This window comes from Drosophila guanche, unplaced genomic scaffold, assembly GCF_900245975.1.
Source record: "Drosophila guanche unplaced genomic scaffold, DGUA_6, whole genome shotgun sequence".
Classification (NCBI taxonomy): Eukaryota; Metazoa; Arthropoda; class Insecta; order Diptera; family Drosophilidae; genus Drosophila; species Drosophila guanche.
This window is the reverse complement of record NW_022995753.1, coordinates 3,086,834-3,214,232: the sequence shown is the minus strand read 5'-3', so window position 1 is coordinate 3,214,232 and position 127,399 is coordinate 3,086,834. Positions and strand designations below refer to the sequence as shown.

The 127,399-nt window shown below is 44.1% G+C and overlaps 3 protein-coding genes across 7 annotated transcripts; 2 read left to right on the top strand and 1 right to left on the bottom strand.

The window, feature by feature from the left end:
• The first annotated feature begins 18,771 nt into the window (after nucleotides 1-18,771).
• LOC117588301 (innexin shaking-B) lies at nucleotides 18,772-74,253 on the top strand. 5 transcript variants are annotated; one of them, XM_034279485.1, is made up of 9 exons: nucleotides 18,772-18,869; nucleotides 41,801-41,960; nucleotides 56,878-57,011; nucleotides 57,082-57,271; nucleotides 71,238-71,392; nucleotides 71,768-71,832; nucleotides 73,494-73,660; nucleotides 73,737-73,915; nucleotides 73,992-74,253. In XM_034279485.1, the coding sequence occupies exons 2-9, from the start codon at nucleotides 41,910-41,912 to the stop codon at nucleotides 74,182-74,184; spliced, it is 1,134 nt and encodes a 377-aa protein (XP_034135376.1). In that variant the 5' UTR covers nucleotides 18,772-18,869; nucleotides 41,801-41,909; the 3' UTR covers nucleotides 74,185-74,253. The 5 variants fall into 5 exon arrangements, with proteins under 5 accessions (XP_034135376.1, XP_034135375.1, XP_034135378.1 ...); XM_034279484.1 differs by lacking the exon at nucleotides 18,772-18,869 and adding an exon at nucleotides 20,520-20,925; XM_034279487.1 differs by lacking the exons at nucleotides 18,772-18,869; nucleotides 41,801-41,960 and adding an exon at nucleotides 44,774-45,231.
• On the bottom strand, nucleotides 21,260-22,287 carry LOC117588662 (glycerol-3-phosphate acyltransferase 3). Its single transcript, XM_034280105.1, is given in 4 exon segments — nucleotides 21,260-21,714; nucleotides 21,717-21,827; nucleotides 21,860-22,003; nucleotides 22,006-22,287. Coding segments are annotated over 4 exon segments (951 nt in total). The 5' UTR covers nucleotides 22,247-22,287.
• A 25,389-nt stretch (nucleotides 74,254-99,642) lies between the features above and the next one.
• LOC117588436 lies at nucleotides 99,643-101,071 on the top strand. The gene is made up of 3 exons (XM_034279717.1): nucleotides 99,643-99,761; nucleotides 99,830-100,815; nucleotides 100,876-101,071. The coding sequence occupies exons 1-3, from the start codon at nucleotides 99,695-99,697 to the stop codon at nucleotides 100,978-100,980; spliced, it is 1,158 nt and encodes a 385-aa protein (XP_034135608.1). The 5' UTR covers nucleotides 99,643-99,694; the 3' UTR covers nucleotides 100,981-101,071.
• The last annotated feature ends 26,328 nt before the right edge of the window (nucleotides 101,072-127,399 follow it).

Sequence of the window (127,399 nt, the reverse complement as noted above, 5' to 3'; positions counted from 1 at the left end):
ACAGAGGGACAGGACACACTTTCCTCCAACACCAATTTGAGCTTCCTTGAAGTGCTCTCTAAATTCGGAAATTAATCTGTAGCCGAAATTGCATTCCTTTGAATCATTTTCTGCGATTTCGAGCAGCCGGCGAAGTGTGGGAGGGGAGGGGCGTTGAACATTTTAAAGTCTGTCATCCAAATTCTCACTTTCCGCTGCGCGGCTGTAATTACAACACGCACAACGCCAGCACCAAGCGCGCAGAACCGCAGGACACCGCATCAGCAGGCAGCGGAGAGCGGGGAGCGGGGAGTTTTGAATGAGAGAAGCCGCCAACTTGTCTTTATTTTACCTGCTTCGACTGGCATTAAAACTGGGCCAAAAGCATTCCTTAAGCTTGCCACCAAATTACACGCAACCCGGCTGCCCCCCGGCCCCTTCGTAGGGGCCACACGTAGTTAAAAAACTTTTCGTTTGCCATTTTTCTTGAGCTGGCAGCGCCATTATTTCTGGCATTCGCCCCAACCAAACTGAGTCTTAGACTTATACCCCCACCCAAGCTTCATGCCCCCAGGCGCAGGTCGAGGCCCAGACCCAGATCCATGCAACGTGCAACGTGCAGCGTCAACCCACAAAACCCACAAAAAAACCGAAGCTCTTTCAATTCCATGACACGACCTCGCCTGCCAGAGGGGTTTTCCCCTGCCATCACAGAGAGGGTCAAATTTAAATGCGGATGCCCCGGCTCCTTGGGTACTTCTCTTCGGTATTCTAGGTAGGTCAGGGGGTATATTAAGGGAGTAGTAGACCACTGTTTCCGATCATAGTAAATGTCGGAGTTATCGCCACAGCAAATCGGAGAGAACCCTTCCTTAATCACCAAAAGAAACTTCGGTTTGAAGGTTACCAACCATTTTATTTGCAGGGTATAAATTAGTAAATTCTGTGGGATTTTTCAGTGCTGCTTGATGGGTGGAAATGTGGGAAAGTTGCATCATTGAGCTGAGCTTGAGCCGAGGAGCATCAACACTCACTGGCTGGCAAAGTTCTATCAGAGTTTCCATCTTCCTTAGCGGCTGCTGCTCCTGCAGCTGTTCGCTCTGTTGGCCCCTAAGCGCCATACATTTGTCAGGGTTAAAGGATAGGTAGATGCTGCACAGGGGGTGGTGGAGTGTGCGTTGGGAGTAGAAAAGCTGACAAATCTAAAGGAATCGCCCGGGACTTACGAACGAAAAAAAGAACGGAGAAAATGCAGTAGAATTTTTCCTCTTTCTCTGGGAAGTATTCTCGTATTTAATTTTTGGCTTTCAGCAGCGTTTCAGCAGCAGCAGCAGCAGCAGACATGTGTCTCAAAAGCATCAATCAACGACAGAGATTGATGTGTGTCCACAAGCCAGTTAACAAATCCGTTGGTCCACGCCCCGTCCCCCTGCCACCACTCACATTCCTAATTAGCCATCAACCCCCAACCAGATAGGAGATTTCCCATTTCCATTCCAATGGCCATGCGAAAAACAGCAAAATCATTTCGATTTCATGGCAATTCTATTAGCAATAATTGAAACTTAAGCATGCCATTAGCTTTTGCTTTAGTTGGCCCCCAGTCCCACTGGCGCATACATCTACTCTCCGCAGATACAAGAAAAGAGAGCGCAGGGAAGTCAGAAGCCCGAAGAAAACATTAGCTTGTATTTTCATCATTTATATGCATGGCAGGCACAAGAAAGTCATCTCTACTTTATGTGCCACATCGATGTGAGTGGAGACGGCGGTAGATGCCACAGCTGTGGAACGGTGTGTTGAGAGGTATAGAAAACGGAGGCACGCAAGCTGGAACTACCAGTGTGAATCGAAGTAAAGTCTAGTCTACTTGAGAAAATAGATATCTGAACGATTATTTAGATTTATTACAATTCCGCTCGCATTAATACTGCCAGGAAAGAGCAAACCTTCTCCTAAAGTCAGGGGAATTTACATTGCGGCCAGTGAGGAAAGGGTATGAAGGCAACTGCAGTTTATTAGGTGAGTGGCAAAAACGAACAGCAGCCTGGAGTGCCGAGTGCCGAGTGCTAAGTCTTGGAGTCCTTTAAGTTACGACCTCTGCGACAATAAACTGAGGCCCAGCGCCCCAAATGCTACCCCCCTCCCAGAAAGCCCACACAGCCTCTGCAGTGCCTGTGACGTAATAGATTTTACGCGCCCATAAACATTCATAAAACATTCTTGACCGTAACTCACATAATCTTGTAATCTTATTGCATGTTTTAGCACCACCTCCCTCCGCTCCCTCCTCTCCCACCACTCCCTTCGCCCACGCTGTGTGTGTGTTTTGTGTTTCATTAAATAATTCATTTAATTTGATTTTGTTTTCGCTCTCTCGCTCCACGCTGTTTCTCTTTTTATTCGTGCATTCGGAGGGAGCTGGCAAATCGATTAGGAATTCAGATACATATAGAACGTACATATATATATGTAAGTACATATGTAAGGGGAGTGCGGCATTTGGCATTCATTCGCTCACTCTGGAGCGCTACATCGAAATTTATTTGCAAGCGCATTCAATGGAAATGCTCCCCCCCTCATCCTGCAGGATGTACATATTTGTACATAAATACTACACTCATATATCCAACACACACTCTATAGATGTCTGTATGTATTTGTATGTGTTGTGTCTCTAAATGGCTATTTGGTTCTGGTTTTAGTGTGTATTTTTGTTGTTGCTGTTTATTTTTGCTTTTGTTGCGTGGAATAACTTAAAACTGATTTAGTTGTTTTGGGATTTACAATATTTTTATGGACTTTTGTGCACGGGCCAGCAATTGGGGGGAGTGATCTATAAGGAGAGTCTCTGTCTTTTTTGTTGTTGTTGTAAGGTAAGGTTCCCTCCCCTCCCGTCTTCTCTTATTGCCTTCTTTTCCACGCTTATTACCCTTCATATTTTATGGCCAATTTCTTTCCTACATTTCCACTTAACATTTATCCTTTGCATTTATCCACAAATACTTAACCGCTTTCCCTTCTGCCAAAACACCCTGCAGATTTCCTCCATCTCTCTCTCTTAGTTTTTCATTGGCTTACCTTTCTGTGGACGTTTGGCAAGCATTTCTGTCAAGCACTTTCCGTCAATCCTGATTAGCACTTGAAGCTGGGCAATTGACATTGAATTGATTAAGCCATAACTTGGCTGCACTTGGCCCCTTTCCAGGCCCTTCAAAGCCTCACAGAGCCCATTCTTCAAAGCATTCGCCTGCCTTCCAGTCGATTGTTCAATAAGTTTGTCGTCGCTGTCGGGGGAGGGTCTCCCTGCACCATCTCCCTGCAGCATCTCTTATATCCAAGGTCGCTTGTACGTTTTGATTTTAATTATACAAAAAAAAAAGGCAGCCAATGCCTGAGATATATTTGGTTGTGTGGTTCCAACCATTTTCGTTAGCATTTTCCATGCAGTCAGCAGTTCTGCAGTCTCTGCCGCTTTGCAGTTCTGCTTGAGGTGAGTGCCACAGTCGAGAACATCAATCAAGGCAGCAGGCAGCAGGCAACCAGCAGCAGAAACTTGTCTCAAGGTAGAGGTTTCCTTTCCACCTTGATCTCTCTCGCTCTCTCTCTGTGTCTCAATGCATGGATGTACCCACACAAATGGGGGCAGGGCTGCTGTCCAGTCAGCAGAAAATTCCTTTTGATGTCGCTGCAGAAAATCTAAGATGAGGGAAAGGAAAGGAAAGGATGCCGATGCCGCGCGTGTTTATCTATTCACAGTCCCCGTCTAATCAGCTGATGATGATGATGATGGCGACAATGCCAATGATGAGCGATGGCTCGGTCGGTCCACATCGTCTTCGCCAATGTTGATTTAACCCTTGGGTCCTGCCTGCCAGCCTGCCTGCCTGCCATGTCCTTGCGGGGGCACTTTGACTAATTAGTGCGGCAGCTGAAAATGATCAATTTGCATTTCACAGACGCCAATTACGTGCGAGAACCAATGCCGCTGCTGTTCCTGCTGCTGGACATGGGGCTTTAGGTCCTTCTGGCCTTATCACATGGCCCTAAACAAACCCTGAGAAAAAGATTATACATCTCTCCACATCTCTGACCTTCCAATGGGCAAAAAAAAAAGTCGAAAGGGTCAGCTTTGGCTCCACCTACCCCAAAAGATTTTTGTGCCAACCCAAACAAATCGTAAACTGAAGGCGGTCTCTGCTGGGAGTCGGTTGATTCCTTGAATAAGGAAGATGGAAGAGGGACGGCGGAGTAGGGTCAGGTGAGGCCGTAGCTAAAGGTTTACATTTGAAGAAATTGAATTTTCAATTTATGGATTCACTATCATCTCTCGCTCTCTCGCCATCTAGCTGCTGCTGTGCGTTTTCCCCTCTCTTTTTTGTCTTGTTTTTTGGTTAACTGCTCGTGTAAGCTAAAAATTTTATCACTTGACAAAAACATAAATTTCTCGTTACCCCTTTGGGGGCAGACACAGACACAGAAATGGAAATGGAGTGGGTGAGAGGCCCTGCCCCCATATAAGACCCCAACAGGACCTCAAAAAGCCCCCAAAACCCGAGCCACTGTCACACAACATATGGCCGAGGGCAAGCGCTGAATTTTATGGCTCTGGATGTTGCAGAGGTTGTGGCAGAGGTGAGGTTGTGGGGGCAGTCTGACTGGCAGTCCTGCTACTACTTCATATTCAAGTCCCGAAAGGCTAATAAAGCATAATTTAATGAAGCATATATGGCAGGCAGTCAGGCGCTGGGCAAGGACTTCCGCTTTGTGTAAACAATAGTTTATAATTCGCACACACACACGCACACGTAGGCCGAGGCAATAAAAGAGGGCTGGCAAAAAGGGTTAAACACGAGTCGAGCCTGAAATGAGCAGGCAAGAGTGGGAGTGGTTGGGAGTTGGACACGCCCGCACAGTGGTGCAAAATATGACATCTTGTTGCTAAGAAAATTTCCAAATGAAATATCAAATAGTTGGCGCAGAAACATTTGCCTTCGAAAAGTGTACGCCAGAAAGGAATATCTCGTGAAATCAGTGAACCACAATAAGGGTAAAAATATGCATGGGAGCAGAATAGTAGTGGAAGTGGTTAAAGGTAACTCTTTCAGAGTCACAGTCAGAGTCCTGGGTCTGCACTTGGACCTGGTTAAAGGTTTAAACTGTCCGTCTAAATATGTTCGTGTGGATTTCAGAGTTGTTCCCTGCCTTACCAGTGCTTGAGCACGCCTACGTGCCTAAATCATTGCAGGATCTCTAAGGGGCAGAGAGAGAGAGAGAGAATAGAGCAGAGCTGAAAGGTCGCGATAAGGCCAGGGCAGGTGAATGGAATGCGGGCCGGGACGCCAAGATGAGTGCCACAATTGAAAAGGCTGAAAGAGAGATTCAGAAGTGAAACAGCCACAGAGAGAGCCGTGGATGGGAGTTTCTAGAAGAAAAAAAGAAAAGAGTTGAATGGAATGGCAGGAGGAGCACAACTGACCAATTTGCATTAAGTATGATTGCACTTGGTCTAGATCTGGCAATTATAGATATGGAATGTGAATATGTCTGCCAGGCCTGCTGCTAATGATGATTAAAGGGCGAGGCTCATTTTTGAAATACACTGTGTAACAGTGTGAGCATACAGAGGTCTGGATGCAAACTTTGGTGACTCCAGCTTTTATGGTCTCTGAGATTCAGGCGCTCAACAAGAGCTGTACTAAGCGATGATTGTTTCTCTCTCAAAGATTTGGAACCTAGTCTAAAATTAATTATCAACAGATAAATGCAAGATCTAAGGTCCAACAGCTGTTCGGTCCAAAAACGCGAACACATGTTAGGGATGGGTATCGATATGGCAACATCGCTGTTTTATCGATACTAAAATGCGATATTTGAGTTACAAACGATATAATATTCCACGCGAGTACATTTTCTTCTTAGAATTCCCAACTGCTTTTTCCAGTTGCCAAAAAAAAAACCGTAGAAGCAAGGAAAATGACGTTAACCACCGATTTGACTGGAATGTACAAATCGAAACGCTTGACAAAATCGTATTTTGAGAAAGCCACATATGTCCACATTTTTCGTAGTGGCTGGCGACTTTCGGGTTGCCGGGCCAATAAGAAATGAATATCAAATGCAGTAACTTAGAAGGGATCTGAATGAAATCGTTCGTTTCTGATAAAGTTGTATTCGTGTACATGTGCACGCATACATACAGTCAAATCATTCTGAGGAGCAGCTTACATAAAACTTTTGCTGCGGCTATTTCGCCGCCGACTGTGGTCCATTGCGTTGACGTGCGTATGCTTGCGTCACATCACATGTCCGGTCCCAGGTTCGATTCCTGGCGTAGGCTGCGTAGATTTAAACGATTAATTGTAAATAAATGCTTGGAAAAATTGAGACTTTAAGTCACTAATAATGAAGACAATAAAATTGTTGGCATGATATACTTTTGATTGATTGTGTGGTGGCAAGAGAGAGCAAGACAGCCAGAAAATGAAAGCAAAATTGAAACAGAAGACAAATAGACAAAACAAATGTAAATGTAAAAGTAAAAAAAAAAAAAAAAATTTTTTGTTTTGTTTTTCTAGAATTATTAAAAAAATTAAATTAATGCTGATCAGTAACTTTATGGGCTTGGAAGCGCTTCCTCCTGGTTATCATTTAAATAGATTTAAATTCAGCCCATCAGCATTCAGAATTGCATATGGTAAATTCCTTTCGTTTTACATACTGATTGTAAGCTAGTTTTAAATTAGTCTGTTCCCCGAGTCTCATCTTTATGCATGCGGAAACTCGGAGCTCTGCTCCATTCATATTTTTGCAACCTTTAAGCGAACCCCTGCTGAAATTTTGCTATTCATTTCTCGGTCAACTCTGGAACACACGCACACAGTCATACTTACACCTGCTGGACCAACGGCGCTAACCCAATCTGTCCAATGTCACTTGAGTCACCTCGGTGCCAAAAAAAAGGTACATCCCAAAAATTCCACTCAGTCTCCAAATCGTTTTTTCTTGCGGCATTTAATTTGGCCACACACATACACGTGGGCAAGTGTACGGCTCGGAGTCCGGGTCTGAGAGAGGTCCGATCAAACGTGGTCATAAAATGCAGAAGCGGAAAAAAGGGAGAGCCCAAAAGAATAAAAAAAGGGAACACACACACACAGAAACCAGCCGCAAAACGAGCAGCGACACAATATGCTAAAGCTACTCCCATTTCCACAGCCCTAACCCCCCTCACACCATGCCACCCCTGAGCCACCCTTTGACCAGTCTGCCCTTTACATTTTAAATTTTATTATTTTTTATCGCCATGGACATTTTTTGTTGTTTTTATTTAATACCTTGTAATTCGTGCAGCAGAATGGAATACTGTTTTTGGGTGCCCATTCTCCAAGAGACAGAATCGGTTCAAGTTTCTCCCACACAGAATCGTATATCTTTCGAATAATAGTTTTCTCTTGGACTTAACGGACTTGCCTGTTGCATTGCAAAGTTAATCAGCTCTTAGCTGATTAGTGGGTATTTTATAGTCGCAACCTTCGCTGCTGCATTCGTTTCTGGGGTTTCGCATGCACGCCTAACCCTTTCGCCTGGCTGGCTGGGCAGGTGGACTGTCGGGAGGGGAATGGAGCTGGAAAGCTGAAAACAGCAAAATATGCTTTTTTAAGCAACACCTTTCGGAACAGGAACCAACAGGAACCAACAGGAACCCCCCGACCTGGAGAGAATCCCCCGCCGACTGCCCATCAAGCTGGTTTATTGCCGCCTTTTGTCTTTGGGCTTTGTCGGCAATGTCCTTTTCTTTTCTTATATCTCGGCATTTTCTCTTTCAGTTTTATTTTCGGACACCTTTTCCACTTACTGGCCACGTTGTGTGTGAACTCTCTCATCTCTCCCGCTCCTACTGAAAGATGGAAAGACGGGTTTTCCGTTGGTTTCCGTTTCTCTCTTTACCTTTTTTTTCTCGCCTTCTGTTTGTGGTGAGCAGACTCTGCTCTGCAGCAGGCAGGAGGCCACGTTGACAGGTTACTCAGATTACCTGAAAAAGTTAAACAACTCGAATAAATTCATGCATGAGTGGGACAAGGGAAAAGTAGATGGAGAGTGGAAAGAGTGGTTAGAGGGGAGAGTAAAGACAGGAGAAAGTGGCGGTGGCAGGTGTAATATTTACTTAATTATTTTGTGGTAAATGGTGTGAGTGTCCTGAAAGACAATGAAAAACATTGATAAATATTTCATACGTTGTATGTATTAAAAAATATCTTGATCAAAATTCAATTGAATGATAACTCCCGTATCTTAGCCTCATTCCTTGGCTGCAATCTATTTTGCATCTTGAATCCATAAAGGATTTAGCTGAAACTGCATCACAACAACAGCAGTTGACCATTTGTCAGGCATTCCCTCTCGGCAGCTTTCCCCCTTCTCCTTCTCTGTGTGTTTCCCCATTGCAGCTATCTTGCTCTAGCTCTTTCGCTGACTGTCTCTTTGGCTACATGTCATCCAGTGACCTCAGCTTTCATTCCCATTCGGATTCTGAGGTGCCTGCAGCTTTTTATGGATAATCGATGCTTAAAGTCGAAACGCACTCAAAGGGAAACAGACAGAGACGGAGACGGAGAGAGAAACCCTCTGGTGGTTGGGTGGCGTGGTGTGGAAGGGATATTCGAGGCGAGCAAAAACCTAACGACAGCTTAATCCTTTTAAAACTGAGGCCGCATAAAAGCAGAAGGAAGCAAGAGAAACCACAACAACAACAATAACATCAGACAGAGAAGTAAACCGCAAAGAAGCAAAAAGTACGAAAGAAAGCAAAGAAATCGACGACGACGATGGATGATGGGCGATGAGAACAATAAGGTGCTTGAGAGGATTGGTCGATGGATGGCCACGAGAATGGGGATCGGGTTGGGGATGGGGATGGGAATGGGGAACCTTTGGCAAGGCAACGGCAAGGCAAGAGTTGACGCGACAGCGTGACACAATAAAGACAAGCAACCCACGACAGAGCAACAACCAGAGCACAGGACCAGAGCCCAGGACAAAGGCAAAGTGTAATAACTATAAAAATAAACCGATGCCAAAAAGCTAGCAAGAAAAAAAAGGGAAGGAAAAGTGAGGGAAAACGCACAGGGAAAATAAGAGGGAGGGGCCCAAAGGAAACCAAAGAAGAGCTCAGACAGAGCAACTGAATCCGAAGTGCGACAAAGCTACCCAGGGGGTGGCCCTGGGTAAACAAGGATAGCTCCGAGAGCCAGTTTGTCATTACAAATCTTCGTCTAAATATTTCTGCAACTTTTTTGCAGAGCAAACCCCTCAGCAAACTGAGAAGTGAAGCCAGCCCCTAGTGGCTTAGCACGAATTTACAATTTGTTCTGAGCGTGTACATAATAAGACTAAATAATAACAGCCAGAGGGTTATCCTACTCCACAGAGGTTATCCTCCGAGAGTCAAGGATAAATAAACAAAATACAGTGCTGCGGGAATCAATTCAGCAAAACAGTTGATCAACATTGAAACTTCAAGTTTAAACAAAAAAAACTAAAGCCCATGTGCGCTTTTTATCTTTCAAGTAGAAGATCGAACTAAATACGTGTTGTTCAGCTGAAATAATTTTCTTACTATTTGTACTGAGGAAATCTTCTGCATCTTCTTTATAAGTTCAATAAATGATGGATTGTCTGTCCTGAATAATGAAGAGCAACCTAAATTGTTGGAATATTTCTGGAAAAAGAGTGTTAAACAGGTTAAGAGGTTTGGGTTAAACAAAACCCTCTGTAGCTTAGTAGCTGGAGTAACCTTGAAAGTAGAAAACAAATTAATTCGTTTATATTTCAAACCTGGCGGGACTCGAGCTCGTGCTTCCTGTGTCTGGGGCGATCATCCTCTGCACTGTGCCAGGCTCTGTGAGTTTTTTTTTGCGATTCTGCAGCTATTTTGTATCTTTAGTGTTTATGTTTCTGGTTAACCTTTTTTGCTAAGTCTTTGGAAAAAATGTTTCGTGAATGATATAGAAATATGGAAAAATTCAAGCCGATGGATATAGTGTTTAGTGCCGCGGGACAAGCTGTAAATGACGTTAACAAAAGCAGACTTATAAGTAGCAGTACATTTGATCCACATCGAAAGCTTCTTTGGTCAACTATGGCATTAATATGGATATCCGATAGCTGTCATGAAAACAAGACTAAAGCCACGACACCGGCACTGCTTCCTACGTACCAATTAGATTATGATAAAACTCAGCTGTGGAATCGTGTGATGAATACGGGTTCCCTTTTTTCCCTTTTTTAAAGTGCAGCACAAGTGGGCACCCCGCACAGCGTCTCCTCTCCTCTCCACTCCTCTCCTTTCGAACATTTCATCACATGCCTCTCATAACAGGAGGAGGCCGGGAAGCGTACTGACTGAGTCAAGTTCTTGGGCCATAAAGCGTAGCGTAGCAAATTTGTTGCTCTTAAGATGCTCATAATCGGTTTTGCCAGGATACTCGTACAACAGACATACACTTACACACACACACACACACACACACACGAGAAAGCGGGCAGGAGAGAGAGAGAGAGAGAGAAAGAAGGAAACGTTTTATGGGCTTAAAGCTGTTTGCCCAAAATTGCACCTAAATTGATTATTATACAGCACGTCAGTGAGGAGGGAAAAAACAAGATTGAAATGCAGATTTCAGGTGAACGAAGATTGGGATACCCTTACCGATCGAGTAATACTGTAACATGCTTATCCCAAGGGATAGTTTCATGATATGGTGAGAAAGCAGAGAAACCTCCAAGTGCTCAGGAAATAAATGGTACAGCCATGGACTGAGACAATGCTCTGGGAGATGTCTCAAAGTATTGAAACAGCTATACCCTTTGTTAGGGTATACAAACACGAGAGAGAGCGAGACAGAGTAAGAGAAACTTTGTAAATTTCAACACGTACACAAATCCCATAACAAAGCCTTTTAATGGCTGCCAGGAAAAACTAACAAACCACATTAGCGTTGGCCATAGGAATGGGCAGGATGGAGAAATGCCGAAAGGTTGGCAACAGCAATGGCCATGTCACACAAGAACAGAATAGAACAGACCCGGCCAGAGCGAACTTTAACTAAAGTTGCCACGCATATTTGTTGAGATTTGGCACTCAAACACACCCACAAACAGAATCCTCATCAAGAGCAGCATCAGCCGCAGGAGCAGGAGCAGCAGGAGCAACAACAGGAAGACATAACACACATCCTTTGGCACACAGACGCACACCCCGCAAGCTACCGACCGGCATACTCCGACAAATCTAAAAATAAATCCAAGACACTTAACGCCTTGGCCGCACCAACCATGACCCACAAACTAGCTGAGGGATTGCCCGAATGTGCTATGTGCTGGTGGCGGAAGTTGCGGAAGGAGTTGGAGAGAACTCCCGGAGAACAGGGAGCCGTTACTGAAGGAAACATTGTCAGAGGACGTAGACAAGGGATGCAAATCGCCGAAAATCAACGAAGCGTCAAGGCGTGCAAAGCGCGTTCCACGCCACAGAAGGGGTCAGGGATACATCTGCCAGAGACAGGGAGAGAGACGAGCGTCCCATCGAAGGACTCGCACTAATGTGCCACAAAATCCATGGCACCCATTTCGGGAGATTTCTTTTCCAGCTTGTTTGTGGCCGCACACTTCGACGCCCATCGGTTCGATTGGCTGCCCCATGAATTCTGGTAGCAAACAAACAAGGAGAAGAAGAAAATTGATAGGGATAAGAAGGATAAGCTCGATTGGCACATTGGATATGGTTATGAATAGTCAAAATCTTCTTAATTTGTAACTTGTACTTCAGTATCCAATGGTGCAGAGAGTGCTCAAATAAGTTAATGGATTGGATCCCCCTTATTGTGGTTCTGGTAAAGCAAGAGCATTGCCGCCTCGACCACATTCGTGCTTCCTTCCATCGACATCGACATCGACATCGTTGTCGTCGTCGTCTCTGGATTTTGCGTAATTTAATTGAGCTTGCGGTCAAAACGCCTAGGAATCATAGCAAATTACTTGATTCTGATTTGATTTGCCCAGATAACCACCCAGCTCCCCTTCGCTTCGTTTCGGTCCTTAGCAACACCTCCTCGCCCTTGTCCTTGGAGAGAGAAAATGATTTCCTTTTGTTTCAAGTGGCTTAGAGGCGGACAAACAGTCTGGCCGAAAGTTTTCCTGTTCTTCGGCTGGCGGTGCCTTCGAATCCTTTTTGCCCCTCTGCCCAATGGATAAATGATTGAACCACCAGCAAGGATGAACACAATGCCAGCCAGGCTATCCAACAGGGAAATGGACAGGGAATAGGCTCAGCCTTCTGTTGATTGCCCAAAACTAATTTGAATTTTATTGATTTGATTCGCGGCGGCCGGACGGCTCATGACGGCCCTTTCTTGGGCGAAGATTGTGGCCAATGCCAATTCCAGTTCCAATTCTGAAAGCACATTTTTGCCTTGCCTGGGACTTACGTCTGTGTCGTGTCTGTGTGTGATTGTGTGTTGGTGTCGTCCTTCTTCAGAACTTTTTCTTTTCGCTTCCTAGCGAAATTCCCCATCCTAATCCAGCTGGGAAAAGGATTGGCATTGGGTGTCCTTAAATGCGTTTGATCCGCATTTGGGGCTCCTCCTTTAATATGCCAAATTGTCTTTTAATATGATAAACGCATATGCTCATTGAAATCGCATTATCGACGCATCAAAGATTGGGGAAACATCCCATCGAGTGGATGCGGATACCAGCTAAGTAGCTTAAGTCCAATTGACAAATTTTTCCATTCCATTTTTCCGCCCGCTGACAAAAGCCTGTCTGTCATTCCAAGGGATAACCCGCAGGGAGCACCCGCACACATCCTTGTTGTAGTATGTTGGTAGTTTCTAGACTGTTTGGCCAAGGACTTAGGATAGTTTCGACAGGATTAGCATGTGTTTATGGGCAAGGGAAGGTACAAGTAGGTGGGCTCCCGAGCGGTTACGGATAAGTATGTACACGTACGAGTGTGTGTGTATGAGCGGCCACAACTTTTAAAGTCATAAAACTTGTGCTGTTTATTGTAGCTTGTTGTGTGTTCATACATACATACACATGTCTTACTTTTGGCCTTAAACTTTGTCTTAATTTAATAAGAGCTCATCATTCAGCAGCACACCTATGCAAATGTGTGTACATAGTATGGAACAGACGCAAGAGTTCTTCTGTTCAAATAAAACCGAGTTTTGCGGCTATAATCTCACGAATAATTACACACGAGAGAGAATGAAATTTGATTAATTCAATATTTGCACTGTACTAAACGGTATGGTATGGCCCGCCACTCACTCTGTGTGTTGTGTGTTGTGTGTTGCGACGTGCCTTGGCAAAAGTTTTCCTCGTCCGCTCTTCCCAGCTCTGTGTGAATTTCCATGTTTGTTTAGCTAATAAATTTTCGGAGCAAAAGTAATCAAATAATTGCACAATATACACAAAAAGCAACAAACTCTGCCAGAATATGTAGGCATATACCTATGTACATACATATACCTATGTACACATGTATGTATAAACGGAGAAACACATGTACATACATGTTTTAGTCTTGTTTTATTGCCATTTTATTTCATAAAATTTACGAGCAGCAAAAGTTTTCTCTTGTTTCTCCAAACAAACTACACAAAAGAAGTACTACATACCAACTGAGCAGAGGCATCGTGGAGGAGCAGCCCACCGTGGATATATGAATGGAACTCCAAGTGGAATGGAACCATAATAAAGTTGTACAATGGAGTGTATCCGTCAAAAGTAGCGGAAATCATGTATTTTATGTGTTGCCTTGGAACTTAATATTGATGACGATGCTTAAATGTACATGCCCATAAAAAACCACAATAATCTCATGCTTCAGTTTTGACAAAACGCGTTTAAACATGGTTGCAGCGGGGAGAAGGAAGATATCAGTAGGCTGACATTTCCGGCTGCAGATCCGCCGTTTGTTTTTGCTGTTGTGGGGAAATGAGAACAACTTACATAAAAGAACGATCCATCGCCACCCAAAATCATCTACAATCATCTGATCTTTCGATCAGCTGATGATGGAAGAAACTTGGCAAAGAAGGGCTTGGGCGACAAAGGGGTTAAAAGCGACGCACTGCTTTGCCGAACCACAGCTGTACCAATTTTCTTTTTTTCACCATTCATAGACAGGAACATACATACACATTTGCACACATGTGTATACATACATACTTATGTATGGATAAGGATAAGATAATGGAACGTAAATATATTTTGGCCAAGCTCTAAGTTGTCATCAGAAGTCCCTAAAGAGGACAAAATTTTTGCCTAGTGCCTAGCGACTCTCGGGTTGTCGGGCCAATAAGAAATTCATAAAAATCGTCATAAACCAAGAAGGGATCCAAGTAGGATCGTGTTTTTTTTACATGTGTACACACACAGTCAAATCAATCTGAGGAGAAGCTTAGTTTTCGTCCCTTTTGCTGCTCCGATTTCGCGTGCAATGGTGCAAAAATAGTAAAAAGTTGGAACAGTCCTTTTTATCCTTTTTTCAATGCAGTATTTCTTTATTATGCACGATAATTTCAGTGGTTAAAGCAAATCATTGATAGTTTGAAATCCCTTCCATTTCGCAACTGTCTATTTTACTGTCTATTTTGTTTTGTATTTGTTTATGTCCATTCATCAATCTTGATAAATATTTAACTGCCCCTTCAATTTTGCATTCAAAAACGTGAATGGACATCAAACAATTGGGAGGCAAAGAAACAAACTGTTCGTTTATTATATACTTAAGCTGATTTTTATTACGCATATACTAAAACACGTGTAGATGTACACTTTTGCAGAAAGGATTCGAGCGACTGAAGGGAAGGACCTCTTCCGTTGTGGGCTGTCGCTTGTGTTGTCTGAAATTTCATTTCGGCTTACGTGAAAAGCCTGCCCTGCCCCACAGCACGAAGCATGCATATCGAATTTGCTTTCTTTTCTTACTTTTCTTTTTATAGGGTTACATTTAGGGTTGGATGGAAAGGGAATGCGTATGGGAATGGGAATGGGAATGGGGATGGGGGCCACCCACATTGTCACTTTTGTGTGGGTTCTACGTGCGGTTGATTGATGGATTCGCTTGTTTACCCGTCAAGCCACAACAAGAATGTGGAATGGTGGCTGGGACCCACACGACGAGATTTCAAAATAAGCAATAGTCATCAGTAATCGTGATATATCATATCGTATCCGTGCGGGAACAAGGGCAGGACCAGGACGCACGAGCATGAAATGGGTATTTTTTTCTCTTCTTTGCACTCGAAGATTCTTGAAACGATTCTGCTTCGATTTTATTTTAGTTGATTCAACTCAACTTTATTCTTTTCTGACAGCTGCCATGGGGCATTCACGGAATACATTTTAAAGTCATCGCCGCCGCGTGTCTGTCTCTCAAAGAACGTTGCCTGCGAATGGGACATACATAAATCATGGCCAATCATTGGCACAGCGGGCAAGCTCTCGGGGGCAGGAAATTGGCGACAAGACAAAACGCTTCCTGATGGGCTTAAATTTGAGCAGATGAAAAATACAAGTATGCCTCAAAATGTGATGCATAAAGAGTGAAAGGGAATGGGGGAAGATGAATGTTACTCGAGGGGGGGAGGGGACAGGATATCGAAGCCGAACGATCAGTCAATCCGAGCAATCCTTGTGGTGCAATATTACTTGATTTTATTGATGCTAGTTTAAGCAAAAAATGAAATATAAAATTGTCCCATTGAAATTTATGCAGGCTTGAGCCAAAATCAGCAAGAAAAACTCTTCTGCCATGCAGAATTATTTCACATAAAAAAAATCTTGAATAATTTTTGCCCGGACACATTTCACATTCCACATTCCAAGATGATCTAATAAACTTGCTTGAATGTCTGCAAAATCCCATTTGAAGTGGCTTCAGAATCTCCCCTCCTGTCCCGTCCCGTTCTTCTTCGTGCCATTTGTGTGCTGCGTGTTGCTTGACTCTCATTACAATTGCAAAAGGAATGAAGGCAAAAGGCCCCCAAGCCAACGTTCTGCAGGCCAAGAATACGCATTTCATTTGCAGCCCCCTGCCCCATGGCCCCTGGCTCTCAGCACTCCCACGGAGCACTCTGCCTCGGAGCCACAACTAGGCGAGGAGAAGTCAGAAAAGCCATCTAAAAGTTAATTACAATTGCCTCGGCAGTCGACGCTGCTGCTGCTGCAACTTTAACTGCCGCAACGAGTTCGCATTAAGCCAAAACGAGGCACAAAAAGAACGAAATAGAAGCCAAGAAAGGAAGTCAAAGCAACGCCAAACGAGCCAAAAAATACCCTGGAAAGTGTTGCAGAGCCAAAGTCTCGTTTCTTACACAAGCTTCCTGGGAATGGGAATAGGAATAGGAATGGTAATTGTGATGATGGCAATTGAAAGGATTTTCTGTGGCTTATAAAATATATTTAATGGTGAGAACATTTCCTTACAAGCAGCAGGCCTAGCCGAAGCATTTCAATTCTTGGTATTTGATTTTGTAATTACTTTTAATCCCCTTTGGCAAAAGGTTATTTAGTTTTTCCTCCGATTAGACATCTTTTGGCCTTAGTTCATTAGGCCCTTGGCCGAGGGTATACGGAAAAAAAAGGCAACCCAACCCCAAAATGAAGTTCAAGCTATAAGCAGTGCCCGGGAGCAGTGGCTGTGCCAGTGCCAGTGGCAGTGTGGCACTGTGGCAATATCTAACTGCTGCAGCTCAGCTTTGAGCTGCTTCTGGTATGGTATAAATATTAAAAAGAAAATCTGCTACATGGCTACGTGCAACGCATTTCAACGCAACCTAAGCGACCTCCTAGCCCCAGTGCCACCGCCGTCGCTGCCACTCCTGCTCCCATACACAGCACACACACACACAGATACACCACCACAAGTACACATAAATAGAGGACACACACAAACACTCACATACACACAGGAAGAGTGTAAGGGATACAAGAGGCAAAGTAGCGAAAAGAGAAGAAAATGAAGTGAAATTTACTTTGACATATTTTTGTGCTTAGCAAAGCAAATACTTTCATTATTTTTGCTGTTGGGCATACAATCTTCCCTACACCCCCGCCTTATTGTAACACACACACACACACGCAAACACACTCACAGAGTTGCATTTGAGTGGCTCAAAACATTTTGCGGTCCACGCCCACAATGGAAGCTCAAGCAGCTTGAGTTTAATAAGATGTGCGGCAGTGGACTGGAGTGGAGTGTGTCTGCCAGCCGGGGATTCCCACTTATAGATGACCAAACGTGAACAGCATTAGCGGCATTTGTGGGAGTTCGGATAGTACAGAGTCCAGGGGCGTGTCATCTCAAAGCCATGCGGCAATTTGTTTTGCTTAAAGCCAAAAATGTGCCCTCTTCATTGAAGGCAGAGGCAGATCCTCGAACTGATTTCAGATACGACACGAAAAAATTACCAAAAAAAAGAAGAAAATAATAATAATAATAATAGCAAGAGTTCGGGCAGCGGGAAGTTTCCAGCTAAGATTTTCAGACGCCATCGATTACTTTCGGTGGGTGGCAACAAAATATAAATATTTACATACATATTGGGAAAATCTTATAAATATATCAGAAAATTGCAGTGGAAAATAGTGGCTATGTACCTCTGTCGTAATGATACTTTTATTTAGTTGGACAATTATTTAGAAATTAAGTGTCCTTAAAATAGAAATAAACTTTTTTATTCCTGTAAAAGATTAATAAAATATTTATCTCTCCTTGTATCTTTTTTTAATTGCAGAACTCTTAGTGTTGTGCGTCTATGAGGAGAACAGCAAAGTTTTTTGTTTTTTTTTTTTGGGCTCCAACTGCCTGCACCACACCCTCACACGGACACGGACGGACACAGCGAAAGAGACGGACAGGAGACAGAAGACAGGCAGACAGCAGACGGATGTGTGTGTGTGTGAGCGGCGGTGAGCGGTGAAGCAGAGTCGAGCCGTGGGTGAGACAAGAGAAGAGGCGAGGCTGCGTGTAGGCAGAAGGTGGCAGCAGCTGGACGCTGGACCTGGACAATGGATTGGACTCGGTGGCAACAGGCCAGAGAAGGAGCTGGCAGTAGCAACAGCAGCAGCAGCAGCAGCAGCAAAAGCGGCAACAACAACACCCGGAGTGGCAGCAACGATTGCGATTGTGAGACACGGCACAGCCATCGGCTGTTGCACATTTGATTCGTCGAGTCGAGGCTTCATCAGTAGGTTCAATCAGTGATCAAATCAATCAGACAGATCAGCTAGTCAGTCAGTCAGTCAGTCAGTCAGTCAGTCAGTCAGTCAGTCACCCACTCAATCAGTCAATCAGTCGTCAGTCAAGCGCTTGCTTGTCGTTTGTCACACCATAATCTTACGACAACTAATCGACAAACAAACTGCAGAGCTGAACTAAAGTAGCAAGCGATCAAGACATGCCACATTACTGTAAATAAAAACGCAGATACATAAACTAGTCTCATAAAACAACAACAACAAGCAAACAACCAGAGCAATCAACTAACTAAGACAACAACCAACCAAAACACCAAAAGAGTGAAGTGTATTTCAGTGTATTTCCATAAAGGAAAGCCAACCATCGAATCGACAGCGGAAGAGAAAAAAAAACCCAAAAGGTGATAGGGCGGCGTATGCTGCGGGTGGCTCCAGCCACAGTCTGGGGCAGCCAGCCACTAGATACCTAAAGATTGAGACAAATCAGAACAACAACCAGAACCAGAACCAGAACCAGAACAACAGCAACAACAACAGCATAACGCCCCAAACACTGCCAATGCCATTACCATTATCCAGACCAACGTTCGCTCATCATCGTTCGTTTAGATTTGACACAAGTGAGTTTAGATCGAAACCTCTATATATCCATTATCCATGCATACTCTTTATACAGACATATGTTTATCTATTAATCTAGCATTATATGTATATATTTCCATCATTTAATAGAACTTCTGACTATAGGTTTATGAACTGTATATAATTCCTCTATTCTATAAGAACTAGTTTTCATACATCTGCAAAAAGGAATATTTTCGCGAGGGAAAGGTGCTATTGCTTACAATTTATTGATATACATTCCATCTGAGACTGTTAATATAACAATTGTATATATATTTAGTATAATTTATCATCTCTAATAACAATTAGTTGTCATGCTCGTACATCTACGAGGGGAAAGGTAAGCGATCGAGGGAAATGGGAGCTTTACTTATTGATGATTTGGGAGGATGTTGATAAAGCATTTTACAAATTTAAAATCGTAACTAAAGCAATTATCAAGTGAAGAACAAATATTTCAAATTGTATTTTTACAACAAAGAACGGGTCATAGTCTCACACAATTTGTTGGTGAAGTACTAGGCATTCCATTTGCTATAATTCGCAAGTGCGAAGGAATCTTAACACGATTTGCTGGCGGTGCCACATGCAACATCTTGGTAATTCTGTCTGAGATGTACAAGTTCGGGAATTGCTGCCATTTGAAGCAGTCACGAATGAAAGCGATTTGCGTGAGGTGAGGGGCGTCCATCAAAGTGGCTCTCATTGAATCTATTAACCGTCAGGACAGCACCCGACACGACTCGACCCGAACACATACAAACAGTCAGCCCCGTTAGCAATGAGGCAGTTGTCGCCACCTTAACCGGACAACGACCACGATTCGCATACCGACTCGATCCATCAATTAGTTGTGCACTAATTGCGACTAGCACACCAGACCCCTACACCCTACACCCTATCCTATACCCTCTATGCCCTCCATCCACCAACCACTTACTGCCCTCAGGCGGCACCTTAGTTTCCATACAATATTCGCTGTAGATGGTAGCGAGAGCGGAGAGGCGTCGCGGGGTCGGCCACTCCCTCGTGTCCACTCTCCATCACAATCACAATTGCAATCTGCAATCTGACAAATCAAATCTTGTATGCAAAACAGTAACAGCAACGGCAACAGTGGAGGGGCACAGTGGAGCCACGAGGCCACATCAGGCGCCAAGCAATTTGTACAAACATTTGCGCAAACAAAACGCAAGCGCGTGAGGAAAGAGGAACGAGGAACGAGGAACGAAGGAGGCGAGCTGCCCAAACCCATACCCACACCCACTCCGGGGTGGTACGTCGCGTGACCCGCGAGTTTTGCACAATAAACAACGTAATTGCTCATAACGCAGTAACGGGAAGGGAGTGCAAGAGTGGAGGAGCCCTTTGAGCGGTGCTGTCCTGTGAATGACCCACGCTGGGCCACACGAAGCTGGAGCTGGAGCTGCAACTGGAGTCCACAGAGTGGGAGAGTGACGATAACTAACCGTTTATAGCAATTATACGACCGAGGCTCAGCAGCAGCAGCAGAAGCAGAAGCAGCGACTTGGCAGCGAGACAACCGGGCAACGCCCCCCGAGAAGTGATTTGTTGTGCGTGTGCCGCCGAGTGTGTTGTAAGGGGCAGGAGGGGCAGGTGGTACGAAACAATTAGACCCCCCGGGCGGATATCCACCCGGAAGCGTAGCCAAGCCAACCCCACCACCCCACCATCCCCCGGCTAGATGTATAAACCGGAAACCCTCACGCGCCGCGGCAGTCTGAGATCCCTGCGCAGCGCTCCCCTTCTGAGCACGGTGCTGGAGAGCACACTCTCGCTGACCCGCATCCATCCGATCGCCTCGCTGGAACTGCCCGGCCTCGACTATGCCATACAATCGCAATCGGCACTGGGCGGCCTTGGCCATCATCGCGAGTTAGGCACCTCACTGCGCAGTGGCATTGCAGCAATTACAGCGGCCAGCGCCTCCGCAGCCGGTGGCATCTCGCAGTCCCAGAGCGCCCTATTGGGGCGCTACGGCCCAAACGCCTCTATACGCCACAACGAGCGAAAGATTGTCCAACCGAAACGGTAGGTCCGATTAACAAACTACTTACTCACCATCCACCACCTCCATCCTGGTAGTGTCTTAGAAGGGGACCTATGCTAAACTTAGAACTCCAGCTGAACATGGTAAAGTATGGTAAGAATTCTATTAACTCCTTTATTCTAAATGCCTATTTGCAAAGAAGTGTATGGTGTGTCCAATAATTGTAATGTTCTCACACTTTTCTTCAATATTTAATGGAAAATTGGACAGTCTCAGCGAAGTATAACCCCTCCTCTTTGACACCTTTCAACTCTCAAGTAATCATTGGTTTAGGCTCAAAACTTAGTGTTATTTATTTTCTATGATTTAATAAAATTAACTGGAGCTGGGGCTATGGCTTTGAGCATGCTTATAACCGATCCAGAACGGGAGAGCAGCGCTTAAGATTGCCATCTCAGCTATGGCAGCCTTCACGCGACTGGCGAATCGAATGGGCGACTCGTTGGGCTCGCGGAAAATGGGTGGCAGATACCAGATGTCGCAGCTGAGGCACCAGGAGGAGACCAGCATCAGCGTGTAGCGGAACATCGAGTAGCGGGTGCTGTTCTAGTAGGCCTCGCCGTAGCGGCGGTCGTAGCGTATGGCCATCGGGTAGACGACATCGCTGACGGCGAAGCTGCCCTTGTTGAACCACATGCGCGGCGAGACACGCGACAGGGAGCTCTGGAAGACCCCGAGGATGCCGTAGTGCCGCTGGCCGGTCAGCGAGTATTGCACATCGCACATGAGGATGAGCACGTCCAGTGGATTGCTGTGGTTGCACACACACGCCCCTTGGTGGGGCGATGCTCGAGATTGTGGTAGCGTCGCATTATCGGCACAAAGCTCGCGGTCATGCAGAGGCACTGGCGCAGCAGCCACTTTCCCACACGTTGTTTGCACCTCAATTTGCACAGCAGACCAATCAGTCCCGTAATGGCGGGGCAACAACAGCAGGCAGCTCAGACACGTCGCCGTCCAGCAGTGTGCAGAGCAGTCCCAGCAGCCAGACCACTCTCAGCCGCTAGCTGAGGTGCCCTATATGCACTGACAGGTCTCGGGTCAGCAGATTCCACTCACAAATCGCGTCATCACATCGTCCTCCAACACCAGAGCCATGCCCTCGGTTATCATGTCACAGCGCTGCTCTATCTGCTGGCACAGCTGACTCTTCGTTGGTGTCTGCATCTGTTTGTTTCTTCTTTGGCCGAGTCTCTTCAGCTCCTCGCCGAAGCTCCAGCCGGGCAGGGCCAGGTACGCGTTTTGCAATGACACCAAACGGAAGGTGGAGACGTGGCCATAGATCAACAGTGCCAGCCACATGGTAGAGTTCTGTGTAAGGATTTTAATCAAAGGCTGAACGAACAGTGTTCAGTGTTGGAAACACATACAACTAAAGTGTTGGAAAGTGTTTCAGCTCTTTCATGAGAGCAAAAATCTTTGTATTCCCTTTCAAAATTATATTTTTACTCCCCACAAATTTACCAATTAAAGCCACTAATTCAATTTGGCGTTGACTTTTTGGGATTTTGCCTCGTTCCCTCTCACACTGGTTATTGCTGTCCCTTTTGTTAAGCGCCCAAAAGACTTTTGATTTATTTAGCCAAAGGAAATAAAAATTAAAAAATAAAAAAGGAAAGGCAAGGCAGAAAAGGAGAAGAAAACTTTGCCGTCTTCTTAGCCGAGCACTGCTTTTGGATGGGTTTGCAGGGGTATGGGTTCAGTTTCGGCTTTTTTGTTTTTTCATATGGCAATAATTCAATTATGCCATAACAAGGCCGCCAAATGTTTGCCCCAGGCCCTTCCCCTGCCGGAGCAGGAGAAGGGAGTTCTCTGACCCAAAATCACTTAAAAACCACAAAAACTTCTGGCTTTGTTAATTCGTTAATTAAATGGGCCTGGCTGACTCCCGATGACAGCTTGTAAACAGAAGAGCTTGGAATTGTGGGTGACCCAAAAATACAAAAACTTCAACTTTAAGGATTACGCAATGAACGCTGATGACGAGTCTTGAAAGGGGAGGAGGTAGAGGATATCCATGGGCATCCCTTAAGCCGTCTTTCCTTCCATTGATTACATTGGGTGGCAACAATCTTTGCTTATCAAATGCAAACAACCTCAGACAGGCGAATGTCGAACGGTGAACGGTGAACGGTGAACGCTGAACGGGAAGGGCAACGGCAACGACAACTCATTTAGGCTCAGGCCCGGGCCCAGGCCCCCTTAATTAGCATAGAATGTGTTTTAAAAAGCCACTTGAGCTAAACATTCAAAACACCTACAGGGTACCCCCGCCCATCCGCCCATCCGCCCATCCACCTGACTGTACAGTGTACGCTGTATAACCCACACAGTACTCTCTTCTCCTTCTCCTTCTCATTGCCATCGCCATCGCCATCGCCGACCCATCAACGACTTTTCCACTTGCGAGCGACAACGACCTTAGGCGCTTGTGGCTGAGTCTGCGGAGACGCCTCCGCCTGTCTCTGTCTGTCTGTCTGTCTGTCTGTCTGTGTCTTTGTGGCACAGTTGGGCAAGCCGGACAGATTTAGATACTCTAAGGAACGGCGAAAGAATACCGACAGTGCCATTGCCTATTCAGTTTTGGGCGGGTTTCCCCTACGGGCAGTGTGCAGATGCCAAATCGAAGAAAGTTTTCGATGGCATTTCTGGTGTTTTGCAGGCATAAAGTTGGATTGAGGAAGTTGAGAATGCAATGCAGATGCGCTTATTAAGCAGAGTATAAGCAAAGAAACCCTAAACAAGGATGGATTAGTGTATATTTCGTGTCGGTGTCTGTGTCGCTGTTGTTGTTGTTGCTGCTGCTTTTGCTGGAATCTCCCTGGTGTCGGCGGCGGCAGCACGTGACGCTCGAGTGTTGGGATAAGCATTTCCGCTCTTCAGACGTAACACGAAAAAAGCGACCCCTTCCCCACGCACCACTCCCAGTGACAAAGCGCCTGTCGTGTGGGGTGTGGGCTATGGGTCGTGGGTAGGTAAATGAGGAAGCACAAAATGAAATTGTGACGCTAACGCTGTGGCACGCCCCCACGTGACGATGCTCTGGCAGTACTGCTACTACGACGGGTAAGGGTACGGGCACGGGTACGCCCACCTGCCATTCAAAAGTAATTTAGCGTTTAAAAAACATTTTTCTGCCTGACTTTTAAAAAAGTTGCGCGTAATGCGCGTTGCGTATGTGTGTGTGCGCGCTCAACACTCACCTGCTTGACGCCGACACGTTCCGTAGTCGATGTCGATGTCGATGTCGCTGTCGTCGTCTGTCTGATCCACCTGATTGTATTATGGCCCCACCACCGAGATGCACAGACTCGAAAAATCGCTTCCAGCTACCGGGAACTTTTGTTTATTGACTCTGACGTTCCACCGACCGGCTACGTGCGGGGTTAGCACAAGTGACTCACTCCTCCCCTTGCCTGGCTGGCTGCGAATGGGCGTACTATAATGTGGGGGCGGTTGACTACTGTGGTTAAGCAAAATCGCGCTCAGATCAGAGACTTAGCGGGAACTTGGGAATGTTACTCAATGCTGGGATCAAGTATGACACGAAATGTATAATGCTATTTGTACTAGTTAAATATGTGACGGAATGGCAGTTAGATGGCAGAATGTGCTGGAAAACTACACAACGATAACATGGCTTCATTACCATAATCGATTCAGGAGAGTGAAACTGGTATGCAATTTAGTCAACAGATCAACGTACATATTTCCCAACTGATGTCATAAAATATTCATATTATATGTTTTGCCCGAGAGAGTCCCTTTTTTTTTTGGTGGGACAATCTGTTAACCAAACCTTTCCAAAGACATTAGCAGCGTTTTTCGGGGTAATTATTTTCATAAGTTTTTAGGAACAACAACAGCAAAGAAAAACGAATAATTTCCTTGTGATTTTTATCCCTTTTCCGTCTGCGTCTGCCCACTCCCCCCTGCCGAGTTAATTAAAAAAGTGTTTCCATTTGGCTTTGACCCTCAGCGGGCAGTGGACTCAAATGGTGCTACGGCTGCTGCTGCTGCTGCTGCCACGGCGCGACATAAATCCCTTTGACACTCGATGGCATCTCCCACATTGGCCCCGATCCCAGATCCCGATCCCTCGCTCGTAATTGGTTTATGCCATTTACTTGGCTTGTTTACCCACAGCCAACATTTGCATAATGGGAATGAACCAGAACCAGAAACAGAAACAGAGCCCAGCATCAGCAGCAGCAGCAGCAGCAGAAGGACCAGTACCAGTACCAGGACGAGTAGTACCCAGAAACGGGGAATCAAAAACAAGAAATGTGATTTATAATTTTTTTACTTTTTGTTTTTGCTTGCGGAGCATTTTAATTAGCCTGAGACCCAGCCAGGGCTCCGGAAAGGAGATCAGTGCTGGGGGCAGAAGCAGAAGCAGGGGCATGGGCAGGGACAGGGCCAGAGCGTCGACCCATTGCCTAATTATGTGAGGGGAGGGGCGTAGGGGCGGTGGACAATGGCAGGATGCTGCTTGGTGGTTCCTGGGGTTTTTTGGTGTCATCAAGTCATTATTTAATATAAGTCCGCTTTGATAAATTATTTCCTGTTGTGATGGACGCTACGTGACGAAAGTTGTCAGACCAAGGAAGTGGCTGCAGAGGGCTGGGGACAAGAAAGAGAAGTGGGTGGGTGGGTATGGCAAAGCGTTTTTGATTTGCGGACACGTTAAGGAGTTTACCATCCATTCATTTATCCATGCGGCAACCATTCAATGGTCCCTTCGCTGTGGGATTACTTACGCTGTCGGTTTGTTCTCGCTGTGCGTTTATTTGCGGCAATTAATCAATTTGGCCAACGCGGTTTTTCTTGAATAAGTGATAAAGATTTATCACTTATCCCCAGACCAGTCCCAGGACCAGGTCCACGGCACACAGTCCTTAGTAGACATCTAAGGACCCCTCTTAAAGCCCATTTAATTCTACATAGAGAAGCAGATAGAGAGCGTGGATAGAGTTGAAAGCCGAGTACCGACGGAGCACTCAACGTTCATTGAACCAAACATTTTGACTTTTGCGTCTGAACGCACATGAAAAGCTCTTGGAAAATGTACGAATTGAGTGTGCCAGAGTAGGGTAGGGGCATTACATGAGCCATTGGTATTTATTTTTTGACTAAGAACCGACAAAACTGCTGTCGTACTTGTAATAAGCAGAATCCCCATCGAATTCTGACATGCCCTAAGATCAAACATCAGAATCTGCAGAGAGTCAGAGGAAAGTCGGAACAAGTAAGCACGTAATGAAGATATTTGAACAGTAGCAGAATATTATGGGCTGACTGATTACATATGTCATCAAACCCTTTACCTAACCACACTCATTCTATTCTCGTTTATATTTTGTTGGCAAAAGTCAAGCGACTCTCGGAGAGTGTAAAGAGCATTCAAAGCTACAAGCGTTGAAATATTTCAACATAAATCTTTAAAGAATGTTAACGGCAGCATCACAGGATATACATACATACATAGTGCTGCCCTGTCCGCCCACTCTCTGTTCTCTGTTCTCTGTTCTGGATGAATTTTTCGACCTTTTTTCCACCACACCACCCCATCACCCTGCCCGCTCACCACCCTCACCCTCACCCTCACAAGCTGCAGCATGATGCAGCAGAGGGTCAATGCACCCGCCCCAGGGTCTGGCTGTACGAATGGGAGGACGGAGATGGAGAGATGGAGCCAGTCAGACGACTCTGCTCGACGATGTTTACGTTTTGAGCCGCGGCATTTTCGGGGCTTGTCAACGCGCCGTCCTGGAGGAGGTCCTGCCAACTTATTACTGAGCATTTCTGTGCCTCCAAAACTGAAGCCGCCACTGAAGCCCGAACATTTTCTTAGGTGCAAAGAGTTGCACTTTGCTGTTGGAGTTGCAGCACCCCACCCCATCCTCTGTATGCAGTCGATGGGCTGGACTGCGTTTCAGGGTGATGCAGCAGCAGCAGCCGGAGGGATGGGTTGATGGGTGTTCCAGTGGCTGGTTGCCTCGCTCTGGTGTGGTTGGATGGTCGGATTGTGGGTTCCCTCGGTTGGTTTGTTGCCGTGTTAAGTGAAGTGTAGGCGCAAAGGCGAAACACGCGAAACTTGTCGGAGCAATGTAATAAATTTCGAAAAACGTCCAAACGCTGGGCTATAACGAATGGCTTGCCCAATGCACATGGACAGCAGCAGAGCAGCACCACCAACTGATGGTGGCCCTGCCACTGCCACTGGCAGTGCACCCACAAACCACTCCATGCCTTGCCACGCCACGCCACGCCACTCCGCCATCTCCTGCCTTGTTAGGCCGCTGCAATAAGTCTTTTATGGCTTAGAGTTGGATGGTTGGATGGTTCCTTCACTAGAGCTCGACCTGGAGCAGCAAAAACTTTTATCATTAAAGTTGAAAGGTAAAATTCGACCATAAAAAAAAAGCGAAAACAAAAACAATAGGGAGCAAAACTTGAGAAACGTGACTCACGAAATCCGCTCACGTGACTTAGTCAATAAACTAGGCGGAAGTTTTTTACAAGAAAATATTCTCAGTGTCCATTCATAGCCATTCCTCTCCCTTCCGCGGTGCCATGGGGTCACTTTTTTTCACTTTGCCATTTTTCTACATCGTCTCTGCATATGTTTTATGCCACTCGTTGCAGTTCAACAAATCTTTACGGGTTTTTTGCTGTAATACCTTGCTTTAGTATTGGTTATAGCTCTGTAAAACTTTGTTATTTTTAATGGAGACGAAACGGGCAGAATTTAGTAGGAAATTGGCTTTCTTTTCCCTCAATCTATACCGATTTATTTGTAATTCTCAAGACTAACAGACTTAGTTCAACTTTTGGCACACTCGCACAACACTTCTAATCTATCTTTAATTATACAACTTTGGTACTAAATTCCCTCAATCTGCACCATCCAAAATCTCTTTCTTTTTCCTTCAAATCCCTGTATTTTATTTACCGAAAATGTAACACCCACTTAGCCAGCAATGGCTCACCATTGAATATGAATACACTCAAATCTAAGCACCTCTTTTCTGTAAAACATTCAGGTAACTGAACTCTCGTTTACCCTTCACCCTCCACCCTCCACCCGCCTCTAGCCTCATCATCAGTGCAGAACCCAAGCACATCCACCCACCACATCACCCACTTTATTTCATTTCATTTCCTGCCATTTGCAAATTTTCCATTTCGGCTGAGCTTCAACTGCACATTTATTGATTTTGAATGCAATATTTTTGGCTTGAGGGTTGGCGGGGTCGCCAGGGGTCTGGATGGGATCGCTCTATGCAAAAATGTTTTGTGTGCTCTCGTGTTTTGGTTCTTTCTTTGGCAACTATTTGTTCTATTGTTGGGCAATTTGTTAATTGTATTTCATATGCAAGCGTTGTATGCACTGAAAATTTTATTAGCTCTGCTCCCCAAATGCAAATATTCGCAGAAGAATGTGCCTGTGGAACGAGTCATCGGGGGCCAGCCCATGGCTGGAATCAGCGTACCAATAAATTGAAACATATATGGAAATGAACTTAAATATGCATGGCAAGTAAATACAGGATGTCAATGCCTTCAAGGGTCCTCCGCACCCTTAGCAACACTCTCTCCTAGTGGGTACTCATCGTCCTTTATTCTATTAAATATTTTTGCATAGTTCCCAGCCTTGAGCCAGTTTTTCCCTTGTACTCGTATTGATTTCCCCCCTCTGCCAGCGCCATTTTCTCCTTGTTATCATTAAATGGGAATCCTCGTTGGAGAGCTCACAAATAAAGAACTTTAACTGTATTTTGAGCTGGTAAAATTTTGGGGAAATCTTTAAGCACACATCTCTGGCAGTGCCTCCATTAGCTTGACATTCTGCAGGACCAGCTTAAAGCTTGGGTTTTTCATTCCGCAAATCTTCCCATCGAAGCTCTCTTTACCAGCGCACCCTCTGTCTCTTTCCCTGTCTCTGTTTCTGCCCCCCCTGTCTATGCAAATTCAAATTTCTCGTCAAAATATTACTTGCAAAGTAAACGCGTGTAACTCGGCACCGACTACAGCAGGCACCAGTTGGAGATGGCAGAGTGCAGGAGAAAGAACTGAGAGGAGAATCCCGAAGCCCAGAAAATGGGAAAGGCGAAAGGAAAACCAAACAAAAGTACACAGAAAAGTTGAGTAGTAGAAGTAGAAGAAAGGCAACTCTGTAGGGGGAAAAAAACACGATGAAAATAAGTGCCTGCTACACAGGTCGAATTTCTTTATACACTCTGGTAGATTCATTGCTCTGCTGCTCGTTGGATCTTTGTTTATTGAATGTAAATTATTTATTTGCATGTGTAACGTGCAAGCGTTTGATTCCACGGGTTTAAGTACTTTTTGGGGCATTGTCTCTCTGTTGACGGAATTTGGTTTTAGCAACAATTTAAAAGGAGTTTAAGGATCTATCCCATGAGCAGCATGATATGTTCGTTCGATCTGGGGCATGACAGGAATCTGGTTACCCTCTGCAAAGTGCATCAACATATACGTACGAGTACAACTGCAAATATTTTCTTATGCTGCTTGTACGAAATGCAAGCATGTAAATACCCTAGTCTACAGACACACGCACACACACACACACACCACTTAGACACTGATACACGGACTGACATGCATAACTTTTCCCTGACAAAATGCGGCTGCATTCGCAGAGAAGAGAGAAAATAATGGAAAAGAAGGAGAAGCAGCAGCGGCAGCAGCAGCATAGAAGGAGAGACAGTTGCATGACGACGAGGGATGTTTGAATAGTAAGTTGTTCCAAAACTAACTCTAAATCAAACTCTCTATCGCTCTTCCACTGCCTTCCGATCTCTTTGGGGTTCGTTGTGTTCGAAATTTGTTGACATTTTCCATAGCATACTTTTTGGGGACAACATTTCTGCCGCTAAAACTTTGCTGTTCAGCCTCGCAGTTTTGTATTCGTTATTTTATATTTCTCGTTTTGTGAAGAAATATTAATAACAAAAGAAGAATTTAAACTTTCAATGAAGAATACGTTCCTTGCTCGCCACTCTCTCCCCCTCCATTCTCTTTCCGCTATTCGACATGTGTGTGCCTGTGCAGAGTGTAGTCTGGCAAACAAATTCAGAAATTGCTGCCTCTGCTCGTGCCCCGAACAGAACTCACTCGCACCGACAGACAGACAGACGGACAAATCTCACTTCTGCCAGTACAAAAAGGCATCAAAAGAAAACCCAAAACAGAGAGAGAGAGAGAGAGAGGCAGCAACATTAGCATAAATGCCTAGCGAAATGGATGAGGGGAAGTCATCATCTTTGCACTCTGTTCTTTGTATTATTTTACTGCAACATTTATGCAGGAGTCAAAACTTGGTAGTGCATCAAAAGTTTACACAGCAAAAGGTGATGGTCATCTATATGAAAACATCGCCTAATCCAGTCACAATCTCAAAACTTTGGAATAGTCTTTGAACTTGTGCATTTTTAATCGTATTAATTTTTATACTCACGCACCATTAAAACTTTAATTCAACATCTCACCATTCTCACAATTTACAAACTAAACGCTGAGGTCTTCCAATGAGCAAATCTTCCATTGAAAAACGTCGAAGCATTGAACTTTCCAATGTCCTTCCTGCCTTTCCATCAGTCTTCCACCAACAGTTTGGCACTTTGTCCAGCGGTCAGACCGTGCATCAAAGCGGTGGGCGTCACTCGACGACGGGTCATAGCAGTCATGAATATTGAATGGCCACGAATTGAATGAACGACACTACCTTGTGCTCTAATCCATCAAAGGCAAAAATAATTGGACATAGATGTACAAACGATGACGGCGGCGGCCAAATTGGGTTCCGCTGTTGGGTTCCCATTATTTACGCTTCAATATTTAAATCTCACAAGTCTCCAACTCCTCCTGTTCGGCTTGTCTGTGTTGTTTGTCGCTTGTTTTTTGCCACTGAAACCTGAAAGGAGCAGCATAATTTCTGCAGGCCTGAGTGTCCTGACATATAGTTAACAGTTTTCCGGCCGCACTTTTTTAATTTTTCAGTGGGCACAGTACGTACGGAGTATATTAAAATTGAGTTTTAAATAAGAGCTGTACGTTCGCTTTTGAGAGAGAGAGAGAGAGGGAAGGCTTTTTCGATTTATCGCCCACGGGAAAAACATGTACACACATACGAGTATACACCCACAATGCGGTCTCTCTCTGTCTCTGTGTCTCTGTGTCTCTCTGTTTTTCACACACAAAGAGGAGACTTATGCTCTGGGCTCTGGGCTCTGGCTGAATCGATCGATCCGGTAGCATTGCACATTTCATAATATCCTGCTGGGATTTTTAATATCGCAATGGCTTTCACTTGTTTACCGCTTTATGCAAATTTCATTGTGAGTCAGACTTGTGTCTGACTGCTTCTCGTGGCTTTCCCCCCGGTCGCTCGCCATCCTTCCCCCTTTGAGCACTTTGATTTGTGTGTACCACATACATTCTGTCGATGTATTAAAATGTATGTATGTATGTGCATGGTAGATATATAACTTCATACATGATTGTCTTTGGGAGTTGGCAATTTATTTACTCTTGTCCATTGCTCGTGTGTCCTTTGGCAATAAAATAAACATATGAAGAGAATTAAAATATTAAAACTCAACTTCAAGACTTCAAGGCGGAGTGTAGTGAAGTGTAGTGAAGTGAAGTGGCGGGAAGTGAAGTGTCGAGAGTGTGGGCATAAATCAATGGAATATGGAATACGTTTTGCCAGATATCTGCCAACTCAATGGCTGCTTTAGCTTGCAACATTTTCGCCTAAAGACATTGAACTCAGCTCTTGCTGAGGCATACACAACTGTTCACTGCTTTACTCATACGCAGGAAGTCAGGCGACAGCGGCTCTCACAATATTACGCATACGCACGGGCAGCCGTTTGATGAAGGGCGGGCAACAATGGAAATTAATTATACACCTGTATGAATTTGAATAAACTCGTAATTTACCCGAGAGGCAGGGAAACGGCTGGGAACGAAACGCACACCGAGTTCATGGGTTCTTCAAGGGAACTGCACTGCACCGCAATGAATGCAATATGGAAAGCTAACAATTAAGAAAATAATCAAACAAAATTGAGTATGGAATGTTGGAGCACAAGTGCACAAGTGCGGCTCGACTGCTGGAACGAAAATTACGGTAATGCCCCTAAAATCCCTTTGAATAATGTATAAAATTTCACTCTAAGAAACGAAATTATTACATCTATGGTATGTTTGTGCATATGCGAGGGAGTACGAGCACGGCCAATCGATTATTTGATTACTCAATCAATTAAAACCAATCGAAGACAGGACTGTTGTGAGTGCGAATGCGAATGCGAATGAATAAACAAGCCAAGGAATGTGCTGTGTCCAGCAAGATATTTGTTCGCAGAATGCCTGCTGTGGGGCGGAAGGTATTATATTACCAAGCATATGGACATGGACAAACCGGTATAACCTTCGCACGGAGTTGTTAGTGTGCGGAAGCAGAGCATTTGATTGATTTTGATTAAATGTGCTAGAATTTATGGGAAAGTTACTGGGAAATTGAACAGGATTTCATTGGAATAATTATTTCTAAAACTAAAAACCGTTTTATATATTCGAAATGAAGTTAAAGGATCGTTTATGTGATAGTTATGCCTATCAATTATGCATGGTGCCCCGATTGCCAGTCAGCCTCTAATCGCTTTGCGAATCGGTCAATCAAATATGCGAAATTCATACGGCAGGCGATGGGGCTCCACCCCGCCATACTCATCCCATCTTACTGTCGCTGGTTATTCACCATATAACTCCCCACTTGCCACTCGCTCCGGTTTCTCATCATTGCCTGGGCCTGGGCCACCTTCTTTGGCCTGCACTTAAGTCCGAAGCCCACCCAAATTGGCCCATTCAGGTGCCCGCCCAGCACTCAAAAGCTTACCCAGGTGCAGCTCCACGTATACATAAACATACACAGAGATGTGTATGCACATAGCTAAGACTATATACCTACAAGCTACATAAATAGTAGCCTCCATCAGATCCTGCTGCTCCTCTGGCGCTCCACCATCGCTCTGGGAAAGTGTAATTAAATATCCATTTAGTGTACATTACGTTTCCTTTTGGCCAGGCCAACACACCGAGAGAGAGAGAGGCGGAGTGGGAGAGTGGGAGACTGCGGCTGAGCTGGGTAGACACATTACCAACTTTTCAAAAAAGAAAGAAAAAAGTAAAACCCTTAAGAAATAGACAGAGAGGCAGAGAGGCAGGGTGACAGCGGCCGAGGATGGGACAGAGTACGTACGTATGGCAAAAGGAAAGCTAGGAAAACACGAACCGCTTAGCCGGGTCTGAGGCAGAAGTTTAAAGAGCTGCTTATGTCTAAATTAATTTAAAAAGTTCGTTCACTTGAAAAATCGCGCTGGTGCTGGTCCCGCTTTGCTCTGCTCTGCTCTGCTCCAGGGGAGGCACTGCTGCCATTTGAGAATCTGAGAGGCATCCTCTTGTCGTCCATTTGTGGCCGCTCGAGAGTTGCCCGCGGCGCGGGGGCATCCCAGCTCTCGATGGAGGAGAGCACGAGCTTCTGCTGGTGTCCCTGGTGTTCACTCGTTTATTAAAGATTATGCTTATAATGACGACGACAATGACGACGACAAGCAGGAGATGAGGAAGAAGAAATGGGCATTCCACCTCCGTCATTTCCCCCAATTTCCCCTCATTTCCCGCCCCGACATTTCGCTCCAGCTTCAGTCCATCTCCTGGATGATGATGATGCTGCTATTTTCCGACATCTTTCTTTTGCTTTTCTGCAAACATTTTTCTTTAGTCGCTGTCCACTGTCTGCCCATTCGCGCTGCTCTTTATTTTATTTCATTTTCATGCCCTCTCCACTCATTCTCCTTATCCTTTTTATTCTCCCATCCCCAGTTTGGGGCTTGTTCTTAGTGCCAAGTTCTGGACTCTTCTGATAGAAGTCCACAGCGGGCCGGGATTCCCGGCTTTGGCACTTCTTTTGGGTTGAAGTGTGACATGATTTGTGTCGAGCAGTGCTCTACAGCTCTACAGCTCTTCACTCTACCCCAATCTCTTTGAGTTGTGGTGACCACGTCAGCTTAGTCTCCAGAGGGTTTTCCAGAGCGGGTGCAGTGCAACGTAGAAATATTCTCCCTTTCTGAAAGCAAAGTTTTCAAATGATCGACGGGAATAAGGAGAGAACTATGTGTGGGATAAATAAATGCAACTCGGGGAATACTTTTGGGCAGGTTAAGAATTACAAATAGCTCTCTTAAATTTGTCTTTTTTGTTGTTTTCTTTTACCAACCCATAGTGCTGCTGGAGGATTTTTTTTTACACTTTTATTTGCGCTTACTTTTCCACATCAGTGTACAGGGGACACGACTCTGATGTGACCCATATAGATGCACACATGCGAGGATATGGGTTAGAGTTTCTGTTGGGGCTCACAAGGATATAGGACATGGGGACTTGGGCGACTCCCCGCCATTTGACAGAATTCGTGACACTGTCGTTGCCGTTGCCGTTGCCGTCATCATCATCATTGTCGTCAGAGTCGTCAACGTCGACGTCGGCCAAATGACTTGTCCATTGTATGTTTTGGCCCAAAACCTTTGCGGTGAGAGGTGGTGGCCGTATGCCATTGTGTGCCCCTGCAGGACCGCAGTCGCAGTCGCAGCCGCACCCGTACCCGTACCCGTACCCCTTCTACGGAACGGACCGTCCATTTGTTCTTCTCTCTGTTTCATTTCTATGTCATTTCCGTTGGCTTTCTTCTTCGCTGCTCCTCCCCATTGCCCCACTGCTGCCTCTGCTGCTGTTGGCATTTCACAGCTAATTTCAACGAGAAATTTTTGGATCGTGAGATTAGGGCGGTCGCCAGGGGGCTCTCTGGTACTGGGAAGCAGCAGGGACAGGGATCTGGATCTGGGTCTTGCATGGGGATGGGGCTAGGCAGAACAACCATAAGTCATCCGACCGCTTGCCAGAGTGCGCTTATGCAAATTTGTGCCAGCTGACAAATGGGACAGCATTTGCACAAAGCCAACGGAGACTGAGCAGTGAGGAGCACGGAGAGTGAGGGTTTGATGTGGGGTATTTCGGGAGCTGTTCCCGCTCCTGGTTCACGCTCTGGCGGGGGCGCTGGGGCTTGTCTATATAAATGTCATTTGCGTCTGTAGATGTGGATGTGGAGGAGGCAGGAGGCAGTGGCCAGGCGGAGGCTTGGCGGCCGGCCGGCCTCTCGCTTAGCCTGACATGATGATGATAAAGTGCACATTAAAAAATATTTGCAATTGCCTTTTTTCGTTGTTTTCTTGTGTCTTGCTTCTTGTTGTTTGTTACTTGTTTTTTTGTTGAACTGTTTGGTTGGTCGTCGGGCTGTTTCGTGTTTGTTTTCGCCACTTGGAATTATTTATGTGTCGAGCGCGTTGTGAATTTGTAAACTATGGCAAAAGGCATCAGAAGCTGCGCAAGTATAACTGACAACAGAAATACAAGTAGTTGCAGAAGCCTACATCTACACCGCGAGAAAAAAGTCAAAATCTGTACATCTGTACCATCTGGATAGTTTTTCTTAGAATTTAAGTGTAATAAGACAAATAAATAAAATGAATATACAATAAAAAAACACACTGTGCAAGAGTGAAACAAGAAGATTAAAGACAAGAAATAACGTAAATGCAGGTGGCATTGAAAAACAGGTCCCGAATTTAGTATCAATCAAAGCGAATAAGGGACGCATTAGAAGGGGATAAGGATGAAGCAACCCAAGGGAATGCAAAGTATCAGCAAGAATGCTACAGACGAAAAGGAAGCCGACAATTAGTCACATCACTTTGGTGGGTAGAAAATCCATAAGAAACAAAGCAAAAAAAAAACCCGAAAAAGTGACAGAAAAATCTGCAGCCATTTGGGGCTGCCTCTTCGTGGTCTTCTGTTGGGTTTCCTGTTGGTGGGAAGGGGAAGCACTCAAACCAGAGCCCCAGATCGCTTAGCCCCGCTTTGTGGCATCCTTCGGCCTCGTTCCTGGCTCCTCGTGGCCGCTGTGGGAGTGCGAGTATATAATCATTATTACACATTATTATATAATATAATGCCTGCCGCATATAATTCACACTTGCACGCAGACAGGCACAGCGACACAGCTACAGCACACACACGTGGCACGCCCCTGCCACAGCTTCAGTCGCTGCCTCTTATCAACATGCTGCAAGCCGCACAAATGAAGTCTTCTCTTTTAATTTTTTTCTCCATCTCTTTCACTCTGCCCCAGAGTCCCCGGTCTCTCGTTCAGTCTCGCTTCTCTGTGGCCCACACACGCACATAAAATTATTTTCTTCATATAATAAGTGTAATAACTTTCATGTGTCGCATATTTGGAGCGAGAGTGTGCGTGAAACAGTCCAGGAGCACAGGGAAAGCCGAGTAGGGAGAGGAGTAAGGGAAAGAGAAAGCTAAAAAGGAGGATGCAAAAATAGGGAAAGGCAACGTACATTTCCAGCACATTCCTCTGCGACAAATCATGGAAAACAGCGGGAGAGTGAGGGATCCATAATGACCCTTCCTAACGTGCCCACATTCCAGCACACAGCAGACACTGTGACATGTTGCGTCAAGAGCTCACAGGATTAACTGTCTATCGATTGCAGTCGATCAGTTGAAGATTATTTGATAGCTTCAAACAATCATTTATTAAACAATTCATTTTCAGTGTAAATTTGTTAGCGTTTGAAGCAAAACCCTCTCTTGTTAGCTTTCCACACTTTAGAAAACTCTGGCAGTGTGCGTGTCCCGCTAAGAAAATACAAAATTCCCTTTAAAATGGGTGAACGAGTGTGGTGTTTTTAGAGCCACCATCTGGTTGGGAAATCCTTAAAGTTTGTCACATGAAAAGTGTCAGCAATATGTGGGCAATCACTCGCTACCGCAGAGCCACAGGCTAACCACCGCAACACTGCCACAACCACAAACTGGGACAAGGTAGGCAGCCAAGCACACAAGTGCAGCGGTCAAAAGGCGGTGCTGTTAGTTTGACAGGTTGTGAGGTCCAATTAACAGAAAACAATGGCTAACAAATTGCACAAAAAAACTCCAGCTGCAGCAATTGAAAATCATAAGGAAAATTGCAAACTGCACACAACAGGCGACACAAATAAGAGTCTACTAAAAGACATGCATATCGCTCCCTTGGCAATGAGAAAGTATTCCGAAAGTACATCAAATATGCTAATGATGGACTACCCCGTGCCTTAACCGCTGCCTGGATACAAAATAAGCGTCAACTTGCGGTAACCAGCGAGTACGAGTACGAGTACTTACCTGTAACCATCCACAGCCAGAGGACACAGTGCGTAACGGCATAAAGGACTAAAGAGTACATCCGAATACATACATATGTATGCTTACATATGTATTATCGTAGACTTATATACTCTGGCCATTATTCGAAATGCATTTTGCGGTCGTTGCTCGTTCGTTCGTTGGATAGATGGAAAATGGAAAGCGGAATTATGCGCAATTATTTTGGCATTGGCATTTTCCAACCTCTGCGCTGACCTCTCCATCTGCAGCCCGGGCTTGAGTTGTTTCCATGCAATTTAAGCGGCTCAGCAGGGGGCTGGGCTTTGGTGGGCTTTGGGGACAGCAACAGCAATTACAGGGCAACAAGAAGGCAATCTTGAAGGACTCGCCGCAACAAAAGACAAGCGACAAAGGACAGTATAAAGCACAAGAGTAAATTGTGGCAGGCCAATTAAGTGGGACCCCCCGCAAATGGACAGGCAGGAACAACCCACCCTCTCGCTCTCCCTCTCCCGCTGTGTTGCCAACGACAGGAAGGGATTGGAATCGAATCGAATGCAATGAATACTCATTGATTATTATTCCTTCAGTGGATTACATCTCATCAACACCCATCTCCGTTTGACAAATTTGTCAAAGCAAATGAAATTTTATGAGAATTTTCGATGAGCCAGATGGCAAGAGATGGAAATTCGATGGCAATTCGAAATGCAATTACTCAAATTCCCCGAAACTCATCTTAATTATTCTAAAATTTGAATTCCAATGTGTGATAATCCTGTTTGAGTTTGCATGGATTGTTAGAAACAGGATTGCCAATAGAAATTCCAGGGAAATACATATATGCGTATACCGAGCTTCTCTCAGTGCATTCCAACATCTTACTTATGCGAATTTCCCCTTTTAATTGCGCTTATTACTCTGACAAGCCAAGGATAAAGAGCAGCGAAATAAAAGCAAAGAAAATCAAATAAAAGAACACAGTTGCGATGTTGGGAAAAACTGAAATGAAAATTCCTATGGCTTTGTCTTCATTTTATATACAAAAATAATTTCATGGCAATCTACTTTCTCTGCCAACGATGTCAGTGGCATCCACACACTCTTGTGGCTGGGTTTTCTTATGATTGCATGCTCTCGGGTGGGGGGGGGGGAGGTGGGGCTTGCAGCCCTCCGTTAACTGTTGCAGCAGCCACTGCAGCGCCTCCGAATGCGAATGTGCCTCAGTTGTCGCCGCATCGCCACTAGAGACACGAGATGTCAGAGTGAAGGAGCTCCTTCACTTGTAGAAAAATTTTTGTCGAGTGCCGCAGTGAGTGAAACAGTTTTTTTGCAAAGCGTTTGGTGATCATTCAAACGAAGAAATTGCCCAAAAGAAAATTATATTTCGACTGCAACGAACATTTGGAACAGCTGGGATTTCCCCACCAATAAGACAGAGCATGAGCAGTCAGATCTGTCAGTCAACTCCAACATCTGAAATTAGTTGTTGATGGAGTACAGAGGAAAGATTTAAACGCCTAAATGCAATTCTCTCGCAACAAATTGGATTGCCATTAGAACCAGTTGCTGCGTTGCTCTTGCATTATACAGTGACAGACTTACTCCTATTAGCCATCTGTCTGTCTGTCTGCCAGAGAATGAAAAATCATTTAGTTAAAATTCAAAACGTTTCTAAAGTTTGTTCATATTTATACAGCGAGCTGCTAGTGTGCGGACACTGTGGACATAAATATAAATATAAATGTCAGAAGGTAGCATAAATCAGTGGACTCAATGGGTTGGTTAATGCGAGAAGATACAATAATGTGACATACAAGACCCTCGTTCAATTCAGGGTTGAGACACACACTTCTTGAGGGGAGTGTCAAAAAATGCCACCCACAAAAGTTGATACAAATATTCACCTGATGACATCTTTACCTGCGATTCCTTAGCGGGACTTTCACTGATTTCGATCTTTAAATACAACCGTTTGCACTCGCTGGCAAGACCATTTCACTGCCTTTTCTCTACCTTTCTTTCTCAAATTAAATAAACTGGGCAGCAGTGCGTTGGAAAGTGGGAATGATGGGGATTGCGGAAAAGGAAAAACACATTTATCTCGATTTTCACGCTGTCAGCGGCAACTCAAAAAGGCGACAGTTTGTAAAAGAAGCGAACAAACAAACAAGAAAAAGACGAAACAACAGAAAAAAGGTGCCAGGGACAAGCGAACCGCAAGGAACAGAAAGGAACCGAGGCGCCCTGCACAAAGTCAATTTCACGATTTATTTTTTGCAATTTAACATTTCTGTTATGCCTGTCAACCGAGAAATAAAACAAAACAAAACCCCAAAGTGAAACAAAACAAAGTAAAACCGCCGAAATATTTCCCAGGCAGAAGTAACGAACAAGTCCTGAGGCATTCAACCCTCCAGAAATCGCTGGTACCCCAGACTCCTCCAGATTCAGACCAGACCAGACGCAGAAGGTGAATGCGGTTAAGAAAATAATAATAAATTAAAAGCTTGTGCCCCTCCAGCCGAAAGGTCAAATAATTTCAATAAGACAACAAAAAATAAGAGAGAGAGAGGGCGTCGCGACCGAAAACAAGACCCCTGCAAACCGCCACGCCTTCCCTGAATGTACACCGCCCCATCTACAGGAGGCATATTGAAATGCCGAAAACAGAGCCACCAACAAGTTTAAGGAAAAGCGTAAATGTTTATGGACTCGGAGATGCCCTAGACAGAGGAACAAGCCAACAATAAAAGAACTAAAAAAATGTACAGACAGTATAAGTTTAGATGAGAGGCAGAAGAAGGTAAAGGGAAGAGCGGAGAAAGGACAAATCATATTGATTAGGACTAAAAATTGGTGGAACTGAATAATCGTCAATAGTTTCTTGGAATCCATACCCAAAAAGAATACAGAAAAAAGGAACGCCGGTAGACAAGTTGAAAATACAAGTAATGTTGCCGATGGTTTTAAAGTATTTTCAATTTCGTTTCTTCAGCAAGACACGTGGGTGGGTCTGTCCGTGCCGGCCTCCGTCGCAATTTGCTTTGTACTCGTATTTATTTTGGGCTCGGCCGGCCACTGGCGGGTAACTGGGAGGCGTGGCAAGTGGCACACCGAATGCTCAGCTAAAGTCAATATGCACAGTGTCCAAGGTCCGAGAGACTGTGGAGATTTTGGTGAAAATTTGTGTATGTTGCTCTCGAAAGTAATCAGCAAGCAGTTAGCCTCCTCCGCCCACGGAGACGGAGACCCCCAGGCTTCTGTAGCCGCCTCGCTCTCTTTTTTTCATTAATAATAAATTAGGCGCACACCGGAAACGGAAATGCGAGTTGGCAGCCAGCCCAGAGCCCAGACCAGAGCCAGACCAGAGCCAGCACAGCAAACTTTATTAGTTTTCGTTCTGGGAATATGCAACATTAGGAGGATTCCTTCTTTGCATTTTTCATGAATTAAATTCCTGAAATACTCAACCAGATTCTTTCCGCTGGATGATGGTGTTTTTTTCTGCTGTCTGTGTGCTCACATGGGAATCCAATTAAATGCGCTGCTAATCCACAGAAAAGCACAGAAAATCACAGAAAATCTCCCCAGCCGCTAGATGCTTGAGTCAATAGAGTAGTAAATGAAGTCTTGGTCTTTATCAGCCAACTGGCATCGCTTTTTCTGAACGATGCACACCGAGAAATGGGGGGGGGGGACATACATACACATTTGGAATGTCAAACGCTGGTATACCATGAAGTACAATTATTTTCTCTTGGTGTAAAAATGGGAGTGAGCATTTTGCCTCGCAGACTCTGACTGTCTGTCTATCCGCGTCTTTGGTTAGTCAGAGCTTAAAAGCTTGGCTAATAAAAACTGGAATTATGCGTGAGTGTGTGCCGGAACAGGGATGGGGATGAGGATGAGGATGAGAATGGGAGATATGTAGATAGATCCGGAAATGAAATCGGAGCTGGAGCTCAAGCTAAAGCTGGAGCATCCTCCCTGTTGCTGGAGGCAATTAAACGATAAGCGTAATCTACGTTGTCAATTCACACAAAATGCGTAAAGTCGTCAGTCGAGGAGGATTTCAATTATAGAACACAAAAATTCTACCCATGCCACTGTCCGCCCAAACGCTTTCCACTATCTTTCTATGTATAGTATGCATGTGTGTTTGGGTGTGGATGTGGGTGTGTGTGTTTGGCATGGCTGTGGCCTTTCCGCATATTTCATGAACACCACACACACACACACACACACACACAAGCGCACAAGTGGATGCCTGCGGTGGAGGTGGAGTGGGCTGCTGTGTGGACCCACTAAGTGCGGCCAATTAGCACAAAGGCAGAGGAAAGTGTTTCCGTTTAAGAGATGAGAAAGGCGAGCACCTCTCGAGTGACAATTTGCTTAACGTTTAAATTTAGATGCGAGGGCCAAGTCAAGTACTGGATGACCTCGACTGAGGATAGTTCCACATGTTATGCCTCTGTACATATAAGAGCATCTCTGGCTCTCCCTTTGTGGATGTAACTGATGTAGCTTTTTATTTCGTTGCAGGGTTCTATCACGCAAACTAAAGCCACATCTTGTTGCGGACACCGTTAAGCAGTATATAAGTCGGGCCCAACGCACAACCAAAAAGGGTACCCAAGAGCAACAAAATAACATGGAGTTTTTACGCGGCGTCTATGCGTTTATGCAAGTGAGTAGATCATCGGTGAGTGTCAACTGTTTCCTTTTAACAACTGTACTAATCCATATGAACTTGCTCTATTTTTATACCGCCTTTGGTTCATTGAATGATTATACCATACCATACTCTACTCTACTACTACTCAACTCAACCTCAATTCAATCTCAATCTCGATCCCCAAACAAAATACCAATACAAATTGAGTTTAAATCGTAAAACCAATGCCAAAAAACAAAACAAAAATTGCTTAAAAGCGAAATACAAATCGAATATGTTACTACTATTCTCTACTACATACCTATTACTACTACTACTACCACCACCACTTTTGTAAGCGTTACAAAGTATCGAGCAAAAATACCAGATAATACCAGATAAATACATGAAAATACCAGAAAATACCAAACATAAAGTAAAATAAATAAGTTAACGTCCAACATGTAAAATTACACTGTACTGCCCCAAAAAAAAAAACCATAGAGTACCAAGTATGTACATCCCATCATGAATGTCCAAAGCCACAAACCAATTCGTCGTGAAATCCATGTGAGAGAAACCATCACCGTCCAGCCACCGTGTCCCTGACAGCCTATGGAGCCATAATCTCAATATCAAACTGAATCACAATATATCACCAATCAAAAAATAATAATGCAACAGGGCAACAGCTGAAAACATTCTTCACACTGTAATGGTAGCAGTGGACAGCTGCAAATGTCCCTTCCGAACTAGCTTCAACCGTACGAGACGCCCCTCCCAACAAAAAAAAAATAAGCCATTCCATTCTTTTTTGCCGCCCCCCCCCCATGTTTTTTCTGTTTAAGTTTAGAGGCCATGACTTTTCAACCATTGCCACATCCCATAACCGAAAGCCATTGATGATAATAATACCAACAAGGAATGAAAAACAAAAAATACGAAAGTAATATGAATAATACACAATAATAATAATAATAATAATAATAATATACTTACCGTGAGACTTAACATTCTGAACGAACATTTTCAAAAGATCACAGAACAAAAGGAAACAAACAAATGAACATTCACATAAATTGCAAAAAAACAAACAGAAAAAAAAGAGTACGGGAAAAAAGAATGAAATTAATATGCAAAACATTCATCAAGTAGGATTTTGAGCATGCAAATAACAACAGACAAAAAGAAAAAAAAAAAAACAAAGCGAGACAAAAAAGAAAACCCCTTATAAAAGAAGCGAAGCGAAAGGAAAACCCACAAAGGACAATCTTAAGAAAATGATGGCCAAGAACAAAGCATCTATCTCTCTCGTTGCCCCTCTCTCACTCTCAATATCACTCTCGCTGCGGCCGAATTTATGGCTGAGCTGTACAGGGCAGAGAGTTGCTGCGCTGACCATCACAGACCCATTTCTTGCCCATTGTCCATTATAACCATTGTCCAGCCATCCGCCATACCCATCTCTTTCTTTCTATATCTCTCTCTCTCTCTCGCTCTGAGCTCTCCAATATCTTTCTCCCAACAGAACATACAGAAAAACACATACACCACTCTTTCTGGCTCACAAACATACCATATACACCAGACACACACCAGAAAACACCACAAAAACACAAAAAGGCAACCAAAGTCTCTGTCTCTCTCACTGTCTTACTGTCTATCTCTCTATCTCTTTTTGTCTATGTTCAGTTTGATTTTTGATTGTAATTGGCTGTGTAATTGATTGATTGATATTGATATGCTTAGCTAAAATCTACAACTATACTTATATCTATAGCTGTATCTATATCTATGTCTCTATGTCTGTGTCTGTTCTCGCTGTTTGTGTGTATTGAAAAATTTGTTGGCAAGAAAAATTTTGTACGATTCTTACCGTTTTATAAGTTTAGCTCTATAACTCTTTGTTTTGTGTGTACGCGTGTCAAATAGGCTTATGATTTCCCCACACATAAGGCACACACTCAGAAACACACCCCCAACCGAAGAGAAGTCTCTCCCGTGTCCAAGACCCAGTCCTTGTCCCTGTCCCTGGCCGTAATCGTTCTTTATCAACTTAGTATTTACCTTTCTCTGTCTAAGAAGGGTAATATATAATTTAAAACCAATGCTTTATTCTCTATATATATATATCAACTGAAAAACAATAAACCAAAATCGAATCGAAACCGAAACTGATACCTCAATAAAGGTTGACTACAGCAACAGCAGCAGCAGCAACGTAAGCGGATACGGAAACGGAAACGGAGAAGCCAGTGGCTTCAGCGGTTATGAGGCAAGCCTGACAACTCTGCCCAGCAGCGACGAGCCGGCGACGATCTCACCCAGAAGATCAACAAGAACAGCGAACAGCGCAATCAGGACAATAAGGAAGACCGAGGCAGCAACGGCAACAGCGGTCACAACAACAACGGCCGAGGAGGCTGCCGCCACATGGCCTGGCCAAGCGTCCACGCAGCAGACCAAATCCAAGACCAGAAGTCCTGGTCAGAAGCACCAACAGAGCCAGAGTCAGAGTCAGAGTCGCCAGGTCGTCCAGACAGCAGCATCAGCAGCAACAGGAACTGTAGACAGTTGAGAGTGCGGAAAAAATGTGGGCCATCGATGCCAGCGGTAATCAAGCGAGAACTATGTCGGGAAGAACAATATGAATAGCGAACGAACACGAATGAATGAATAATGCTAACGTATGTGATAACTCGTATGTATATATAGCCACGTATATCCATGTATAACAATTATTTACATATGAACTTGCAAGCAGAAAACCAAAAACAAAAACAACTCAAAATCAAATCAAATAACATCGTAATCAATATCAAACGATACATCGTGACACAATAAAGATAACGATAACGATAACGATGAAGATATCGATAATTTAGCACTCTAAAATAACGAAAACACAAAACAAAAAGCAAAAACTCACATAAAGTAAAATCAAAGAAAACAGGGCAACTATCAATAGGTGGCCTTAGATTGTGTGACTGAGATTTAGGAATGAATCAAAATCGATCAAACGATAAGTCAATAAAACCGATAACCGGATAACCAGATAACCGATAAGCAATAATCGAGCAACGATCAACGATAGAACGTGCAATCAAATTATATCTAAACAAGAAAATAATCGTTAAAGCGATACCGGAAACCAGAAACGAACTGCAACGAGAAGGCCTTCCAAGCCAGAATCGAGAACTACTGCTCCACAACTGCTCTGCACCCCCGAAGGGTTGGTGGTGCGTGTGTGTGTGTGTGTGGTGTGCCCACGCGGGGGCGCCCATCCCCCCACCCCGCTAACGCAAAGTGATAGAAAATGGTAATTACAAAACAAGCAATTCTAGTTAATTTACCACTAAAACTAACCCCACAAAAACCTCACACCCCAAACTCTCAACCTCTTTACCTCTCCACCCAAAAACGAAACGAAGCCCCATAATCAACTTCAGCTCAGTCTCGCTTCCTCCCCCCACCACATTGATCTGTTTATATGGAGGTTGCCCAGGCCAACCAGAAAAAGAAGGGTCTCTCGAATGTCCCACCCGATACCTCTCTCTCTCTCTCTCTCTACCACTGTCTATCTCTCTCTATCTGTCTATTACACTTTGTTTTACACACCTGATCTATGAGTTGTTTTTGCCTTAAAAATATTGCATATACGTATTGTAGATTATTATTAGATCAAATTACGCTTATTTATTCATAATTTTTGGTTTACCTTACGAGTCCCCCATTCCCACTAGCTGCACGGGACGCCATCTGGCGGCCTATACCCTTTGGTTATTATCATTAAATTTGCTTTGGCTTTTTGTCGAGTTTCGATTCAATCTGTCTCTCCTCTCTTTATCTTCTCTCTCTTGTTCAGTGATTTTGTTTGATTGCGTTTAACTCGAGTTGAGCCCGCGATATCCAGGAAACTGAACCATCCAACTGAAAAACTGTACAAAAACAAAATAGAACAGAACAGGGGATGCAAATTCAATAATCGTCTATCGATATATTATCAAAAATGCAGCCGTAACGTACCGCGTAGGACACCAGCTAAAGCCACCATGAAACATAACCCAACGAAAACAGATTGCTCGCCTGCTACCACAAAATATGCTGTCAACGTCAGCGATTTTAAAGAAAACCGCAAAAGCGAACCGCGCTAATATAAAACTAACAAAGAATTCAAAATAAAACTGAAATCTAATCAATGAAATCAAGATCAAAAAAAATATAGCTTCAATTAAACTGAAACTGAAACCAAATCAAATTTAATACAAAATGATGTTTGTGAGAACACCCAGCGTGCAGTGTCTCTCTGCTGGTCCATGTATCTCTTGTTGTCTCCCTATGAACCTCTATCTAATAATCTCGATACTTTAGATACTCGGTTGTATATTTGTATCTCTGTCTCTCTCTATCTCTCTATGCCCCATTCAAACCTATAACTATAACTATATAATTGACTCTAATCTGAGCACACAAACACACACACACATACACACAAATATAGACACACACACACACGCACAGACAGAATCCAGTAATACAGATTTGTAAAAGTATAGTAAAGTGTTGCGATTGCCGCCTGCGTTAACCGACAACGATCACAAGAAGCATTGCGATAGCGCTGGGTGCCGAGAGTGCCACCACCATCGGAATTGAACGAAAGCTAAAGCTAAACTCAACCAAAGTTAATTTTCATTTGATTTCAATTATGATTTTCCACATCTATCAATAACGATGACTATTTATGCGTATCTAACTAAGTAAAACCAAACTAAGTATGTCTGGCCTTAATGCCAAGCAAAACGAAAAAAAAACCAAACTACTTGCTTACATACGAGGCGGGAAGCCGAAATCTGAGAACTAAAGGTAGCCCTAAAATAGCTCTATTGCCGCGTATATGGTGTTCTGTGTAAATATATTTGCCAAAGATCAAATGCGACGATCCCCAAAACTGGGATCCATCCAAAGACGAAGCCAAAAACACATAAAAGCAAACTTGAAATTGAGCAAACAACTCCTCCTTATATGGAACCATGGCCAAGAACCAACCAAAAATGTCAATCCCCCTCTCTGTCACTCTCTTTGTCGCTCTCTCTCTCTGTCTCTCTCTCTAATTCTCTCGTAATCTCTCTCTCTCTCTTACTCTCTCAGCCCAGAAGCCTGAAAACCTTAAACCTGATCTATAGATAAACAAAACCTTGAGTATACAAAACTTTTCAATAAAAATCCGGTCCAAGAAAAAAAGTAATATAAAAAAAAAAAACCAAAAAATAGCTATGATTCCACTTATATTCCACTTTGGCAACCCCTACACCGCGCACACCCTTGCAGATCCTGAGCTCACCTACACATTTGGAAAGAAAAGTTACTAATTTGAGAACATATTTTTTGTTTTTTTTGTACCTTCCCTCTGTCACAAATATACACACAGACACACATCTATTTTCATGATCCAACAAGATCCTTTGTCCGCCCCCACCCTAAAAGTAGTTAAAACCAATCAATCCAAACCCCAAAACAATGCCGAAACCAAAAACCGAACCAAAACCAATACCCCAAATAACAAATTGCACGTGTCTTAAGCCGTAACTAACAACTCAATCAATTGCAGTCTCTTATGTTCTATAATATGCATACCATATCTATACCTATATGCTACTGTACCCTACTGTATCATTTGTTGTATTGTTTGTCGGATCCTTGTAGTAGCGTAACGTACACGGAAATGTTTCAATCAGCAGATCAACAAACCAAAACCAAAACCAAAATCAAACGTACCTTACCATGTATCGTAAACGTATCGTAATCAATCAATATCTACTACTCGTATTGCGGCATTTGTGTATCCGTATTCGTATTATCAAGTGCAAATCCTTATCTACTAATTACTTACCAACTAAGCAAGAAATATGGCAGCATTCTTACTACATACAGACATACATTCGCGATCGCGTGCATGATAATTCAGATTTCTATCAAATCGAAATGAATTCAAATTTAATTTATTAATTTTCATGTCGAATACTAAGGTACTAAAATGTTTATTCACAAGCTAAAGTATTAAAAAAAAAACACGCACCCAATTCTCGGAGTTTTTTTTCATGATTAAAATCAATTTCCGATTATATCCTATTAAATTCCTCATTGTCATCGATTAAATTCTAACAATCGTGTGTATGTATGTATGTATGTATGTATGTGTGTGTCTACGCATCCAAACATAAGTATGTCGCATTATGTATGTGTATGCTTGTCTGTATGTGTATGTGTAATCAGTTGTACGTACGTAAATCGGTGTAGATTTATTTAATTTGAGTTGAGTTTTTTGATTTGCTTTCAAGTATGATTCAAAAGAGATTTGTCCAACTAATTGCACCGAGCAATTGCGAGCAAAAAAGATTTGATTGTTTTTCTTCAAATAATTAATAACAATCTTATTCGTAATCTATATTGTCCTTGGTTTGGAATCGTTTGCTTTTCGTTTCCTAATTTCATTATAACATACATGCGATGAGCAGTGCTCAGCTGTCGAGCTCGAGCTGTCGACTCGACGATGCAACGCTGGAACAGAATCGAAGAAAAGCAACAACTATCGTACCCAACACCACCTATATATACATATCTATATACCTATCTACTCGTACTCAAACTAAATATATCTATAGCCATATTCTATATACATACATACATATATACATCTATATGCATATCTCTACATATATATCTATATATCTATCTAAAAGAACAAACAAAAACAAAACAAAACCAAACAAAAAATTACAATACAATAAATATTATTCATAATACCAAAAAGTAGTTGTCGTTGTTGATGTTGTTGAAAATGTGCAATTTTAATTGATTGAAAACGCAAACAAAAAATTACCCAAACTAAGTACCAGAGAAGCAAACTGTAAACAAATAACTTTTTTTGACGAATGCCAAAAAAAAGACTGAAACCGCATACCAAATAATACCATAATCTAGTAAAAACTAATAGAGACCGCTTCGAAAGCCAAACAGCTTGCAGCAGTATTCTTTTTGAGCTGGCGTTTGTTACAAACACTACAATACGATGAAGGCGATTATGCAGAGGAGGAAATTCTATACCGGTGCCATCACCGTAATCGTAAAACCCCTCACAAAACCGAACCAACCACACCACCAAAGAACAAAAGTCCTTCCCGAAAACAACAAAAATACTAGAACATTACCATACAAAATTTCTCTCACTCTCTCTCTCTCTGTCAATCTCAATCTCTCAATGTCTCTGTCTGTCTCTCACTCAAAAAAAAATGCTAATTTCAATGTTTTTGTGTGTGTGCGTGTGTAGCGTGCGTTTGTGTGTGTAAATTCAATTGTATTAAATTTGGTTATTAACTAACAAAAAGCGATATATACGTACTACTATATAAAACCGACAATTGATATTAAAGAACGAAAAAAAAAACAAAAAAAATTACCAACTGCTAAGCGGACAGGCAGCATATATGTTGGCAATCGAGCAATTTCTGTATAGAATCAACAAATGAACCGAGTTGAGTCCCCCCTGTATCTCTGTCTCTACCCCACTCTCGCTCTCTCTCACTCTCTCTCTCTCTCTGTCTCTCTCTATCCAACTATGTCTCACTGCGTATCTCACCCTCTGTGTCTCTCTCAGCGTATCTCGATCTGTGTATATCTCTCCCCTCACATAAGATGATAATTTGAGTTTAGTTCAGAGATATCAAGACTGTTTTTTGTTTGAATTTTGAAATTTCGATAAACGAGAATAACAGAAAACCCAAAAATGAAGAATCACCAAAGTGTAAAAAAAAAAAATACCCAAAACTAAAACATATGCAAACCCTACAGTAAAACATGAACATATATACTATCTATACCTATGCCATATACTTCTAAAAATACCCCATATACTAACCGAATAAAACTATTTACTCCAACATAACTATAAACTATACTATACTTGAACTAATACTAAACCAAGTACTACCTATATACCTATTCAACGTGCAACTTGAGCCACAGAAACACCCGACACTGACACCCCCACAAAGCCACTAACCACACCCCAAGTAGAACTACACTCTGATGCAAAACTGAGTTCACCTTCTTTTTGATTTGAGTTCCACACACTAAAACACACAAAAATATATATTGCATATCTGTATGATAGATCACACACACAAACTCTACTATATGTATCTGTCTACCTATCTATCTATCTATCTATCTATGTATCTATATAGATGACTACCTATCTATTGTACAAATACTATAAGTAAGTTGAATACTGCAAGGCGAGCAATTTCGATTGCCGTTTGCTGCAAATTGCCTTCGCTTAACTTTGTTTTTTGCATTTTGTTGGACAGCTTTGGCAACCCTGGCTTACACGAATCCCCCACCCCAATCACTACTTTATGCCATTTGAGGGAAGCATGCCTACTCTTTACTCTGTCTGCTCCGCTCTCTGTGTCTTTCTCCCGACCCCCAAAAAAAATCGTTCATTCGATTGCACGTAACTCAAGATCTTTTGATTTCTACCGACAACTTTTTTGTGGCACGTAATTAAAGTTTATGATTTGTTGTATATATTTGTTTAGTCTTGCCTTTGTCGAAACTTTGCCTGTGAGTGAGATCTGAGCCATGACAGAGGCCCAGGCACAGGCACCTCCGGCCTTGACATGTGTAAATAAGCCCCCAAGTATTTCATTGAGCTACACCCCTTTAAACAGAAACAAAGTCTAACTGAAGTATGAGTAAAATATAATTAAATTGCAAACGGTTTGACTAACACATACACACACGAACACGAACACCTACACACATATATCTACTAAATAAATAAAAACAGAAATACCCCAAAATATCGTATCTATAATCCATCGTATGTATTTGTATATTGCATAAGAGAAGCATCAAGACTGCCTGAAAACCCTCCTCAAAACTGAAAATTCTACCTCTTACACGAACCCACATACAATAGATGGTAGATACACTCACTTGTACATTTGCAGTCTACACTAATCTTCAAAAGGTTGATGCCACACCGTCCCCTGTCACCCGACCAGCCCCCGCCCACCAGAGAATGTTGTTTGTTTTCACATTTTCTCCTATTTGAGTTTGATTTTTGCTGAAATTTGTAACCATTGTTCGTTTAAGTCGCCAATTTAAAGTCAACTTCAATGATCTGTAGCCGAGTAGTCAGTGGGGGAAGTGAGGGGATTGTGGGCGGGTGGGCTGCCAAGAAGGCACTGATGGGTATCTGTCCTTGTTGGTTGCTTGTTTATTGCCACCAGGCACTTGGCACTTGGCTGTTCGCTCGTCCCCTCGGCTCTAGCCTCTTGGCACTGGGGGCTCTGGCTCTTCTGGTGCCTTCAATTTATTATTGACTTTGCTGCAAGAGTTCTCAGACGCATCCTAATGAAGCGTAAGTGGCAAGCACTGCGGCAGGGCCCATAACAATAACAGCATAGAACAGCCCAAGCCTCCTTGTAGCAAAGCTTATTTTTATTGCCCAAAATATATTGCCAATGTTGTTCTAATAGCAGAAACGAGCTCCCAGTCATTGCCTAGCAGTCAGCAGTGGCAGTGGCAGTGGCAGTGGCAGTGGCAGTCAGCAGTAACATTCAGTGGCCCTGGCAGTGGCAGTCTGGAGGCATTGTATGGTATGGGATGGGATGGGAATGGGAATGGAACTGGGCATAAAATTCATTGTTATGGTTACTGGCCATAAGTCAGTCACTCGCACAGAGTGAGCAGCGAAATCGCTGGAGTCGTCGTCATCGTCGTCATAGTCGTATTCGTAGTCATAGACCTCCTTCAGCCTCTCTACACATTTTGTTAATCAGCCCCAAGTAAGCCAGTCCAGCGCACATGATACTTATTGCACAGGCCACTTCCACACTGAAGACAGTCCGGCACGGGACGGGGAAATAATATGCGAATGGGTGTAAGAACAGAAATAGGGACATGGGTAGGGATACACGCAGAAGTCATTGTTCATCCACTTGGGCTGAATTTCATTATAGCCCAAGGGTGCACTCGGTTAGATTGGCTTGGTCAAAACGGATTGGAAGGATCGGCAATCCGCTGCTTGCTGCCATGAATGCCAAAAGTCTAAGCCAGAATAAATGTTCTAGGAAAAGATCAGCAGGGAAATAGGCATCGGAAAAAGATTGGAAAGCTTTCAAATATTAGTTTTAGTTTAGTTAACTTTTAGTTTCTCCTTGCAGAGTATGTTCAGGGTGTCCCTCAGTCTTTTACACTGACCCTCTTTCTGTTTAAATGAATGCGCTCATTGGCTCCGGCTTCGAGGTACCATTTATACTTTGCTTTCGTTTCAATTTCGTTTCGTAGACACTTTTGGTTTATTGTTTTAGTTATTTTTTGATTTACGCCTTTCAGTGATCATCCGTCTCTATGTCTCGTTTTTCTCCAACTCTCCATACTTTCTCTCTCCTCAATTGTGCCCCACGCCCTATCTCTCTCTCTCTCTCTTTCTCTGCCTCTCTCTTGCTCTCTATGTCGTTTATATTAATATGTTTTCTGTATAGTGTGTGTTTATCCCAAGTCTAGAACCCGACAAGACCCTGGAAAGTGCCTATTACATAGAGACAAACCAGAAACCAAAGTAAACGCCTCACCTAAACATTGTAGTCTCTACTAAACAATTGATTAACTAACTCAAGTTTAAAAACAATGCCAATTCGGACCCACCATCATTCCAGAACTCACGAAAAACATAATTAAAAAAAAAAAAACTGTTCCAAAAAAATATCGTTGTGAAAACTGTGACGAATGTAATGCCAAAATATGCCTCTCTGCCTCTCACCAAAAATCACAAAAAAATGATCGAATCGATGCAATGCAAAAAATAAAAATAAAAACATTTAAACAATTACAAAAGACAAACAAAAACAGCTAAATGTGAAACACGCCAAGCACAGGACACGAGTCACCAAAACCAAAACCAAACACGAAAGTCACGAGGTCACGAGTTCACGAATCACTCACGAGTCACGAGTCACGACTCACGACTCACCAAAAGTCACCAAATTCACGAATCAGCGAATGTCATAAGCCGAGCAGCAAATTAGTCGAACACGAAAGCTTCCCAGCAATCACAACCAACCACTCCAACACGAAACTTGGTTAAGGAACCCTCTTCCCATCCATTCTTGTCCTCTACACACTTCACCTATGATTTAACTTGCTCTCTCTATTTACCCTGTTTTGTCTTTCGTTAAACAAGATCTGCCACAATCAAGCTCTGTCTGTATCCTCCTCTTTCACGTATCACGCCGCTCTCTGTCACACGTTAGCTCGCTCTCACCTGGTCACACCAGCTCACTCACTCACTCTCACTCTTTGGAATGGCCAAGTACTACTCACTCACTCGACGCTATCGAGGCTAAGAATCCCGACCCGTGTCTTCGACAGCTAGGATAAACCAAGCGCAACTGTACCGTACCCCTATCGCTATATATCTCTCTAAAAATAAGTATACTTGTCTCCCACCAACACTCAAACCAGAAAAACAAAGCTAAATCGAAATTAAACAGCAACACAATTTAATCTATACACATAAAAAGAAGAAGCCGAAAATAAAACATAAAAATAATTGAATAAATAACTATGTAAATCACTCTCTAGATACCTATCTCTCTCTCTCTCTCTCTCTATCTCAATCACTCAATCACGGAATCACTTACTCACCAAAAAAATAACTCACTCGAATTTGTCAATCTCTCTCTCTCTCTCTCTCACGCAATATCACGACTCTCACCTTTCCCTCACCTACCAAAATAAGATAAGCAAAAAAAAACCAAACCAGCTAAGCAAAAGAAAAGCAAGCGTAACCAATACCAATACCAAAACCAAAACCAAACCAAAAACCGAAACCATAAAACCAATAAAGCAACTATAAATGATAAATCCAGACACAATATATATATATCTACCTTAATGTATGTATGTATGTATCTCTGTCAGCTTTAAGTATATAAAAACAAGTAAACCAGCAAAGAAACAAAACCAAAGCAAACCACAAAACTCAAGTCAAGTCAGCTGCAGGCAACCAAACTCCAAACTCCAAAAAGCCCAGCAGCACACACAACCTACTACTACAGCCAAATAAACAACAGCAACAGTAACAAGAAACAAGAAACAACAGAGATCCGAAACAAAGCAAACCATATACCATATCTAGATATTTATACTATAAACTATAGCTAGATATATACTCTCTCTCTATATTTCAATGTTTCTTTAAATCAATCCCAGATGTATTTGAGAAAGTTTTGATTTTGATTTTCGAAATTAATCACAAAAACAGAATACAAAATAAAACTAAAATACCAAACACCAAGAGATATACAGTCAACACTCAGACACAAAACAAAATAAAAATATTAATGGAAAAAAAAACAGGATAGAAATAAACCTGCTAAACCAAAACTAAGAAAAACAAAGTTAGAGCTAAATAAACCATTGAGCAGGTATTGCTTGGAAATGCTCAGATCGATGCGTGTCAGCGAGCCACACATACCCGTATACAAATACATGTATCGATCGGTAACTGAACACACTTTGATTTTTAAGCAGGAAATCAATACAAACTGAACACAGTGCCCAGCCCAAGCCACTGAGCCTTAGAACCCAAGCTTTGAAGCGCTATCTGTCTCTATCTATACCTCACGCTCACCATATACAATATATATATCTCCCTCTCTATCTCTCTCAGTATATATAATATATATATGTATCTCTCTATATCGCTCTCTATGTCTGTTTGTCTCACTCTAACTTGTGTATTGTGTTTGATTTTCTTAGAATAAACGTAAACAAATTTTTAAACATTTTATATAAGCAGTTCTCTTTCGTACATTTTCGCCACATTCAATTCAATTCAATTCAATTCAATCTCCAGCTCACATAGAATTTTCACCACGTATATTACCTAATTCAAATAACATTAAACTAAATATTTAATTAATTTCTATATTGTATCCTCACTCACTCGATCACTTCACTCTATATCTCTGTTTCGATCTCTCTATCTCTCTCTGTCTCTCGCGATCACACACACGAAAGATCACCATACACCAATTTACAAACACACCACCGATCACGATCACAGCCTATCACAAGAAACTCACTCACAAATATCACGGTCACGGTCACGGTCACGATCACGATCACACTGCGATCTCCATCGCGATCACTGTCACCACTCACCAACTCACCAACAAGCGCAGCTTTGTGGCTGTTGCACAAAATGTTTTTCTCTCACCCCACAAATCACAACAGATAAATAGTGATAACCACCGATCAGCGATCACCGATCACCGATCACTGACCGATCACTTCACTGCTCTCACCACTGCAGTAATAATTTCAGACTCAGTATTCACCACTTAAAGTATTAACTAACAAGAACTCAACTCACCTTTTTGCTAAAGCCGAAACGAAACAAAGAACCACAAATAAAATCCAAATTCCAATTCGTTTTCCAACACCAAAACCAATAAAGAAAACCGATTCCAGAAACCAACAACCAACCACTCACTCTGAACCACCGAATCACTCAACCAATTAATTGCATTCAATTCCGATTCAATTCTCAAATTCTGAAGCCATTATCGAAATTTCACAGGTCTCTCTTCTCATTCTCTCTCAAACTCTGTCGCTCGTTCTCTGTGTGTTCCAAGTTTTTGGTTTGCCTTATTTGTTAACCAATTTCAAACATAACTAGACAGTCAGTTAGTCAGATATTCAAATCAGTCAGTCAGCAACTAAAAAACATACCGGTTAAGTGGTCATCGTTAGACATCTATGAAATTCGATAGCTAAATTTGAAGTTCTAAGTTCCATTGGTTGCCCAAAACAAAAACCAAAATAAGTAGAAGCGGCCCGACTGATATCCACTCTCTATCTCTCATTCTAATCTCATTTCAATCGAATCTTCTATTAATCACTTCAGTGGCCCCCATTCAAATGCAATCGAATCTCGAAATTTGCATTCCCAGACAGTTCAATCACTTTTCGTTTCTCTCACACCTCTCTCAATCTCTCAATCTTTTTCTCTATAAATCTATCTCTCTATCTGTTTCACATACACACGAATCTTAGTTTGTTTTTGAGTTGATTATCCTTCTTTTTTGTTTAAAGAATGAGTTAATGAAGAACCAGTCGAAACAATTGCTGTGACACCTTACTATACTTACTTGCTTAGAATAATCAAAAGAAAAAAGAGAAGAAAACAAATAAAAAATGAAGTCGGAAAAAAACCGAAATGAATTCGAGAATTCTCAAAATGCAAATTGTATTTATTTCGCATTAATTTTAATACCCACTAACAGGCCCTCTGCTCTCTGCTCCGCCTTCAAATTGAACAGATGGAAGATCGATCTCGGATATATGTTCATAGTTCAGCTTGAAAGCGGAACGGGAACGGGTATCCAATCTGAAAATAAATCTTTGTACTGTGTCTGGAGCAAGTATTCCCCCTCGCCCCTCATTTAAATTAATTTGTAAGCGAGACTTAACTAGATAATTGTAAGGCCCATCGAACAACAGAACAGAAATGGTTGAAACGAGTTGAATTGCGTACCACCAATCTATATCTACAATATTTACATATACGCCAATGAATGTGTATAACCAGAGAACCCCAGATATGAAAAGCACCCGAGTACTATTCGACCATAGTCCTCGAATCCATATTCAGAACAGACATAGCAAAAGTTTTGCGTTCCAGAAAAGTTTCTCATCATCAGTTTGATTTTTTTCTTTCGTTTTTACTTTTGATCGATTTACTTAAACCACTGCCAAGACCGTTAATAATAATGTTCTTTCTCTTCGCCCACTCCAAACCAAACCAAATAAAATACAAACCAAAAACCAAAATCAATTCACACACAACCCAAAACACACCTCTGCGATATCGATAACGATGGCTTGATAACAGGTGTCTCATGTCAAAATCGATTCACCTGTTTTTCGCCTGCACACCAACGCAACGGTTATATTACTGATCACATTCTCGATTGCTGTGACGACGCGGCAGTACGTAGGAAATCCCATAGACTGTGTACACACAAGGTGAGTCGTCTGCACCCTCACAATATACTTTGACTAACCCGCTCTATATGTATTTTTTCTTGGCACACAGAGACATTCCCGAAGATGTTCTCAACACATATTGTTGGATACACTCAACGTATACAGTGGTCGATGCGTTTATGAAGAAGCAAGGTTCCGAGGTGCCTTTTCCCGGAGTTCACAATTCACAGGGGCGTGGCCCTCTAACAATAAAGCACACAAAATATTATCAATGGGTAGCGTTTACACTATTTTTTCAGGTAAGTCCTTTATCCCAAACGTAATTTCTGTGCTAAACTCGTAACGGTAAAAGCTTACAAGCGTTAAGCTTTCACTTGAAATTCTTTCCCTGTGGCGTCGAAACTGTCTAAAAGCTGCGAAAAGCTTTCCGGCAGCTTTCGTGTTGCATCTTTTGTACACCACGTGTGGAGGCTTTAGCAGGAACATGCTGAAAGCTTTGTGCTTTTGATTGTGAACTTTGCTGCTTGCTTCAAAGTTTAAACTAACGGTAAAAGCTAGGGGACAATGGTTTAGGGGACAATGGTTTAGGGGAGTCAGGTCCGGTCAGGATACCATAATTTTTTGTTATTTCATAGTAAAAAATTACATACTAGATGGAATCGGATATCGAATTGGAGATCTAAATACGAGTATTAACAAATAATTTCGAATATAATTAGTTCCGTATATTATGAACCAACTAATTTATGGGTTCATGTTTATATTAAATATTGCAATAACACCTTATCCCTAACATTATTATTATCACACCGAATTACGCGTGCCCTGACTTTTTCAGTGCAAACTGGCGAATCTGCGAAATCCCAAGCCCTCACACTTTGGGCTGAACTGTGAGAGGGGAATGCATGTGCATAGATGAGGGGTGAGTGGGGTGTGTGAGCCGCCGTCTAGCCAAGCGCTGAGGGAATCGCGTTTTGTCATCATCAACAATGACCTTTCGCACGGTGGCAGCCGTTGTCTCGGCCTTTTGTTGGCCATCATAAAATTCTGCGGCTGCGGCTGATGATGATGTTGATGACGATGACAGATTAATGCGTCACAGACTCTGCAGTTGCCACAGCTCCTAGTCGCAGTCGCAGTTCCTACATACTACTCCGACCACAGTGCTCCACCGACCCCAACCATAACCATAACCCCAACTCCAACTCTAACTCTAGGCTGCATTTTTGTGCATAATGATGATGTTTCGTGTGCAGCATCCGGAAAACCAAAGCCAGAAGTGTGGGCACCTATTTTTGGACTCTCCCTCTCCAGTTCTCCAGATACTCGTACTCGCATGTTCGCCCGACTCGACTCGAACACCGCCCATACCGCCCCGTCCCGCCCAGCGCAGCACCCGTCTCTGGCTGTTATTATATTTTCGATGCCGTTGTCTGCGCTATTTTTGTTAAAAAACAAAAAACCGGGGGAATACAAAAACGGAATGGGAATGCAATCGCTTGACCCCGTTTAAACCTCACCGATGGGAACGGGCATGCCTATGGGCAATGGGCTGTATGCTGTGGGCTATGGCTGTGTCTCCCACTTGATTGGATGGGAATCGGTTAGGCATTCTCTATGGTTGTGGCTCAGTTTCTCCTCGCGGGCTTCTCTCCTTAAGTTGAACGTCTTTTATCAATTTTATGCGCAGTGTTTGCCTGCTATTTCGATTAATTTTTTTGTTATTTACGCCGCTATCCCGTGGCGTTTGAGGGTGCTGAAAAAATTATAATTTATGTTCTGAGTGTGGCCAAGCAGCGCCCGAGCTATCCATATCTATGTGCCCTGGGTCCCCTGGGGAATTCCCAACCCAAGAGCAGCGTCTCGTTAAATCTGTGTGATATACAATTTTACAAATCATATTTCTTTTCGATCGCAACCAGAACTGACGCAACCATTTGACATCGCTCATAAAATCTGCGTGTGCGGTTCCTGGTCGGATCATAAAATCATAACGAGGCAGTGCTGCTGATGGACGGGGGTGGAGAGGGGGGGGCAAGAACAACGGCTACATGCCACCAACTAGTTCATCAAAGTGTTTTCTTTTTCGGTTTGCCGTGCAACATGAAACTACATAAAAGTGGGAAAATTACTGCCCTCTGCGGTAGATCACAGATTTGTGTCTAATAAACCAAGAAACTCGGAAGACTCTTCAGAGAGATTTTATACCCCTCGGGAGTCGTAAGTGTGTATGTATAGATGGGAAACAGACACTTTTTAGACTCTCAAACTAATAGTTAAAATACCCATTTACGGACGAAGAAGATACTGTTCCTGGGCATCCTTTTGCTGTTTCTTTCAGATCACAGGCTACTTCTAAGCCAACAGCAGAGAAACCTTGAGGGCCACTCGAGGGACCCGCTCGTGACTAATTGAAATACTTTGTACATCAGGCTACCTTGGACCCTTTTCAGTCTCTCGTGGTCGGATCTTAATGCAACATTTGGCGCTGGGCCCATGCATTTCGTTTTATTCGCCCGTCTATTCGACTGTCATATCCGGGTAATGTTTTCTGTGTGCATTAATGAGGCAAGGCCTTTCCGGACATTGTCTTAGCCAGCAGCAGAAACAGCACTAAAAACAGCAACAGCGACTGTCTGCTCTAAGCCAGGGCCAAGAAAACATCTCTTAATGGCCGAATTATGCAGAGGGATCTGCTTGGCCATTGTCTCAAGACGTCGACGTCGACGACGACGACAACGATGACGACGACGATGCTAGGCGTCTCACGTAGTGCCTCAAACCAATTGAATTTTGATGGCTATCCTCCATTTGCCATACTCAAATTGAGCATTTCCCATTCCCGCTTCCCCTTTCTCATTCCCATCCGCCCGTCCTATTGTGTGGTGTCCGCGGCAGCTGTACATCATGGATATGGTGATGGGGGAGTGGGGCTCTTGTACGGCCTCCGGGGGTGCCTCTGACAACTTAATCAAATCGGCAAACGGATATGGCAGACAGTTTTTATTTCCATAACTCCAGCTGTGACAATGCCCGCCATAAAACTCCAATTGATATGCCCTGCATGTTGTCTAGGCGCAAAAATCAAAATACGCATAAATTCCATCTTCATCTTGCCATATCCCATGTCCCGGGTAACCCATGTCGCATGTCGCATGTTGCATGTCCAATGTCCTGGCCAGGACAAAGAGCTCTGTCTGCCTGATTGCAGCAATAATGAGCGGAAATCGCACAAAAAACAACACATACTGTCAGAACAATACAAGTGGGAGAAAACCCTGCGACACGCCGGACTCCACACCACACCAATCGCGTGTCCTGTCCATTTCATTTACTCTAGTCCAAGGCATCCTCCAGTGCCAGCTCCAGCTGCAGGTCCTGCCCTGGCTGCGACTCCAGCCTTAGCCTCATCCAACTACTTCGCTGGCTGGCGACTCCTTCTTCAGCTGTTTCTGTCTCTGCTGTCGCTTCAAATAATTGGGTATCGGGTCTTGGTCGTCGTTCTGTCGGGTTGTCATTGTCGCTGTCGTTGTCCATGTGCCGCTCGCGAGCGTGCGAGAAATAAATGCCGAGTATGTAAATAGTTTGCTCAAATGCACAGTGGCACGAGGCTCATTCGTTTCTGGCTGTGCGCAAAAGGGTTGATCAGTAATTATCTGGCAGTCAATTTTGCTTTGAAAGGAAAAAGAAACACTTGCTTAAACGGATTTTCCTTTATTTCTACTGGGAATGTTATTTCAAAGGAAAGCAAAGGATAGTTATATGGGAAACAGTGCTCAAGATATTTGAAAATACTTTAAATATACTTTATAACTTCGCCATGTTATCGTATTTTTGTGGGTTCTTTAGCTGATTTCATTTCTGTTGCAATGTGCCACTGTGCCTTTGGCCGAAGCAATTTTTTGATGAGGCCGAAGTCCCATTCTGATGGGTTATGGGCTTCTAGTGCTGCCGCAGCCGCTGCTGGAGTGGCATAGAGATGGGATTGGGATTGGGGGTACTAGTAGTGTACTGGAGCTGGGCCCATTGTTGGGGCGGGCCACAGATTGTTGCAACTGCCACACAGATAGCGCGAGCGTCTCGCCGCCACGTCCATTGTTGTTTACGGCCGCCGAATGCAGCCGTGGAGTGGCAGAACTGTTGCCCCGTTCCCCGTTTTCCATGCCACCCCGTTGCCTCACCGCCCACCGGAAGTGTGCGTGTGTCTCGCGAGCGAGTGGGGCAGCAAGCAAGCGAGCGAGCAGCGAGACAGAGCAGCCAGCCCCAACGCCAGAGAGAACGGCAGGGAGAATGCTGCTGCTGCTGCTGCTGCCATTTCTGCTGCGACGCTGTGCGCTGCCCAAAAAAAAAAAAAAAAGAAATTTGTTGGCAGCGCCGAGATCTCTGCCGGAGTGTGTGCTCTTTCTCTTTGTTTCGCTCTCTGCTGTGCTCTGCTCTGCTCGATTCTGGCCTGGCCTGGCCTGTTCCATGGTCGCGGGCCTGGCTTCTTGCCGGCTGCCCGCCAGTGTCTGTTGCGTTGGCAAAGTGAACACGCGCGCGTCTCTTCTGCTCCTCCTGTTCCCACCGTTCACCGTTACTGCTCTGTCTTCGGCCACGGCTACGGCTACGGATACGGCAACGCCACTGCCTGCCTGCCCGCTTTCTCCGTTGATCTCCAGAAACCAAAAGAAACGAAATAAAAGTGCAGAGGGAATCTAGGCAGCACCTGAGACGCATGCGAGTCACAATTGATACGGGATCATAGAGAATTTCCCCACCAACGAATATTTTTGTGGCGGAAACAAAACAGTTTTTTATTTATTTTTTTGTGCCTGTGTTGTATCGAAAGATGTGAGGAACAGGAGTGCCGGAGTCCGGATGAGGGAGTGCTCGACCATGTCGGACACGTGACACGCGCCTGTCCCGCGCGATTCACACCAACAATAACCAGAGAACAAGTGACATCGTAAGGGCCCCACAAGCAATCGCAAGGCCTCAGTGCAAGTGTTTTTTCTATATTTTCACATAATCAAAAGCAACAGAGAACCCGATCCGCGAAACTCGAGCCAATCTAATCAATGTGACTGCATTTTGGGGGAAAACAGAAATATTCGTTCGAGTATAGAATGCGATTTTGGCATCACATGCCCACATACAGAACGCTCATATGCTCGTATTTATATTTGAATGCAAAACCTCATCTATACATACAAGTCTTTTTGTGCGAATATATACGGATGTATGTATTTCTGTGTGGTATGTACTGTGCGGGGATGTGGGGGTGGCCACCGCTTCATCATAATTAACTTTTACAAAGTAAATAAACTAAAAGCGAACCCCAGTCGAATGGCACCGGGGGCCATGTGTTCTGGTCAGCAGAGACCAGACCCGAAAGAAACCGAAACGAACTGAAACGATCCCCGATACAAAAGCAATACGAACCGACTGAGAAATTGTACAATTAAAATGTGCAAATATTAATGGATGGACCAGCAGGAAGACAGTGATGGGCAGGGGAACGGGGACGAACATTTCTGACTGTTCAATCACCCGCAATCATCACGCGGCCCTAGACCTGGCCACGCCTACTACATCCTCCTCACAACTCACGAGTCTAGTTCTCTTTCTTTTCGTTTGCTTTCTCTTTTTCCCTGTGCTCCTTCTCTCCAAAGAAATACGCGGAAAATGCGGAAAAAAAGAATCGTGTTTTTACGTACACGAATTTTAATTTTTCATTTTATTTTTATATTTCATACAACGCTCAGCCGCTGGCGTCTTCGTCGTCGTAGGCGTCGGCGTCTCTGCCACAAAGAAAACAGAGATTTTTGTTGTTTTATATCATTCACACATTGTTTGGAATGAAATATTAAGTTTTATACCCTTGTTTGTAGCAACATCGAAAGTGTTTCGTTCCTTCTCCCAGGTTTGCTGTTTTCCCTCCACGTTCCATTTAAGTATATTTATCTATTCATCTATTTGTGCCTGCGAAGGAGAAGAAGAGCAGATAGCAGATGAAGAGTTGAGAGAAAGCGATCCTAATGGATCAATGAATGGAAACGATTGATGGGATGGGAAATATCTCTCTCAAATATCTGAATGAATCTGAAGGCAACAGTTGAATGAACTGAATAAATAGAATTTAAATATTTTACCTGAATTGTAGGGAATAAATTCACTTAGTAACTGGAAAGACTTTTAAATTATAAATTTGTAGAATGGAAGTAGAAGGATGAGAAGGAAATTTAAGCCATCTGACTTACCTCAAGACAGGCATACATATAACCAGATCTTAAAAGCTTTCACCAACTTGCAGTCTACATTTAAATCATAAATAATATAAAGTCCCTCCATATTGATTGAGGCAACTGTTAAGACCCACCAAACGATCGCCAGAGGCCAAAGTCTTAAGGGATTCTTCAAACAAATTTTGTCATACTTTGTTGAGTTGGGCAACTATTAAGTCGCCGCAGAATGTTCAACCATGAAAAAGGGATTTCCTATTGATCTTTTGCCATATCATTTTAAAGTCCATTCAGCTCAATATTTGGAATATTCATAATTCGGAAATATATTTTGTAATAGTTGTGGGATGTGGGATTGGTCCTGTGATGGCGGGTCTTTGCACAATTTTGAGGGAAGAACAGCAACAAGTCACAGATATGTAACTTAGCAAATGTGAATTGAACTTCTGAGTTCTTCGCGCTATTGACTCTGAAAATATTGAAATAAAATTGAATTTGATTTGGTTTTGGTTGTGATTTTGGGAACTTTGATTTTGATTCCCCTTTTTGGTTTTAGCAGAGACTTCAAAGTGTGTTGTGGCCTCTTTGGATCGTTTCTGGAATGGGGAGAATGTTTTTGTTAGCCGCAGAACGGGACCGCCTGAACTGGAAAGTGAATTCGAATTCGATTTGAGCAACATTCAAATTGTTGTTAAATTGTTGAATGCTACCGCACGATCCCCTCTTTTCCTGGTTTTTCGCCAGACACCAGCGTGAGGTGATTTTCATTTTGGTTTTTCCGGTATGTCTTGAGGTTTTATTGTTTCATTGCTCATTGCCTGGCGAGGAAAACCCAATTAGTCATTTCCTCCCAGCAGCACCCAGACCTGATGCTAGATCCCGATCTTTGTTTGTTTAACTTTCTCCTGATTTTATTTTAATATTTTGTCAACACACAAAAAATCCCACAGAATAATTATAGACAAGAACAATTTTCAAAATTAGTCAGGGATCGGATCGTTAGGGAGGAAGAGGTGTGTGTGTTTGTTTGTTTGTGTGTGTGGTCTTGCTCGGGGCACGCGCTGGGAAAACAAATGAAAAGTTTTCTGGGTTTTCACCCATCCTCTAGAATGCAACGCTTCCCTGATTGTCGGGGGGGCTATTATCTCTAGAGCATGCCTGGCATATTTCACAATGCCGAGCAACCAAATATTTTCGTTTAAATGTCAAGTGCAGGCAGGAAGGCACAGGCAGAACGGTGTTGCCAGGGAGGGGCAGGGGCAGTGCCAGTGGCATACGTGGCGTACTCGTGTGTGTGTGTGTGTGTGTGTGTGTATGTTTTTTATAAACAAATCTGAGACCAGTCTGGATTACGAAATAGATTAACGATTTTTCTTGCCTTGGCCCGAGATCCAGTGAGATCTTTTTGTTGCTGATGCTGGTCAGCCTTCGCCTTTGACTCTCGCTGACTGCTAGGGGCAACGTGTGCGTATACGCACTTTTTGGCCAGCTTCTTCACCATCTTCGATTTGCTGTTGCCCTACTCTTTGCAGAGGATATTATGCCTGTGTGCATACGTTTGAAACGCCACTGATGAAATAATCTGAATTCATATTTGTAGACTCTGTGCCGCACTCAGAAGAGGAGTCCACGTCTACCCTTGGTTACGTTTTGTAGAAAACGATCGAATCAATAGATTTGAAGTGTATTAGAAGCTTCGGCACCTGAGGACAGACTTCCCTACCTTCAGGTTTCTTCGATTTTCTTTTCGCTTTCGACGATGATTTTTTTCTTCTTTTCCCCCATTTTATTAACGGCAACTCGGCGGGGAAATTTGTTTATAAACATTGCAATTTTAAAATTTACAGTTCATTTGGAAACTGTTCGTTCTCCCACTCCTACTTTTAGTTGTATTTCGTATTTTTCGCCTCTACGTCAGTCAGCATAAGTTTATTAACATATGTGGCACGTGAGGGGGCACTAGCGATGAGGCAGGGGCCATTTAATGCCAAATTTTATTTACATATGTATATGCTCCAAGCGCGTTTTTATTTGTTTTGTTTCTTTACGAAATTTCAATGCTGTACGAGCATACAAAAAACCAAAAAAAAATATTAGCCCATCGGAGCGTAACTCTGGCTAAATGTGGCGGTAAAACACGCGTCTGCAAAATTCGTTTACACTTTGCTGCTGCTCAAATATATTAATAGGAGAAGGATTTGTGAAAATATAGAAAAATGTGCGCGCCGCACCCCTGTTGGGTAATCCGTTGACTTGCCCCATTGCTAACCCCCATTTTCTGGAGCAGTTGAGGCTGAAAAGGAACCAGAAAAAAGGAACACAAAATTAAGCTAATATCGGGGCCAAGCAGAAGGAATATTACAAAAGAAGGAAGCTGGAAAAAGCTGGGTAACAGGAAAAAGGAAACGGAACGGATCGGATCCAAAGATGCCCAGTTCTGTGACAGTGAAGCGCATAACGAACACGTCTCCGACCGAACAGTTTCAGTTGCAGTTGCAGTACCAGTTCCAGCACCAGTTGAAGCACCAGTTGCAGTACCAGTTCCACTACAGGTTCCGGCTCGAATCAGACACGGCTGGAGCTGCCACTTTGGATGCTAGTAGTGGATCGATATTGTTGTCGAGATCCAAAGCCACAGCGACACCGACACCGACCTCAGCTGATGAGCCGATAATGGGCCTGCCGCGAAAGAGAAAGAATACAAGCCAGAAACACAGTGCACAGCCAGTCGATAGCAAGACGCAAACGGAAACGCAAACGATAGCGACGAAAACAAACACGATACTCTGATAGCAAACTCAACTATCGAAGCAAGAGCAGAGCAGCAAAGAAGCAGCAAAGGAAAAAGGCAAAGCAAAGCGAGAGGATAGGATAGGAGTGGAGAGTGAGACCAATCCGCGATCGCTAGCCTGCCCCCACAAACCATGTTAGATATATTTCGTGGATTGAAAAACCTTGTAAAGGTCAGTCACGTTAAAACCGATTCGATAGTATTCCGCCTGCACTACTCAATATCTGTGATGATTCTGATGTCATTCTCGCTAATTATAACCACACGCCAGTATGTGGGCAACCCCATCGATTGTGTACACACCAAAGATATTCCAGAGGATGTGCTCAACACCTACTGCTGGATCCAGTCAACGTATACGCTCAAGAGCCTGTTCCTCAAAAAGCAGGGCGTCTCCGTGCCCTATCCGGGCATTGGCAACTCCGATGGCGATGCGTCCGATAAAAAGCATTACAAATACTATCAGTGGGTGTGCTTTTGCCTATTCTTTCAGGTGAGCAATTGGTTTTCCTTTGAGTATTCGATCATTTATGATTAAACAAATGGATAAGATCAGTCCAAGGTAACAAGGTAGCTCGTGCAAGTAATTCGTGTTTCGAGCCACTTGAATATTTATAAAAATGTCCGTAACAAATGGTCTTTAATTTATATTCTTCACAAAATATTAGTGTTCCAACGATTCAATAATTTATGCACGATAATCTCTGGGCTCGCAAGCTGCGCCTGCGCGCCGAACCACTTACTTCTCGGTGCCACAAATCAGTGTACAGTTATTTGGGGCGTTGAATGATTTGATGGATTAAGTAATTAAGCGATTTTTCACTGGGAGCGATCCATTGAGTCGAATCTATATGTATGCAATACATATGTATAGGTACATATATGCTCCCACACACATGGAAACGTATTTCTTTTCAATACAACATTTCAATTTCCAAATATTTGTTCCACTTTTTGTTCCTTGTGAGTTTTGCGGTTTTGGCCTTTTGAAACGGCCAAACAATTTTGTGGGCCAAATGAAAATGTTTAAGTATTGTATTTTCATTTTGTTATTGTTGCCGAACATCTCACTTGGGGCAGCAGACACAAGGCCAACGGCATTTGGTAGCATCAGCATCGGCATCGGCATCGGCAGCAGCATGGAACCCCATGATAGTGCCGAGGTCGTGACGTATGTAGATGTTGCCTGAAAGAGGCAAGTGAGAGAGATGAATGTCCATTAAATTATTGGATATCGATGGTCAATATGAACAGCATATTCTTCTTTAACTTCTTCTTTAACCAAAAGGAAACAATATTTAATATGAATCTTTCGAGCATATCTATATATCCTATAGATTTACGAGCAGCAAGAGAAAGTAGATTAAATGACGAGGTTTTATTATGAAGGAAATAACTCTTGAACCAAGATTGCACGTCTCTTAACACAATGCAATAATAAAATAAACAATTAGTCCCCACCTAAGCCGTCTCCCCTCGCTCTTCCACCTGTCGCATGTGCTCTTGTATCCCCAAACTGTCATCGCTAATTGCTGGCACCGCTTAAAGGAGATTGATTGTGTCATGGATGCCATTTTAGCCATCCCCATCGACATCATCCGACAACGGTGACGTCGCTCCTGCCCATATGGCATCTATAGGTAGTACTACACGATATGCTTTAGGTGCGTATATCTCTGTATGTATATATAGATGGACAATATACATACATACATATGTATATGTAGATGCGATGCGATGCGATGCTGCTTGTGCGACGATTACACAATATATCTTCCCGCTAACAATGTACAAATATTAAATGTATATTTTTATCACACTTTGTCGAGCGTGTCCCTCCCTCATTGGGGTGGGCTGGGCAGACAGTGGAGTGTGGAGCGGTGTGAGAGGAGGGGCTTCGTTTCTCGGTTAGTGTCACAGAGCGATTATAGAGACGTTCTAGTCACCCAAATTCCTATAAATACATTTATTATGGTATTCTCCCTGCTTAATGACGCGTAGACGCGTTTCTATAATTTACACTTTCCCCTAGCCCTAATTTTGTCTGTTATGCCCTGATCCGCTCTTCTCTCATGCGATTTATTAATAACGAAAACGAATAAAAAATACCGCCGATCGTTCATCACTGATTGGTGGGGGAGAGGTGGAGGTGAAGGAGCAGGCAGAGGAACACCTCATATGATTTAATCATATGTATGTAAGAGTACACCAGAGAATCGGTAAATATTCAATGGTCAATAGCACCTGGATCAATTATCTTGCCAGAGGATCGATAGGAGATGGTGGACCTGGGCGGATCGCCATCGATCGAGCTAATGGCCAGATCCATCATTAAGTTGGACAATGCAGCCATAAAATGTGAAAGCCCTAGCCATCAATTTCCATTCCCCACACATTTCGCTCCGATTCCATGCGCATCGATCAGGCATTTCCCTCAGATATGTCAAAAATTGGCATCACTCCTCCACGATGCCAGCGTCACGGCTCGGCTCGGCTCCTACTGGATGCTGCTTGCCTTCTGTTTCTGCTGCTGCTGCTGGCCGGGACGTCTAGATATTTATTGAAAAGGCGCAGACAAACATAAAAGTGAAATAATATTTCTGGCCAGATGCCAGGGAAATGCTGAAACAAAAAGCCATGGATATGCTAACAGGAATGGGCATGCGACTGCGATCGGGAATGTGAATGGGAATGGGAACGGGAACGGGAAAGGGAACATCCATCCATAGGCAATATGGCAAGCGGGAATGAAAGTTTCAAAAATTGTGGGAGGGGCTGGCACATGGAGGATAAAGTCAGACGCACGTCGTCCCATTTGAGCAGCAGAGTTGGGGGTCGCTCAGTCGGCGCTCGGCTGCCTGGACTGCCCTGCCCTGCCCTGCCCTGCTTTAGTCTGCCGTGCCTGTTTATATTTGACTTATGTGCGTGTATTTTTGTCCTCCCTGGGGTCTGTTCGCGTTATGGTGCGGAGAGGGCGTTGATGCTTTATTCAATCGGGGGAGTTCGTTCAGTTGGCGGCGCAGACGCAGTGACAGCTCGAATCAGACGGGATCAAACACCGAAGCTCCGACACGTCAGTCAACATAGCCAGGAACAGTGGTCAAGGATGTGGGGTAATACTTACTTCCCAACTGATTCCTACAAATATTTATATTTGACATTTATATGTGCAAAATAATGCTTTACCTTCATAGAGACTCATCTCTAAACGAAAGATGGGTAAGGGCCATAATTTGCATAACACTGAAAAGAATTGCTCTGGTTTAACTAGAATCTGTTCAGTATGTTGACAGCAAGAGGGGCCATTGATACCTGATACATTTGTTAGTACTTTCTATCTTAAATTATTATACCATTAAATAAATAATAAAATATGAAATTAGTTTAATTAATTACTTTAAGTAATGGTTGGAATCTCTTAATCTTTTCCCCACTGTGCCTGGAATGGCTTCTGTTTGACATGGACTTTGGCTTTCTCTTGACTTGTGCCTTTTCCTTTTCGCTTTTTTGTTTTTCACTGATTGTATGCTGTTGCATCTGTTGCCACTGCTGCCGCTGTGCTGTTGCATTTATGAGATGCTTTTGTGGCAATTTGAACGCTTGCCAAATTGCTTTCCACACACGCACACGGACACTCAAGGCAGAGGGCGCGATGGCGATGGCGATGGGGAGGACGAGGCCGTGGCCGAGGGACGTGGAGGCCACCCTATACTCTGGCGTTTTCTCTTCCTCAATTTTGCTCGGTCTGTCGTCTGGGAAATGCAATTTCCCAGAAGAAAGTCGAACGAACGTATGAAAAGGGCAGACGCCTGATGATCCCAGACGCTGTAGCAGAACCAAGATGATGGCAAAGGCAGCGATGATATGTTGATAGAGGCCAAAGAAAATCAAACGCATCATTTGACTTCCGGCAAGGCGTGGCGGGGGCAGGAATAGAGAATGGTGTGTGTATATGTGTGTGTGTGTGGCACGATACAATGCCGTCATTGGGAAACGATGCAAAGTGCCGCAGATGTTTGGTGCCGGCCAACCAATTAGACCCGAATTCCGAACGACAATGGCAAATAATTTGGAATTTTCTATTGTTGCACGGCAAGTGGAAGAGCAAAGCTCCCCTCCATTAGGCGTAACCGAATCCAAAGTAGGAGGGAGAGGAACCAACGGGCGTGTGGTGACGTTTGGGTTGCAAATATTTGAGTGGGAATCTGCCAAATGCTGTCCGCCAGTCGGGCGCCCACTAATCAAACTGAACTCTCACCTCTCACGCTCCAATGCTCCAAGGCTCCAAGGCGATTGCTAAGCTCCCGGCGAATGGAATGGACTCTGGCCAGACAAACATATCCCAGGGATTACCACCTGCCAGCTCGGAAGATCTCTCCCAGATGTGATTGGGCGACATGGAGATGTGCCAAAGCAAACAGACAGACACGGCAGACAGACATACACACACACAATTTACGCAATAGTCAGCGGGGATCAGTGAATCTCCGAGTCTGGGGCTAATTTACGATACAAGTTATTATTAATTTGTCATCGGGTCGGGGGGCATCTATTCCCATTCCCAGTCCACAGGCAAAAACAAACAATAGCTCCATAGATCCCCAAACGATGGACGGATTTACAATTAAGAAAGAATTCCTGTCGGCATGTCTGCGTCTGCTAATGTCTCTCTGCAGTTGCGATGTGGCCTGATATTGTGGTAGGTAAACCCCCTGTCCGACTGACTGCTCTTAATGGCTCACGGCTAATTGACATGCCTATAAATAGGGGGGCGCGGGTGCCCGCGATGGAATTAGCAAAGACAATAAAGACACAAAAGGGAAGGTCAGCTACTAACTAATGCCTTTGGCATTGTTTAACTGGAATCACCCGATGCATACGTAGTCCAACCGGGACGGGGCTATGGCCCAACCAACTCTCTCGTCTTTCGTCTTTCGTCTTTCGTCTTTCGTCTCTTGTCCAACACAACAGCAGCTGGCAAATGTCACTTGTCAGGGGATTTTTAGTTTTTACGACAGTTCCAATGCGACAAAACGCCCACGGGCCACAACCCCCCTCCGGCCATCTTCGTTCACGGAACTCACCTTTGCAGATCTATTCTCACTCACTCACTCTCTCTCCCTCTTTCTCTCGTGCATACTTGTGTTACCATATATACATACATACGTACATACATCGTACATCGTCTAAATCTTCTGTGTGTTTTATATCTCTAATATTTGAGTGTGTGCTCTTTGTATGTTTTTTTTGCAGGCAATCTTATTTTATACACCAAGATGGCTGTGGAAATCTTGGGAGGGTGGCAAGATTCATGCGCTCATCATGGACTTAGACATAGGCATTTGTTCCGAAGCCGAGAAAAAACAAAAAAAGAAATTACTTTTAGATTATTTGTGGGAAAATTTAAGGTGAGTACCAAAACAAAGCTGTACATTTGTCTACTAACACAACAAAATTACTCAAGAAAACCGTTGCTCAGGTTTCTGTTGTATTTATATGTGGAATAATCGATTCCACGAATTATAAATCGCTAATATATGGCTGACATTTCCCCTGATCAGCTTTTTCATTGCTATTTAAATGGATTGAAAATACCCAGAAATCATTTGGCCCGAAATTCGAGTGTGACTCAGCCGCGGACCCACTCACTTCGCAAACAAAGACAAAGGAAACATGAACAACATTTTCGCATTCGTATTTACTCTTATTTATTTACTAAGAAAACAAAAATCATTTTAATTGTGACTCACACCTAATTGTTTAACCCTTTCTTCCTCGCACAGATATCACAATTGGTGGGCGTACAGATATTACGTGTGTGAGCTGCTCGCCCTTATAAATGTGATAGGTGAGTAGGAGGAGTGCAGCAAGCACAAAGCAGCACCAGCAGAACTGAGCTGGATGGATGGATGGATGGAGATGATCTACTGGAGGGAAATACTACTTAGACCCATTCAGATCTGATCTGCAGTCTTGTTTTGGACCAGATCTGATTGGGTCCACCAATGTGTGTGTCTGAAGGATGTTCCAATGCCTCTGATCTGTCTACTATAACTATTCACACGCCACTGATCTGCCTAGACCTACTCATATCTGATTTGAGTAGATTTATTTAGATCTAATCAGCTCTCTCGTTTGTCCGTTGCCACAATCTCTGGCCCCCAATCCGAACTAATTAGCTTCTCGAATGGGGTGACGATGTTCCAATGAATCTTCCTGATCTGATCTGCTCTGCTCTCGATTGGGATACCAGGTGCCCAAGCTTTAGTAAACAAATGTTTCGGGGTTAAGACTACAGAGACAGACTCTCTCGCAACGTTCCGATTTCGATGTTCTGGCGAAAAGAAATCAATGACGAATTTTTATCGACTGACCGCACTGTAGCCGCGAATCAAAATAAACACAAATACAGATACAGCTACAGCTGCAGATATAGTGTACGCTTTCCCCCCTTCGAACTTCTTTCTGTTTCACATCTCGTGTAGCTCTGTTCTCGGAGCACGCCGAAATCTGACAAAATAATGAACTGTCAGAAAACATGGGAAATAAACAATAATCATGCGGATAATGCGGGTTACCCCCCGCCCACATCCCTACATCCTACAGGCCACACAAAATGTCTGACATCGCACAACAAGGGGCCGCGGAGATTCATTGGGGAAACGCACTGCCTAATTGGTCTGTGATGTGACGGCTACAGGCGGGTAGAGTGATGGATCAGCCACATACGATTAAACTATGAGGGGGAATAGCTGGCCAATCAGTAGCCATAGTAGCCAATAGATCAGGAATGTATAGAGTAGTCGGAAGAGGCTTATAGAAGGTTCCCTTCGCAAATTCAATGCCAATCCCCAAATAGGGAGTATATTTTCATGCTGCGAATTTCTAAAATGTATTTATTTTCTCGTAATGTACCACTCAAGTGCATGGAGCGATGAGAAAATCGTAAATATTTGCGAGTAAATTCGTGAATGTTTCATCATTTGAAATACAAATTCACAAAGCCACACATGAAGTTGTTTGTGCATTGAACTTCCTTCGAGTGCAGTCACCTCTCAGATAATGGCCACCAATTAACCCGAACAATTGATGTATCGCCATCGCCTCCAAAAACGCGATGCGGTTTATGCACTCGTAATTAATTGAACCGCAGCCACTGTTTCGAATCGTTTACAATCGCTGATCCATCAGCCGAACGAACATCAGCCGCTCCGGGTCGGGGTCGGTCTCTCCACGTCTCACCACGTGCATTTAGCCGAAAACGAAATCGAAATCAGGCGAGTCCGATCACATAATTTACAAATTGTTAACACAGAATTAACACCAGAGCATCCACACTCCTCATCGGGTGAATCGGAGGCAGCAGCAGCAGCAACAGCAGCAGCAGCAATGAACCCCATCAATTACCCAAAGTCCGAGAATGGTTGGGCGGGTGTCGTGTCCGATGGATAAACTGAACGGAGAGTGTTAGAAGAATGGGATCTAAATTCTGTTTGTGTTTCTTTGCAGGTCAAATGTTTCTTATGAATCGATTTTTCGATGGCGAATTTATGACATTTGGCCTGGATGTGATAGATTATATGGAGACCGATCAAGAAGACCGCATGGATCCTATGATTTACATTTTTCCCAGAATGACCAAATGTACATTTTTTAAATATGGTTCAAGTGGGGAGGTGAGTCGCGAAAATTGGTTAACCCCCCATTTTGCGGCTATTAATGTTGGCATTGTTATTTCCCCTCTTTTTCCAGGTGGAGAAACACGACGCCATTTGCATTTTACCATTAAATGTTGTTAATGAGAAGATTTACATTTTCCTTTGGTTTTGGTTTATCTTATTAACGTTTCTCACAATGTTAACGCTAATATACAGGGTGGTTATTATATTCTCGCCTCGAATGAGGGTCTACTTATTTCGTATGCGATTTAGGTGAGTATCCCACCTGAGCCCCTGATTTTTTGTTCTTGGTTTATTTATGTTTATTTTCGTTTTTGTTAATTTACAGGTTAGTGCGTCGTGACGCTATTGAAATAATCGTTCGTCGTTCGAAGATGGGCGATTGGTTTTTGTTGTATTTACTAGGTGAAAACATAGATACAGTTATATTTCGTGATGTTGTACAGGACTTAGCGAATCGTTTAGGACATAACCAACACCACAGGGTGCCTGGATTGAAAGGTGAAATACAGGATGCATGATATTGGGAGTATTAGAAACAATACAAAATGCAATTTGTCGTCTCCAACTGAAAACCATCAAAAGTAACTTAAAGAAAACCAAAAAACTGCAAACACCACAAGAAAAAAAACCCACAGCAGCAGCCCACAGCAAGTACAACCATCACAGCAGCAGCCGCTTCATGAAAAAAGTTCAAAAAATATCTTAAAAAATACTAAAAAATCGTATCTTCAAAAAATACAACCAAAAAAACTATCGTCAGCGCAGTCGCAGTCGCAGTCATTCATTTCAACTCTCACATCAGATATCAGATCGGATCAGCCAGAAGGAGCTGAGTAGCAAGCAGGACGGAGCAGAACGCGGAACAGAGCTAACGATAGTCGATAACAGCAACAAACGATAACTATAACAACCATCGAACCACACCACAAGGAAGCGAAGCGGACTCAACTGTACCAATGGTGCGAGCGGAGGCAGAAGCAGAACGAACATTCAAAGAAGAGTAGCAAGAGGAACAGAAGAATGAATGAAAACAACCAGCAAAGCAAGAACAACAACAACAGAGAGCAGTGTCGCCAGATCATCAGAGATTCGGTGATTAGTCAGTCAGTCAGTAAGTCAATAAAGAATGGATGCAATTGCCGAAAAGCAGCCAAGGAGAAAAGTGGATCGGGGAGTGACCGCCAATGGGCGGTTGACCCCCGAGGCCGGACAATGCAACCGGATGCACGTAGCGCCTGCGTCCGGGCGCGTGTCACATGGATACAAGTCACAAGAGCGCGCGAACAGCGAACAAGTTGGCGCGCGATTAAATAGAAAAGTTGCCTCAACGGACAAGTACAAGGTGTGTGCGGCCAAGGACATGGACAGACGAGGAAATTGGGGAAAATGGGGTGTTAGCACAGTGCTCTCGCTCTGTCTCTCTCACTCAGAGCATCTCAATACTCACCCACACAGACACATACACAAGCACACACAGACCATCACGGCATCAATCATACGCCCCGTAGAACGAGTCACACACACGCAGACACAGTTACACTCACGGACACACACACACACCAGCACATCGCACTTTGCTTGTCATGCAGCAGTAACTAAACCAAACATCAAAAAAGTCGAGACGACGCCCGCGGAAAATTGCATTTCTGTATTAACCCCAATAGAAAGTAAGAGGAGAATAAGAGTAACATCAGCATCGAAAACACCAATCAACAACTAACAACAAAGTCACGAACGATGCGCGAAATACTGTAACAACAACAACAACAACAACAGAATCACAAAAACGAGGATGGAAGGCAGAGAGAGTGAATCTCTACCGGAGGAAGGAATCTCAGCAGCAGCGAGAGAGAATGGAGTACTCGTAGGAAGCGGAATAAAAGAGGAAGCGGAAGCGGAAGCACAGGCGGAAGCGGAAGCAGACGCGGCAGAAGTAAAAGTTTAATTAAATTAAATTCAATTCAATTAAATTACTTATTACAATGATATCTTGAAGTGTTCATGTATTCGAATGTAGGTTAACTAAGTCAAGCATACAAATAATTCTATACATATGTATATGAATCCATATATATATATATTATATATATATAGATAACAACTTTTTTTTTCTAACTCTAAGCATTTGTATTACCCGCTAAACAAATGAACAACAAAAACAAAACCGCAAAAAACCTAAAAAAAATACCGAAAAAATGAAAACCGAAAACGTAATTTTTTGTATACAAATGGGGTGAAAACGAGAAAAAAAAAAACAACTAAAAACAATGAGCAGATAAAAGATAAACCAAACGAACAAAAAATATCAGTAAATATCAAGAAAGAGTTCAGAGCAATGGAAAAGGGAGAAGGAAGAAAAAACGAGAAGGAGAAAATACCATGAAATAAGCATTAATACCAAAACCGAACGAAGAAAAAAACAAAAAAACAAAAAACAACCAAAAATACACTTACATAATTTAATTAGATCGAAACTTTAGCGCGCATCACATATACATACACACAACCGATACATAAATACATACAAACCAACATATAACCGAAACAACAGACAGACAGTAACTCAGATACAGATACAGACACCCAGACACCAGACGGAGACACTCATGGAGTAATATTTTCAACTTATAAAAGAAGACAGAGATAACATGTTCATGCATACAACCACACACACACACACATACAGACACACAAACAAGTAAATATATATAAAGTATATATACATAGTATATAAATGATATATTATTATCAATCATTCAGCAACCAAAAAGAGAGCAGCAAAACATTCACAGCATAAATCAATTAACTCAACTAATAATAGAGCATACTCAGATAATTCTCTCTCTCTCTCTCTCTCTATGAAAATATGCCCTATACTCAACCACACACAACCATAAGAAAATACCAAAAACAAGTTAAAAAAAACAAAAACAAAAACAAAACGAAGAAAAGGGGAAACATACCAAAAGATAATGCTTTGCCACATAAATCAATTGTAATCATAAATGATAATACATATAATTAATATTAAAAGTAATATTGATAGTAATTCGGACTTGATTTCGACAATTGCTCCCTCACACACAGTCAAAGGGCATTGCAGCAGCTCCAGCTACCCCCGCCCTGGATTTACCACCACGCCCCAGAACACACTCACTTTTGTAGCCTTAGATCCACCAACCCATCAGCCACATACATACATACATTCGTACTCGTAATCCACTCCACATAGAACTCGTCTCGACTCGACTCGATTCGATTTCATAATGTGCTGCAAATTGTAATATCCGTCCAAGAAACCTTTTTGAAGCGCACCCCCTTTGAGTTCAGGCAATCTTCTCCAACTATCATCTCATCTGCGACTTTTCATTCCTTACTTCCTTCCTGTTAGCCCTGCGTTTTTCAATTAATACAAATACCAAAGTGAAAAGGACCAAAACAAAGTCACAGATGCCTCAACTGTGTTTCCATTTGCTCCACAGATCTCCCTCATCCTATCTATCTACCATTACCATTCTACAATTTATCTATTAATATATCTCTCTGAAAAGGACGACCAATGACGAACCACTGACACAGCCAGACGAAGCCAAGCCAATAAATGCAAAATGTCACTGCCAAACAATAATAACACAAAAATCAAATTAAAATAGTTAACCCACAGATAGATAATGGCTAAGCACAGGGTGGCTAAGAAAATTGGGGATGGACAGGCACAGGGACAGGGAATGTGGTAAAAAGCAGCTGCAATGCCCCATTAAAACAGGAATTGGCGCCGAGAAAATAATGTTCCTTGTCTCGAATTCAAACTCTGAATTAGGAATTGCCGATGAATGTGCTCGCTCACAAGGAATTAATCCGCTCACACTTTATTTATTCTGGCAACAAATTCATCTATCAAACTTATTTTCTTTGTTTGTTTGCTTGTGATTCTTTGTACTCTAATTCGTCTTCTAATCACATCATACAGCATACTCAAAGACGCATTAGATTTTAGCCAATGGAAATGTAAGGAAAAGGCAGTAAGCGGAAATCATGGTGGGGAAACGAATCGAGTCCCTATGAAACTCAAATTAGAGATGGTGGAGGAGGAGTAGGAGAAGCGGGAGAGCATGTAGTCGATGCAAAAAAACAATAATTATAACAATAAATGGTAATAAGTAATTTTAGCGTATTTTTTTTAACAGCTTATAGCCAACGTAAGTGTAGTTCGAAACTGAACATATGTAAATCAACTGAAGAAGATGAAGAAGAAGGGAGAGTACTTTTTTTTGTCATAGTTTTTTTTTTGGTCGTCCTCGAGGATAAGTATTAGATTGTAAGCACACTCAGACACACACTGAACAGAACAGAACAGAACCACACACTACAATAAACTCACACACTGAAATGATGAACGAAAAGCAAAAGCAAAGAATGTACTTGTATAAATATCGTGGGGAGAACTTAAGCTAAAGGGTTACTTACTCGCAAAACATTTATGTAATTATAGTGGAGGATGTGAAGGAATACCATACCAAAACGTAAGCATATTACAAGGAAATTGCCATTAGTCGATAGTGTTAAAAGCGATACGTATGATCTACTCGTACATACAGTTAGGGTTAGGCCACAGACAGAACTGCAGAGGGGAAATCTGTCTGGGAGACACTTAGTTTAGCTCAATCAAGTCAAAGGAATCTCTCGTATTTCCCGTAACTCCAACTAAAAGCAATTGTAAAATATCGTAACACAACCGACTTACAGAGATGCAAAACCAAAATTGAATCGCATCGGATCGCAACAAACCGTTAATGAATCAATCGGTTACTCACTTAATCGAAATTCAAATTGAACGAACGAACAAACAAACAAACAAACAAGTCGACGGTGAGGCAAGACTTTATTTTTCAAAGTATTTGCCACAATATATACAATATTAAATATAAATACATACCTATACCTACAAAAAAATACGAATTGTAATAGCTGAATCTAGCTGTAAGGACAAAGAAGAGCAGAGAACATTTCATAGATGCAACTCTAAAAGCAATAAGCAGGCAAAGCAGGCGGCGGTGAAGCAAACAGGCGATATAATGTACGTAGAATTTTCACCAATTTTCACCTCCGGTCAATTCGGTCAGTCCACACACAACTGGTCCCCACACAATTCCGTTTTCCTCTTCTTCACCTTCTTTCTTGGTTTCCTTCCAACCACGCTCCCACTCCTTCTGGCATTCTTTAGCAGCGAATTTCCCACGAATCTCAGCCAGGGTTTTTGTTGACTCATTTACACAGTTTTAGGTTTTATTTTTTGTTTTTTGTTGGTTCATCTGTTTGTTTGTTTGTTCTGGGCTTGAGTTTGGTTTTTGTGTATCTTCAGTGTTCAGTGGCTAAGTTAAGCTTTTAGTTTTGTATCTTCTACCACACATACTTTCTCATTCATTTGTTCTTTCGGCAATAAAATCGAAACTTGTATACATATCATTGTTTATTGGGTTTTATTTTTGGCTATGGCACAGCTTGAGATTTGGCCATCCTACTGTCCAACTCTTTCATTTCCCACACTCTTTCAGTAAATCTATTACCCTTTCACTCTTCCAATTCCAATCCTAACATCCTAGTACTTTTTACATCGCTCGCACACGACAAAAGAAAGTCAATTCCTCAGCATTCACAGCAAAAACGAAACGAAAAAAATCGAAACCGAAACTAAAAGCTAAACGTAACGAAATGAAATGAAACGAAATTAACTAAATGAAACAATTAGTGAAGCATATTGGTGAAATACACGTAACTTATATTTTAAATCGAATTAATGAGTGATTAGCGCAATGGTACCGATAAAATACAATTTAGTTGAATTCCCTAGCAAATCGAATAGTGAGAACTTTTTATTAGACAGAATAAACATTTTTTAATTGTATACTAATCGAATCAAAATTGTAAAAAGGAAAGGATATGACGGAAGCAAACCATTAAGCATATATTGAATACAAATTGAAACTGCCAATTCACATTCTCAGACAGAGTTTTAAGAAGCTAAACCAAATCAAGCATTAAAATAATAATCATAAGCAAAAGTATACAATGCGTCAACAACATACGAGATGTAAGAAAAGAAACAGAACCCAAACAGAGAAACTTGCTGAATATATTTCGACGAAACAGAGAGGAAGACCCCCCAATAATACAATATATTGTATCTAGCATTCGACTCGACATGACTCAAGTCAAATCAAATCAAATCAAATCAACTCGACAAGTCCATAAATATTCGTTGACCTTCCGTTGGAACGAAGCCCAATTCGAACCAATTCAATTGTTTGACTTTTGCTCTACCCAAAAAAATTGCTATGCAAATTTAAATCGCAGATTCACAGATTCAGATTATGAACTAAGTTTCAGATGCAGGTTCAGGCTTACTTTAGGCATTTAGCGTATATCAATTTATGTGTGTGTGTGAACAAATAGCAGACAATAATTAGTGGACGGCGCATGGAGGAAGTCACGGAAACCCAATGGCAATATCACATATAGTACTGTGTGTATAACATCTGGCTTTTGTCCGGGCACACACTGCTCAGGGGATCAATGGAAAGGAACGGAATTGGGATGAGGCTCAGGCCGAGGCTCAGGATAGCGGTGAATGAGTTAGGACGAGAAACAGGTGGCGCGTGAGCAGCGATGGCGGAGCAGATTAGTTGTCTTCCAATTTAAGGCCAGTCTAGCATAATTGTTCAGTTCGTTTTAGCGGGTGTTTTAGGTTTTGGCAGATGTAGTTCCTAAACGCGGCATTCGAATATCGAAAGCAATATATCGTAGACTTCAGTTACCACAACTAGTGGGAGAATTTCCCCAGATGAGGTCGGTCCCCTCCACAAGTACTCACAAGTACCCTCAGATCAACTCATTTTGTTTCGTAGCATCAGGAACAGACAGTTCCCTCAAGGAGAAGAGGACAAATTAATTTCCTGAACGTGTGGGAAAGAAAACTGCCTTAAAGTGATTTTCAAGTGAAACCAACAAACGAACAACAAAATGCAACCCTGTACATAGTGCCCTCCCGAGGAACGACGAAGCACGGAATGGGGAAAAAACGGAAATACAGAATGCAGGAGGAGACCATTTTTTTACTAACAACCAAACCTAGCTACGTATCTACGAGTAAGCCTATCTTTTAAACGACTAACAACTAAGCTGTAAATAGAAGGACAACCCACACACACACACACACACACACACGCGCGCGTATATATACACATGCAAACATAATAGTATATAAATAAGGTATACATACATATACAAGCATATACATATATAAAAGTAATTATATTATATACATATAAATGTACAAGTTTTATAACGAAGCAATGATTAGATGGTAAAACAGATGGAGAGCGAAAGCGAACGTCTTTAGCAAAATTACACCTAAGTTTTCCAGATTCAGATGACTTTTAAACCGAAACACACACACTCACACACACACACATACAGAAGAATCCTTCGAGCTGGAAAGCTGGAAAGCGGAAAAGGAGACAAAAGTTAGACAAATGGATGTAGGAAGAAGTGCAGAAAGGAGGAGTAGGAGTAGGCCTAGGTGTAGGAGTAGAAAGTAGGAGTAGGAGGAAGAGCTTTTTGTATTTCGACTTGTTTTCCAGGAGATCCTAATTTTAGTCAACTAGCGTAATCGTAATGTAAAGATAAACCAAGAAACAAAAACGAAACGAAACGTATGTAAAATAATTGCATAAATAATTTTAAATATATTCGCCGATTGCCTTCAACTAGAGGAATTTTGATTAAACTTGATAACGAAAAATAATAATAATTACTAAAACATAACTATAATTATTATTAAAGAAAATGCATTGAATATTTCTACAAAGTAATGGGAATACAAAGCAGATGGGAGAGCGGTTAGACAGAAACAGAAACAGAAACAAAAACAAAGAGAAAGAAAACGAAGAACGAAGAACGAAAAACGAAAAACGAAGCCGACAGAGAACAAATCTACACAAAAATGAAATTCAAAAAGAACTGAAGTAAAAACAAAGATTTTAAAGCAGTAACAAATGGCAAACAAATAAAACAAACAAACCAAGCATTCGTATTTGTACACTAAAGACCCGATAAAGAGTACGCAACTTATACACGCAATATTAGACTAAACAGACCTCGAAGAAACGAACCGACCACAGAACAGAATACGGGACAGCCAGGCACACGCAAAGCACACACAATGCTCCCTCCCCCATACATCCTACAGCTTCCAGTTTCCCTAGGCTCGAGTTTCAGATACGAGAACCAGCCAGGGAAAAGGATACATGCCAGAGAGGGGGAGGGAGATGTCCTGTCGGTCTACTCTAACTTCACGCGAAATATCTCTCGAGATCCTTTCTTTGATTTGTTAACTAGAAACACTCGCACATATCCAAATAAAAGACGAATACCATTTTGAAATCCAATCCTAGCCCGATTACTGTCCATCTCCATATCTCCATGTATCTCCCTCTCCGAATCCACATCTCCCCCCATTGAGACTAAGACCCACTAGTGAGCCCAACCACAACCACAGCCCAACCACAACCAAACCAAACCAAACCACAACCACTATCACACCCACAGCCACAAAAGCACAACCAGAAGAAGAGAAGCACAGAACCACAGGAGCTGCAGGAGGAGAAGAGTAACTCGAATCTAGAGCGTACTTTTAGGCGTTAAGCGTACATACATCTAGTTTGTATCTCTTATATATACACATATAAATATACATACATATATATATATATACATAACATAGCATAATTATACAGATATACAACTTACGGTAACTCAATACGCATACAACTAGCCAGAGAACGAGGAGGCGAATGCGAAGGCGGAGGCTGGATTAGATCCATCTTTTTTTTGTACTGTATTGTAATGGTAACGATAACGATAACGATAATGATAACGATAAAGATAATGATAATGGAAATTTAACTAGTTATAACGTGCAGTTATCGTAAATTTATGATTATCGATTATTGAGTCTTGAGTATGATTATTATGGAACGTTTAATTTTGTTAATACGAAAAAAAAACGCGAGCATGGTTAATAAAGCTTTAATTTGAAGCTATATAGGTATATATATATACGCCCATTTATATATATACACTCACACCAGACACACACACACACAAACAAACACACACACCCACACACACACACATACACACATCGACACAGAATGAAGCAAGGAAAAACGTCCTCAGTCTATAAATTTGCAAAATGAGCGACACCGAAACTTGAATGAATCGAAAGCGAAACAGAAACGGAAACAGCAACAGAAGGGAGAAGCGAGAGGCAGGAGAACACATAAGCAGCAGCACTTAAGTCTAAGGATCCGTAAAAGTACGAGTATATTACGATTATAGTTATTTAACGATAGCAAAACGAAACCGGAAACGGAAACGAAATGGGAATGGAGATCGCTAAGAGGGATGGGATCGAGTAATCGAGAGACAGGAGTTCGGTCATGCCCACACATACAGGCACAGGTTCAGGTACAGGTTCAGGTTCATTTATCTGTCTATCTGGCCATGTGTGTGTGCATGTGCGACGCCATACATATACACCCACATACTATATGCATAAAATACAATGGGAAAATCTTTTAGTCTATACTAATACCGGAGAGAAACGGAACGGCAGACGGCAAAACAAATCTATAAACAATATACATGGCATACACATATATGAAAGCCCCTATATTGAGGATATAAACGTGAATTTTTAGCAATCTAAGTAATAAATAAAGCAATTTAAGTAATAAATTCTACACACACACACACACACACATACAGAAACAGAAAACACAACACAAACACAAACTGGGAGAAAGTGAACACAGAAGGCAGACGAAAATCATTTCAGGATCGCATAACATAATCGGACAAACTGAATAAAATACAGAAAAAAGAAAGAACACACGCATACAGCGATGAGTTGGTATTAAGTATATGGTATATAGTATCTACATTATGTACACACATACATGAAATAATACAAACACAGACTACAAATAATGCAATGAACGAATGAAACGAGGAGCGAGGGAAATGAATACTACGGAGTGGAACGAGAACGATTACGAGTACGAGTACGAGTAACACTTATACATATGTAAGACACGAGACAAGAACACAATTATATACATAATTGACTTGTAAATAACATATACCACACACACATACATACATACATGCACTCACTGACCACACACATATGCACACCCTCCATACATACATCCCTACATTTGTACACACTGAACTGACAGACAGACAGATACACACGAACACAAACAGAGAGACTACTACACCCGCAACCACACACATAAACACACAGAAAGAGACACATTTTACGACTAGTTAATTTTACAAAACTAAAATTATTGCAGCAGGCGCATTACATTAAAAACCAAATGAAAAAGAAAAGGAAAAATAAAAATAAAAAAACCAAAGCCGCAAAATGGCAAAACAAAGCAAAAATCATACGCAGTAAAATAAAAGTAAATGAGGAAAAGGCAAAACACACAAGAAAGAACAATGGCAAAAGCAAAGGCAGTGGCTGAGGGGCCAGAGCCTGAAGCCAGTGCTTGGCGGAGGGGTTGGAGGGTTGGGAGACCACCCCTCTCCCACTCTCTCCATCTCTCTGCCCCACTATGCCACTCCCCCAGCCCATATCTGGGCGGACATGAGGATGATGAGAATTAATAAATTACCAAGTAATATTATAAAAATATTATTATATAAATTATTATAATTATAAATTATTATTAAAGAAAGCAAGCAACAAACATAAAACCAACAAAACCAAAATGATTAAAAATAAAAAATACAAAAAAAAAAAAAACAAACAAAACAAACAAAACAAAACGAAAAACCAAAAACCAAAAACAAAACACATTATTATAATGCGATAAATGAGTAATCAACAAAACGAATTGAGAACGTTGTATGATTTTGATCAGAAAGTAATAAAAACAATTTTCGATTTGTTACGAAATATACATAAAACATCAAGTGGCTTTTCTTTCGGAAGTTATGGGATTTGGATGTATCTTAGGGTTATTGCGGTAAAAGATTTAATAGAGAACAAATTTCAATTTATAATTTGGATAATTATGATTAGAATCAGAGAGAGCAGAACTTAAGAGAACTCCCGTCTAGCTGATTTATTTCCCATGATTTATCAGTTATGATAAATAATGTCCAAATATGCCAGAATGAATTATAAGTTTCTGCAAAAGCACGGCTTAAGGCGTTGCGTGGATGCATACTTGGTTTTAATCACCAAACGGACCATATGTTTCAATCGATTGCAAATCTCGATTGAATTTTTATCCTAGGGGCCATGATTTCTACACGCATTACTACACAATTTGTACATGTTGTGTGGCGCCATCGGGCGGTAGAATGTGCAAGCACATCATTCAGCAGCGCGCTCTGCATCTCAATCATATGTCGCCAGAAACTACTCGCAAAATAACAATCTCCACCAATAGATGCCGCCACGAGGCTTAAAAACAAGAAACGATCGCGCGTAATAGCAGCCAAGTATAATTGCATCGAAGTATATTATCGAGTAATTAAATTCCAATATGAACTCATTTCTTTCAAGCTGATTCTTCCACAGTTTTATTTCGATTCCAATTTATCAGTGTTCAAGTTAGTTTTCTGTCAGTCCTGTCAGTCGAATGTATATACACGCTGAAAAAACATTATAATTACTTACAATCATTATAGGGAAGAGAGTGGAGAGGAGTGGGTGATAGGAAAATCTTCCTGGCTTGGGCTGGTCTAAGTTTCCTTATTTCGGCCATGCGTGAAAGTATGCAACACCTGCTGGTGTTGTCGGTTAAGCAGTGCAATGTCCCAGCGATTTGTCATGTGTTTTCATTAACATGTAGCATTATCAATGTAATTGAAATTAATTATTTAAAGTACATAAATAAACAATAAAGCTAAACAGATATTTTATTTTATTTATCAGTTACAAGTCATCTTTGGAAGCCATCTATGGAAGAGGTTTAAAATTTAAGAGGTGATGCTCTAGAGTCTGAGATAAGATAATTCACTCGATAATTTGTCTTTCGTTTCCTCTTACTTGAAACTTTCAAATCGATGACCTCACACTGTGACTACAAATTGACATAGATGCAGACTGGATACTGCATACTTACTCCATTGGCAGCTGTTAGTTAGTTAAATGCTAGAAACATTAAATCTACCTTAAATGAAGTGCCCGATTTGCGATGGTGTAAAAATTCGTTTATAGCCGAGGCTTGTGATTGCCTTTTGTCGCTTGTTTGGAACGAAACCAGTCCATACTTTCGAACAGAATATTATTATAAATCAATGGAAATCATAGATGAAGGAATATATCCATTACACTGGCAGACAGAAGTGAGTACTGGTTCGTCTTCGGGCCCAATGGTCCAATGAGTGTCCGCATGGCACGGCCACAGGTTGTTTCTTTGGGCCCAGTCGAATAGTACAATTCGAGATGGCGAGTATCTGTTGATGGTCATTTTTGCCAGCTTTATCCTCCTGCTGTTTCATTGCGTCTGATCAAATTGGGTGGAAAACTGATCAAATTTGGAGTGTAGTTCTTTTCATGTCTACATCTGGTCAACATCTTGTAATGTTTCTGTCTATGGCAAAGGGTTCTCTCAAGGGAAGTCTGTTTAGCAAAGAAAGGAGATTGCCGTGACACCTCTGATATCCTTTCCAGCGTATCTCTGGCATGGCTCAGGTGTCGGCTGCAGCAATCCATTTAAGGCGATTCGCCGCGATGGAAATCGCAACAACATCCGGCACTCTCTCTCTCCTTTACCGAGTTCCAATGTTGAGTAACTATTCCCTACTCGGGCCCTAATCCCAGCGATAACCATCGAAATATTTGGGAGTATCTCATTCATAAGTGCTGCTTCTGCAGTTGAAATAAAAACAACATGAGCCAAGCTAATCCTATGCTGGTGCTGGTCGGATCTCAGTTTCCTCATTGGTGTAATTCACACAGCGAGATCTGGCAGAACGATATGATTTCCATGCGACATAATTACCGCTGATTGAATTGGGACCGTCACAAAGGTGATGCCTCCCCGCCCTTCACGCCCGAACGTATCACATGACATAAAGCAACCGAACTGGGACCGGGCTCGGGGATCGGGGTTCGGGGTTCGGGTCCTGCTCCCAGATGGGAGATAGGCGCACCTCTGGTACTCTCTTTTTGCCTGGCACTCTTTTAGAGGATTCCTTTTCGCTCTCTTTTTTGTTTTTGTTTGTTTGTTGGCCAAGCGGAAATGCGCACTCGACAAATAACTGCAGCGACATGGCCTGAAAGTTGCAACTGGAACTGGAAGCCGGATAGAATCAGTGTTGATTCACTCGCTGTTTGTCTGCTGTTTGGTTGCTGTTTGTTTGGAGCTGGCTGCCAAATCAATGCACAGCAAGCAATGGCAATGGCAATGGCAAATAGCAAAAAGCAAAAAGAATGTGCTGTCCACTCCCACAGTGCACAGTGGAGCAGCCATTCAGTCAATTAGGACTGCCATTGCTGAATGGCACTGGAAACACTGCACGAGGCTCCACTGTAGCTGTAGCTGTTCGAGTGACTGATGCCTGATTTGGCCTGCCATTCATTAGTTCTCAGCTCCGCTCCTGTGTTTGCCAACCTCTCGGGGATGGCATAGCGATAGCGCCTATTGATAGTGCCGCCAATTCGGCAAATGAAGTCCTCGAGCCATGCGCTGGAAGAGCAACACACTCGAGCCACACTCGAGGACTCCAACAGTTGCGATCTCCTTCCGCTGGCTGACACCTTGAATTGTGAATGGTGAATTGGGAAATGGTGAAACGGCCGCTGATCCTAGGCAGCTGCTTGAGGAAATGCCCAATAAATATGGCCTAAGCGGGACAGGCAGGCAAGCCATAGAAAGAGTTGCAAATACCCGAGAGAAAATCCAATCAAATTCGGCGGACCTCCATCCCTCCCTTCCCCGTTCTGCGCCAACACCGGTTGGCAGTCGTATTTTTTGTTGTTGTTTGATTTTCGTGATTGTGATTTCTAATCCGAAATGCGCCTTTTGTACTGCCATTAAACCGAGTGGCCGTTGTTTATGTGTTGTCTGCCGCTGTTGCTGATTTATTTATTTATTTATTATTACATTTGACTGATTGCCGACACCATCTACCATCTACCATCTACCATCCACCATACTCCCACTGTTAGCAGCTCAAAAACTCTCATGTATTATGAACAAGTTGATTGTCGTGTGCATGCCAACCCCCCATCCCCATACCCATCCCAATACCCATTCCCATCCGACTGCCACGTTGCGTGTTGATTTTCGTTTTGTGTAGGCAAATCATATTATATCATACATGTATTATGCAGGAATCCCCCAAAATAAAAAGCCCTGGCCCAGAGATAGAAACGGAAACAGAAACAGAAACAGCAACAGCAACAGCAACAGAAAAGGAATCACATTTAGAGCTCATCTGTTAGAATCCTCTCAAATCAGCTCAAATCATTGGGCAGCCCCCGAGGCACACTCCCACTCTCTCGCAACAGAGAGCTGTGCAGGGTAATGTTTTCTTTTTTGAGCTCCACAAAGCTGGCATGGCAAGATCCTGAAACCTTAATTGGAATGCTTGATCTTTGATCCCTTTAGCTTGGTGAACTGCAGATCAGAGCTCCAGCTAAAGTTTGGCACGTAAAGGAGTGAGCCCTGAGGCCATTAACAAAATCAACAGTCAACACTCACACTCACACACTCATCGTTCACCGTTCAGCGCACTTACAGTTATATTCACACGCACTTGCACAGGGCACTGCCAGCCAGCCGTTCTCTCTACTTAGATGCAGCGCGAGGCAACAAAGGCACTCGGCTGTGCCTCTGTCTCTGTCTCGCATTCTTCTAAGGTCTGGGGTCTGGGCTCTGGCTGACTGACTGACTGTTGCCAACGATGTGGAAAATGTTACGCTACAATTTAATTGAAAGGATAATCAGGGGCACAGCGGACTCAGAGCACTCATTCAGAGATGCAGAGAGACAGAGCGAGATGGATACACAGAGGGAAGGAGACACACAGAGCTGACACCGAGAGAGAGAGAGAGAGAGAGACATGGACAAAAGGCAGCGCTAAAAGCTGCAAGCGAATGAATGAGGCAAATAGAAATAAAATAGCAAACGGTGGCAGCGACACAACATCGGCTTTTGTTGTACCCGTCAAGTGTCCTCTTTGATGACGACTACAAGCGGTGAGGACTCCGAGGACTACTTCCCAGACGAGCAGGACTCTGTTGATGATGATGATGATGATGATGATGATGACGATGATGGTGATGGCGATGCCACTGGCAATGGCGATGATGACGTTTCGGGGTTGCTCTGGTAGACCTCGCTTGTGGCCGGGTACGTGAGCCCACAACGTGGCCGGCTTTGCTTCCTGTGCCGCGATCCTCTCGCCCCAGTCACTGCCAGTGAGTGTCCTGTGGCGCAGGATTCGCCCAGCGAAGGGTTGTCGAATGGTAACAACAAAAAAAAAACGAACCCAAACGAAGTGAAGCAGTGGCAGAGGAGTCGTTGTTGGGGGGCAGGGGAATGGGCAGGAGTGTGCGATTGGCAAATGAAACTCAAATGAAATAAAATTAAATGCGTTGCACAAGTTGCAAATTCGAGCAACAATCAAAAGGATTCACGCTGCGTGTCCTGTTCCTCGCTGTGGCACACAGCGAGCCAGCGCCGCGGCGACGAAGAGTGAAAAATGTAATTTTAATCGAATTCACTCGCCCCACCCCACCGTTCCGTTCCGTTCCTTTCCCTTCCTATCCCAGGCCCTGCCTATGGTCCATGCATAGTTTTTGATTCCCATTCAAGTGCTAACCTTATTAGTGCCGGAGGACTCTACCCCTCTCGCTGCCCAGGTCCAGGGCCTGATTCGTGTTGTGCCAACAGTCGCTGAGATGACGCAGCGGGCGAACATCATCCCAGCCCCTGGCCCTGGCCAAAGGCATTCTTCTGCGAGAAATGCAATTAACTTGGCCAGCAAAAGCAGCAGCAGCAGCAGCCGCGACGACCCACCATTCACCGTTACACAGCCCAACTCCAAGTCCAATCCCAGCCCCTAGCCCCCAGCCCCCACCCCGCAAATCTCGGGACTCGCATGGCGAGCACAATTAAAACAAAAGGCGTTCGTCGCTAATTAACATTGTTAGCATTAGCGGAGCACTGAAACAAAAACAAAAAAGAAACAGACCAAAAAAAACCCCCACGATAGAGAATAGACAGGAAAAGCGGAAACCCCAGAACTGAGCAGCGATGATGATGATGAGGGGACACCCGTTGTGGCAACTTTGACCTTTTGCAAGCTGTGCTGCACGGCCAGAGACGATACATTGATTCCCTATAAATAATGGAGATATTTTAAGGAATATTTCAAAGAATAGTTGGAGGTGGCCCCGAAGTAACTTCTAAAATTGATGAGCCTTTCCCTAGAGTCGAAAATGTTAATAGATATCCAAAAGAAATAGATGCTGTCAATTCTGGACAAACCCAAGAGAGATCTTCCCCAAAACATTTTATCATCATTCGTTGCACCACTGTGATCTTTCGTGCAATAATATAAGCAATCATCTTACATACTTCCAATGTACATACAAATAACCAAAGCTAATCTACCTTTTGGGTTTGATGATTTTTTATCAAACTAATTAATCATACAGGCATTTTCCATCGCCCGGCAAGGCTCGCTCTAACTTCCATAGAGCGTTTCTGTCGCTCCATTCCTCTGTGAATCCAATTCTGTATACACATGTAAAATTAAATATGGTTTATTGTCAGAGCTAACCCGACCTTTGGCTCTGTATTAATCAACCTTCTGTGTACATTTCAGTCGCACCTTCCCCCTTCGCTTGTTTATTTATCGACTTGCCAACAGTTTTGCACTCTGCCCCCCAATTTACTTTTCGGTTCGTGTGGCTGTTGCTTGTTAAACAAAAAAACAAAAAAAAAACCCCAGTAAAAAGTACGACAAAAATGCAGGGGGACAGGCAGCATTTGTAGCTAATTTTCTTGTCATTGTTTTGACTTTTACACCTTCGCACCGTTTGCCGCCGCGTGTTTACCTGCAAATGGTGTGGAGTGGAGTTGAGTGGAGTGGAGCGGATTGAGGCGGAGTGGAGTGTCGTCGTCGCATTGTTTGGCCATGTAAAATAATATTTTATTTGGCCTGTTTGCCTGCAAAAGCTTCTGGCTAATGAAGGGGGGCTGCCCTGGCTGTTGGCTACCCAAAAAAGGGTTTGAATGTCAGCAGCGAAGCCCTAGAAGAATATTTGAGCAGTGCCACTCCACGAGGCACGAGGATTGATGAAGCGAAACCCCCCTTTCGGGCTGTACAAATAGTGTGCCAAGTCGTCAGGCCTACGCAGACTATGAGAAGTTGCGTATACAAATTTCGATAGGATCTCGGATCTCAGATCTCGAGTCTACGTGGCTGCGTGGCGCCACTCTGTGTGTCCGCTCTGATTTATGTTGCAGTTGCTGCTAAACACCAAAACAGCAGTTGGCTGGAACGCGGCAGCCCAGAGGCAGACTGGGATTAATGGGAAGCACTTGGCAAAGTGAGTTGTCAATGCGGGGCTGCAAGGCAGCAAGTGGCAAGTGGGCACCTACGAGGAAATGGGAAACCCAAACCGAACCTGAAACCGAAACCCAAAACACACACACAAAACACCGGACTCAAACTCGAACCCATTTCCAGCTTATTACTTAATCAATATGCTCATTTGTTTTTCCTTTAACTGGAAGCACTTTGCCAGAGAGTGGATGGAGTGGATGAAGGAGGTGGACGGAGTAGGTTACATATTTTGACAGCATCAGGAGCAATAGGCACACACATACAGCAGAGTGTGGACATGTAAGCGGACCCAGAATGTAATTGGAATCCCGACACCGAGTCCCCTGTGTCCTGGGTGCTGTTTTTGGCGCGTCCTTAACTTCAATTTGGATTCCCTTTCCCCACACTCCGCTTCGATTTCTCGATTTGTCTCGATCTCTACCTGATCTACTTATTTAACATCTAGCAAAGAGATCTCTCTCTCTCTCTCTCTCTATAGCTCCGACAGCTGTTCAGATTTGGCAACTGTCGTCTGTAGACTGTCATCCGTCCTTCTGTCCCTCTGACGTTGGCAATTAGGGCAGTGTCTGGGGCACGGCATGAGGTCCTCGGAATCAGCTGTAGATAAGCAGCCTGCTCCCATTGCCAGCACCACATGACGATGAAAATGAAAGGCGGCAAACGACAGCCAATGCTTGACCACTGGGTGCGCACCCAGTTAACAGATTGGCCAGGCCTCGGGCAACTTGACCGCGGAAGTGACCAAAAGTCGACCCAACTGCCAAGGCGCATGCGCAACGGATTAAGCACAGAGAATGGTGTAGGGAAGGGCGGGAAGTGGGGTGGGGTGGAGTGTCTAGGAAGCGAGTTGCGAGTTGCGCATTGTTAGTGACACGACCGCCTGGAATGAAGCTGTTAGGGCCCGTCGATCTGCGCCCATTGTTACTGCCTCGAGCAGCAAAAACTTGCATCATAATTAAACTGTCGTAATTGCCGCCCCTGAGACGTGACATTTGTGCCCGAGCACGGACCCAGTCACAGTCCCAGTCCCAGTCCCTGGCTCGACTCTCTTCATAAATGTTTGGGCCTCAACCTCAGCGGCAACCGCTGACAAAAGTTTCAATTGTACTCCGGTCGGCTCTTCCGCTCTTCCGCTCTTCGTTGAAAGTTTATCAACATGCAAATAAAACACACTTGAACACTGGGAACCATTCCAACCTCGATACAGTTGCAGCAGCAGCAGCGGCAGCAGATTCAGATTCCGAATTAGAATGAGAGTGTGGTCGGGTTGGACGTCTGCAGGATTAAGCGATACAAAGTGGGGGACCCACTTTGCCCGGAAACCCAGCGGGATAAATGACACAAAACTCAAAACTCACTCCCTATAGACGAGAGGGAAGGCACGAGCACTATCAAATGAAATGTCCAACGCCAATCGGAATGGGCAATGGAGCAATGGAACTTGGACTCCTGCCATGGGTTAATCGAGTTTGTTTGAGATGTTTTTTAAACGAATTCTTAGCCAGAAAATAGTTGACTTCTCCCAGCAGCTGCGGAATCATGAAACTCTCTTCCAACTCTGCGATTCTGGTTCCCAAAGTAACCACTTTCCAGCTCATTTTGTTATTTCTCCATCTATTTTATAAATATCTCTCTCTATGTGCCTTTTGCCACGGGGGCAGAGCAATAATTTTTGTACCGCACGGCCAATTTGATGACATTATTACGGACAACTGCACACAAAATTGCTTCGAGTGGCGCGCGTTTGGACAGGATTTTTGCAACGTTCAGCTGGCAACAAACCTGTGACTCACACAAGCATTTAGTAAGAGAAATACATGTATATAGAAATATCAGAAGACACGGGCAAAGGGACACACACACGAGACACAGTTGACTGTCCTTTTTGTGTTGTGCTCCCAATGGCCTGCCTTGGCATGTGTTGCTGGGCATGAAAATTGCAATTTTTCGCCAGATAATTTCAATTCAGAACTGCACAGAAACCCAAACCCAAATCCAAACCCAAACTCAGACCCGTACCCATATCCGAATTGGGTTTTATATTGGGAATAATGCTGCAATGTTGTTCGCCTTTTCCCGATTTCACACTAGCCGGGGACAATTTCGGCAATTGGCTGAATAGAAATTGATTCGTTGCACCATCATCATCATCATCATCGGACTCTGGACTCCTGACTGTGGAACGTTCCCTGCTACTTGGCTCTTGGGTGTCATTTTTGTGGGGTCGACCGCAGTCGTTTGGCCACAGCGGGTTGCAGTTGCCATTGCCATTGCCTTTGCCCAGTCTGTCTGACTTTGTGGGACCAGCCAGATCGTTTCGATCCATCGATCCGTGCTCCACGTGACGACCGTAACGAAACGGTTGGACAATGGGATGGTGACAGGCCTCCGAGGCACTTCTTTATGGGCCACAATTTTGCGCATTTTTCAGGTCTACTCGAACTTCCAATGTGGCATAATCTGATCTGTTCTTTTCTGTTCGAATGTGATGTATTCATTCCATTTACTACTGCCGATCATTGGCCATTGTCGCCATCTGAAGTGCTAAGTGGTCGCGTGTGACCAATTGGCAGGGAGCACAGCTGGCTGGCTGGCCAAAAGGGAGAGGGAAACAGAGGAGAACCTGAAGGCCAGCAGCAAAATTATGCGTGAAGTGAATTGGTTAGGGAAATTATTTGATTGCAGTGACAATATGGAACGGTAGCGTCGAAGAGTGACTTAAGAATTTTGATTAAATCATCAAGAAAACTTGAAATTCGTTTGCCCAAAAATATCTCCACAGTGGAAGACTGCAGTAAGTAAATGTAAAAAGAATAAAGTCAAAGGACACAAGACACTCTTTGTGCCTCTATTTTGCATGGGGAAAATACAGGAATTTGTTGAAGGAAAATTCTGCAACTGCTCCAAATTGGATTGTCCCGATGCCAATTGAATATTTTGTGTAAGCATTTGTGTTGGCGAGTGGAGAGACCTCCCCTCACCGATATTTATTTGAGAAATTTGAAGGGTAAAATTGAAAAATGGCAGAGGAAATGAAATGACCGGAAGTTAAATCAAACCAACATTGCCCAACAAAATACCCGGACATTGCCATAGAAGGAAAGATGTGAGGCAGTGGCCAGTGGCCAGTGGCCAGTGCCCCAAAGGCGAAAGTCAAGAAAGTTAAAAGGCAAAAATGTTTGTACATCGCATGCCGGGCACGTAACAAACTAAACTAAATACAAATACGAATACGAATACGAATCCATGTGCGAATATTTTGCGAATAATTCAAATAAAATTTACACCTTGGACCAGATTGAGTGGAGCAAAAAAAGGAAAGCAAATCGAATCGAACCGAAGGAGTCTCCACTCTGTTGGCATATTGATAGACTTTGGTCGAATGGTTGACCGACCAAGGGACTACAAACGGAAATCCTTTTTCAATTTTATTTTATTTTACTTTGCACACACACACATCACACACACATACACATCTGCTGCGAGTTATAGCTAAAGTATAAATTGAGTTGCTGGCCACTGAAGTTGATTATGGTCTACGCCTCAACGGATCTCAGCCAACAAATTTCTCTCGATTCGGTTAAAAAATCAACACCCGGCCAGGCCAGCACTTTCTGGCCAGGACTACACACACACACACACACACACACACACACACGCACACACAGAGCAGGACATGTGTGTGAGTGTTTGGGTGGATATGGATGGGTCGTGTGTGTGGACTAAGCCCTGCGGCTCACATATCAGCGCGCATTAAAACAAAGTGGGCATCGATGTAGAACCCGAATACCCGAAACCTACAAAATCCCCACCCTAGCCCTAACCCTTGCCCCCGAGGGGGGTAACTAAATTTGTGCGAAACAAAAGAAAGTCGAACAAACAAAAAACTGTTTGGGGGAGGCAAAGAAAGCGTAAAGGCAAGTCACACAGAAGAAGGGAATACACTAGAAAATGGAAATAGCAGCAAAAATAGCAGCAATGTTCTATGGAAGAAGTGAACAATCGTCAGAGAACTGCAGAGGAACCCGTCAACTCCATCAAAGGAGAGAGTGTGTCACATGGAAAGGGTCACTGCTGCTGTCCGGATGAAACAGAAAGCGGCTGCTCTTTCACTTATCAGAAGCGGGGTCGGTGCTCAAATTATTAACGCCTAAAGCTCCAAATCCGATTTGTGGAACCCTGCTGAGGCCACACAGGCCCCAGGCCCCAGGCCCCCCGACTTAAAGAGAGAGATCCAAACGCTTCCCACACATGATATGCAAAGTGGCAGAGACAGCTGCTGCAGGTTGCAGGGTTGCAGGGTTGCAGGGCGACTCTCTGGAGGATTGAGATTCGTTGGGAGACTCGTTGACTCGGAGACGGAAGTGTTGGCCAGGGTGCACTTGAGGCGAGAGATGGTCGCCTGGCGCCGGAATTCGTGTGAAAAGAGTATTTGAGCGACCTCTTTGGAGTGTCAGCTTGCAGTAGAGATAAGACAGGATGGTAAATGGAATGGGATGACCTGTTTGTGATCGTAAGTGAGGACAAGTGTCGATGCAAGTGTTTGTGCAACATCCTGTGCCCTGTGCCCTGTGTCCTGTGTCCTGTGTCCGAGTGTTCTCAGTTGAGTTCTTCTGGGGCAGCACCGTGTTCCCGCTTGTCGCACTCATTAATTGCATTTCGATAATAATTTCATGCTCGTTAACAGAGGCGCTCTGAGTGTTGTCCTGTCCTGTGTCCTTTCTCTACGTGTGTGTGTGTGTGTGTGCCCTGCAAGTCTAATTTTCTGGCATATTAGTTACAGTACCCACAGCCGCCGTCGCTTGTTATCGTTAAACAGTCGCTAATTAGACGCACATGTGTAACGTGAAACCGCATTTAAGCGACCCCTCCGTCCATTCGTCCGTCCATCCGTCCGCTTATGTTTTCGGTGGAAGGTGGAAGGTTGCTGCATAGAGTGTAGGCATGATATTGTAACTTTAACTGTAACCGTAACTGTAACTGCAACTGAGAGTGGAACGAGAGCAGCAACACGCACCACCAACCACCACCGACGCTCACGTTGTTCCGGCGAAGCACTAAAACTGTCCGAAAAATTGCAACGAAATTGTATCTCCACTTGAACTTCTCGAACTTTTTGTGTGCCCCTCGCACTTGGCACGGGTTAAGCTGCCCGTCACTGGGGGTCAGGTCACAGTCACAGTCACAGCTCTTTGCACAATTTCTGCACTGACAGACCCTGCAAAATATATTGGCAAAAAAGTGTCAAGCGATCTTAATGGTGGGAAAGTGTTGCTGTTGAAAGGTCTCAGGGTCTCTCGATCTGTGATATGAAACGGGGAAACAGCAGTAAAACATTTAGTTCTATTTATGATTACTTTAAGAAATAATTCGATAATTGCATGCCAAATATTCACTCAAATATCTGCCTTAAATTTACCCTGAAAATATGTCAGAATTGTCCCTTAATTGAAGCAATTTTGAGCTGCTTCAATCTTTTTTGTTGCTTCTTATTCAGCATTTTGCAAAGACTTTCCCACTTTTCCTTTAATAAACTTACGTAGAATATTTCCCCATCTTGAATCTTTAGGGCCAACAGATGTGGCCAATGGCCGAAATTAAGCAATCCATCCAGCCCAGTGCCCAGTGCCCAGTGCCCAATGCAGAGTCTCGCTGATGTTATTTTCGTTTCAGCATTTTTTGCCTTTTCTTTTTAATAAATTTCAGCGCAGGATGGGCGCTGGCCAGGACATGGACATTGACGATGCCGGCGACCATGATAGAAACGCCGATGATGTTGGGGTGAGCCCCACCCCCCACACCCCCACTACCAAGCCATAGCTATGACTCCAGCATTGTTATTTTCGTCGGGCGACATTTGCATGCCTCATTTGAGGACAAGTTCCTCTTCATTTATTTATTTTATTGCGGCCTCATTCGCGTTATGAACTCAATGGGCTGTGGACATTATTTTAATAATTGCACTCTCGGCTCTCACAGCAAAAGGAACAACAAGCCAGTCCAATCCATTCCAATACCATTCCATGGCATGCCTCCCCCCCATGTGTTCTGAAATGTTTCTGTTTGGCTCTCTCTTTATGGCTCGCATTCCATTGATTTTCATGGATTTCTCGTAATAAACTTTTGCTGTTTTGTAATTGTTGTATATCCACCGAACTCCCTTTAACTTTTTCGCTATTTTCTGCTTGCGATAGATGGTTGGAAAAATATGTTTGAATGCCATTCAGTAGGTGATAATCGAGCGGAAGAGAAATGCCATGCCGTCTGCGAAGAACCTGCTACCTAGGGGCTGAGACCTGCCAGGAAAAAAACCTGTAAACCAACAAACCAAATACCAATCCCATGGGCTAAGCTTACACATGCTCCTTGTACTTTGTGGCCTTAATTTATCTTGAGTGGATCAATTGGGCGAGCCCACAGAAGCAGAGGCAAAACAAAGGGCTATCGATCGATGGAGGCTATGATCCGCCAGCTCATAGATCGCATCTCATCGCTGCAGTTCGGTCTCGGATCGTATGACTGAACGGACAGGCCACCTTTTGTGGCCGGGTGTGCTTTTGTTGCTGGGCGGGGATTAAGACAAGTGTCGGTTGCACAATGGCCAGGCGATCCATGCACCCAAACAAAGGACCTGCACGATCGCCGGCCAACGATAAAGGATTAGCCCTGGTCCTTGGTCTCTGTACGGGCCTGCCCTTCGACAGACAGCCAGTCTAGCGCGCATCCTCATCCTCATTCTCTCTCTCTCTCTGCTCTGCTCGTCCACATTAGGTCTAAGTGCGGCTTAGCCAAATGCTAATAGATTTGCTAATGTGAAAGCCCCGACAACGGCCACACATGTGTATCCTCTAGCGGCTCCTTCTTTTCTCCTTTCTCCTTGAGGCTTAGCCCGGGGACCTGCACTGGCTTTTATTGTGTGCCGCCTTTTGTGGGAAAGCAACTCCATTGTTGCCACAAATTGCTGAACAAAGCAAAGCGTAGCGCCGGCGCTGCCATCGATCCCACAGCCTACATCCTACACATCCATCCTTCTGCTCCTGTTCACACACACACTCCACACATCCACACATTAATATTTCAATCACTAAAATATATTCGGAACAAACTAACAAATCGGCGTAGCGTGTCCGAGACCATTTTGTATTCATGGCACAGGATTTTCTGGGGCGGCACTCAACAGCAGAGTTTCATTTGGCTGGGAATTGCTTGCCAAAAAGACGACTGGATTTTACACTATCCCAGAGTTTATGGTGTTTTCAATTGAAGAAAACTTCCTGTTTGTCGGGATACATCTTTCTGCTGGATATTTGAATATATGAATATTTTAGTAGCTCATGAGGAGTGCAAGTTTATTAAAGTTACCTACAATTATTGAAGTCATCTAAAATGGGTTTTTTTAATTTTTAAAAAATATTTAAGGCCTTCTTGGCTAACCCTAAAGATAGTCACAAGATTTATTCAACTTTGCTTATTTTTACTGGTAAACCTAATACTACAACACTCCATTTAGGCAGCAGGTTCCTTTGAAATTCCACTGCCACTGCTGATGTATGGAGTGTGGAGTCCTTCTCCATTTCCAGGGCCTCGGCTAGCTTGCGTGCTTTATTTTTTGTATGCCCCTCAGTGTTTTTTACGTGGATTTTCTTTTGTTTTTGTTTTTGTTTTTGGCGGACACAGCTTCATTGGGCCCCAACCATGTTTCTAATCAGTGCAGCTTCCGCTGCCAGTTTCCTCTGCCACTAACAGTTGCAGGTCGCTGTTCCCCCAGTTCCAGTTTCAGTGCCACGTTCTGTCTAACAGCCGTGGGGGGCAGTGCCGTGCGGGGCGTCGGTCAGTCAGTCAACATGGCGCGATATTTGTCAACAAGCGGAACTATAAATATGTATGCAGTTCACGTCAAAAGAGACGGCCCTGTCCAGGGTACGGAATGGTGAGAGAAACTCGGCCAGTCTAAGGGCTGACCGAAATGCAAAAATGAAAAAAAGGAAAATTTGATGTGGGAAAATGGAAATTCCAAGAGGAAATGGATGCCATAGCACTAGGCTTTGATTCAGCCTCTGGGACGGGGTTTCTCTGCGCTGCTCTGAGTGCATTTTATATGATTCAATAGCTTCAAAATTTAAGCTCGAAAATGCAAATCCGCGCAGGCAACGGCAAGCCTAAAGGAAAATCGATAGCTTCCAGGGTGGCCGCCATTCGCAAGTTAATAAAATCTCAGGGTTGTCAGCTCAGAATAAATGTGTGAACAGATCTGGCTGGTCTTTGGTAGGCTTTGAGAATTGCATTATAAATTAATTGTTTGACTTCAAAAGAAAAGTGAAATTTTTGCAGGAAAAAGGAAAAAAGACAAGACCCAACACGATGTTCCGACTGATGGATATGCGAGAGGCTGTCCTCTCATCCGCCGTGAAGCACTCCCTCCTATGCGGTTTGTATTTGCAGTAGTCCGGAGAATAGTTTCTGGGTAAATATCGCCACGGTTTCTTGTCCACCCAGACTCACAGCGTAACGGAAGGTTCCTTGACACCAAGGCACGAGTGCCGTCGTGCGAAAAGCCTGTGGTAAAGGCTCCTCTTCGCAAAGCTCCCAGGGTCAAGGGTCGCATGAAGCCGAAGATGACCGAAATAAAGCGCATGTTGATGCGAAAGGCGCCAGAGCCAAAGGATCCCTTCAAGCAGCTCTTTCCAAACGGCCATAAGTCCGTTGTGCCAGTGTACTGGAAGGAGTTCTTCCAGATCGACTGCGCCATTCGCCCCATAAAGCCCTATTCGAACTCCTGGCACGATGTGAAGGCGCCGCATCTGGTGGAGCAGCTGATGTCCGAGATGAAAGCCGCGAAATCCAAAGCAAAGAACGATGTCGATTTGGTCGAGAGTTTGGAAGAGCTCAAGGGTCACAAATCAAAAGATCGCAGTGCGATTGACAGGCACATCAAGCAGGTGATGCTCTCCGTTATGGCAGAGCCCGAGATATCAAGCAAGGGCATGGGCAAGCAATTGGCAATGAGTTCAGCTGAAGCCAAGTCCCAACTGGCCAAAAAAGAGGGCAGCTGCGAGCCCGGCTCGAAGCTTTTGGTCCCAAAAGTTGGGAAGGCAATCCAGAAGCCACAGAATCAAGCTCCCAATCTCCCAATCCGCGAGAGGAACACGGGCTATGTCGCTGACAAGGAGACTGAGGAGGCTAAGGGCAACCTGGCCGCCGAAAAGTCATTGAAGACCGATGGAAAAGATGCCAAGACTCTGGACACTGGAGCCAGCGGTGAACCGCAGGTAAATCTCTTTACCGAAGAAGCCGAAGAGTTGCAGATTTCCATGTCTCCGAACTCAATGGAGGAACCCAAAGAGAACATTGGAGCCGGGGAAGATGCTCTGGGATTGCTGGAAATGAATGAGAAGGCCAACAACCTGGTCGCTAAAGATGCACAGAAGACAAAGGCTGCCGACGTGAAGACTCTGGAGAATGGAGCCTGCGGTGAACCAGAGGTATGTCTCGGTTCTCAATGAGCTAACGACTGGCTTAGTCCCGTGACTTCTTTCCCACAGATGGAGCTTATTAAAATACCCAAAAACATGTCCGAGCAGAAGGACATTGGAGCCGCGGGTGTGCAGCAGGAGCAGATCGTGTTGGCCAAGGAAAACTCTCCATAGAGTGAATAGCTGAAACCAGAGGAGAATTAGCAGATATAAATTGATTCCGTTTAGTTGATTAATTATAAATGTTTAATAAATCTCGAAGCATGGACTGACTATTCGCTGACCCTGTGGTGTGGTCTCTTGCGCTCCTTTCAGTTCAGGTATGTAAATCACTGTGGATGGCCCCCACTTTGAGCTCCATCACCTGCCTACAAATGACACTTGCAAATCCACTCGATATTGAGAGTTCACATCACCCAGGGCAACAAGAGATGGGTGGCAGCAGTAGTTGGAGTGGGTTAAGGGTAAGTCTAGGCAAAAAAGAAAGTCATAACGAGGCGGCAGGGCAGGCCAGAGGAGAGCAGAGCAGCGACAACAAACAACCGACAACCGACAACCGGGGAATCGGCAACCGGCAACACATAAGCCGCCATGTTACGGATGTGAGTGCAGCAACATCCAACGTTGCACCTCCATGGGGCTTACACACACACACACACACACGGGAAACACTCGGAGGAAAAAAACGAAGCGTGTGGAATGGCCAGCCGATGGAGCAGAGCTGTTGGAGCACATTGATCAGGCAAAAGAAGAGCAATAGCAGGCCGTTGCGGCCAGGAAAACAGCCGAACAGAGACAGGCACAGGCAGGGGAAAACATTTTTTCTAGCAAAGAAATCCGCAATCAAAATTAAAATATAAACAAAATATTGCAAACATTTAATGTTCAGTTCTTCGCTTCCTAGTTCTAGTCAATATTCGTTTTCTCCTGGGGATTCCTTCTATCAAGTTATTGTTGCATTGGCCTTTAGTTATTATTGCTCCTGTTGCTGCATTCCTTTCAAGCAATTTGGTCAAGATGGGAGGCTAAGGCCAACCGTTTCACTTTCAACTCGATACGATGGACACGAGTTGGCCAGTTGCTTTTAAGCATGAAATAGCAATGCGAGCCAGGGCCTGCTCTTGACTTCATATCTCTCACCCATCTGCAAGTCCATCCGAGGGTCCATTCATCTGTCCTTCGGTCCATCCATCCATCCATCCATCCATCTATCGTTGGGTGCTTCAGCCAGGACGCATACAAATCACACTAAACCGAATACGTCAGGGTCGGTGGCAGAGAATGGGAAAGCGAATGGGGATAGAGAAATGGGAGGGATGGGGGGGAGGACATTGGCTTTGGCTTTGGCTTTGGCTCTCCTTTGAGTGCTAGCCCGGGCTCAATATCACAGAAAAATACCCGCAAAAAACGGAACCCGTCAAGGAGAAGAAACAAAAACAAAAAACAAAACAAGTTAGAATGGGTCGCAGAAGACTTTAGTTTCGACTGAAAGATACCCCAAACGAGAGATTCAAAGGAAATATCCATCCATGCAGTAGGACTGTATCAAAGTTTGAGCAAATGAATTTCGAGTGAATGAATTTGTGGATGCCATTGAGTACTCCCAGCTTGGCCAATAAATATCCTCATGAGTTGCATGGAGTTCCATTCGTGTATACCCCGACACTCGACACGGCTGGCAGGGTAGCGGCAAAAGGGAAAACAGAAGCTGGCTTGACTACAAAACCCAAGTCGGAACGGATGCGGCATCAACATCATCGACAACATCGGCATGCTCAGGAAGCAGTGTGTGGCAGTGTGGCAGTGTGGCAGAGGCAGTGTGGAGGCTGCTCTACTCGATGGATGTGCAAGGATTGACTTTGACTCCTGCCGAGCCATATGTATATCCTGTTTGTGCAGAGATTTGGCTTTGAGCTATGGATATCGTTAGAGATTGCCGTCGCTGGCTTTGTGTGAACCCCACTGCCCCTCATCGATTTGCCACCCCCCCATGGACGGATGGTTGAAGGAGGAGGAGAAGAAGCTGCTTCCACTGGTGTGGCAACTTCGAGAGTCGTGTGCAGCAAGTTTACAAGGCTGCACTCTCTCCCTGCTGGGTATCTTTTTTTTGTGTTGGCAGGGCTGCTGCCCTGTTGGAGGCTGTTGATGTTGCCGTTTTTTAATTACATCCTTCACGGGGAATCCGTTCACATGGTCACATGGGCTGGGGAGTCGTCTGAGGGATGGCACATATCAGGCATACGTCGTACATATATGACGCAGGGGGAGAGCAAAAAATGAGTCAAACCAAACCAAAAACTTGTACAAATGCCATGGTTTGGTTTTGGCCTATGTGCAGCTCCTTTTGGAGCATCCTGGCAGAGGAGGGACTGGGACTGGTGTTCGTTCGTTAGTTTATTGTGAAATTCCAATAAATGCAGTTTAATCCAAAGCCTTGCCTGACAACAACAGAAAGGAAACAGCAGCCACTACAGCGGCGAAAGGAGCAGAAGGAGGCAACGCCACGCAGCAGCTGGACAAAAAAAAAAGAACGAACGGGAAAATCGTAGAAAATCGGAAAATTGGCCCCACAATGTGGCAGCAGGACAGGGCATTGGCAAAAGTGCTGGCAGAGAGTGTCCCAAAAGAATGAAAGTTTCAACATGTGAAACATACTCAAAGGCGCTACTCAAACGAGCAGCACTAAAAGGTGTCCCACAAGAAAGGAAATGGCAAAGAAATAGCTGCAAAATATAGAACAAATATGACAGCACTTTGACCTGCTGCAGGGTATGCCCAGGGTCGTCACAAATAGTTGCAGAAAATTGTGCGGAGGACAGAAGGAAGCCGCCGGGATAAAGTGGCGCAGGTAACTCTGGACTCTGGACTTCCTCCCGCCCCTCCCATACGTTTCAATTGTGCAAGGGATTGCCAGGATGACGATGGCGATGCCGTGAGATGCTGAGCGATGCAGAGAGCGTTGGGAAACGATGCGCCAAGGCCATCATGACGATGATGATGATGGTGTGAGCTTCAGCTTCACATCAGGGTAACGATACGTGGTGCCCGACAAGAACTCCCGCTCTCTCTCTCTCTCTATCTCCACTTCCTTTGGGTACTCTAGGTACTTGGGTACTTTGGGGATTTTGTGCAGATTTACATGCAAACAATCAAGATACGACCGGGGCTTTCAAGTGCCCCAGGAGCGGGCAGGCAGCAGGCAGGGGATCGCTACCAGAGCACACAGAGGAGAGCTTCTGCGACCTCGCAGCTCGGAACTCGCAACTGCTGAGGGACTCGTGCCAATACGTCATGTGTGTCCCAGCAGCGGCTTACTCCCGGCTCCCAGTCGGAGAAGGCTCCACGGGTACGGTATGGAAATGGTTCTGAGTATCGACGGGAGATTGTAGATGGATCTGGCTCTGGCCCTGGGAGTTTGGGTTAAATGCTGCCGGTGCACGTTCCGTTTGCTTTTCACATCTTTTCACCTTTGATTTGCCATCGTGTTCTCTGCCCGCCACCCCATCTACCAATCGCATTTCAATTGTCGTTGTCCCTTTGCCCATCTCCGCCCGTTTCCTGTTTGCCCTTCTTTGCCTTTGCCTCTGCCTCCCATTAAGTGTGGGTGTGGGTGTGGGTCTGGGTCTGGGCTTGCTGCGTGCCTCTGGTTTCGCTCTTGATACTTCGAAATGTTTGTTAAATAAATATCTCTACACATGTTCCGATTACAGACTTCTCCCAGGCCACCCACTCAATCACTTTGCATGTCTCTTCTCCACTCTCTGTCCCTCTGGAGCTTGTTATTTTTGTATTTTTTTGTTGGTTGATATTATTGGTTTTTAATTCAATTGCTACTTACGTAGGTTGAATGTTTTCTTTTGGGGACTACTTGGCGCTGTCTGTGTGCTCTCTGCATCCTTATAAATGATAAATGAGAGTTAATTATTTAATGTCTGTCACCCTGTCACCCAGTGGCTAACACACGAGGCTAACCCACACAATAAAATGCAAATTGCCATCGTCACATGGCTGACTTTGGCTTTGGCCATGTGGGAGCTGCAAAGGGAGGCAGCAGGAGGGACAGTGACACATACAACACACAGGGACACAGCAGCAGGACATCCCGAACATAGATGGGACCTCGGACAGCTTTAGGTTGAACTGGGAATACCCTGCCGATGTGAAAGCTAAAGATAAACAGGAGTATGTGGAAGATTTAACAATCAATTTTAACTGAAATAAATTATGGACAATATAAATAATAAATATATTTATGCTTTTATTACCTACCCTCTGGCAGCATGCACTTTGGGCAAACCTCCCACAACACGCCCATTTGATCCCTTGGTAAATATGGCCGCCAGCTACTCAGTGGGTCAACAGCGGGTCACTTCCCTCCCCTCTCCAGTGTGGAAGGGATCACTGCGCATGCCTCGCATCCGTTGACGATCTTTGGGGGTAGGTCAAGTCGAGTCGAGTGCCATGCGATTGCCGCGCTATCTTTCCAATGGAAAAGGTCCAGGCTTCCGGGCCTCACTCTGTTCATGCAAATTCAAATTCAAATTGAATGACATGGCGCTGGCTAATCCCCAACCCCATCTCCGTGCCCCTTACTCAATGTCCCCCAAGCTGCCGCCCCAAATCCCCTGACATGTCAAGGGGCAGCGCTGGAGTGTGAAAAGAATTAGAACTAAGACGGGGAGATTTGCTAGATTTCAATGTTCCCAGAGCAGAGGGCTCTGACTCTGACTCTGACTGTGGCTCTGCTCCGGACAATGGTCAGTCGAGCAAGCAGACTGGCATTCTCCTGCTGCCGCTGGTGCTGCAATATTTACGACTTTGCCGCGCGCATTATCATTAATTTAGCAGATTAGCAGCAGCAGCAGCAGCAGAAAACGGAAAACGGAACATCAAAAACCACAAAACCGCCTAGAAAATATTGTGTGCAGACGAGCAGACACAGACAAAGACCAGAGTGGAGAGGGCCTAGAAAAGTGTTGAGCGTATTCCAAGAATTTTAATTGAGCTGTTGCCCCCGAAGATCTCGATGCGGCCGACTGCCGACTGCTGTCTACCGTCTGACTGGTGCGTGATTTAAGGCAAATCCCAACAAACTGTGATAATCGACTTTGATGCCCCCCGACTGTCGCCGCCATTCGACATTGTCGCCTGCCTATCTGCTGCTCCTCGGACTGCACAGCTCTGCTCTGCTCTGCTGGTTTGCATTGCATTTGAAAAATGGTTTCGTATGGTTGGGACAAAAGACATTCCCCAGATAGACCAGACACATACAGGCTGACAGAAAGACAGACAGATATCCTGTTGTGTTTCCAGCCAACATACTCCACAAGATATTGAGGGCAGAGTGCAGACAGGAGATTGCATTTGCCAATGTCCTTTTATTATTACGACAGCGAACGAGCGGCGACCGAGTCGAGCGACGACACTTGGGTGCAAACGAGCCGATTATTGCCGCCTGATAATGTTCTAATTGCCCTGCAGCGATAGCGACAGCTAGTCCAAGCCAAGTCAAACTGCGCCCAAGCCTGCTCGAGTCCAAGTTCGAGTCAGAGTCCGAGTCCGAGTCCGAGTCCGAGTTCGAGGAGTCCCGGACAGCACAGAGCTCCTACTGTTTGGGCACTGCGCACTTTGTTTCTCTTTCTCTTTTTTTTTTTGGCAAAGGAACTCGCCTCGACCTGTGGACTCTGTGAAGTTGCAGTTGTCCTTTGTCATGATGTGCCGGACGGCACGCTGAGTCCCTCCCTCTCCCACTCAATCTGTGTGTCTGTCCCGCTCTCTGCTTATCGCTCTTGTCGTCCCGTGTCGGTAGGTGTTTTATTTGCCAAATGCATCCGACAACGCCCCGGGGGCTGGGGGTGTCCGTGCCCATGTCCGTGTCCATGTCCAGTCCCTCCAGAGCACTTCATTAGTGTTTTTTTTTTCGTTCTTTCTGTCTGTACGTGGCCGAGCGTGTTCCAGAGGGCCTTCCTCTATCGTCAGTCAACGCTTAGCCGCCCATCACTGACCGCAGTTGGTCACTTTCCCGGAATCACTGGCGGTGTCGGCGGATCCTTTTATATGTCGCCAAGCCATGAAAATTGATTTCACATTTCTTGCACATTTTTCTTTTCACCTTTCTTGGTTCATTGCCGCAAATCTGAAGTATGGCAAGTACAAATCTCATTTCACATTTCCAGGTGCTATCGAAACAGAGCGAAAATTAATCAATAAATCAAATAAATAAATATGCTGAATATTTTATATATTTATGCATTCGGGAAGGAACTTTCATTTCATGTTCCAATTACTGCATGGACCTTAACCGACCGTTAGCATATGGAAAGGGATGGCCACTAGCTTTTCAGTCCTTACCAGATACAAAACACGATTTGCTCACTGCTTTCTAATGCAATGTATTTATCTGTAGTGGCAGCTCACATTTGAAGCCATAGCCAAAAGCTACGATTGGGCAAGTTATGGCTCAACACACACACACACTTCTGCGGGAATTAATTCTACCTAATACACTTGTTATTGGTTCTAGATTTATTTAAACAAATTTGATTGCAAACCAAATTACAGCGCAACTAAAAAACGGTCGCTACTCTTACCAGGATTGCTCTGCCACGATCCAAGAGGTTCTACTACTCCACGATTTGATGCAATTCTTATTGGCAGTATAATTCCACATTGCATTGAAACCCCAATTAACAAGCCAGAGCCTATATATTATTTGATTTCTTACACAATGCCACAATACACACACACACATCTATTATATAAAGTGCAGACATATGGGCATAACAGTCGGATTGGGATACTCCCAAATGGGTAAGCAGAGAAGTTTAATTGGTGGATAAATGGTGTATATGTATGGTGGGGTGCGGATACGAAATGTCCAACAAGATTTGATTTTTATCGCAAGTATATTTGAATTTTATTGCGTACGAAATTCTCGATACAATCGCCGAGGCCATAAAAGCGACTGGAGGCCCTGGAGCCAAGCCAGGAGATGGCCATGCCATCTATGGCAGCTCACGTAGTCACGGGCAGATTATACACTGTGGAAATTGAAAGCAGAGTAACAGCAACGAACACCAGAATGTACCTCAGACATGGATGTATTAACTTCTTGTGGACTACTCAGTCTTGGGTCTATCTGGGAGCTGTACTAAATGCACTGAAGCAAAGACAGTGACACATTTTCTGCCACTGTAGACTTGGCCCAAACAGAGGACAGGATAACAAGCAGCAGCAGTGGCAGCAGCAGGAGAGAGCTCGAGCGGCACCATTTCTTGGCCACGTTGGCGTCATTTTCCACGCAATAAAATAAACATTCAAAACGAAATCAACTTAAACGCTCCACGTGGACCGGCTCGCTCCACCCTTCTGCGCGCCTCCCAATCCAATCCAGTCCCCAATGTGGCACATTTAATTTTATGCTTATTTTTATGTCACTCTTCTTTATTTTTTTGCCCGGCCAGAAGGGGGTCCACACCCCTAGGGGTCAGACCTCCAGTGGCCAGTAGCCAGTGGCCGCAAATCCCTGGACTCCGGCTAATAGTTTGGGCAAACAGTAATCGGGGCCAGCAGCAGGCAAGGGCACAGTCAAAGCCAAAGCCAAAGCCAAAGCCGAAGCCAAAGGGTTGATTTAATAAGTTGAACCGATTCGATTTCTATTATCTGCTGCCCTCATGTGTGCTGTGCCGGACCCAAATCAAATGCGTATTTATCGGGACTTAAATGCGATGTGAAGCGAGCGAGGATTGGAACACCCACGGACCCAGGGAGCGATGAATCCAGCGCGGACAGAGGGACAAACCTAAAGTGCCCTGGCCACAATGGGTTCGGTTCTCGTTTCGGGGTTTGGGGTTAGCAGCAGTAAACAATCGTAAAACGTCTCAAACTGAACCAAAAATGAGACAATGACTGGACAGAGGCATACAGGAAGAGGAAACGACATTGAGCAGCGGGCTAACTCTGACTCTGACTATCGACTGGCAACCACGACTCCACAGCTCCAGCTTCAGCTCCGTGTGTGGTGACATCATCGCATCGCCTCAGACTAAACAACAATTACACATGGTCCGTGGACTGTGGACCGTGGACACAATGCCACTGAATGGCTGAATTGTTACCATTTTCTGGGCCTTGATTGCTTCATTTGCCAGAACAGTGGCCCAAGTGCTAGTCTCTAGATGAGTTATGGCAGCTCATCCACATCCCCATCCACATCCACATCCACAGCCTCGGGCCATGCCACAGCATACTCTGTATGGTACAATGGGATCAGCAGTGTTTGAGAGATCGTCATTCTTGGCTTGATTTATACTGCGGATGCGTCTGGCATTTTGGAAGCCGTTTGCAAGCCTCATAAATGTACCCACACCCCCCAAGCCCGGTGGCACATTTTTTGGCAGCTGGCTGCAGGCTCAGACTTAAGAATAACTAAGATGAAAACTGACAGAATACTTTCTATTGTTTGGCTCGATTAAGGCATGCTCTTACCTCTAGTTACACTGACATTTAATTAGTCATTTCTCCATGGAAAACATGCTTTGGGAATCTTCTTTACGAGATCTATCTGGTAATTCCATTTACACACAAATTTTAGGGCAACCTTAAACAAATTTCTATAAAGATTGCCAATTAATGATCGTTTGAGGGATGCAAATATATTTTATTCTTCTGGGCCAACTCTGGGCATCAACTGGAACGTATGTGGTGGTGGCGGGATCTGCGTCATTTTCAAATTGGTCTGCGGTCCATGGCGTCGTCCTGGTCCCCGACATGTTATGAAATCCTGAAATTCGAACAACAAACGAATTTTATGTGCTCACATAAAAAGACGCAGAATCAGAAGCAGGAGGGGGCAAAGGGCAAATCAAAAACTCAAAACGATAAAAATGAAACTCCTTCCCCTGACCTCACACACAAGCAAACACATACACGCGTGGCTGGGGGGGGTGGGAGGTCCAGGCAAATTGTCATTAGACATGCCGAATTTATGATATTCGGCTGTGATTTCTCTTCTCGTTTTTTTTTTGTTCACTTTTGAAGCACCCACCACCCAGAGCCGCCACGCATCCACATCAAGCTCTGCTCCCGCTTAAGTATACTACACACATTTTTTTTTGGGTAACCCTTGCCCACCCGCAACCCTCCCGCAACCCTACACACACGCACACACAAAACCCATAAATTCCATAAATTGTTGGGCTATTATTTCTCGTGGCTGTCAACGCAATATTGCAGGCAAATTGTCCTGGACACCGACAACAACACGGCCAAATGTGTAGTGTGGGGCAGGGAGTTGGAGAAATCCAAATGGTTGTGTCGCGGGGAGCTTGCCAAAACGCACTTCAAATATGTTTTAAGCGAATTTTCTATACCCGTGTGTATGCATGAGCTGGGAGAACACTCCAGCAGTTGTCACAACTCTCTCATACAACCGAGGGGCAATTGGACAACTTCAAAGCTAAGTACGAGTAAAAACTTGCGTCTTTTAACGGAGCCAATGCCAATCGTAATTCCCTGTCCAAGAGAGTTTTAAGTACGGGTAACAATTATTTCAGTGACACCAAAAGGGAATTTAACATATGTACATATATATATGTAATTAATATACACTTTATGTAAATAAATATGTATGTACGTACCGAATAATGTAATCATAGCACACATCCACATCCACACCCTTCCTATTCCTCCCCACCCATCTCGTTGGCCCATTGTACCTACGGTAGCTACGATACTTCGCTTTCCATTTACATTTTATGTGTGTGTGTGTGGGCCAGATCTCCACGATCTCCACTCCCCTGTCCTCATCCTCATCCTCCTCCTCCGCCTCCGCCTCCTCAAAGAAAGGTGTATTTAATATGTTATGAACAAATTATTTTTGTTTATTCTCTGTCTAAGTTAAAGATAAACAAATTAGGAAGGAAGCTTAAGGCCAGGGCCTAACAAATTGATGTGTTTCACCATTTTAAATGTACATAGCTTCATCTTTGTAGTTTTTTTGGGCTTGACTAGATATACATGCCTAGATTTTAACTCTGTAATGGATTGTGCTTAAAAAATAAAAGCTATTAAAATCATTAAAATATACGACAGAGTGTCAAAGGTGCACAGAGTAAATTAAATTCAATTCAAGAACAAATCGTTGAGATAATCGTTGCAAATCAGCAATAATATATACGTACATACGTATGTACATATATACCTGATCAGCAATGAAAGCTGCCAATCCGTTGCACTATCGGTCCACTCTCTGCCAAACCATTTACATATTATGTTATTTTTGTATATTTTTTATGCACATTGTAGAGATATTTTTATGGCATTTTTCGGCGACACTTATTTTTTGCCGTTGTATATTTCTGCAATTGACTTTGCAGCCTTGACTTACGCCAAAATGACATAATTAGGGGCCCAAGAGGGCGGGGCAGGTAGTCCGGCTGCACGGGGAACGGGGACTGGGCTGGGGTTAGGGTTAGGGTGATGCTATATTATGGCTAGGGTTACATGGTTACATGGCCCTAACCCTAATAACCCTAACCCCGGTCATAAAAGATGCAATTTCGCGCGAATTCTAACCCCAGCAAATCCTTTTTCCTTTCTCTACCATTAAATTGCCGTTTTTTTCGGACATTTTCCACCGAAATATGCTGTCAATTTTTCTGTCGTTTCTTTTTTTTTGTTTGTGAGCCAGCCTCTTTTTTTGTGATATTGGCTGACGCTTAGAAAGTCAATTGGTTTATGAGTGTGTGAGCCTTATGTAGAACCCAATCGATACAGCACGGAAAACAATAGCTCAGAACCCCCTGGCATATGTGTCAGGCACATTTTGGGGTGGTACCTCAGTCAGCTTCGATCATTCTCCAGCTGCATGTCAGATCAAACAAAAAAACACGAACACAATTTTCGGAACAAACAATTCATTTTCGATTACGTCCACAAAACTTTCGAGTCAAAATTTTATCGGTTTTACAATGCATCGCGGAGCATCGAAAACTGGACTCCTGACGGCCATAAAAGCCTGGCGGCTGGGGCCTTTCTTGCCCAGTCTTGGCCCCTTCTATGTGCCGAGCCTGAGGGAGAGCCAGAAGCATCTGCTGGGCACACGCCAGAAGCATCACGACTCTTCGAAGGAGGTACACCAGAGGGAGACGGCCAGGAGCAGTGACTACAGGGACTTGGTGCAGGTCTGCCTGAAGGTCAGCAGCAGTGGCGAAACAGGTTCCGGGATGGGTAAACGCTGCTATCACATGACGATGACCCTGAATCACGAGGATAAGGATGAACTGGCGTTCCAGAAGAGTATGCAGCGCATGAAGGAGCTGATTGCCAGCCACCAGGACGACGATGCCGAAGACCAGTCAAAGTGGCAGCCGATTCCTTCGACAGAGAACTACGTGTATAGTCCCTCCAACGGCGATGATAGCCCCTACGCAAGCGCTAATGCAGCGGAGGTTGCGCCTGAGGAGTCCGACGAGGAGGACATCGAGGAAAAGGAAGAGAGGGAGCCCGAGGCGGAGACAGTGGCAGAGCCACTTCAGCAGCAGCAGCCCATGGGACACAGCACGCTGCGGGTGACTGCCTCTGACGGCACGGAACGACCAGAGGCAGACAACGATCTCCGCTTCAATTCGAACGAGAAGAAGGACACACCCAGACGTCCCAGGGATAACATTGATCCCTATGACAAGTTGGTACGCACCGACCTCCAGAAGCACAAGGAGCGCGAATATGTTGGCGTCTATTGGACCGGGCAGGGCGAGCGCCACGACAGTCGCCTGGATATCAAAGAGGACGAGGATACTGGCTACGTCACTGGCGAGGGTGTGCCCGATCGGGAACCCGCGCCCGGGCCCAAGACTCCCAAGAAGTAGATGCCCCCTGCCCCCTGCCCCACAACCCATACCCGGCCCTGCAGTACCACAGCAGATCGGAGCAGGGCGCAAAGCAGTTGCTCAGTTAGCTCATAAACAGAAATAAAATAGAGACTCTACAATACCATTTATGGCGTTGATGGGTTTTCCTTTGGCCGGCGCAGAGTTCCCGCTAAATCGTAAATCCACGAGTGCTCGCGGATGGCCAAACGGTTCCACAACTTTACGATCACAGCCCACTCCCCTGAGGTTTCTGCGGGTTGCATTGAGTTGTGTCATCTCTCGGGTACCTGTGATCCGTGGCTTAGCAAATTTTATGCAATGCCAGGAGTCAAGGACACGGAGAGAACCAGCAGCAGGCCTCCTACCTGGCCTCAAACACGCTTCCAACACGCGGCTTACGCCCACTCTTTTTTTGTTTGCTCGCTCAAATCCTTTTTTAGTGCCGGAATGCGAATCCTTTTTTCGAGGGAAATGGAAATTCAACCAGAAAAGCCGAAAGCCGAATGCCGAAAACCGAGACCAAGCCAACAGTTAGCCGTTTATTTAGCCATTTATTTTTGGTCATTTATTTTTATTCGAATCGCTTCTGCTGCTGCTGCTGCTGCCACTCCGCTCTCAGCGCGTTTCAACTTCCAAGCAATTATAGTTCAATAAATTCACCCAATCACCTAGAACAGAAAGAGAGAGAGAGAGAGAGAGAGAAAACGGATGGAAAGTGACTCTTTTGATGGTTCAATTTACGTGGAAAACAACCCAAAACAAAAACACAAAATGTACCCAAGAGTCGACTGGGGACAGGGACCTGATCTGGGGCCTCACAAACATTTTTCAATGGCCAGCAAGAGTAGCAAAAAAAAAAAAAAAAACAAACTGAAATGGGAAAATAATAAAAACGAAAGAAGGAAAATCGTTCCCCTCCGCCCCATTTGACGATTCTTTGTAGCTCGGTGTATGTGTGTATCTGTGTACCTGTACCTGCTAGTATCTGTGTCTGTGTCTCTTTCTCGACGAGCAATTGTGCCCGCTCAATGTAGTGCAAGACTTTCGACGCGCGATGATAAATGGTTGCTTTGCCAATCTATCTGACCCCTGGGCCGGAAATTAAATTTGTTTGCAAATTTGCCACTTTGCTCAAGCTGGGAAATCTGTTCGTTCGTTGTTTTTGCGGCCTAGCCAAATTAACTGTGGGAACCCAACCCAGTTGCCGGTTTGGGGGGGGGGGGGGGGGGGGTTACTTTCAGGCGGGGTTGCCAGAGTTGAGGGCAAGATATTTTTTATATCTGAAATATACATATCTAGACTGTGCTTTCCTAAGAAATGAATCTATCTACAGTCATGGCATGGAAATAACTTTTCCTCACTACATTTTGTATCAAATCATTGGGGGACTTTGTGCCCCGTGAAAACCTTCACATGCGATGACCACACGGCGGTCAATTAAGTCGTTAAATATGACTTACCCTGGACACCCTGTCCGAGAGGCAGAACCAGTTCCAGGAGCAACGGCTGGCATAGATGGAGTAATATATCGAATCTATCGAAGAGATCAAGAAGACCTCCCACTGAGCAGGAGGAGACTCAAATGCTTAACAGGAGATGCTCCCCCTGCGACAGTTTATTGAAACATTTTTCATCATTTCTTACACAAATCCGTGGCCAGCAGGACAATTGACAGTGGAGGGAGAGCGAGAGAGATTGGGATTGGGCATCCCCTCATAAATCATGTCACAAGCTGCGGTCATAGCCGGTTCGGGGCTGCGGTGCCAGTTTGTCTGGAGAGAGAGGCAGAGCTGTAAAAAGTGAAATCGAAACTATTATCGGGGATTTCTTCTGTCCCGCAGTGTGTGCTCCTTTGTGCGGTTTGTTGGGGTCACATGGCTGGGCCATGAAGCTGGATTTTTTTTTGTTGAGGTCTCGATGCGACGTTTCCCGAAAAACGACACGACGACAAATAAAAACATCAAATCATTCATAACACTTGTTTGGCCTGGCATTGATTGAGCCAACAAACAGCATACACCCCATGATCCTGACCATTTCCTTTGCATTGTTCGAGGTGTACCCACAGCGCTAACCGAGTTCCCATTTAGCCGAAAAAGTTCTCATTTCTCGGTTCTCAATCCTCAATCCTCAATCGTCAGTTGTTGGTTGTTGGTTCTATGTGCTCTGGGTTCCCAACCTGTTCACATTCATTGATGGCCTCGGATCCGCATTGTTTACGGAAAACATTTCGAGTTCTGCTGAATCGCTCATTGTTTGATTCGAATTGATTAATGTGCCTCTGGTTGGTTAGCTGCTGCTCCTTTGCCCCGATGCACTGCTCTGCTCCCTCTCTGTTCTATTCATCGCTTAGCGTTTCCCTTTTTTTTCTTCTCATTTTCATTTTTATTCTTCTGGTCTTCAGTTTTTGAAGTCAATGTCGGGGGAGGATAATACTGACAGGATTGTGCTGCGCATTTCTACAGGTTCTTTCACTGCCTCGGCCTCAGTTAATGAGGCCATCAATAAGTCAATTAGTTGCCCCGACTCTCTCTCTCTCTCTCTTCCCGAATCTTTGTGTGGAAAACAGGTTCTCGAAGGGACGATTAGGGTTGATACCCCCCTTTGTTCAACTCGTTATTGAGCTGGTCAATTGACTTGTTTGCCATGATTAGATCTTAACTGATGAGAGAGATTTTGCTTGTGCACTTTGATGAGATATGGTTAGCCGGTAACCTTGTCCTATAGAATAGACATTGAAGTAGTTGCTCAAGGGAGTAGTCTTAGTTATGTGGATTGTTCCGTGATCTATTTATTCATTTTCTGGTCTTCAAATATCTGTAAATAATCTCCCTGCCACACAGCTCCCACTCAAAGGCTGAGTTGCACACAGCTTGACCTTTAACCTTAGCCAGCAAAAAGGCTACAAACAGTTTTAAAACTCAATCGTCAGCCCTCCATCATAATGGGTTTTAATGTGGGATATTTTGCTCTTTTTATTTGAGGCAATTAAAATTTCACGCTATGGAAACGAAAGAATATGTGTATCCCCCACACCAGCCAGCAGATGTGTGGAAAGTTGGGAAATTGATGTGAAAATTATGCTTAAACGGGGGCATGCCAATGGCAATGCCAAAGCCAGTGCCACCATGACAACGTCAGGTGGCCTAGACGGGGACGAGCCTTGGGTTGGGTTTGGTGGTGGTTGAAAAGATCTGCGTGGCCATCAAAGATTTTCGTGGCTGCTTGTTGTTGCTGCACTTGTTCCGAGGCGCATTCGCCACGCATGGGATATGCGTGGCACGATACAAATGATGTGGCACCCCCTATGCCACAGCTATGACTGCCTGACTGGCTGGCTGGCTTCTGGCCTCCCCTTGAAGTCGTTGGGCTTGTCTTTTTTTTGTGTGTTGGTTTGGTTGGTTCGGCTTGGTGATAACGTGAAATAATTGCGTGACAACCATGTTGCGATAATTTTCAATTAAACGGCGTTTTCCGTTAACCCCGCCAAGAGAGAAAGGGGGAGAGAGAGAGAGGAGACCGGTGGCTTGGTTGGGTTGGTGAAACTCTGCGAGAGAGCAGCGTGAAATTTCATATTAAAATCAACTGATTTTCTGCTTTCATTTATTCATGCCACTGTTCCTTCCTTGTTCGCTTGTTCGCCTTTCGCCTTCTTGTTGTTGTCGCTACCACACACACACACACACACACACACACACACACACACACACACACACACGCAGAGGCACAGTTGCAGACACAGATACAGATACAGGGAGATAAAAAAGCAATTGTAACAATTTGCTCTTGTTTCGCATTTCAACTCCAATGGAATGGCACATTGGTTCCAGATTGAGTGAAAATGTTATATTAATTTATGGATAAATGTACAACTTTTTATGTTTATTTTAAGACATATCTATAATGTTGGTTGGGATGCCAATAGATGGAAATATTTATGCATTTTGTTTATTATATTTATGCGTATAAATACATAAAAGAGAGTTAAACAGCTTGATTACCTTGATTAAATGTTTAAATATTTAAAGATGTTATTATGTCAGAACAATTGTATCTTAGGAATATATTCACATATTTTAGTGCATTCCAAGATATATTTGTTAAAATGAATACCACTTAGTTTGGTACAAAATAAGACAATATTTATACCGAATATACATTTAATTAATCTAGATTTAATCCATAAATTGCCATCACAAACTAAAGAATTGTTCAAGTTTTGTTTGCTTGCCCCACTGTTCGAAGGGTTTCCGAGCGTTTGCTGGAAAAAAGTGTCACACTTGTGCGTCATTAACGCCGTCGGGTCACAGCTGGTGGATGCGTGCTGGGGCGGGGGCGGTGGGGTTCTTGCTTGCGTGGTTGGGTGTCTCGATGGGCGATGGCGATGGCGATGGGTGTGCTGGCTGGCTGACTGACTGACTGACTGACTGGGTGGCTGTTTGGTTCGGTTTTTGGTTGGTGCAGGTTAGCCTTTCATTTTTTCGGGGGTTGCTGCTGCTGCTGTTGCTGCCACTGTGGTTGCCAACGACATTGCCAACCATTTTTCTGCGGCCAAAAGACAACAACAACCTCAGGAGCAACACAACCCAAAGACTGGGGGGGCAAAGGAAGAGTGAAAAGTGCGGAGCGCGTTGTTAATTTGATTTGCGCGCTTTGCAATTTAACAATAATATTGTCATCAGGTTTCGGCTGGTTCGCTTCTTCTTTTCATTCCGTATCCGGTGGTGGCCCAACCTGACACGGGGGGCGTAACCAATGCCCATTTAATTAGATTGCGCGCCATCTGCGGGGGCGGCCGCGCACTGCGCAGCTCTTTTTGATGGCCTCCCAAATGGCCTGCCCCGCCCCAGCGCCAGCCCCCGCCCCTGCACTGCTTCCATCTTGTGTTCCGCTTCAAAGTCTTATTAAGTTTTCATTGGAGGGGAAGTTCTTCTTATCGCTGATATTATGGCTGTTCATCAGTTACTTCGCTCGGGCATTCCTTGGCATTCCACGCTTTTAATATTACTCCTCAATCCCTTCGGATATTTGGAATATTTGCTGATTATCTTTCTTGAATTTTAATTGGTTTCAATCAGCATTTGCATGGGTTGCATAATATCTCTGCATTTGTTGCCTTTTATTCCTATTAGTGTTGGTTCCTAAGTTCCTTATTTGTCCGTAAACCTTTTCTATTTTCCATATACTTATCCCCCACATATGGATTACATTTCGTTAATTTCCCCCTTAATAATGTTCTTCCATCATTCCTCTGGCCTTGCCCACCACAACTTTTGATTCTTTTTGCGTTCTGTGACTTCAAAGTAAAGTCAAAAGTTTGCCGCAGCCTTTTGTGTTTGGCCTCTAATCAAAAATGAGAATCAAAATCAAATCTTTCACGATCTGAACTTCACTTAACTTCTCTCTCCCACTCTCTCGTATTTGGCGGGGGCTTACACCCACCCACACACACAAACACAACCACAGCTGCGACGCACACACGTTTGGTGGGGGGTAGAATGGGCCGGGCACATGGGTTATTGGGTTAATCAGCACGCACAAGGATTGCCGAAGCGAAGCTTTTGCTCAATTTTGAGGGCATTTGAAAGGACATGATTTTGAACTTAAGAGCCAAAACACTTTTCGGGCATCGCGTGCGAATCGCGTCATATGGATAAATGCGTCCACACAAGAGCAAGAGGTGGGAGGTGGAAGATGGGAGTATTGTAGGGCAACAAGTTTTGCGTGGACACGTGTTCCGCCAAGAGAAAGAGACTTAAGCCAGAGCACGGGCACGGGCACGGGCACGGGCTCTACTCTGCTGATACGTGTGGATGGTGGGTCTGTCTATGGTAAAGTAATCACAAAGCAACCACCAACACCGCCACCATACCATACCACAGCACCAGCGCCACCCCACGATTGCTGCCAATTCCTGAAGTAGTTTCTACGTGCCTCCTTATTGTTTGATGTGGATTTTAATTGAACTCAAGTTGATGCTTGATGGCAGGGCCCTGAATGGACTGGATGGTTGAACGGACGGATTGGGATGGGATGGGCTCGGATGGGATGGCTGAACAACAAGCTTCCAGCAACAACCGCAAATATTAAAAAAGAACGAAAATAAAGAAAGCCAAAACCCAAAACATCAGAGCAACAACAAAAGGCAACCGGGGACAACAGTGGGTGCTCAACGATGAACGTTGAACTCATTAAAAAAAAGCGAGAGGAAAAGGCGACCCCCTCCCCACACAACCTTTATGGAACGGAAAGGAATGGATAGGAGCGGGGAATATGATTCCAAAACGCATATGTCACTCAATGAGGCGAGAACCACCCTTTATGGTGGGTTGCTTGGTGGGTTGCTTGGTTGGTCGGTTGTGTGGTTCACATTCACATTTGCTATTCCTGTTTTCACTCACTTGTCAGAGCTCATTGTTAATGACAGGATCCTCTCGGGCAGGCAGACAGAGAGACAGACAGACACAGAGAGAGACCAAGTGCACTGCAATTGAGCTTTAATTTGAATTTGAATTTGATAAATGATTGACTACCCTTGAGGCCACTCCACCTCCACTCAGAGTGCTCTCCCTTACTCTCTGTGCAGCGATTGTCCTTCGTCTGTGGGCCAAGGATAAGTCACTTAGCCATCGTCCTCTTGTCCTTCGTTTCCGGCTTCCGTGAGTCCGTGTCGCGGTTTCGTCAAAATGCAAAAACAAAGCCAAGGAAATACACAACAAACACGAAAACAAAAAAAAAGAATACCCAAAGTAGAGAAAATTGTAAAGCGAAAATATGGAAAAAGGAAAAACGCTGACAGAGGGCAGAGTGCAGAGTGCCGAGTGTAGAGGACGGCAAAAAAAAAAAGGAGCAGGACGAAAAAAGATGAATGAAATTGCGTACCGTCATCAGGGGCTGTCTTACACAAATTGAATTATATGTTGCCATCGTCCTTGGCCAGGGCACCGCATATATCCTGTGCAATTACGCGCAAGAAAGCGAGCAGCCTAAATTTAATTTGTGCCCTTCCTAGCCCGCTCCCACACCCAGCCAGGACTCGCCTCGACTCGACTCGACTCCTCCACTCCACTGTTTCTGGGGATTTTGCACTTATTATTTGACATCGATAGGAGACAGAGGACTCCGGACCCCTGTTACCTTTGGGCCTAAGAGCATTATAGAGGACAAAAACATATGCAGCCGAGATGCAGGACATATGAATGGGTAATCCACAGGTACTTGGCAGCCTCCTTTCACACTCCTCAATCTGGGGCGACAGTTTGCTAAGCGGATCAGTCCTCCTGCTCCGAGAGTGACTCATCGGTGGATGAGTGCACAGTACCCAAGGCTCTGATGGTCCACTTCTCCCTCACAGCTCTCGACGCTCAGCTATGCATGGAATGCCGCCTTGCAAGCCAATTAATGCGCCAACTTATTAGTTTTTGTGTGGAACAGATATAGACAAATGAACGGGTCCAATCAACCCCCAGCGCAAGTGTTGCAGCTGCTCCACCCCAAATACTGATGCTGATGCTGATGCTGATCCTGCTCCTGCTCTGATTTCCTTTTCCTGATTCGGACTTCATGCCATTCCGCGTGCCTTCACCTCCCCCTCAGTGGGCGGAGGGGGGTGTGCAGCTTCATTATTGAAATACACACGGACAGGGGCAGACACCCAACACACACACACACATCAATGGCAGGGAGAGCACGGAACCAGCAAGTTGCAAACCATTGTGGCCACCCCAAACACAACCCAAAGGAAAACACACAGGAGGCAGGGTAACAGAGAGGCAGCGAGTAAAGGGGGAACGGGAACCGGGCAACCGGGCAACCGGGGAACCGGGAGTTGTGGGAGCAGCCGTTCGATTTCTCAGGATGTTGAGGCCCTCTTGTGCGGGCCCACACAAGAGGACATCGAGTGCAATTAATGTTAATGTTGAGATATTTATGATGCAACCCCCTTTTTGGATTTATTCATTTTTTTGTTGTTCCTCCTGCCGCCTCACTCGCTCTCTCTCTCGCTGTCTCTGTCCCTCTGTGTCGTTGGGTCAGGTTAGAGACACCCTTTATCGGGCCTGGATGGATGAATGGATATGTATTTGCGTATGGGCTTCTCTTGTCCGTATTCAAATGTCTGTGCTGAATGATGTGTCACCCTCACGTTGGCATGGCCACACGATAGCAGCCAGCCAGCCAGCCAGCCAGCAGTAGAGTTCAATTTCTGTCAAATAGTTTTCGTATTGTTCGAGGCCAAAAGCCCAAGCCCAAGCCCAAGTCCTGCCCTGCCCTGCCCTGGCCTGGCCGAGGATTTGTCAAATCAAAAACTTATGTTACAGCTGGATTAAAATTATACATGTCATTGGGCTCGAGGGGCCCGTCCGACAGTGCAGCTGAGTGCCAAAGGACTCGTCTCCGTCGTCCTTCGTGCCCCTGTTTGTTGTGCCAGATTTAACGCATCAGCGCGCAAAAAGTAAAACTTTCAAATGAACAGCTAAATGCGCACTAATAGGGGTTCAGATTTCAGTCAGAGCTCCGGACTCGAAGCCAGCATCGGGGGTTACTGATTACTCCTTTTTTTTTTTTGTATGTTTGGTTGTGTTGTTTCCTTTTGCATCCTGGGCATCGGGAGCGCAGGCCGAGCGCCGGGGATTGATTGTGACATTAAGTAGGATTTATTTATTTATTTACTCCTTTTCTGTTTTTTTTTGGTTTTCTGTTTTTTAATTTTAACACGAGATGCAAATTATGTTTCGCACTTTGTTACAGTTGAGGTGAGCCTGCGGATCGAATCCGAATGCCAATCCGTTCCATTCCGTGGGGTTGTGCGTGTTGTTTGCCGCAGGTCTTAAGTTTTCTGCCTGTATATTGTATATTTGATTTGTTGGCCAGCCAGCCGGGTAGGCTATCGCGCCTTAGTCTTTGTTTTCCACTGCCGCTGTGCGCTGTGCGCTTTTCGCTTTTCGCTTTTCCCTTTTTTAAGGTTTTAGACAAACAAATGAACATTTTGCCAGCGCCGCTGTCGCGCTATTTCAATTTAAATTTGGTATGGCCTGGGCTTAGCGGTATATCGACAATGACAGAATCCAACAGAACAAAACAGCATGGAGAGCTGCAGAGTACAGGATCTGCTGGGACCCACCGAACTGTGGACTGAGCGGCAATGAGCGAACAACGAACGGATTGCTGGAGAACACACTCGGACAAATGTCCTGCCTTCCTTCCTGACAGCTTTATGTTTTGAATTTGTAATGAAGCAATCAATGTATTCCATATGGATGAGGCTACACACCACCCCACCCCGCCGATAGCCAAACAAGTTAACAAAAACATTTCCCCACTATGTTTGCAATAGTTTATTCGTTCGGTGCGGCTCGGCCTGGTGGTCCATCCAGAGTTCCCTACGCAAGTGCCCCAAAACATGTCAATACAGATGAGGCTGTATATATAAATATATATTTAGAAGTTGTATTTATTAATTGCATGCACAACAAAAAAAAAAGAACCCTAAAAGACAGGCATCTTCTACTAGCACCTAGGAATAATTATTTTATAAGTTCCTTCTGCAAGTAAATGCCCAAAAAAGAGCTTCCACAGCAGCTAACAGCAGCTCATGCTTGCTCCTACATCATCGTCATCTGTCCCTTATCCCTTATCGCTGCTCGAGCTACTCGTGTGAATAAGCCCCAATCATGGATGCATCAAGTAGCGCAACGACGTGTGCAAAATCTGCCCCCAAAATCTGCACACAAAAAACCAGTAAATAAATGCACACACCCACCCACACGCACACACACATGTGTTTGGATAACGGAACAGCAAAGTTTCAAGCGATTTTATTTCGATTTTATTTTGTTTTTATTTTGCTTGTTGTTTTGCTGTGATTCAGATTCAGATTCTGTTCGGGCGGGGGGCTCTGTGCACGGTTTAGTGATTCAATTATTTTTGTGCGCAATTTAGATTTATTGAGTTTGTAGCCGGAGCTTCGCTGGATGTGGAGATTGTTGCAGCTGCCGCTTTGCCGCTTGCCGCTTGCCGCTTGCCGCTTACCGCCTGCCTCTGTTGCAGTTGCAGTTGCCACTGTTCCTGGCACTGTTGCTGCAGGGATTTGCAACAACAAACTGCATAATCAATACTGAAACGAAAACGTGTTTTGCTTTGCTTGCCATTTTGGATGGAGCAAGAGCAGGTCCAGGGCGCACTCCGACGACTCCCGGTGGCATGCAGCATGAGTGCGAATCGCCGCTAAAAGCTTAATGCTCTACGTGCGTTCACTCCCCCTACCCCCCCCGGTGCTCGGCCGTCCGTCTGTCTGTCACGTGACGCATGCAATTTGCATCCGTTTCCGGTTAAGCACAGTTCAGGCTGGGCCACAGAGACGTGCCTGCTGGGCACAGGGTTAAAAATCATTTGAAAACCATAAAAAATAAACTCACTCGCGTGTCTGTCTAAAATAAATAAATAGCAAATGTACAAAAATCCAAAAATACAAAAAATAAAAGAAATATTTGCACTTCACCGCCCCCGACTCTCCGCGCTTCATTTTATGTTTAAGCTCTACACATTTTTGTTGCCAAATCCTTTCACTTAGCACGTGATCTGGGCCCTGTTTGTGTGTTTTTTCTGCCCGCACACAACAAAAATTGCAATTTAGAATATTTGCCATTCCCTTTGGCAAGAAAAATAAAGCCTGGTCAGCCGTTCTCGCTCTCTGTGTGTTCCTGTACCCGTGTCTGTTTCTGTTTCTGTTTCTGTTGTCCCCCGTGCACACCTTGATGAAAATGTAAATTGATGCGGCAGAGGAATTTTCAAAAATTCTCTGCCAAATTGCCTGACGATTACTTGAGATCTCTGGCACAGCTGAGACACAGAGAGGCGCTTTCTGCCAATTGCCAATGTTTTTAATGACAACATTTGCTAGTTAGATTTTTAGCTTCTGCAATTGCCTAGCCTTCTTTTGTGTTGTTTCAGACTTTGCTGGGAATATTTTGTGTGCTTTTTATTTGCCTAAATATTTCCGAGTAGCTTCCGCTATTGCCCGGCTCCATTGTCCATTACTTTAGTTAGATTTTATCCTTGAATCAACTCTTAGTCACACTCTGATCAATCTTGAACTCTTTTGTGTTTCTGTGTATCTTTGACACATATCAAACAATCTGCAACCCTTTTTGGACATGATATCATTTCGATGGGATCTCGTGCAGAATCCTTACACCTCAATTAGTTGGACCAGTGCGTGCGCCTCATCAAGTTGTCACAACCATTCAGGACAGCTCAGAGCTCAGAGCGGAGATGAGATCGGATCGGATCAGATCAGCGTCTCGTTTCGTTTCGTTTCGCTTCGATCCGTATGGATCGGCTCAAGTCATCTTGTTAGCTCGCTGGAGGGGGGACCATCGTTAGCCATCCCTTTTCGATCGGGCCTCTGTCCGTCTCGCTTGTCGCTTCCATTGTTCGCTGTAAATTGTAGATTTCATTATAATGCTTAATTTTTCATTACAACATCAACACCCTGTGTTGGACAACTTGTGAACATGACAATGCAATTGACGATACTAGACGGCAGCTAAAGCGAAAGCGAAAGCGAAAGCAGAAGCGAATCCTTTTGGCATCCTTTCGGCTGTTAGGGTAGGGCTTGCCTTCGCAGGGGTTGTGCGGGGCTGTGTGTGATTATGAAATGTTTGAACCCTTTTTTTGTGTTGCCTCATAATTTGGCCTTTGTGCGTCAAATTTATTGAAGTTAATATTTGTCGCCGGCCGAGGACAGACTGTGGAAGCAGGCGCGCGGGGGGAGTGCCCTGCCAGAGGGTGTTGAAAATTGCAACAAGACTCTGCTTGAAGCACACAAAACAAAAAAAAAGAGCGGAGATGAAAATAAAAAGCGGAGAAGAAAGAGAAATATATTACACCGCAGTGAAAGGGTGCCGCCGCGAGTGGCAAATGCTGCTGCTGCTCGGAGTTTTTGGTGAAATTGTTGCGAGCATAAATCATGCAACATATTGCATAATCATTCCAGCGGAGCAGCGGAGAGCCAGAGGCAGGAGCAGCGGCTGGTTGACAGCCTGGGCGCGTGATTTGTCGTCCTTTTGGGCTAATGGACTCTCGCATGCCATGGACGCCCCGCCCTGGGTGGGCCGATGTCGGAATCATTTAAGGAACTCTCAGAACCAAGGTCATCGCAGCCTTTCTGCAGCATCGCGTTGCGTCTCGACATTTTGCCCAAAGGATTTCCTTTGGCTTTCGAGGTAACCCGGAGAAATGCAATGTTGCATCTTTATGATCTTTATTCCGTTGATCCTTTCTCGTTTCGGGTTTTATGATGCAATTTCGAAATTGAGGCCGTGCCAATTGCGGCTCGCCCGCTGCGCTTTCGCCCGAAACCGGAGCCATTATATAAAGTTGCGCATAATTTCCATAGATATATTTTGAATATTGAGGCGAGCGGGTTCCGCTGGCCGACTTTCCCCTGTGGGCCCTTTAATGACGGAATATATTTCCAATGAAATGCCGTCTAAATCGGTACCTTTGCCCTTCTGTTTGCTCTACTTTCGCTGCGCCTTTCCCCTGCCTTTGCTTCCTTCCTTTTTCGGTTATTTTGGGTTAACTCAGCACTCGCTCGCGCTCTCTCTCTCTCCCTCTCTCTCTCTCTCTCTCTCTCGCTGTCCTTTGTCCCTTTTGTCGGTTATTGTCGGTTGCCTTTCTCCCGCTCCGCTATGCAAATGTGCCGAGCATTGTGCCCCGGAATGCGTGTCCTTCGTGCGTTTCTATGATGCCCTCTTTTGTCGCAATATTATACAAATATCGGGCAATCGAGCGGGCTGTCCGTGTCCTGCTCATCGCGGTTGTTGTCTGCCCGCTGCATTTATGGGCCACAATAAAAGTTTTGTGGTGCCCGAAACCGAAAACCAGGCCATAACTGGTAACTTGTCTTTGGGTTTCGGGGAAATCCTTTCAGTGATATTCAGCAACAGAGCTCTGACTGATGGAGCTGGCTGTAAAGCAGTTTCCCCCTCCATGAGAATCGCCTGTCATCTTGGATGCTGCGAAACACACACAAACATTATCCACGCCCATTTAGTGTTAACCGAGCATTTCACAATTTTCCAGTTTGTGTTTTCTTTTTTTTGTTGTTTTCGCTCTCTCATTTTTTAGCACCCTTTCCCTGTCCCGTTCCCATACTCCACTGGTTACGGCGGCCGACCGTTAATCTCTTAATTTATCAATTTAGCCCAAGAACCCAGGCACAGATCCAGGCACAGGAGATGCCTTCCGTTTCCTTTTTCAAGCTTGTTCCCGTAACAATTCACATTCCCATTCCCATTCCCATTCCGCCCCATCACCCTTCTATTCCTATTTCTATTCCCATTTCCATTTACATTTTCGGTTTCAGTTTCAATTTCAATTTGAGTTTCGCAAATTAATTTCCATAAATGCGCGACGACGACGATGAAAAAAAAAACAAACGTGTCAAAGGGTTGCCGCTGCGGCACTGGAGGGGTTGTTAAAAGGGTTTCGGCAAAAGTTATGTTTACATAATTAATTAAACAATCCCAGGCAGAGTGTGTGGGCAAGGGAGGGGGGCAAGGTACACACACACATGTGTAGCGAAGAAGAGCGACAACTTTGAACTAAACGCGAAAGCAATGCAAAGACGAGCCACATCGAATGGTCAGCCGCGTACAGTGGGGCGAAATGGAGGGGCAAATTTTTGAAATGCAAACAAATATTAATCGAGGGGCAAGAAAATATTGTTTATATTTGTAGGCAAAAAACGGTCAAGCTAAACTTAAAATTAAGTCAAATAAATGCTAATTTTAGTTATTGCATTTTTATGGCAATTATAATTCAGCTGTACAGAAAGTGGTACTGTAACATAACAAATTAATCGTAAATAAATAATTAAGAAATAAAATAACATAAAAGTTGATTTGCTTGAGGCCATTCCTAGCACCATTACCATTTTGATTGCGATTATTGACAATATTTCTAGGCCAATCTGTGTGCATAAACCGTTCCAAAATCAGTCCCATTCCCATCTATGACAAATTTAGCTTTCAAAATGCTTTTCCCAAATGCGCATCAATAAAGCCGCAACCACTGTTCCCTGTGACCAGGATAATTCGATACGATTTATGTAATTTCACACAGACAGCCATGCACAGCAGATACAGCATTAACCTGGCAGGACAAAGGGTTGCTCCTGGATGTTGGGTGTAAGGGATCTGTGCGTCATTTACTTACGCCTTACGGTAATAAACTCATAAAAAGCAAACTATAAAGGGGAACATTAAAACAAAACTAAATTGTCATCTCCACGCACGCCCAGGCCAGCCCACCGACAAGGCCGCATAATGGCCGTGCACACGGCCAGGGGAGAGCTTGGGGAAGGGGGTTGGATGGAAAACAGTGTGGTAAAGGGTTAACACACAGATACAAATGCAGAAGCAGGGCAGAGGCAGACGGTGGGCGTGCCACTTGGCACATTTGTCATGATGAAGCGCACCAAACTGGTTCCCCACACACACACACACACACACACACACACACACACACACACACGCACAGTAAGAGAAATGACTTTTTGATTCACTTGCGCAAAAGGCAAAGGATCGCATCCGTGCGCTAAACAGGCACACAAATGTCCCAAAGGAGCCGTTCCGAGTCCTGCAACATGCCTCAGCCTCAGCCTCAACCAGCTGCCGCCCCGGCCCCGGCCCACAAACACCACCCCATCCCCCATC

Bases quoted from the DNA above. Each gene is read 5' to 3' on its own strand.
- LOC117588436 (XM_034279717.1), top strand. From the start codon at position 99,695: ATGTTCCGACTGATGGATATGCGAGAGGCTGTCCTCTCATCCGCCGTG. The intron at 99,762-99,829 runs GTTTGTATTTGC...TTGTCCACCCAG, and splicing joins GAAGCACTCCCTCCTATGCG to ACTCACAGCGTAACGGAAGG. The intron at 100,816-100,875 runs GTATGTCTCGGT...TCTTTCCCACAG, and splicing joins GAGCCTGCGGTGAACCAGAG to ATGGAGCTTATTAAAATACC.
- LOC117588301 (XM_034279484.1), top strand. From the start codon at position 20,579: ATGTATAAACCGGAAACCCTCACGCGCCGCGGCAGTCTGAGATCCCTG. The intron at 73,661-73,736 runs GTGAGTCGCGAA...CTCTTTTTCCAG, and splicing joins AATATGGTTCAAGTGGGGAG to GTGGAGAAACACGACGCCAT. The intron at 73,916-73,991 runs GTGAGTATCCCA...GTTAATTTACAG, and splicing joins TTATTTCGTATGCGATTTAG to GTTAGTGCGTCGTGACGCTA.